The sequence below is a fragment of the Trichosurus vulpecula genome, chromosome 5 (assembly GCF_011100635.1).
Source record: "Trichosurus vulpecula isolate mTriVul1 chromosome 5, mTriVul1.pri, whole genome shotgun sequence".
NCBI classification, from domain to species: domain Eukaryota; kingdom Metazoa; phylum Chordata; class Mammalia; order Diprotodontia; family Phalangeridae; genus Trichosurus; species Trichosurus vulpecula.
In genome coordinates, this window is record NC_050577.1 from 229,732,819 (window position 1) to 229,876,997 (window position 144,179).

At 37.1% G+C, this 144,179-nt stretch overlaps 2 protein-coding genes across 2 annotated transcripts in view; one reads left to right on the plus strand and one right to left on the minus strand.

The window, feature by feature from the left end:
• Positions 1 to 5,803, minus strand: part of NTS (neurotensin) — a 19,563-nt gene extending 13,760 nt beyond the window's left edge. Inside the window, exons 1-2 of the mRNA XM_036761991.1 lie at positions 5,731 to 5,803; positions 2,690 to 2,751 (exon numbers count right to left, since the gene is read on the minus strand). Coding sequence (XP_036617886.1) covers positions 2,690 to 2,751; positions 5,731 to 5,803 — 135 coding nt within the window. The remainder of the gene's footprint in view (positions 1 to 2,689; positions 2,752 to 5,730) is intronic.
• A 39,833-nt stretch (positions 5,804 to 45,636) lies between these two features.
• Positions 45,637 to 109,197, plus strand: RASSF9 (Ras association domain family member 9). The gene is made up of 3 exons (XM_036760715.1): positions 45,637 to 45,716; positions 46,818 to 46,958; positions 107,795 to 109,197. The coding sequence occupies exons 1-3, from the start codon at positions 45,637 to 45,639 to the stop codon at positions 109,053 to 109,055; spliced, it is 1,482 nt and encodes a 493-aa protein (XP_036616610.1). The 3' UTR covers positions 109,056 to 109,197.
• Positions 109,198 to 144,179: the final 34,982 nt, after the last annotated feature.

Genomic DNA, 144,179 nt, shown 5'->3' on the forward strand with positions numbered 1-144,179 from the left:
CACTGAATTTCACCTCCTGAGTGCTTTTGGCACCAAGAGACCTGAGAGATAATCTTGAATGGACTATGGGCCCAATATTTGGATGGTACTCCCTCCTTGATCCCCCCACAAAGAATAATATTAGCGTTGAGTCAGCACTCCAGAGTCCTACCTGCTTTGGTCTCAGAATTCAGTCAGGGTTATCTCTTAGGTCCCTTAGTATCAAAAGCATTCCTTTGGTTTTGACCATAAGCAACCCTCATGACCAAATCCATCTTGTTACACAATATTGAGAATTACTGTTTTGTTAATGTTGATTTTGGCCTCCTTGGATGGATATTAATCATTAGGTGTTTGTCTGCATATAGTCCAGAAATCAGTTTTGCTGTGCTCAGGTTCCCATAGACTAAGCAAGCACTGATTCAAATGCACCATTTTATCCTTCAATATAAACTCTTACAGGGCAGGGGCTTTTGTACTTAGCACTGATATATAGTAAGTACTTAATAAATGCTGTTTGATTAGTTCTGATCTGGCACCATCTTCTACAGGAAATCTCAATGATTACTACCTGAACCCAGTTAATACTTGTCCCTCTTGCCTCAGTTGTCCTTGCACTACAATACACACACAAATACACATATACATACATGTATATGTATATATATATACATATATTCATAAACATATATTTATGTGATTGATGTGTGCATGTATGTATGTATAATGTATATATGTATCTGTGTATATATACATACAGATACACATACATATATATATACTCTTTATATGTGTATATGCATATATACACACATATTTATATATGTGCTTTATGAACCTATTGACTCTCCCCCTCAAAAAATAGAGAAGGTACTTAATAATTGCTTGAAATGAATTCCCTTTCTTACTCAAATATGTCAGGCCCACAGGAAACACCAGTGGTCTTGGGTTCTATAATGGTATACTGGAATAAGCTCAAGAACAAGCAACACTCAGCATTGGGCGGCTCACTAATAGCACAACAAATTATTTAAGTACATAATTGTTCTTATTTAATATACTTAGCATTAATAATAATAAATCATAGCTAATATTTATATAGTGCTTATTATACATCAGGCACTGTGCTAAGTACTTTAGAAATACTGTCTCAAGAACACAAGGAAGCAAAGAAAAGATGGACAATTCTCAACACAAGGTGTATTATTTATCATATAGGCTGTTTTGAAGTGAAAATGTATTGTTACATATTTTGAATCCTCTCCTATGTTCTGCTATGCATGTGACATGCTTTTTTTTCTTTTTTACTTTATATTTAGGTTTCAATATTTAAGTTTATGATATATTTTTGTTTTTTTTTCTTTATCTTGTATTTGTGTTCTGGTAAAATAAAATTCAATTAAAAAAAAAGAAATACTATCTCGTTTGATCCTTACAGCAACCCTAGGATGTAGGTGCCATGATCATTATCATTTTACAGATAAAGAAACTGAGGCAAATAGATTTTAATAAATGATTTGCCCGGGTCACACAACTAGGCTGAGGTCTGATTTGAACACAGCTCTTATTGACACCAGGCCCCACACTGTGTAAGTTAGGTGACTTAAATAAGATTTAATAATATATTTAGCATAAATAATATTCATCACTTAGAAGTAGCATAGGTCCTCATGCATTAATCTTTGGAGAAGCATTTATTAAGTTCTTACTGTGTACCAGGCACTGACATGACATTCAGGAGGTTTGTCAATTGACTAATCTAGAAGAGACTGTGGAAAGAGCAGTATAAAATCAGAGAATCTGGTTTTGATTATTGACTTCTATTTCCTCTCTGGGTAACTTTGGATAGGTCACTTATCCTCCCCTAGATCTCAGTTCCCTCACCTTCAAAATGACTATGTTTATACTAGATGGCCTCTTAGATCCTTTTCGATTCTAGATGAATGATCTATTGAGTTCAAATTCTGACTCTGTCTACCTGTGTAACTTGGGCAAGCTCCCTTTCCTCTTTGGGTCTCAGTCTTCTCATGTCATCTTCTCATCTGTCACCAATTCAATACACTCAATGACCTTTAAAGTCCCTTCAAGAAGATCCTAAGAAACCTACGAACAAACATTTCCAGTTGAGCTCCACCAATTTGTAAACAAGAAGGCCAAGCACATATGACCTGAACTGTTGTTGAATGGCCAGTTAGTGATAGAGACACAGTGCTGGCATTGTAGGTCTCCTTACTCTCCATTCAATGGCCATTTCACTCTGCCATGTTGTCTCCTCCCATTGTTCACCATCTTTTATTCTGCAGATATGTAAGCCCTTTGCTGTTTCCCTTATACAATCTAAAAACTGTCCAGTTACTTTTTGTTTGAGCATTTAAATTGAGGTCAATAAACCTTTCATCAAACCTAATCTAATAAGGGTGGAAACACATTTTTCCTTCAGTGATTTTACATCTTTCTCATGAAATCAAATGTAACCATTTAATTAAAACAACACTCTGATGAGTGAGAGTCATGCTAGTCTTCATTGTGTCACGTCAACACCTTTACACTTCCTTTGAACTCAAGCAAAATCTTTCAGAAAAAGGAAATGCTTCAAAATGAACTTTTAGGTCTAGCCTGGAAGTGATTACCATTCGAAAGGGTGACCATGTTCATAATGAAAGGACCTATGTTCAGTAGCCATTGACTGGAGGAAAGAAAAGAGAATTACCTTTGATGTGTACATATTGGTCAATAAATCTGCTTCCAGTGCTTTCATTTCCTCTTCTGAATCTGAAGGGAAAAATTAAAAAAAACACACACACATGTTTATTATCAAATATTAATTAACCAGATCATACAGGTTCCATCATCATCTTAGAAAGTTTTGGCTTGGTTTGATATTAAAAGGCCAAGATTTAAGCAGGAATTGAATTTCTTCTCTAAATATGAGAGAGACAGATACAGAGAAAGATAGACAGAAATGGGTAGTAAGGCAGAAAAAGAGAGAGAGATTAAAACACAGCCAGAGACAGAGAGATAGAGACACACACAGAGATGGAGATTCACAGTCAGACATAGATAAAAATGCAGAGTCAGAGACATACAGAGAGACAGACATAGAGACATAGAGTCAGAGAGATAGAAAGAACAAGCAGTTAAAATTATCTTTTCAAGATAATTGGCATCTAGATTAGTCAAAACTTATTTTTAAAAATCTGCATGTTAAATAAGGCATTGAATTGTAACCATTTCTCTAAGTAATTTCTCTATCTTCCATATGGTATATACTTGGTTCATAGATACTGTATATTTCAGTTTTCCTGGAAATACAGCCCTATATTTGATCCTTACCAGGCATGTAAGCCATATCTGTATACTATCATTATTCATTTTAAAGGGGTCATAGTATCAGAGATCTAGGGCTGGAATGATCTAAGTGGTCAGCTAGTCCAAAGCTTTATTTTATAAAAAAGGAGACAGGGGCCTATAAGGTCAAATGTCTAGTCCAGGGTCACATAAGTATTACAGTGGCAGTGCTGGAATCTGAACCCAGGTGCTCTGATTCCACCTGCATTTTGACTGTTAATATGCTGGCCACATGTGCTGCCTCACCTCTAAATCATACGATTTAAAAATGCATGATGTATGAGTCCAAGAGAAAGTCTTACAATTAGAACACAGTCCAGTCAATAGTCTGTTGACAACAGCCAACAACCTTTCACTGACCCTTTGAGCAAAAGGTACTACAACTTTTCTGGATTCAGATATTATTTTAGACTTGAGTAAACATTCTGAAGCAATTGGTTTTATCCTTCAATGAAGTGGTAATGGGCACATTGAATTAGAAAATGAAGGTCTATCCTCATATGAAATTAGGGAAAAAATGTCTGAAAATTCCTAACATGGACTGGAAAACTAATTTCTATAGCCCTTATGATAACTGCTCTATGCTCTCATGGATTTTTTTAATAAAGAACATTTAAACAGGTTAATTGACCTCTTTTGAATAAACTGACAGAGCTCTAATAAAAAATAACTTACTACACTAATTCATCAACACTGTCTCATGTTTTCATTTTAAGACAAGCTAGATTCAGTGAATAAATGACTGAGACCTTTTATCTCCTCATATATACACAAAAGGGCTGAACAGATGCATTAAGCTTGGATAAACAATTTAACAGGCTTTACTAGGAGGTGTCACTTTTCCAAGGAGACAGGATTGCTTTCCCTCAGGGACCATATTTTACAGTAGTGTTTGTTTTTTTTTCCCCCTAAAGAATATAAAAACAAATGCCATAAACCACCTTTAAATGGTCAATCACTAAAACCCATAAATCAGGAATCATTGTAGAAGGTAGTTTAAGATGTCCTGGACCAAGTGCTTAATTAAGCAACAGCTATCCCTTTCAAAGATAGTTTTACTGCATCTTTCATCACATATAACTATGTGGTAAGAATGAGAGCGTCATATCAAAAAATAAAGCTTTATTAAATTAGACTCATTTTCTTCTATAAGTGTTAAATCACCATTCTCAAAATGTGTATGAATAAATAAAATATTTCTTTTTAAAACATCTTTATGTGTTTTCTGTTATAGTAATCTCTAAAATGCAGGAAGAAGATTAACATAGAGAGGAAGTTAGATGTCATAAGCTTTTTGCCTATGAGATGTGTAGGAGAAAAAAACCTAATATTGGAAAATATGTGCTTTTGAATGCCATGAGCCATCTTCGGATGGTCTATGCTTGAAACTATAAATTATGGTTCATCTCAGAAGACTGCTTTAGATTTAATGGGCAAAGTGTTTAAGTAATAACCAATCCTTTCAAATATAATTTAACTATGTCTTTCATCCCACATAACTATGTGGCAATATCCTATTGCTAGAAATGTCTGGAATTGACATCTGCTTTCTCAGTTCTTTTTCAAGCTTTACCTCTGCAAGCATCTTTGACTAGGCAAAGCTTTAAAGGGCCATTCTCTATTACAAACTTACCTTCCATGAGAGGGTTCTAAAGTAACATGCAACCAGCAATGTCTTTCCTGTTGTCTCTACTCCCAAATGCATAAGAATATATCAGCTTTATTCTTTCTACTAAAAAAAAATAGGGCTACTGATTTTTCCCTGATGTGCTTTTAGAGCCTCCCAAGGCAAATAGAAAAACGCTTTTTTTAAAAAAAATTCTCTAATGTTCTATGAATATTGCTCAAATTTTTAATATATGTTGTTATGTGTCATAGGGATCAAAATTTATGTCTCTCATATAAGATGCAATAATCATTCCTGGTAATCACAAATTAACTTTCACTATTATCCACATATTCACTAGTGTGTATTGAACATTTTTGCCTCTTGCCAATCATAAAGGAGAGAAAAGCTAAAAGCATGAATGAGGATGGTATTTAAGTATCTTAATTTAATGATGAATGCCTTCTTGGCTTGACAGGTACTACCTCTGCACTCTCAATTGGACAAAAAAATAGCCTGATTTAGCCTTATCCTTTCAGTGCTGGAGTTTCAAAAAGTGTCGGGCAGTATTTTCATCTATCAGACTGGCACCAGCTTTGCAGATTTTTAAAGAAAATACTTATGTCCCTTCCCTGTCTTCATAGATAAATTAAGCAGGCATTTACACTATATACCCATATGTGCCAAAAACCAGAATAAGTTAAAAATTCTCTATGGCTGCATTAGCATAGATTGTAGAAAATAATAATTTTATAAAATGGATTATTTCTCATTTAGCAAAGAGAAACTGAGCTTACCTGAGCACAGACTCTGGGAAGTAAAAGCCAGAAACATCATGCAGAAGAGTTGAATTTTCATTCCTGCCATCATCCTTTTTAGCCTCCTAGTAAGTAAAGTCCATAAATATTAGAGAGAGCGAGTGAAGCTGCAAATGAGTGTCTCTCTCTTTTCCTATTGCTTTCAGCTGACTTTGAAAGTGACTGAACCATGAGGGGAGCTCTGGACGATTCCCTATATATACATAAGCAGTGAGATGATGTCACAAATATACAGGGATTATCTCTTGGTGAAATGCCCTCCTTTGATTCCTCCCCCCTTCCCTTTACACTTCCTCCTGCCCCTCCCCCTCTGCCTCCCCTCTCCTCCTCCACAGATGAACCTTGAGTGAGACTGATGCTATTCACTAATTGTATTGCTTTACATTTCTGATGCACTCAGTAGCCATTCAAATCTACTGCCACATAGGGCCAACTGGACCCCCAGGCAGGAAACCTGCCAGCAATTTGGCACCTCTGTTCCACCTATTATTGTCCTCTACAAGAAGTTTTCATTTTTCTCTTGGGAGATCACTGGTCCTGAAGTCCCTAGTTTTCAGTACTAATCTCCAAGCAGAGATACTACAGAAGTCAGTGACTTTATTTATTTAATGTTAGCAGTGCCAGAAATAATTAAAAGACGTGCTTGAAAATCAGAAATTTTGATCAATTACTCTCTGGATTTTAGTATTTTTAATATCATAGGTTGGGGAAATCAGAGGAAAAATAGAAGGTGTTAGATGGACAGAGCACGATACCAAATGTACAGATTGAGCTGAGCTGAGGCAAAATTCAGCTATATTAGGAGAAAGGGAATTGAGAGAAAAAAAAAGAATGCATGATTTTTAGCCTTGATTTTTATGAATTTCTCTTGTTTTGAATCATCTTTTCCCAATATATTTTCCCTCACTTTCCTACCCAGATAACCTAACAACATAGAATGCAAATCCACTCAGGAAAAGTAAACAAGTGCGAAGTTATATTCAGTAGAGATCATAGTCTCAATAGTGAGTGGACTTTTCTCCAGTTTGATTTATATGATCAGGGAAATGGTTGTTCCTCTGAAAGGATGATTCGCTGATCCAAGTTCCTGAATTCTAGTTGAATATCTTGGAAAGCAGATTTTATCTGCCGAGAAAGTCTCCTAAATACAAATACGGTACATTTAGGTAGATAGGTAGAATATATATTATGTTTAGGATCCCAGTAAATTCTGATCAATATTGGCCCCTCCTCCTTTTTAATTAAATTGCTTATGCCCTTCCTTTGGCATCTCCCCTGTTGTTAACCAGTTTTAACTAACTCTTACCTTGAATAAGAATGGGTATCCTTCATCCTCTGTCTCTGTGCTATCCTTTCTTGAATCAACCTTTTAATGAACTTCTTCTCCTTCCCATCACCCCCTTTTTTACCTGGAGAAAGTGGGTCTTTACCTCTGGAAAGGTGACAGTCCAATATACACACTATTCCCAAGAGTCACTTTTCTAACAGAAATCTTTCACTTTTTTTTTTTTTACCACTACAGCAATGACAGTCACATGCAGTTCTCGGAAGAAAATTGCTCAAACTGCCTTTTTATGAGAGTCTCTTTTTTCTTTTTGGTTTTTTCCTTTGAGTATTTCATAGGGTGGGGAGAGGGATGAGAAGAGGGAGAATATTCTGTGGCTGAATGCATCAGGTAAGAGAAAATTCAGTGTTCCTCCTTAGAAAGGGTGTCTTAGGGAGCTAAATAGGAAATACAGTTTCAGTGCCTTAATTGTTATAGTAAACAAAATCCAAAATACTCAATTTTCAAGAGAGTGAAAATTGATTTACCTTCAATGGCACACAGGAAAATTGCCACAAATTTCTTCCCCTTTCCCTGAATTCAAAGAGAAGAGATGAACATTATATGTTTCACAGCTGCTTCAATAAGCAACATCTTTACATTGCATATATTTAAGAAATGCATCGACCGCTCAAATGTGTGATATCACTCATAAGTATAGGGAATTGTCCAGAAATAAAGGACCAAAAGGAGGAAGCAAGGGGCCAGTCTGATGTAAGTGAATGGTGGGTGAACTTAATTCTTTGTGAAAAGGTGTAAGTACCTCTTTGCTTCCATCAGGGGGCGCCATGGAAGTTTCATAAAGCTTCCCATGCCACAAATCTGCCTGCAAGTGCTAGAAGCCTATGGATTTTGTCTATTTTTCTTTTCCTATCACAAGATCATTAGGAAATAATTTCTTTGGTGGAATCAAGACAGCAGCAAATGTGCTTTGCATTTTTTAAAATTGTTTTCGTTTTCTCTGTCTTCATTCAAATACTATTGTGCGAAATATGCACACCTGCTAGAAAACTAATAATGATAATTTTTTTAAAAAAAAGGAAGAGTAGGTATGATTCCTAGTATGTCTTCAATGCAAACTTTTGCAATCAATGAAAATTCCATGTGCTGTGTTGACAGATGTTTTCTCAAAGAAAATTATATAAAAAAAGAAAAATAGTGATTTTAAAAAAGAAACAAATATGTGTATACATACACACACACACACACACACACACACACACACATATATATCTATATATATATATATATAGATATATATATGAAATTGCTAAAGAAGTTTGAGAGGCAGAGACAGAGGTGAAACTTCTTTATCGATTTCAGAAGGAAAAAAAAAAAGAACCACCAAAATGCAAAACAGTGACAGAACCAAGTAAAAAACATTGTTTATTGTTAGGTTTTTTAAGTCATAGTCAAAATTGTGATTCTGTGCCCAGTATCCTCCCCATCTTTTCCCTTATGTTCATGTATTTAACCTCCAATGTGGCTCAGAGATCATTGGGTCCAATTATCTTTATTTTACAGATCAGCAAACTACAGTTTAGAGAGGCTGTGATTTGATCAAAATCATAGAGCTAATAAATGTCAGAGACTGGACTTGAACCCAAATCCTTAGACTCCAGTTTTAGGCTTCCTTTCTAAAAGGATCATTATCTCCATCATTTAGCCATACCTCCTTCACCTACTATTCAACCATCTGATTGTAAATAACAGCTAACAATAGTTAAATCCCCTTCTTTCCAAACACTTGTTCTTTTCCCACCACAAACTAGCCTCAACTCTAGCAAAACTGAAAGAAAAGACTACAAGACATCTCAGCTACATGAGGCCATTCCCTGGTGTTCTGACTCCCTTATTTTACAGATGAGAAAACTGAAAGTCACGTAGATGAACTGATCATTGGTTTAGAGATGAAGAGACCTTAAATGGCCATCAAGTACAACCCCTGTGTTTTACAGATGAGAAAACAGAGGCTGAGATAGATTAAGTGACTTTCCCAGAGTCACACAACTATTCAGCATCAGAGACAGCAAATGAAATGAGATCTTCCTGCCTCCCAGTCCAGTTCTCACTCCTCTGTGGCACCTAGCTGCCCTACTCAACGAACAAGCATATATTCAGTGACTATGATATGCCAGGACTGTACTAGGTACTGGGGATATTAAGAAAAATAAAATAAATAGTCTCTACCCTCAAGGAGCTTATATTCTATCGGTATAAAGTAACTTACTCAGTATCACACATGAAGTAGGATAGCTTGGATTCAAATCAGGCTCTCTAACTCCAAATCCAATTATCTTTGCCAGGACTTTCTACTCATCTCACGGAAACATATATGCTTTCTCATATTGTCTTTTTAACTTTGGGGACAAAAATTAGCAGAAAAGCTGGATAAATAAATTTCCATCAAGATGTTAGGACACAGTGACAAACACAATGTTTTAACCCAAAGGAAAGGAAGAAAAATTTTAGACATCAAGGCAGATAAGTAGGTAAGATAAAGTTTTGATGATGAAGGCATTTTTAGTATACCTCAAATCCTGCTATTCAGAAGAGTAGTCCAAGAAATGACAAAGAGGTTCAGAATATGTTATCATTCATTTAATGATATTCATTGATCACTTGCTATATGCAAGGCTATATTAAGCTAACTTCTTCTCCCTTACTAGATTATCCTATGCTTGCCCATGGTTATTTATTTTTCCTCTTGAATTCAAGGCATTGTTATGTTGAAAATGCACCATATTTATTGTCAGTGTTCACCTAAGTTGGAGCACTTAAGCAGTGACATTATCTGTACTAGCTTAAATATATTATTTAACCTCTACAGATCTCAATTTCCTCATCTGTACAATGGGAAGGTAAGGCTGGATAATACTGAAGGTGTCTCCCACCTCTAAATTGTGTTTGTAAAGACTTTCAAAGCAAATTCTCAAAGTTTTTTCTTCTCAACTTCATCCCACTAGGCTTCAGACAGGTATTATTTATTATAAATCTTTACCCTTAGGTATGTGTTCTTTAGCCTTAGGTATTCTGGCTCCCAGTTTTGGCTCACCAGGGAATACTTTGCTTGAACTTATATTTTTTCTTTATATGTGGTATATGATAACTCAGAATATTTAAAAATAGCAAGCATGAATATGTGCCTGTATAGGCATATATGTGTATGTGTGCACACATGTAGATAGGCACATATTATTCTACTATGGCTTTGTAGAAGGACTTGTATGATAACTATGTCCAGTTTCAGATCCAATAACCTAAGTGAGTTTTGAGTAATTTAGAAATTTATCAAAGTAAATGAAGGATTAGAAAATAAGTACTCGACTACAATAATATCTGACATTTTTATCATGCATACTGTGTGCCAGGTATTGTGCTAAGTGTATTACAGATTGCCTCATTTGATCTTTATAACAATGTTGGGATCTAGTTCCTATTATTATCCATATTGTACAATTGAGGAAACTGAGGCAAACAGAAGTTAAGTAATTCACCCAGGATAACACAGCTAGTGAGTGTCTGGGGCCAGAGTTGAACTTGGGTCTGCCTGATTCTAATCCCAGCACTCTATCCACTCAGCCACCTAAGCTGCCTCCCAGGTCCACTTCACAGAAGCTGTCTCATTTTGGTTATTTATATCACCTTCCCCCTACCACACCATTTCACTGTCTAGAGAGCTTCAAGTCATCATAGATTCTTCCCACTCTTTCATGTCATTTCTCATCTGTTACCAAGTCCTGCAATTTTATTTTTTCTCTTAGCTTTAGCCCTTCTGTTCTATTCTTACTGTCATCCCACAAGTCCAATTTGTTCCTTATTCCTTCATGGAGGAGTTCGAGGGCCTTGGTTCAAATCCTCACTGATGCTTTATTATTACCCATGAGGCCTTGGGCTAGCTAATTAATCCCTGTGGGCTTTTATTATCCCAAATGTAAAATCAGAAGACTGAACTAGATAGTCTTTTAAGTCCTTTTCACTTCTAGGTCTATGATCCTATGATTATCTAAGTTATTGTTGTTCGGTGTTTTCAACCATGTCCAACTCTTTGTGTCCATATTTGAGATTTTCTTGGCAAAGGTACTAGAGTAACTTACCATTTGTTTTTCTTTCTCCAGCTCACTTTACAGATGAGGTAACTGAGGCAAACCAGGTTATGTGACTTGCCCAAGGTCACACAGATAGAAAGTGTCTGAGGCCAGATTTAAACTCAGGAAGATGAGTCTTCCTGACTGTAGGCCTAGAAGTCTATCCACTGCTCCACCTAGTTGCCCATGATTATGTTAATAGGCTCTTAGAGGTTTTGCTTGCCTATACTACTTCTTAATTCACCATCCTCACTGGTCTCTGGAAGATCATTCATTTTAACCATTGAAGTCTAACAAAGGAAATAACAGATTCTTTTTGTTTGTTTGTTTGTTTTTCCTGAACTTGGTCTTGAAAATATAGCTATGTTTTAGCTGGCAGAATTTAGATTAGACATCTTCATAAACTCCCTAACTATAGAAGTTGTACAGCCTTAAAACATTTGTTCTGTTTATTGTTGTCCCTTTCTCCAGTCCCAATATCAAATCCCATCTTCTGAGATGCATCCAATAACTACATCTCTTCTTTTCCTCTACCTATCCCTTTCAATCTCTACAATCTCCGTCTTAGCAACTTCAACATTTATATTGATGGCCTTCTACAGGTTTCCCACTTTTGACTCTGTCTACCTCCAATGCTGTTCCATATAAACCATATACCAGCATGACTACAACATGAATTTCATTGCCACAAGGCATGCTTTCCAATAAGCAGCTGATGAATTGGGTAAAGTGCATGAAACTGAGTGATTCAACAACCCTGGGCAAAGGAAAGGAGACAAATATGGTGATTTTGGTGGCTAAGTAGGAAAAATGCTACCAGCTTTCCATTTTCTCTTGGGATAAAATATCCCTGGCTCTGAAATCAGAGCTTTTCTGGGATTAAATATGCTCTACTCTTGGCCCATATTCAAAACTCTATGACCTCCTCCCCTCCCTCTCACCTCCATGGTTACCCATATCTCTCTGGTGCTACGTTCACCAAGTAAGACCTTAGATTAAAAAGGCCAAAGTCTCCCCCTACATCTTAGGCCGTTGCCAGTGGTCTTGACTCCTGTCTTGCCACTGGACTTTGATGACTGGAGAAAGGAGTGAGGCTGATGACTTTGCACAACTGTGCCTAAGTTAAATCCAATTCACTTGCAAGTCAAGATATCACCCTTCTGATGTCATTGGTCCTCTTCAAGAAGGAAAGATGAACTACAACAAAACAAATATCCTGTACCAGATTGGTGAGGCAATGCTCACTCAACTTCCTTAATGAACTCACATGCCTGCTGTGTACTAGGAACTAGGGATAGGAACTTACCACAGTTCCAGGTGTAGGTGCTAAATAAATGCTTGATACAAAGATGAAAGAGAAGCAGCAGTCATGCTGCCCTCAAGGAGCTTACATTCTACATAGGAGAGTAGACAACGTACACAGAGAAAAAAAGAAAATAATTTAAGGCAGGGGAGAAGTCTTAGTGGCTAAGGTGAAACCTCTCTGGAAGGCTTGTTGGAAGCTAAGGATTTGGAGAGCAGGGTTAAGGAGGGAAGTCATTCCAGGAAGAGGGGACAGCTAGTACAAAGATTTGGTATTAGGAAATAGAATGCTGAGTCTAAGGAACAGTTAATAGGACAATTTATTTGTAAAGTAAAATTCATGATTTTGCAAAGTTAGGTGGGAACCAAACTGTGGAGAATTCTAAATGCCAGGCTAAGTTAGAGTTTGTGTTGTGAGTTCATAGGATCATATATTTAAAGCTGAAGGGGGCATTTGTGGTCATTTTACAGATGAGGAAACTGGTTCAGTGAGGATCAGATTACTTATCCAAGGTTACACCGAGTGGACAAGACTAGATTTGAACCCATATCTTCTGATTCCAGAGCCAGTGATATTTTATCCCTAGAGATGATGGGGAACCAATAGCATCTCTCCTACTGACAGACCAGAATCACCAAATCTATCTTCTTTCCTTTGTCCAGGGTCTTTGAATCACTCAATTTCCTGTACTTTACCCTATTCATCAGCTCCTTTCTAGAGAACATAGAGTCACTTGGTCCACTATCTCACTGCTACTTTCTACAGCACACTAGATTCTCTTGCCTTATTGACCTTTTGATGTTTCTGCTGCACCAACATCTGAGTCACCCACACTATCTATTTTTTCTACATCCTTCTTCCCAAGCCCCAGAAAGCCAGTGGAGGAAGAAGCACCTGGCCCATTAAAAAATAATGTTGGCCAACCTCAACCTGGCTTTCGCTGCAACTTGTCGATCCTTTTATTCATCCCTTATTGTCTCCCTAACCCACAGAGCTAATCCTATAGCTTCTCTTGTCATCTCAAATTCTTCTGCCACCCACCCTCACACTCAGCAGATTACTTCACTCTGTGCATTATAGATAAAATTGAGATCATCTGGCATTTATGTACTCCCATCTTCATCTCCAAATATCTACATCTTCCTCTTATTGTCCTTTCTGAGACAATAGTTTCTCTTCTTTTCTGTCTTGGCTTAACACTTAGACTTATATCCGCACCCCTCTCAAGATCCCTATTTCTAAAATGCTTTCTTTCTAATAGTTTCTTCCTATTCCCAAATTCTTTCCTTTTTGTCTTCAAATATGCTGTCACCTAAATGTTTAAAAAGCCTTCATATTACCCAACTTCCCCTTCTATCTACAGTCCCAATTCTTTCCCTGTTTGTCACTGCCAACCTTTATCCTGCTCAGTCCACTTCCTAGTAACCCATTTGTATAGGACACAGCATAGTACAATGCAAAGAGTACTTGTTCTATAGTTAGAGGACCTAGATTCAAATATTGCTTCTGAGGCTTACTACCTTTGGGACATTTGTAAATCATTCAACCTTCTGAGCCCCATTTTCCTCATCTGAACTCATTGGCTTTCCCCTCAAACACTCTCCTCTTCTGAATTTTCCTTTTGCCACCAAGGGCACCACCTTGGTATCATCCTCAACTTCTTACTTTCTCTCACTCCCCACATCCAATCTGTTGCAACTTCTGTCATTTGTATCTTCATAGTATCTCTTACATACACCCCCTTCTCTCATCTGACATAGGTATCACTGTGGTACAGGTCTTCATCACCACATACCTGGTCCATTGAAAAATCTCATTGTCTCTTCTTCCTGACTCAAGTACAGGGGTAAGTTTGTCTCAAATGAGAAAATGGATGTAAAACACTTAAAAAAAAAACTTAAAGCACTACATAAATGTTGTCATCATCGTTTTTGTTGTTGTTGTCATTACACTCCAGTCACCAGTTTTCCAGCCTGGTAATGACTTCATTCCGCAAGCCCATCTACTGTAGCCTTACTGAGTTCAAGCAATGTTTACAGAGAAATATAGAGGCGTGATGATAAACGTTTAACAACTGGGCTCTCCAGAGGGAAGAGAGCTGGAGAGATGGAGATGGAGAGGAGAGGGAGAGAGAGGGAGAAAGAGGGGGAAGAAAAAGAGAGAGAGAGAGAGAGAGAGAGAGAGAGAGAGAGAGAGAGAGAGAGGGAGGGAGGGAGGAAGAGAGAGAAATACACACATAATACACACATAATACACACATATATGCACTTACCTTTAATTTTAATCTGCCTTATTAATATTTTCTTATATCTAAACAATCAACAAAACAATAAATCAAACTCTGATTTATAGTGATTGTCAATTCCTGAAGTGTAAATGGTCATGGTGAAAATTTAACAAGCCAGTTAGATCTGGCTCTAGCACACTCCTCCTCAAATTTCTCCCCACTCCAGTCCATTCTCTACTCAGCTGTTAAACCAACCTTCCTGAAGTGTGTATCTGACCATGAATGAAATCCTCTCCTCCATTCAGTAAACTTCAGTGACTCCATTCAAAGTCCTTCATAACCTGACCTCCTCTTACCTTTCCAGTCTTGTTGCACCTTGTTCACTTTTATGTTGTCTGTGATCCAGCAATACCAGGCTCCTTACTGTTCCTATGCATGATACTTCATCTCCTAGCTCTTATTAGCCAGTGCCTGGCACTTAGTGTGTGAGTATTGAGGAGTTTTGATGAGATGGTGACCTTTGAGATCCTTTCTAGCTTTCGATCTCTGATCTTCCATAGCTTCTGGCATTGTTACAATTAAAGTTTAATCAAAATCAACTGAGACTTTGCTTCTTCTCAAGTCCGAGGATTTTTTTTCTGTTTTCATTATTTTACTTCTCCTGTTCAATTCTGATTCTTTTTAATCTTTCTCTTTCCCTTTAGTTCTGACAATTCTATTTCTGACAACCCATTCTCTTCCCCCTTTCTTGACTTTAAAACCTTCTCCCTACCCTACTACTTTGAGTGTCCTCTTAGATTCTTTTCCTATTCCTTTCCTTTTCTGCCTTTGAAAAGATTCCTTTGGGGAACTCAGTTTCTCACTATGATGACTCTGGCTATCACTTCCTTGCTAAGCACTCACAGGGCTACATAGAATCATAACAGTCAAAGATGGAGAGTTGTAGGGGATCTTAGAGACCAGAAAGTCTAACCTTCTTAATTTGCATATGTTAAAACTCAGGTGCAGAAAAAAAAAATCACTTGGACAAACTCACACAGTAAGTAGGTATCTAAAGTCATATTCAAACCCAGGTCTTCCTGATTTCAATTCCAGAAGAATTTTCCTCAACACCATACTGCTTCCAGCTCTGACCTCTCCTTATGCTTAGTACATATTTCCATTTACCAACAGAGTATAATCTCATGTATTCCCTGCTGTTGCTTCACACTCAATATATATAAAAATGAACTCATCATTCCCCCACTGTTAGTGCCAGTTGAAATCCATCAGTGATCTTTAAAAGCAGAAAAAAATTCCCTGCCATCTTTACCACTTGAAATGCTACCTTCCAATGCTGTTGTTATATTTCCCGTGGTTTCTTGATGCTAACTTGGAAGACAAGTTGATGCAACTAGTCACTCCTCTCAGCATATTATACCCACAGTTTCCTTCCTGCACTAAATTCTTGGTTTTGGAGTAAATATTCTGTCTTAGTAATAGTACCACCATGTCTGAAATATCCTCCCTCCTTACCTCTACACTAGGAGCTTTGGCTTCCTTTAATGCTTATGTGCTACTTTCTTTAAGAGTTCTGTCTCTCTCTTCCCATTTGCTAGAGCCTTCTCCTTTAAGATTCCATCAATTCTGTATTGATCTTGTGTCTATTGATTTGATTTGTATCTATCTATCTACACAGACACACACACACACACACACACATATACATGGGAAAGGGAGAGGCAATATTTATAAATACATGTATATGTTATTGATATATGACACCATAAAATATAATATGTGATATAGCATAGTATGTTATAAAATATAACATAATGTATGTACATACACATATGTATGTTGTATCTCCTTTTCCTCATTAGAATGTAAGCTATTTGAGGTCAGGGACAGTTTTTCCTATATTCTTTGTATTCCTAGCACCTTGCTCCACTCCGAATGTTCATATATTCTATTTGTGCTGGACCTGTGGTAAAGCCTTCTGAGTTCATATTGGTCTGATCAGCCACGGTTGGATACTGTACCTTGACTCCTACTTAGTGATGTCATTTTGGTCCTCTTCAAGAGTGAAGGACAGGAACCTACCAACCAGCACTTTGAGCAGGGCCTAAAAACACATGTTAAATACTTAATAGATACTTGGCAGCTAGGTGGCTCAGTGGATAGAGCACCGTGCCTAGACTATTGAAGATCTGAGTTCAAATCTGGCCTCAGACACTTACTAGTTGTGTGACTCTGAGCAAATCACTTAACCTCTGTTTACCTAAATCCACTGGAGAAGGAAATCGCAAGTGACTCCCATGTCTTTGCCAAGAAACCCCATGAACAGCATAATCCATGGAGTCATAAAGAGTCAGACACAACTGAATAACTGCACAACAACAAATAAATGCTGATTGATTGATGCAGACTGTCTTGATGCCTCTTCCTTGCTTTCTCTGTCCCATTATTTTTTACATGAATTTCCTAACTGGACTTGGACTGGAGACACCCGATTCCAGCAATGACTAGATGACCCGTATCACCCTTTTGTTCCTATATATCCCATTTTGCTCACTTACATCATCCTTTTTATTTTTCCTACAATCTCACAGGCTAGAAAGCTCCAAGTCTACTCAGATTATCCACACTCATTTATCTCATATAAAATCTGTCACCACGACCTATAATTTTCAATCTATTTATCTCTAGGAATTGCTTCTTCTGCTCCCTTCTCAAAATCCAGATACTAATTTCTCTATGGTATAATGAAAAGAATGCTGGCTCTGGAGTTAGGCAACCTGGGTTTCTATCTTAAATGCTTACTACCTGTGTTACCTTGGGCAAGGTAATCAACCTCCTTGGGTTTAAGTTTTCCCAACTGTTAAATTAGGGGGATGGGATGGATGGCCTTTGAAGCCACTTTCACTCCTAGATCTAAGATCCTATGATTATGTCAACAACCTCTTAAATGTTCCCTCCCACCCATACTGCTTCCTGCATGTCTGCCATCTTTGGTGGTCTCTGGATGGTAATTTTTGAAGATGAAAAGTTAAGCAAGGAACTACTGAGTATTGATACTTTCTTTTTCTGAAGATGGCTTTGAAAACATCACTACAGTTTATAGCAGAAGGAATTTAAGTAGGATATCATCAAGAACTTCCTGGCTGTAAAAATTTATAATTTCTTTAAACATTTGGTCCTCTTCTCACAGCGATTGTGATCAATGATTTGTCCTCAGATCAGCTGAGATTTTCAGAGATGAACTCAACAGCTAGTAATCATCTTCTTTTCTACCTGTCCCTCTCTATTTCCATCTTGGCAACATCAAAATCTCTGTAGACAGCTTTCAAAGCTCTAACCTTACATGGCCTTCAGTCCATCCTAAAACATTAACTGTAGCACATGCCCATTTTAGGTGCTATTATATTCCTTTAAAGTAACTAGATCATTGTTACATGGGAGGAAGTAGGATTGATGCTAGAAATAAGCCACACTCGTTTAAGGTAAGCTGTTGCAACAAGCCCTCATGGCCTCAGAGAAGCTTTGTCTCTTAAACAGGCTGAAGTCAGCTATTACACCCCTGGAAGAGTATAGCCCTTACTCTATTCTTGTGGTCTTTTTATCATCTTTGTCACCCTGCTGATATTAACAGGAGAAAGAGAGAGGGCTATTCTCAAGAAGAACTACCCTGTTCCTCTCATCATGTCACAATGATCTCTCCCTACCTGCACTACTCATGAAATCTCTGGGAAAGATTGCTGGGGACTTGGTAATATCTTCACAGTTCTTTCTTCAATATCTCACTCATTTTCGCCCATATCTTGCTCCTTTGACTAAACTTCCTGTCTGGACTTGGACTTGAGCCTAGTCCTAGCAATGATTGGACTGGGAACACTTCATCACACAGGTGGAAGCCAATTGTCAAGTCAGTATCATAAGGGGAAAGTTAACTCTCTGGCACTATTAAGGAAAAAGGAAACAGCTATCATCATGAAGCTTAGATGATTGCTTCCTCAGTGAATTCTTCCTTTCTTTATGATGCCAAGGAGAATCTAAAGCCCAATACCAGACAACCCCTGATCCTAGTAATTCATTTTCATTCTCTACGTCTCTCTGTCTTTCTGTGTCTCTCTCTGTCCCTCTCTCTCTCTCTCTCTGTCTCTCTGTCTCTCTCTCTTTCCCTGCCCTTTTCTCCTTCTCCCCCCCTCCCTCCCTCTTTTTCTCTTTCTCATTCAACTGGGCTCCGCATCTCACCCAAGCTATGGAAGTATATACCAGTCAATCAAGGACCTGATCCCACCACTGATGTTTGCCATGGAAATTGGTATCTGTTCTGTTTCTGACCTAGGTTATTTCTCTCCAACTTAGGTAGCCTGGCTTCTCCCACTCCCTAGGGCTAACCATACTGATGCCAGCCTTACTGCTGATAATCCATTGGCTTTATTCCTACTGCAGCTCGGAACTCCTAGTCCCAACCTGATGAATAGCAGGGATTATAGTATTCAACACCACATTAGGCTGATAATTTCTGATCTGGCCACTTGTCTCTGGTGTTGTTGGGCAAATTAGCATGATAAGAAGTGATGGAATCATCCAGAAAAAATCAGGAACATGTAAATGAGGAAACCCATGCGCTCCCATTCATAGCTTACTGGTAATCTTCTACCTCCTACTACCTGCTGTGAATCACCATCATTCCCATGGCCTGTGCCTACTTAAGTCTCTGTCATCAGTTCATTGTCTTGTTTTTGTGCTCTCAAGAATACTGGGATACTTGTTCAAAGCCCATTTTGTGTGTGTTTCTTGTTTTTTGTTTTTTTTTTTTGTAAGTAGATAGAATTGGGAAGCTGATCTTAGTAAATCAGATTAGAAAAGGAAGACTAGATCGGTTTGTTTCTTGCTCGGCAGTATTCTGAGGCACCCTTTACACTTGCTTTATAAGGGCAGTCATCGGGGGAAAAAGTCAGCAAATTGTCCCAAATCATCCTGTTCACCTGCCCAAGAATCTACAGTGTCTCTGTTCTTGATTCCAAATGCAAACTCTTCATTTGGACTTGAAGGCCAACTATAATCTCACCCCAAACTGCCTATTCAACTTTATTTCCTAGTACTACCAATATGAAACGGATCCATTTAGTTTTGTTTACTCACTGCTTGCCCTAAAGACAAAGCTCATTTCCAAACTTCAGACATGTTATTATTGTTGGTATCAAAGGATCATACGTTTGTTTAGATCTAGAATGGTCCATAGAGATCATCTGAATCCAATTGTCATATTTTACCATTTCCTGGAATGTTCTCTATCCTTGTCTCTGCTCATTTGCTTAAATCCTATTCTTATGGTTCATCTAACCTCCATCATGAAATATTTTTAGATGACTCCAGTTCACATTGATCTTTTCCTTCTCTCAATTCCAATTGCACTTATAGGGAATTCAACATTTTAAAAGGCTTAATTGTTGTCTTGTTTTTCATCTATACTATTTTTGTCCCACTGAACACATCTGGACTGTAACCCCATTTTCCCAAGGACTAAGAAGGATCTTCTTTACATCTTTTACTTTTGTTGTTGTTCAGTCATTTCAGTCATGCCTGACTTTTTGTGACCAATTTGGAGTTTTCTTGGGCAAAGCTACCTCTACCTCAGGACAATTTTGTGAAAAGGGTGGACTTAGGAAATAGTTATTGACTGAATGAATATCAGAGATTATTGAACCCTGAATATTAACACTGATAGAGATCCTATTCCAAAGGATCAGAAGTTATTGTTGCTTATGGTGTTCTGTGTGCCCCTTCAAAACCTACCCTGTCTCAACAGTCACTTCCAGAACAGAAACCCAGAAGGAATTTAGAGACACTTTACGCAGAAATGTGGTACAAGGCAATATAAAATCTTACAAATTTTCATCACTTGAACCTCATGGAGCTACATAATGTTTGGTGGAGAACTAGAAACCAGAAGTGTCCCCACTACTATAAACAATGACACAGAGTCACTGGGTCTGGAGTCAGGAAGACCCAAATTAAAATCTGACCTCAGATACTGTACTTATTGTGTGACCTTGGACAAGTCACTTAACCTCATTTTCCTCAACTCTAAAGTAGGGCAAATAATAGCACCCAACCCCCAAAGTTGTGAAGATCACATGAGATAATACTTATAAAGTACTTAGCACAATATCTAGCACATAGTAGGAGCTTAATAATTGCTTGTTCCCTTCCCCTTCTTTCACAAACTGTGTGCGCATATTTTTGATGGAGCACAGTATAGCCCTCCCTCCTCATTTCCACCTCCTAGTTTCACCAAATGATGTCTCTAAAATACAGGGTTATACTTTGTGTCTCCCCCTTTCCTGAGTATGTTACAGTACCTACGCCAAAGGGTTGTTGTGAGGTTCAAATGAAATTTTATATGTGTATATATGTGTGTATACACACACACACACACACACACACACATACACACATATATGGAATTGTAGATACCTGAAATCTTACAGCCCTCAGCGATATATCTTGTTTCTCTTCTCCTCCCCCATTTCCCCCTCCCCCGCCCCTCTCTCTCCCATTCTCCCCCACCCCTGTCTCTTCAAATTGGATTATTTTCCAAACTCTCTGTCTCATTCTGCATCTTGAATCCATCCACTCTTCCAATCGATACATTAATAAACTATGTGTTAGTCGCTGTGCTAATAGCTGGGGATACAAAAATAGTCAAAAGACAGTCCACTTTCAAGAAACTTACAATTTCTTTGTAGATGCTCGAGAATTCTAAAGCTGCAGAAGGCTCTTTAAGTCCCTTCACAGTCTTATGATCATTATTTGCTGAAATAGCACCTCCTCCAGAAGGAACAAAAGCTCCTTTAGATTCTTAAACCAAGTATTCTTTAGCTATTTTTGCACAAGAAATAATCTTTTCCTTCTCACCTGATACCACTTTGAGTTTTGTTTTCAATAAAAGGCAAACAATGCAATCTTTAAAACAATTAAGAATATGATAGAAATCATAGAAATAATGTAGTTGGGGACGGGGAGAGGGCAGCTACGTAAAGCAAAGATATCTGTTTTGTCTCTGAAAACAGACAGCGCAGGATGAGGGCTTGATTTTCCTGATGCTGTAACTGAGATCTGAAGAATTTTTCCAAGGTGTACTGTGTTCCATTGGTAAAACTTTTCTCTGATACCACTGTGTGCCCCAATCTATCCTGCCTCAAAGAGACTGTGGGAATATCTAGATTTTTCAGTTCTCAGCAATTAAAACAATGATATAAGATTAGTGTAAGAACAAAAAAAGACCTTTAAAAAGACAGTAGCATGGGAACTGTTCTCCAAATTTTATTCTCATTACTCATACCAAATTGAATGTAACCACAATTTAAAATAATATATTCCCCCAAAATATGTTTTAACTATTTATATTTTATTTACAGGTCCACCAAGGCAAGGTTCCATTGATATACCACCTGAAGCAATCTGTGATTACTATTTCTGGGTGAAATATGCTACCTATTTTCCCACTTGCACTGCTACTTCCTCTTTCATGTATAATTCCAAAGCTTTTCTTTGAGTAAAGTGTTTGTTTTCCTCCAGCCAGTTACTATCCTATTTTTTCATATGTTTTCTTTAAAACTGTAAGTTTCCTTTTTTTTTGTTTGTTTCCAGGTCATTGTTTGGTTCCTTCCCTAATTGAAAATTTAATTGCAAAATAAAAAAATAAAAAATAAAGAGAAAAAAATAAAGAGAAAGAAAATCTGTCTTTAGAAAAGTCTTCCAAAAATATGAATGTTCCTTTACTAATCATTATTTATGGAGGCTTTATTTTTATTTTCTAAAGAGTCACTTGGTTTTGAAGCTGGAATTCTGATTTATCTGAATGATCCCTTGGTAATACCCTTTGATTTTATGAGATAGCAGAGTGAATGATCTATTATTTTAAAAAGAAACATCGATTCATGCCATAGGTACAAGGATTGAGTAGGTGATTTCACAAGTATTGCAAATTCCAGGATGAGAAATCTTCTACCAGCCCAGGTCTATACCTTTTTCCTGAAATTTATCTCAGAAAGTTGCCTAGATCAAAACTGTTAAACATGTGACATGTAGCCCTCAATACTCAGAAAGAGCAGCTGACCAAGATTAAAATGTAATAAGGAAATATTCAACAAAATAAATAAGAATACAATTAAACATAGATAATATTACATCTTAAAATTAATATGCATCCTACAGGGATGCTTATATGCAGATTAGTGTCCCCAGTTGTATTTGAATTTTCTCCACTGGCATAGAGCAACGAGAATGTTCAAGTGACTTGCCCAGAGTCATACAGACAGGAGAGAAGGGAAATTAAACTCAGGTCTTCCTGACTCCAAAGCAAACTTTCTGTACAATAGACTACACTACATCTCTTCATATCATATGACACTTAGCTTCCTTTCAATTCATTAAGGATCTCTCTAATTTCATGCACTCCTTCCAATGATCAAAATTCCAATCTCTCTATGATTTCTAATGGGATACAGCACCTGAGTTGAAACATGAAGAATTTTCAAAGTAAAAGTCAGAAGGAAAGGAATGGCAGAATAGGGAGAGCCCAGGCAAAGGCACCGAGAGGAGGAAAACAATGCTAATTACAGGGAATCTTGGGTAGCTCAGTGGTTAGAACACAGTAAGACTGTGGTTAGAACACAGGGTGTGTGAAAGGGAATCACATGAAATAAGTCTGGAAGGGTAGGCTGGAGCCAGGCTGTGAAGGGCTTAACTACTAAGCTAAGAAGGTTATGGGGTCTGACTTTCCTTCACATACTGAGACCTTTGAGCAAAATTATTTCTAGCTGATTTGTGGAAGATAGAGGAGACAGAAGTGGAACTGGGGGCAAGGAAAAAATTGTGAAATAAACTGAATCAATTAACAGGAATTTATTAAGAGCTGATTATTGGCCAATCGCTACGCTAGGTGATGGAGATAAAAAGGCAACATGAGACTACCCCTTGCCTCAGGGAGCTTATATTCTACTGATTAAAAACAACCATTTTTTTTTTCTCATATTGCTTAGCTTCAAATAGAAAACATTTTTTTTTTTGGAAAAAAATTCAGGAGACTTTCCATTTAATAATACATAACATGCACACACATAATTTATAGATACATGATAATGTATCTTTGTATTGAATAATATATATGGATACATCTATGTGTATCTATACATATTTATTTGCATATATGTATATTTATATATGTATACACTTATGTGTATGTGTATACATACATAGATACACATACACACAACTATGTTTAAGACGTGCCCTGCCTTTTTTTCTGTAACAAAGTTAAAATGTTGATAAAAGTAGCATTTTTTTTTAACAATCTGCAAGCATATAAATAACTATAATAAAATGTAGAATATAAGCACCTTGAGTATGCCTCCTATTGTTGTTCATCCTTCCTTCTCAGAGAGGACCAATGCCATCTATAGTCTGTGTCGTACTAGTTATTTGTGAACTTGTCTCTCCTAAGAGATTTGAAACCCTAAAGGAGAGTAGCTGTAGCTTACTAATCTCTGTATTTCCCCTCTTTTCTCTACCCCTTCCCCCCAGTGCTTCACATGGTGTATAGCACATGAGAAAGTAAATAACTATTGAGGTATGGTGTGGACATTTGCATTCAGATGAACTGAATAAATACCTTTATCAGATACAGTACACTATTAACCTCCTGTATACATGATCTTTTGGAACTGCAGAACCTGTATTCTTCTGTTAATATTCTATGACAACTCATTCTACTTCAATTTTGAAGGCTACTTTTCTGAGGAAAATTGATACTATGTTCTATTGTTTAATAGCCAATATTACTCTGGGATCCATCTTTTTCCTCACTTTTGTCAAACTCCACTTCTGAAGGACAGGCAGTTTCTGAAGGGTGAGATGGAGCAATGTAATCACTCCCAGCTCCCAAGGCATCTGTTTGTTAACCAGTTTAAGCTAGGTCCCTCCCAAGTGGGACCTCACACCCCTCCACACCCCACTTCTGTTTACCCATCAAACAGAAGCCAGCTTGAGATAGGCCCTCCCCAGGGAATTTGTCCTTTGTCTCTTGTCCTTGCTTTATTTTTTTGTCAGAGTTGAAATTGATCTTGTCTATGAGAAGAAGACCAAGATAAGGAGATCATTATTGGGGTGATTTTGTTCTTCTAGCCAAGATTGCTGAAGGCAGCTGGGTCTCATAAAGCCACTAGCATTTCTTAAGTGTCAGAGGGGGGTGTAATCAGTTACATCTGAAGGCCAGCCCACTTCCCCTAGCTGCAGAATAATCCTTTCACCTGAGGAGTGGTCCTGCCCCTCCCTGCCCCTCAGGCAGTAAGCCTACCTCCCATTAAAATGTCCACCAATCAGGATTGCCTTGCCTTTACCAGGGGAGGTGCTGTCAGGCCAATCAGAAGGAAGACAAAATCTTCCACTCAGTAAGTAGCTCTCCATCATCGCCAGGATCAAATAGAAATTCCTCTAGTTGGCGTTCAAACACCATGCTGCCTCCACATTTCTAGTCTTACACCTTACATGCCACCCCTACCCCATGTACCCTTTGATCCAGCCTTGTTTCCTTGCTGTTCCTTGAACGAGACACTATCCCTGGACTCTGGGCATCATCACTGGCTGTCCCCATATGCCTGGAATGTTCTCCTTCCTTAGCTCCATCATGTAGCTTCCCCAATTTCCTTAAAGTTCCAGTTAAAATAGCACCTTCTACAGGAATCCTTCACAATCCCTCCCTTTATTGGTCATTTCCATTTTATCCTCTATATAATTAGTTTGTACATAGTTTTTGCTTGTTGTCTCCCCATTAGATTGTGAGTTCCTCAAAGGCAGAGTCCGTCTTTTGCATCTCTTTATGTCCCCAGAACTTAGTACAGTTCCTGAATCATGGTAGGCCTTAATAAATGTTTATTTACTGACTATCTCCCAGGGTTGTTATGAAAATAAAATGAGATAATATTTGTACAATTCTTTGCAATCCTTAAAGTGCAATATAAATGCTATTTATACTAATGCTATTTCATGGAACAAAAGTAACCAGGATCTTCATCTAATCATAATTTTTACTTCTCCCCACCTTTAATTAGAAAGAAGCAAACAACAGCAGCAACAACAACAAAAAAAATTACCAGTGATTGTTTTTTAAAGCAATTCTCTGGACAAATACTGAAAATTAGTAAAAAAAAAAAAAAAAAAAAAAGAAAGAAAGAAAAGAAAAGAAATCTCGTATGCTCTTTGCCTCTAAAATGATACGGCATGAAAATTGGTGTTCAGAATCATGACTCCATGGCACCAAAGGATCTCAAATTATCAAAATAAGATTTAATGCATTCTAAGTAGATTTCAGATTATATTTAGGTTAAAAAATTCCTTTAAGCATAAGATCCAATTTCTGATGAATCATGAAGATTGATTGTCCTTTTGGCTAATTGAATTATTTCTCTATGTCTATGCCAAACACTTATCTAAATGTACTATGTGGAAGCCCACATTTATTGAAATAATAAATTACATAAATGCTTATTTAATGATATTATATTTATTTTTGGAAGTTATGCATTCTAATTCAGCTAAAATATTTGATATTTGATGTTGGTAGATTTTAGCCTTTCTAGTTTTTTACCAGGAAAACCTCAATTAACTAGGTGAATAGTTAATATTTCAGTAATCCTGTCAAACTCCCTGACTTAGCACAGTGCTTGGCACATGGCACTTAATAAATATTTGTTGACTAATTGACTCACAAGAGAGCAAAAATGTCTGTTAATTTATTCAGATGAATGGATCTCTTGCTTTCATTTAATAGGAAAGATGACTATTTATGTGTTCCTTGGTTTACCCTGGATTGAAATAGATTAATAATGGTTAATATCCACTACCTGAGAGTTAAATTATTGTCAGAGAAGTAACTGGATTTCATGCTGTGGAATTTCATATGCCTCTTTACTATTTCATCTTCTCTCTGGTCTTCATCATTCTGTGTAATCATAGTATCATTTTCTTTAGGAGACTACTATATCCAATCATATGTTTAGACAATATAGAACTTTATATTAAAAAATCCCAAGCCTAAGATGGCAGCTGGTAAGCAGGGACTGGAGTGAGCTCGGTACCGAGCCCCTCCAAAAACCTATAAAAAATGGCTCTGAACCAATTCTAGAATGGCAGAACCCACAAAACAGCAGAGGGAAGCAGGGCTCCAGCCCAGGACAGCCTGGATGGTCTCTGGGTGAGGTCTATCCCACACGGAGCTCGGAGCTGGGAACGGAGTGGAGCAGAGCCCAGCCTGAGCGGCGTGGAACATCCAGACCAGAAGCCGGGCGGAGGGGGCTCTAGCACCCTGGATTAGTGAGCTGCGGCAGTTACCAGACCCCTCGACCCACAAACACCAAAGACTGCGGAGAAGGTTAGTGGGAAAAGCTGCAGGAGTAGAAGGAGTTCGTGGTTCGGCTTCCAGCCCCTGGGGCAGCGGAGGTGGGGCAGCTACAGCTGTTGTTACTTCCAGCTCCAGGCCCACCTGGTGGAAGGAATTAAGTGGCAGATCAGAGCAGGGGTGCACAGCCTGCCGAAGATCTAAGCCCACTTCGGGTTGGGGGTTGGGGAAGGAGCAGTGCTGGTGTGGCAGAGCTGGCACCTCCCCCCCAAACGTGGAACATAGAACTCTGTAGTCTACAAGCAGTCATACTCCACTGAAAAACTCAAAGGTCAAGTTAGTTGGCTGGGAATATGGCCAGGCAGCGAAAACGCACTGAGAGTCAGTCTCAGACTTTGCATTCTTTCTTTGCTGACAAAGAAGACCAGAACATACAGCCTAAAGAAGTCAATAAAGTGCAAGAGCCTCCACCAAAAGCCTCCAAGAAAAACATGAACTGGCCCCAGGCCATAGAAGAACTCAAAAAGGATTTGGAAAAGCAAGTTAGAGAAGTAGAGGAAAAATTGGGAAGAGAAATGAGAAGGATGCGAGAAAACCATGAAAAACAAGTCAATGACTTGCTAAAGGAGACCCAAAAAAATACTGAAAAATACACTGAAGAAAACAACACCTTAAAAAACAGACTAACTCAAATGACAAAAGAGCTCCAAAAAGCCAATGAGGAGAAGAATGCCTTGAAAGGCAGAATTAGCCAAATGGAAAAGGAGGTCCAAAAGACCACTGAAGAAAATACTACTTTAAAAATTAGATTGGAGCAAGTGGAAGCTAGTGACTTTATGAGAAATCAGGATATTATAAAACAGAACCAGAGGAATGAAAAAATGGAAGACAATGTGAAATATCTCCTTGGAAAAACCACTGACCTGGAAAATAGATCCAGGAGAGATAATTTAAAAATTATTGGACTACCTGAAAGCCATGATCAAAAAAAGAGCCTAGATACCATCTTTCAAGAAATTATCAAGGAGAATTGCCCTGATATTCTAGAGCCACAGGGCAAAACAGAAATTGAAAGAATCCATCGATCGCCTCCTCAAATAGATCCCAAAAAGAAATCTCCTAGGAATATTGTTGCCAAATTCCAGAGCTCCCAGATCAAGGAGAAAATACTGCAAGCAGCCAGAAAGAAACAATTTGAGTATTGTGGAAACCCAATCAGAATAACCCAAGATCTCGCAGCTTCTACATTAAGAGATGGAAGGGCTTGGAATGCGATATTCCGGAGGTCAATGGAGCTAGGATTAAAACCTAGAATCACCTACCCAGCAAAACTGAGTATCATGTTCCAAGGCAAAATATGGATTTTCAATAAAATAGAGGACTTTCAAGCTTTCTCAGTGAAAAGACCAGAACTGAATAGAAAATTTGACTTTCGAACACAAGAATCAAGAGAAGCATGAAAAGGTAATCAAGAAACGGAAATTGCAAGGGACTTACTAAAGTTGAACTGATTTGTTTACATTCCTACATGGAAAGAAGATGTGTATGATTCATGAGACCTCAGTATTAGGGTAGTTGAAGGGAATATGCATATATATGTATATATGTGTTTATGTATATATATAGGTGTATGTATGTATATATCTATGTGTATATGTATGTATGTGTATATATATATGTGTATATATATGTATATGTATATATATGTAAAAGAGAGAGAGTAGACACAGGGTGAGCTGAAGATGAAGGGAAGATATCTAAAAGAAACAAAATGAAATTAAGGGATGAGAGAGCAACATACTGAGAGAGGGAGATAGGGAAAGATAGAATGGGGTGGATTATCTCGCATAAAGGTGGCAAGACGAAGCAGCTCTGTGGGAGGAGGGAAAGGGCAGGCGAGGGGGGAATGAGTGAACCTTGCTCTCATCAGATTTGGCCTGAAGAGGGAATACCATACATACTCAGTTGAGTATCTTACCCCACAGGAAAGAAGAGGGAGGAAGATAAAAAAAAATAAAAGGGGGGGGATGATGGAGGAGAGGGCAGATAGGGGTGGAGGTAATCAAAACAAACACTTTGGAAAGGGGACAGGGTCAAGGGAGAAAATTCAATAAAGCGGGATGGGTTGGGAAGGAGCAAAATGTAGTTAGCCTTTCACAACATGAGTATTGTGGAAAGGTTATACATAATGATACACATGTGGCCTAGGTTGAAACGCTCGACTTCTTAAGGAGGGTGGGTGGGAAGGGAAGAGGGGAGAGAATTTGGAACTCAAAGTTTTAAAAACAGATGTTCAAAAAAAAAGTTTTTGCATGCAACTAAAAAATAAGATACACAGGCAATGGGGCGTAGAAATTTATCTTGCCCTACCAGAAAGGAAGGGAAAAGGGGATGAGAGGGGAGGGGGGTGATAGAGGGGAGGGCTGACTGGGGAACAGGACAACCAGAATATATGCCATCTTGGAGTGGGGGGGAGGGTAGAAATGGGGAGAAAATTTGTAATCCAAACTGTTGTGAAAATCAATGTTGAAAACCAAATATGTTAAATAAATAAATTTAAGTTAAATTTAAAAAATCCCAAGCCTAACCTTTAAGTGAGATTCCTCCAGAATGTTTTACTTTCCTCCCATAATATAATTGTACTATTGCCTGTCAAGTACTTGAGAGATGTTCAGAAATCATACTGAAATCTGATTTATGGATAAAATTGCCTCGCTCTTTGTTGAACATTTTAAAAAGTAGCAATTTTTAATATTTTATTTTTTCCTATTTTTGTTATTGCTGCTCAGTTGTTCTCAAAGGAAGATGTCTTATATCTAATATTGTCTTTTAAAATAATGTTTCTTTTATGCCCCTTCAGTTCCAGAATCCCTTTGAAAGGAAAATTGTTAGCACTTACTTCGTGATAGAAAATTTGAGACTTGCTTCTAAATTTCCTTCCAAGTCCAGGCAAGAACCAATATAGGTGTGGGCTCATTCTTTGTCACACATTGGTTTCTCAGTTCATCAGCCTTGTCACCTCCCATCGTCTCCCTCTTCACATTTCCTCTGTCACCTACAGCAGTAGTCACAACTTAGACGTAACTCATTATTAGGAAAAACAATGCTACTTCCAAGAGGTGAAAGATGAAATTCCCCTCTCACAGTTTCTTTCCCTTCAACCTTTCATGACCTCACTCTTCCTGAATCTGTTCTTCAGTCTTATTCTTACCTCTGGTCCCCTCGTCCTCTCCTGTTCTGACAGTTTATTACCATTCATGTCATCTAAAAGCTGATGAATAATGTGTATTTTGTTCATTCATTCATTGTGAATCATTTTGGGGCCATCATCCACTAAGAAGCATAGTAACTTTCCATATAAGCTTGGATGAATGGATGTATTTGCTATTCAATACTTTTTTATGGCATTTGTGAAGCTAGCATTTGAAGAAAAAGAAGCCAAAGTGAAGATATAACTATTTCCCATTCAAGTTCATGAATGTCATGAAAAGTATCCATGGACTCTAATGAAACATGAGGTTAGAAATATCTACTTTTACCATTAAGTTCTGTTCAATCACCTTCTGAGAGTAATATCACAATGATAATTGAACTTAAATCAGACCTAGAAGGCTGGCTTCTATCTTTACTAGGTTTCTGATTTCTGCATTTAACTTTGATCCTATCCTCAGTTTCCTCATCTGTAAAAGGAGATGATAATCCCTGTACCTCATGATGTTGTGAACCTTTGTAGCAATGCAAAGGAACCAGTTGGTGTAGGAAGTCTACAAGTCTTTTTTCAACATTACCCACCCCTGTTTCACAGGCTTCAACAGTTCAGAAGATCATAGAAACATAGAAAGTTGGACAAGAGCTCAGAGGCCACCTAGTCCCACCCTTTCACCTTTAGATGAGGAAACTGAGGCCTATGGAGATTACATAATGTGCCCAAGGCAGGGGTGTACTGGAGTCAGTACTGCTGGCTGAGCAGAGCTCATTGATAAATTTTCAGTGTCAGCATTTACACCTAGGAAATGGGTGCACATTACAAATCAGGACTTGATTTGTTGTTTCGTTGCTGTCTTGACTTAGGAAAGTGATGGAGAAAATGTTATTAATGATGATTAAACTTAAAAGTGTATTGTGCATACATTTTTTTTTCCCGGAGAGATGGTTAATAAATATTTAATAAAATGCCACTACAGAAGGTAGCAAAGTCAGGATTCAAATCCAGGTTCCCTGATACTGATTACTATGTTTATGTACATTGCTTCACCATGAAATTTCTGCTTCATATACTGGCAAAACTGAGACATTGCCACCATTCAGCCCAAATCAAGTATTACTTTATTCCCCTGCATTGCTTGATCTCCTTTGAAAACTCTCTGGTATGAACTGATTGATACAGCATTTCTGCTGGTTCACATTGTTTACTACATGAAAAGCCAGTACCTGCAATCACCTTTGTGACCTCAGAAAAATACCAAATAATACCCGGCCATGTCTTTCTTGGTAAATGCCTTGATGACATCTGGGTTTCTATGTCAACTAGTTACTTGAAATCCTGGAATCTCGGAGGGTTTCAGGACTTTCCCTAGCACATGTTTCTGCCGCAAAACATTCACTTAATAAATTGCTTGATTTGATCTATTTATAATGAGTGTGGAGCAATCTTTCTCTGCTCATCTGCAGTACTGTAGGTTCAGACAGATTGATACAGAATCAGATTAAACCAAGTTCCTAAAGCACTGTGTAAACATGAAAGAGCCATATGGTTATCAGCTATTATTATTATATTTCAATTAGGGAAACTTGGGATCGTACTTATTTTTGCCACAATCAAATCACATTGCTAGTTCAGGCTAAGCTGCTAGTCATCTGAAATCTCTAGTTTACACACACACGCACACACACATATATAAATATACATACACATGCATGTAAATGTTCATATACACGCTGATCCGATATATGTGTATATATGTATATATGAGTATTTACTCTCCCTCCCTCCCTCCCTCCCCCCCCCTCTCTCTTTCCATCTATTGTATGCATACCAGCTGCTGTCTATCCTATCCTATCCTGTACTTCTGTCATTGATTTATTTAAACTGGGAGTTCAGGATTTTATATTTACTGCTATTAAAATTAATCTTCCCAGATACAAACTCTCATTCTACCACATATAGTCCTTTTGGTTCCTCATTCATTTACCTCACAAATTAAGGTATTTCTCTTAATTTCAAAATTGATAAGCATTCTAAGTCATTGAGGTATTTTTTTTCTTTTCTTTCCTCCCTCCCTCCCTCCCTTCCTTCCTTCCTTTCTTCCTTCCTTCCTTCCTTTCTATCTTTCTTTCTTTTTCTTTCCTTTTTCCTTCTTTCCTCCTCTCTCTCTCTCTCTCTCTCTCTCTCTCTCTCTCTCTCTCTCTCTCTCTCTGTCTCTCTCTCTCTCTTTTTTCTTTCTTTCTCTCTTTCTCTGTTTCTCTCTTTCTTTCTTAGCACCAGAAGAGGGTAAAAGAATGATCCAGGTAGAACATTTCTACATCTTATATTTATATTGAGCTTCAAGTTTCACAAAGTGTCTTCTTTTTCACACACACACATTCCTGTTGAATTAGGTGCTGAAAGTATTATTATATCCTTTTTTACATATGAAGACACTAATATTCAGGTGGTTTATCAGACTTGCTCAGCAACATACAGCTTATAATTGCCAAAACAGGATTCAAACTCAGTTCTCTCTTTTCTTGCATTACCAGTCTTCTGATCACTATATCAAAATGAGTAGCCATATCCTTTGATATCTCTTTGGATTAATATTCTTGACAATGTTTTTTTTTAACCTGTTTCAGAGCCTCATGCCTTCTCCTAGATCTCTGCCTTGTCCCTAAGGAAACTGTGAGTAACTTTTTTTAAGTCTTGCTGAAACCCTTGCTAAAAGGAATATTCTGTCTATATTATTTTCTCAATCATTTCGTTTAATGGACCTGTTGAAAAAGTAAATGTTATTTGATTCAAAGGGACTTATTCTTAATGAGTCTATACTATCTTCCTCTATTCACAAAAGCATGAAGTGCTAAGTAGTTTTATTTGTGTGTATGTACATATACATGTGTATATATACATATATATGTCTACATATGTGTATTATGTGTGTATATGCACACATGTGTTTGTACATATCTATATCTCACAATCTTTTTAAACCATCAACAAGCAGCTTGATGTTAATCCCTGGGTAAAATTATTTTATTATTATATGTACACATATAATATATACATACATGTATATATGCATATATTTGTGTATATATATTATATATGCACACATATGTAAGACAGATAACACATGGGAGGCACTGGAGATTTTTGGACTTCAGCCTCTAACAGGTTCACTCTTGATCTGGTCAGACAGGAAGACAGTTTCAGAAGGATTAATAATCTTACTTTATTCTAGTCTAGTCTTCTCAAAGGGGTTGCTGATAATGGAAGCACCAACTCTTACAGCATTCCCTAATCACTCTTCTTGCAGAGGCTGGAGCAAAGGGTGGTGGGAAACTACTCCTATACCTCAATGGGGTCAATTGAGAGAGGCAAAGCTTGTGCACTCCCCTAAATCCCCTCAAGTCTCAATGGGGGCTGGTTGAGGCAGACACAGATGCCCCCCAAGCTTTGATGCGGGCTAATCAAGGCATGCACAGAATTCCAACTTGTGCATTCAAACCTAAGGGTTTCCCACTCACTGCCCAGCGCCCACTTGCTTTATAGGGCAACAGACAAAGAAGGCATATTGCCAAGAATAGCCTTATAAGTTTATATTATCTCACCATTATATCTCACTGTGCAGCTGCATGGGTATTTACGATTTTAAGCACAAATGCTTACATTATTTGTCATTATATAATACTGTGCAAGCATGGTGGAGATGTTCACAAGTTGTCAGTCTTGAAAGTAGAGGTCATTATGGCCATGGATCCTGGGAAACTAAACCCTAAGAAAGAATAACAAAAATCCACCTCACACACACTAAAATCCACTTTACTTACAACATATAAAAAATATAACAATTCTACCTGGGGATTAACATCAAGCCATTAGTTGATGGTTTACAAAGACTGTGGTTATGAAGTAAAAGGTCAGTGATGGAAAAAAAAAACAAAAAAAAAAACTGTCAACTATAAAAAAGCCACTCTTATTTTGAAAGCGACACCCAGGGAAATGAGATACTTACTGCTATAATTCAAAAGAAAATTAAGTGACCCACAAGATAGCATAGGATTTGTAGTTAGGAAAAATTGAGTGTGCATCGTACCTCTTACATGTGCTAGCCATATGACTCTGGTGTGATTACAATCAGGGCAGGACTTTATTTGCTGTCAAGTGCTTTCGGTGAGTCTGGCCTTTGTTTGAATGGTGCAGGTAAAGTGAGATCTTTTGTCTTGGAATGCTTCTCAGCACTGGGGAGGTAGAGAGTCATTGATTTGTATATGATGTGGTGCTTTTCCATGCTCTGGTTTCTCACACCCTAAATAGTGAGCTTCAAGCCCTCAGGGTCCTGAAAAATGGCATAGGTACTGTAAGGTTAGTTTTTCACTTTTGGGGGTATACTCATTGAAAGAGTGACAAAACTCCCAGCAAGCCATTGAAAAAGTCCCTCTTGCCCCAGCTTTGATAAAACCAGACAGATGATGGTGCTTCTCTGGTAACTATGTATTACTATGGATAGATTGATTTGTGTTATTTAATCTGTTTATATAATGTATGTGATTTGTAATTTCTGTTTGTATTCGCCCTGAAGTTCAGGGGGCTGATCTTTTCCCCCAGAACTAAGTGAATGATGTATGTATGTTTAATTAAACTGAGATTGTTAACCCCTTAAAGTTGCTTTCCTTAGAAAAGCAAATCAAAGAATCTGTGTTAGCAGCCCTTCTGCATGCTGGTGCTATTGGACTTCCACAGCCACAGTAGCTGCTAGCAACACTGTTGTTACACCTGGACAAGTCACTTAATCTCTCTCTGCCTTAGTTTCCTTATTTGTAAAGAGAGGATAATATAAGTTCCCACCTTAGAAGGCTGCTGGGAGGATTGAGTAGGTTACGATAAGTTCATTGCAAACATTACAGTGCTGTATAAATGGTACCTACAAATGCTCCCCAATATTCCCAAGTGCCATATAAATCAAACCTAAACTGCAGAATATTTCTGCTACATTAACGTGTTTCAAATAAAACTGGGCTAATGTCCACAGCAAGGAATACCAATGATCAAAAGCATTAATTATTCTTACTTTTATTATTATTACTTACTTTTATTATTACTGATTATAATGTCTCATTTCAACTCAAATTTATTTGACAAACATGAGTTAAGTATTAATACACAGTGCACTGAGGGAGACAGAAGGACAAATGAAATGAGTTATACCTCAATTAAAATAATTATATACCCATCATCATATGACATTTTTAAATTTTCATAAATGAATTGGGATTTGAAATAACTTATATTTCATAGAAGAGTCTCAACTTGGTCAATAGTTTTACAAAGTGACATTTGTATTCAAATACCAGGTTCTTATTTATACTGCCAAATGATTATCATTCATGGAAGAATGATGAGACAATCATTGGCAAATACATCCTAATAAGAATCATCAAAACTTGGAGGAATGTCAATCCTGACTGTAATATAACAATGGAAATGTATCATGTTCAAAAGAAAATATCCCTTAAAAGGGGTGGCATAATGCCATTATACATTAAAAACCCATGTGGAAATTCTTGAACTAGAGAGAAAGACTCTTTCCTGCAGGTAAATGAGAATAAAAATAGAGGGAAAGAAGCAATATTTTGATGGTAATATATTACATATTTCCTAGACAGTTAAAGGAAATGGAAGCAGAAATCCTGATTCAGATTACAAAGCTGATATAAAGAAAGGAAATTGCAATGTGATACTTCAATGATCAAAATATCTCTTTCTCTATTAAATATAAAGTAGCTGATGAAGTCTGGACTTACCTTACTGATAACTTATCTTTCACAGCATGGAAAAAGCAGTGATGGCAAGTACTATCCTGGTATTGGATCTGTCCAATAAGGAGGAACTAGTTTCTAAAGCAGCAGCAAGGGGAAATTTGGGAGGAAGTAACCACGCCACCTTAGAGATGATAATAGATAGGGAGGGGGCCATCAAACACAGTTTGCCAAGAGAATGACGGAGAGGAGTTGTTATAAATTCAAAACAAAACAAGAGACAGAGTTTATGGGTAATTAATAACAAATTATTTGACAGTTAGTGGTTTCTCTTGGCAACCAAAGACAAGACATGGAGATCCCAAAAGCTTTAACTAATCCTTAAAAGGGAATTCCCTTGACAACTGAAAATCAGCCCTTATTGTTGACATTTAGTGAAGAGGTAGGCTAGAAGTCTTCAGCTCCTTCTGCTGAGAGTGTGGCTTGATCATGAAACTTAGCCACCTCTAGCAATCTGGACAGGAGAATCCATCTCTATCTAGACTGCTCTGGTAAGTTTTCTCTTTCATGAGCTGGGTCACCCTAAACTCTAATGGGAGGTACAAGAACATGTAATTTCCCTAGGGTAAGAACTAGTCCAGACTGGATTCTGTTTATACTCTAAATAGATATAGGGTCTCCTAGTTGGGTGGTGTCCTGCCCAAGATTTAAGAATATGTTGTTGTTGTTTGTCCATACTCAAAGAGGCCCATGGTATCAGGAAGGTGATACCATGATTTGCATGTGAGCTGGATTTAAGCAAGGGAGGGCTATGCAAAGTCACCAGCCTCACTCTCTTCTCCAGAGCCATCTGGGTCTAGAGGTAAGTTATAAATCAGGATGACTAGAGATGGCGCCCCATATACCTTAAAGATTAGGACACTATCATCAATCAGCTATGTCTTTCAGAGATTGACTTATTTTACAGTAGCTGGGCCTGAGTTGATAAAAAAAATGAGAAAAGCCTGGATCTCAAATTAATAATTGGTTATTAATATAATAGTAAAATAGTAATTTCTCTCAGGGGTTTCAGTGGCTTCAGAAACAGAAAAAAAAAACTAGAAGTATCACTGAGACTCTTAAACAGAGCTCATTAAAGAGGAGTAGAAGATTCTAAAGACAAAATTCTAATGGCTGCCATTGGAAATTGTTCACATTAAGCTATCTAAAAGTCCTCATGGGGTGACATAAATTGTTCATTGATGAACTGAGATCTTAAAAAGGTTGTGGACAAAAGGTAAGGTGATGGAGTATGTATATAAGATGATGGTATAATCCTGAAATAATGGTGTCATAAATGGAAAGAACTGATAGTAGTCAATCAAACACATGCATTGATTTAGCATTTACTAGATTCTAGGCACTGGGGATACCAAATAAAAGTAAAAACAGCTCTTGCCTTCAAGGAACTCACATTTTAATGTAAACCACTAGATGCTTATAATACAAAAACAGAGTAGATAGATGGTTATCTCTGAGAGAGGCACTAGCAACTGAGGAGAACAGAAAAGTCTTCCTGAAAAGGGGTGATTTCAGCTGAGTCTTAGAGGAAGCCAGGAAACTGAGGCAGAGGAGAGTATTTCATGAATGGAGGAGAGCCGGTGCAAAAGCATGGATATGAGAGATGGATTGTGTTTGAGGAACAAAAAGTAGGCTACTGTGGTGAATGTATATTTCATTGGGATGGCTGAACAATTTGTGATTTGTGAATGTTATAGAATATTACTGTGATATAAAGAAATGCCAAGAATTCATAGAAAATTGAGAAAATTTTTATCTTTACTGCAAAATAAAGTAAGCATAATCAGAACGATTAACTCAATAACCACAATGAAGGGCGGGGAGGATAAAAGAATACTGAAATACTTCAGAAATCTGGTCAATGAGGCAACCAATGCTGACTTCAAAAGACTGATGGTGAAGCGTTTTTTCTTCCTTTTATAAGAATTCCATAGAATATGGGTGTAGAATGAAGTAGACATTGCAAGTCATGGTAAATATGTTCATTTATCATAGCATCATAGGTCTAGGCTGGGAAGGGACCTCAGAGGTCATATAAACCACACCCCTCACTTACAAATCAGGGAATGGAAACCCAGGAAGATTAAATGATCTGCTCATGGTTGCAAAGGTAGTAAGGAACAGAGGTGATTTTTAAAGTCATTCTCTATACTCAACATCACTCTCTGCTACCTGCTTTAATTAATTGTGTTTTGTTGTTACAAGGAAGAGCTCTATGTTCTGTGAATTTGTTTTTCTAACCCTTGTCTAGGACTTTGTGTTTATTGCTACTGAATTTTACTCTTTTAATTTCAATCTGAAATTCCAGCCCGTTGAGGTACTTTTTAATGTACCAAATTGCCATCCTTTCTATTAGTTAGATACTCCATTAGACATTATCAGTAGAGGAAGTATACTTTCCAGAGCAAATATTCATTATCCTTTGCCTTGTCTGAACCACACTTTGAGTAAAAAGCTAGAGAACTGCTAGATAAATGTAATGTAAAAAGTAAAAATGTAAGCAGGCTATTCCTTCTAAGAGCACAGTAATGTTTGTAGCCTCACTTGCAAGATTCACTGGGGTCTATATTTGATATCAGGAATCTCTAATACCAGGTAGAGATAACAAGAGTCCCAGTGCCTCCACTGATAGTAACTGTTTCTTTTTTGGCCAGCAACCCTGAGGGTCTTGCCCTCACAATTTGATTTTTTTAATTAAAGGGGCCATTCCTTGCTTCTCTTCTTAAAAAGGCCTCTTCACTGAATGGGCCTTGCCTCACTCTAAGTAAGAACCTGAAAAGACCTTAGCTTAAAAGGGCAAGGCTCTCCCATTGCATCCTGGGCCATCTCCAATCATCCTGATCAAGATCTGGCCACTAGACCCAGATGGCTCTGGAGGAGAAAGTGAGACTGGTGACCTTGGACAGCCCTCCCTTACTCAAATCAAAGTCAACTGCAAGTCACGTCACCATCTGTCTGATGTCATGGTCCTCTTTGAGAACAAAGGACAAAACACACAACTTCCAAAGTAGTGGTCCAGCTTTAGCAGTGTCACTGCCAAGTAACCACAGGGCCTTTAGAGATTTCTATGCTAATGCACAGGTAAAACCAACAGAATTCATCAGGACTCTAAATGTCCCAAATTCCTCAGCCCTCATTTCTCAGGAGCCTCTTTTGTCTCCTTAACTCAACTGACCACAGTTCGGATTTTGATACTCCCTTTCCATCCCTCCATTCTCCTTCCCTTTCCTTCCTTCTCTGTCTCCCTGTGTCCCTGTCTCTGTCTCTCTCTGTCTCTCTGTCTTGCTCTGTCTCTCTCTGTCTCTCTCTCTCTCTCTCTCTCTCTGTCTCTCTCTCCCCCCCTCTTTGTCTCTCTCTCTCCATAGTCCCTTCTCTCAACTGAAATCTTAAAGAGGTTCCAGTGTACACTGGCCACGGTAGGGAGAAGCATACCCAGAGCAATGAGTACTAACCTTTCTACCACCCCAGCCCTTACCTGAGCTTCCCACTTGCTCTAAATGAAAGGTTCTTGCCTTTATTTCTTTTTAAAATATAACTTTTATTTTTCCTATTTAATTTTACTTACATAAACTAAAAATCTTTTATTTTCTCTCCTCCCCACCTTTACCTCTCCCAGTGAAAGAGAAACAGAAAGATAGACACAGAGAGACAGAGAGAAACATTTTTTAAACAAATATATGTAGTCAAGCAAAACAAATTCCCATGTTGCCCATGTATAAAAAAATGTAGATCTCATTATGCACAATGAGTTTATCACTTCTGTGTCAGTTAGGGGAGTAGCATTCTTCCTTATCAGTCCTCCTACTGTTTTTAACTACAAGTTCAAACAACACTGATTTGTAGCTTCTGGTTAGAAATCCATCTCTTGTCATAGGTACTTCCTTATCTGGTATTCTTAATCCATTTGGCAATGCTCACTGCCTGGCAAACCAGGAGACAAAGGGTTATGTGAGTTCTGTGGTTCAATTCTGGATTCCTCACCTCTTAAGATGTTAAAAAAAATGGAGCTGGCCCAAATGAAATGAATTAGCATACTGAGAAGAGTAAAAACCATGTCATTTTAAAATCAATTCAAGGAATTTAATCTGGTAATAGAAAGGAAGGAGGAACACGATTCAAATATTCGAAACATTGCAAAATATATTCATTCTACTAGGCTCCAGAGGGCAAAATTAGTACCAATTAATAGAAAATTTAGATGATACAAGAAAGAACTTCCAAAGAATTAGAGCCCTATTTACCTCTGAGTTTAACTGCATCTCTGAGATTCTATGATTCTATGAGCTCTAGATTTGTGATTCCTTTAAATGCTCATATCTCTTGGAGATATTGACACCTGTATATTATTTATAATACCTACAACACAGGCAGAACTGAGGAATAAAGTTTTAAACCTGAGAATGGCCCTCTCTGGCTAGAAATGTTCTCATTCTTTCTTTGAAAGAAGAAAATATTCAGGACAAGTTTTTATGTCCCCAGTTCTTTCAAGAAAATTACAGAGAAAAGCATGAACACCCAATACAAAAGTAGTTAGTATATTCTCTCAGTGTAGCAGAGAGGATCATAGAAGGCAATTCTTTTTAACAAATAGTCAAAAGACATTTGCTTAAAGACCTGAAGTGATGGGAAACTCACTACCTCATGAGCCAGACCATTCCACTTTTGCACATGTTTTGTAACTTAGAATGTTATATGTCTATAGATATTGATATCTATCCATCCATCTATCTATCTATGTATTTATCCATCTATCTACCTATCAAACCAATTATCTATATCTATACATGCATATATGTGTGTACTTATATATATATATATATATATATATATATATATATATATACACACACACACACAGAGAGAGAGAGAGACAGAGAGACAGAGACAGAGAGAGAGAAGACATTTTCTTCATTTTTTATTTATTGCTCTTCTCTCCCTTTTGGAAACAGATCTAATCCCTCTTCTACATGTTAATCTTTCACATAATTGAATGCAGCTATCCTGCCCCTCCTCAGTGTTCTCGTCTCCAAACTAAACACCTCCAATTTCTTCCACTACTCTCTTTCCCTCAACCATAGACCACACAAAAATCCACCTTTGTGTCCTGTGGATACAGACACCATGCAGTGGCTGTCCATGGTACTATGTCTCTATGTAATGGAGTTAAGCTCAGTTGCAAATTTGAAGGTAGACATTTTTGTTTTGGGTGCAAATGGTGCGCAAGAGGCCATATGGGGCCATGGAGAAGCACTATGGAGCAGCAGGAAAGGCACTTCATCTCTAGCCTGAGCAACCAGGTTCAAGTTCTGACTCTCTGTCATTTATGCCCTATTGGCCTTGGCCAAGTGTCTTTGGGCTTCAGTTTCCTCATCTGTTAAGGTGAAGGGTTTAGGCCAAAGCAATCCATCAACAAGCATTTAATCAGCATCTACAATATTCGAGGCACTGTATTAAGTTCTGGGGATACAAATATAAAGAATGAAATAATCCTCAAGGACTTTATGGGCTATCCATTATTAGATAATTTTTAAAGTCCCTTCCAACCCAAAATATATCGTGCTATGATTCCCAGATACCATTCCCAAGCCCACAGCTAATACAAAACAGGGTTTGAGGCCCAAAGCTATTGTTTGCCTTTGGCTAAGGCACTTTCAACAACATCAAAGCACCCTGGCTCTTTTTATCACTTTTACCTGGCATCCTTTTGTTGGAACTATTGGATAATGTTCAGTAGGGTATTACTATAACTGTTCCCTCTACTTCATAGCTTTGTTCTGAGGATCAAGTAATAAAATGAATGTGAAGGTGCTTTGTAAACAATAAACTACTAAAACAAACAAAAAGTGTTAGCATCTTAAGAGTTGCTGCTTCAATAGGGGAGTGAACTTTGATGAGTATTTGCATCCACATAAGCACATGTGTGATGTGTTTGAAGTACCTGTCAATGCGTCATAACCTTTCTTTGTAGTTTCATAATTTCTAGTAGTAGCCACCCTTGTTTAGATGTGTCACTTCACCTAATTAAATTTAATAGAAGCCACGGTAACTAAATGAAGAAACCTGGCATCTTATTTAGGGCACACAAATCTGGCCAACACCCAACCAGTCAGCTATTCAAATACTGACTTTCAATTAGTTGAAAGTTTGAAAACACCTACTGAGGCAGGTGGAAGATGCAGGTGCTAATTGGACATAAGGGTGTATCAGCCTACCCAGACTAGACCATGGCATTGCTAATGGATGGGAATGCCTCCCATTCTGCCCAGTCTAAGGGGCAGAGGGGGAATATCATTACCACAGAATCCTAAAGCTGGCAAAGAATGTCTGCTTCTGGCCTACATGTCAATCATCCAGCATTAATGGTTTTTTATCCCTACTTTAAGTTGCTTAGGAAACATATTTTATGCCAGCTGGACCTAAGAGTCTAAAAGGCTCCTTTGGAATTGTTATGATCATACTAAATTTTAGATAAGGTCTCTGTTCATATAAAGACATCATGAGAATTGATGTTGATTTTCATGCTAGAAATTAATTACAAATAGTTTTAGGACTAGGCTGCCTTGAGGCCACATATGGCCTTCTAGATCCTTGAGTGAAGCCTTTTGATTGAGTCCAAGTTTTACAGAACAAATACTTTTATTAAGGGGATTTTTTCTGTGAAGTTTGGATTCAGTCAAAGGGCCACACTTGAGGACTTAGAGGACCACATGTAGCCTCAAGGCCACAGGTTCCCCATCCCTGGCCTAAATTAATGGATAAGTAATACACATTATCTGCATTGATACAATACTTTATAAAACACTTTTTTGCCCACAACTTCATGGTAGAATTATTATTAGCCAACAATATTAATATTAATCAAGCATTATTTCTTCTGTTTTATAGATGAGGAATAGAGTTGGAAACATTAAATAACAAATCAGAGGCTACACGGTTGGCATGTGACAATGCCAGGTTTTGACCTCATGTATTCTGACTCTTCCAATAAACCATTTTTTCCTGTTTTCCCTCTAGGTGCCCTTTACTTCCCTATCTCCAATCAATATTCGACCATAATACTACTCAATATGGCTCCATTTCAGTGCCCTGTAGATAATACTCTGACTAAAAAGACAAAAACAAAAACCCTTCAAAGATTAATGATCTATTCAGATAACTCACTATGTGATTATGAGTAATAATGAGTTATTCTGATAAATTAATTCAGACTTATGTATTAGTGGATAGAGTAGGTTACATAGTTAACTAGAAAAAATTGGAATCAGAGAATCTGAATACAAATCCTTTCTCTGTCACTTATGATTGAGCAAGTTCTTTAAATGTCTCTGGGCCTCAACTGTAAAGTCAGATGGTGGGACTAGATAATTTCAAGCATCAAATCCAGTTCTAAATCTAAAATCCCATAAAATTATCCCTTCCAATAAAGGGTAGTGGCTATGTAGGTTGGTGGTGAGGATAAGGCTGAAGGTCTCTACTGCTTTTCAGTATTACCATCCAATACACATTTATTTATATCACCTACTAAGAGCAGAGCAACAGGGCACCAGATCAAGTGTCAGTCTTAGAGTCAGGAATACCTCGTTTCAGATCCTGCCTCTGACATTTACAAGGTGTTTGAACCTGGGCAAGTCACTTAACCTCTAGTCTGCTTTTGGAAGCTCCCTAAGACTAATTTACTAAATCATTGACTTGTTTCTGCTTTTTATTGGAGGGGGTTCTTTAAAAAGGTAGTTCCCCATATAAGAAAATTATAGATTCTTTAATTATCATTTAAATATTACAGGTATTAAGAAAGAGAAAGAGCTGAACAACTTTCCAGACCTGAAATTCAATTGTCAGGTGATACAAGGGCATAATTAGCTTCCAGAGGAAATGACAAAAGCCATCTCCACCCTACCCACTGCTTCACATTGGAGAAAAAGCTCTGTTTTTTTTTTTTCTGGCCTCTTTCTGTTTCCTTAGTCATATCTCCCCTTCTTGCCAGATATCCTGGTCCTTTTGCCCTGCCCCTTCTGTGGAATTCCCTCATACCCGGAAACCTTTATATTGTTTCCAGGTCTCTTACCAATTATCATAAATACAGAAGGCCCAAACTTCTAGATTGAATCAATCAAAGATATAAATTAGTAACTCCTTAATAATTTGGGAGGATTGAAGTGCTTTAATCATAGGATAAAGACAGATGACAAATCATAAACAGATCCACCTTTGGGCATATATACACATACATATGTATATGCATTTATATATATATATATATATATATGTGTGTGTATGTATGTATGTATATATACACATATATGAATTTATATGGCATTTGTATATAATAGGCATTTATATATGTATATGTGTATATATGTAATGGGTGTGTTTATATGTATAATGGGTATACATGCAGACACACACAAATATATATATATATGTATATGTGTGTGTTTGTCTATATATGTATGTGTGTATATATATGTATGTATATATGTGTGTATATATGTATATATATATATATTTCTATGTATGTATATATAAAATACAATAAGCCAATTTTGAAATGCCACACCAGAAGCACAATAGGCAAGGTTCAGAAGTAGCTTGAGGAAGCAGTTGTTGTTGTTGGAGGTCTGGGGTGGAAAGGGAATATTAGAGTGACTCCAAATGGATTGTTGGATCTTCCTTCCCCCTCATTAAACACGTCATTGTAGAAACTGAAGTCCAGCAGAAGACAAGACATATTAGGACAAACAGGAAGAGATCCATTAAGAACAACTTCAGACACAGAACAAGGTGGTAAAATAATCACCAAATGGAGGAAGCAGAATCTAGGTGCATTACCCCTTATGCCAGAATTGGATACTGAATCTAATATCGAGAAAGGACTTCAACAACCAGGACTTACGCATTTACCATTTAGCTACCTATGTTTTCTATGGGAGTCTCACAACCATCATGCTCCATTTTTAAACTCATCTTTCCCTGGACTCTGTATGAATTTGTAGGATAATATGTCCTAGGGCTTTGGGGTTGCCCTAATTTAGAGGCATCAGCACTAACTCTGTATTTGGGGGGGGGTCTTTGGGCAGGGAAGAAATAGCATTTATACAGCCTGCTCTGTGCCAGGCATCATGCTAAGTGTTTTTATACATAATCATATCATTTGCTATTCACAACAACCTTGTGAGTTATATGCTAGTAACATCCCCATTTTACATTTGAGGATACTGAGGCAAATAAAAGTTAAAGGACTTGCCCAGGGTAACACAGTTAGTGAGTGTTTGAGGGTAGATTTAAACTCATATTTTCCTGACTCTAGGCCCAACCACTGGGTTGCCAACATCCTGAATTCCTTCCTCTTGTAGATCTTCTTTTTCTTCCTTTGAGTCTTTACCATTAAAGCTATATGTCCTTCCTTTAAAACACACTAAAGTGCCTTTTCACATTTATGTGCTCATCTAATAATTCTAAAAATCCTTTTAGTCTAAGCAACAGATCATGAAATCTGGGAATTTATAGTATTTCCAAAGTTTCCAGGTGATAGAATCAGAAATGAAGTGGGTCACTTATGTAGTGACAGTGAGCAGAGCAGGTGGACAGTCTAAAGGTGACTCTGGTATCACAGGAATATTGTAAGGGCAGGGGATAGTGTAGTGTTATTTTTGCTGTCATTATTTAAGACTTCATTGCCCTCTCTATCTCAGGCCTGAGATCTGCATGAAAGCTTTGATTGGCCGCTTTCCTTGTATGGGCCAGTTTTCCCCTCTTTAGGGACCCTAGTGACCTCTCACCTCCTCCCAATAGATCACTGTAATAGTACCAGATTTACTGTGAACTCCCAATTGGCTTAGCCCACTAGGGCAGCGGCTTATAACAGGTAAACAGTTGCCCACTACTGTGCCAAATACTTCTTTAGATGTGTCATATAATTTTGTCTTCCTTGTTTTTCTTTCATTGTTGTTGTTGTTCAGTCATGTCTGACTCTTCATGACCCCATGTGGGGTTTTCTTGGCAAAGATGCAGCAGGGGTTTGCTTTTGCCTTCTCCAGTTCATTTTACAGATGAGGAAACTGAGACAAACAGGATTAAATAACTTGCCCTGGGTTAAACAACTAGTAATCATCTGAGGCCAGATTTAAACTCAGGTCTCTCTGATTCCAGGCTCAGTGTTCTATCCACTCTGTCACCTAGAGGCTCTTGTCTCTTTTTAAAACTTAAGTTATAAATTGCCTACATTGACCTGCACCATGAATTTAGCTTGGAATTTGAGCTTGGAATTACTATAATGATGCACCAGAGATCAAACCAAATAAAATGCCCTCCTGAACTACAAGTGATCTCCAACCTTTATTTCAGCATCATCTCAGCCCTCTAGGCTGCTCTCACATCCTAAAACCCTTTCATTCCCTAGTCTATGGCCCTGCAGTCCCTGCAGTTCACTTCCTGTTCTTTCTGCCCTGCAATCTGGAGGGGCAAAATTGCCTCCCCCCCTTGGAGTCCTTGGGAAGGAAAGAAAGAGGAGGTTGAGGAGGTGGGATAAAGGGAAGGAGAAAAAAAAAAGAATTCCAAGGCTTAGGTGATGTGTCTGGAAGGCTGATGGCCAGAAACCTTTATAAGTTGTCAATGACTGCCAATCTGAACATTCAGTGTACCATGATTTCCTGTGGCAAGAATACTGTTCAGTAAAAAAAAAAAATTCCTTACTGGTTTAATTCATTACTTTTATCCTCTAGGGAAGTAAAGAAAGATGTGGGCAATGATCACACAAAATGTGATGATGTGAATGAATGGATCACCATCTGTACTGAGATAGTGCGTCCCCACACAGATAAGATTTCCGATTCATCACCTGATCAATGCAAAAATTGTGAAAGGTTAGAGAACATCAGAGCTGGGAAAGCTCTTTAAATTCATCATCTAGCCAACCTGTATGTTATTCCTAATACCCTCTATTATATATGAGACCACTGTTTGTCTACCTTTGCCTTGCAGGACTACAATGAGATGGAGCCCATCCCTTCATAGGCTTCCTTTCCACTTTTGGGTAGTTCCAAGTTTTAGAAAATATGCCTCTTTACAACTTCTACCCAATGCTCCTAGCTCTACTCACTGAGAAAACAGGCAGTTTAAATCTGTTCTCTCTTTCACTCAATATCTTTTTAATCCCTCAGATATCAAGATGATTCTCTGAACCCCAAGTCTGAGTCTTTTACAATTTTTAAAACTCACTTGAATTTTGCATCTTCTTATTTTTTTAAAGCACGCATTTTCCCCCTATACAATATTTCAAAAAACATTATAAGAGAGTTTTTGTTTTTGTTGCTGATTCATTTTTTAGTCATGTTAAACTCTTTGTGACTGGGGATTTCTCGGTAAAGATACTGGAGTGGCTTCCAATTTACTTCTCTAGCTGGTTTTATAGATGAGGAAACTGATGCAAGCATAGTTAATTGACTTGGCCAGGGTCACACAGTTAGTAAGTGTCTGGGGCTAGATTTGAACTCATTCTAGCTGCCCTTCTTTCTGCATTCTTTCTATGGTGTATTGCTGATCAAAAAGCTAACATGACCTTAGGTTATACTGAGAGACAGAGTGTGTGGGGCTATAAAAATGATATTTCTCATGTACTTCACCCTGGTCAGACCACAAGTAGAATACGATATTCATTTCTGAGTACCATATTTTAGAAGGACATTGATAAGCTGCGGGGGGGAGTGGGTTATCCTAAGGAAGACAACCAGGATAGCAAAAGATCTTGAGACCTTTGAAGGAAAAGGTAAAATGTATGAGGGAAAAGACTTGGGGAATGAGGAGGGATGGGGGAAGTAACTATCTTCAATTATTTGAAGGGCCATGATGTAGAAAGATCAGATTTATTCTTAATGCCAAAGGGCAGAATTAAAAGCATCAGGAAAAGTGCAGAGATGCCAATTGTAGCTTGATGCCAAGGAAATTTAGAACTAACATTTAGAATTCAGAGCTAACATTTGTCCTAACATTTAGAACTATCCAAAAGGAGAATATGTTGATTTTGGCTATAGTGAATTCCCCTTGCTGGATGTCTCTAATGAAAAGCTAGGTGAATTTTTCTTGGGTTTGTTATAATGGAGAACCTTGGCCAAGTATGGATTATACTATGAATGGCGGCCAATCCCTCTCAGTACTCAAATTCTGTGTATGACTCTTTGTGTTAGATACCTATCGTAGATTTATATCATCTATATGACAAGCATACCTACTTCACTTTATCTATGTCACTGCTGATAATGTTAAAGAATGTTAGAATATACACAAATTGGAGGAAATTTTATTCTGTCTAAAACCTTTAAGGATTACTCTTTGGGTTCAGGCAATTCAATGATTTCTGGTTACATGATTTGATGAAAACAGTGTTATTAACTCCATTCCTATAAAGGAAGCTACTTTGTCTAAATTGTCCAGAGATATATATTTAGTAAATGGAAGAGTCATGACTAGAATTTAGATCTTCAGACCCCTTGGTTAGTGCTTTTAACTGGTTCCCTTCACCAGTCAGAGAGATACCTGAAAGAGTAGAAAGAGTGCCAAACTTGGAGTCTAGAAGACCTGTGTTCAAATCTCATCTGGATACTACCTATAGATCCCTGGGAAACTCATTTAACCTTTCTCATTCCAAATTGCTAGTTATAACTACGATGACCTCAGTGGATCTTCTTAGCTCCAAGCCAACATAATGAACACACTGCCCCAATTTTCTCTCCAAACTCACCATTTTCAACACTCTAAGCTGCTTTTGTTTTAGTTAAATCAACATTTTGTTGGAAAAGTTCTCTGGTTGCTTCAGGGGAATAGCTTCTATCACGTGAAAGAAACAGCCTGAGCCAAAGCATAGAGTCAGGAGCTTTAAGACATGATAAATGAATAGAAAGTGGATCTGTTCTTATATGTTTCTGTTTTTCTCGGAGTAGAAGGGTAAAGGGTGGGGGGGGAGAAGTAGGCCATAGTGTTACCTTAGAGGTAGGTGATGAAAATATATTCATGATAAGTTAAGGAGTTTTGATTTTTGATTTTTATCCTTTCATGGAAGGCTTTGGTAGTCATGGTGGCATGATTCAATTCATGTTTAGGGAATATCAATCTGATATTTGTGGTGTTAATCAGAGAGGGAAGAAGTTAGAGAAAAACAAGATAGGATTCCTCCATTTCTTGATATGTAAAATCAGGAGTTGGGCAAGATTCAATTGGACAGACCTGGCATTGATGAATAATAGAACCAATAGTTTTTTTCCCCTCTGAATTCCATTAGATATAGAGAGTGAATGTCTCTCTACATAGATCAAATTAAAAGGAAGAGTACCACTTAATAGTATACAATGATGCTTATTTATCATGAAGCTTGTCATTGGTAATCCTGTTGGAACATTTTATATGAAGAATGACATAATAACTGAACTTTCTATTTGTGCCAACTTGAAAAAGTCACATAAAATCCTGCTAATCAAGATGGAAGGTTGTTTCCTCTTTTGTACTTCTATCTCTTTCAGTGTAAAAGTGAGGCAGCCTGGCCCATTCATACAAGCTGGCAATATGAGTGAATAGAGGAAATGCTTGATTCCAAAATTCTTTCTAAATAGATGATAACCATATAAAAATACACCTTTGGGGAGAAGATGTATAATTTATGCATTTGCCTGACAGCTTTCGATAACATTTTTAATCTGTTGTGATAGGCTTGTAAGTAAAATGGAGAATCGAAACCTAAATCTTATATGGTCTTATTTATATGACAAAAAAAGAAAAATTATAGCAACACAGCATCATAGCTCTAGGAATGGGAAGGGATTTCAAGGCCAATGAGTCCAATCCGCGCCCCCTCCATTTAGTAGATATACTAAGGTTCAAGGAAAAGTGATATGTCTAATTAGCATTATACAGATAGGGAGCTGTTCAAGGCAGGATACAAACTGGGGTCCTCTGTCTCCCAATCTGTCTACTGCACATAAGCACATTTATTACACTTTATATACCTAACCATAATATGTGTATATACATGTACACACACGATGGAGAGACATTTTCACCTGGTAGACAGTGTGCTGAACCTGTAGTTAGGAAACATGGGTTCAAATCCTGCCTCCAACCTTACCTTGGTGAATATGGAAATAACCTTTAAACTTTTCAACCTTATATCATCTAAGAGATAACAATATATGTTGCCAAGTCCCAAGGTGGTTATTTGTAAGCAAATTATAAATTTAGCACATATGAATGATAATACTTATTTTAATCAAACCATTAGTCCTTTGCAACTTTAGTGTTCTCATTCTTTGTGCGGGCCGTCATGGCAACTCATACATTTAAAACATAAAGCAGTTAGGCAAACTGATATCTCTTCAGTGGCTTGAAGCAAGAGGGATGTCTGAAAGGTATTACAATATAGGGCATAGCAATATTCTGCATTCAGATCCATTTGTGGTTATCTTAGTCAAAAGGAGAAAGAGAAAAATGCAATTTATTTAATTTCCATCTTAGTGGTGAAAAGCTTTCACTAGCTGGGAGGAAAAAAATGTTCTTTGTAAAGGGTCCCTATGAAATCAGCTGGACCTCATAGGGGACTCCTGACTATTTAGCATTTTCGAGACAGAGGAGAAACAGTGTTTTTCCTGTGCCCCTGCAGTGACATACAAAGCTCAGCATACAGAGTTTGCATCACCAGCAATAGGAAAGGAGGAATATGAGAATGCAATTATAGCAATTTCTTTGTCACTGTTCCAAGGGAAATGAAGGGACAGGGGAAGGAGCTCGGCTTTCTAGAGCCCCCAGCATTGGGATGACTCACACCTGGTTTACTCACTTCAGAATGCTGCCTGTCTGAAGTAGATCCTGGAGATCAGAAGTGGGGGATGTGGAAGGCAGGAAGGAGAGGCAGGACACCTTCCTGGTTGGAGTAGAAAAACGACCCAAATTAGGAAAATTCCATTGGGCACCTGACTTAATTTCTTTTCCAGATCAGCTCCTGTTCCCTATGCCCTGCATACCCACCCCACACCGACCCAACAGATGCTCCTATCCAATCATTATTTGTACAACATTCTAGCCCCAGGCTTTACATGAAACAACATGAAAGCTCCTCCCTCCAACCTCCATCTCATTTCCTCAATACATCCAAAGTATGTTCCTTTCCACTTCCCATTTCAATTTAGAAGATCACAGATCCTGAATTACAAAGTACCTGCAGGAAGGCTAGTTAAATATCTCCTCTTTACCAAAAGAGAACTAAGCCTTAGGACAATTAAGGGACTTTTTATAGGTCACTGAGCAAGCATCAAAGGAAGAATTTGAATCCATATCTATGTTGAGACCCAGCGTTCTTTATCCCTGTCTCTTGCTGGTATATGGGGTGGGGGATTGATATAGAAAACAGGAGAGAACAGGAGCTGATCTGGGAGGAAATTCTAAATGAGGTTTCTAACAGAATTTTCCTGATTAGGGCACTTTTTTATATGTCATCCTAAAGACACACTACCACCCCTTTGACAAGTGAAAATAATCTTTAGGATAAGCTTTGCTTGACTACTCATGTCTTGAAGTCAAGCATAAGCCCTAGATTGCAGATACCACCCTAGTTGCGAGCCCTTGATGGATTGCACCCAGTTCTCCATCACCCCCAAGGATCTTCTTTCTTCCATGCCACCAAGCCCTTTCATTCTGACCTTCCAACCACAACCGCTCTCTATAAATACCTAAAAACAGGTCAGACAGACATTAATGGCTTTTGGAACACAAGACCCACTCAAAGGCATTTCCTTCTAAAAGGAAAAGGGAACTTTGGCTACAGCTAGATATGACCCCATGGTCTCCCTTCCCCCATACCTCCTGATACTACTATTTGGCCAACATCTTTAAAAGGCCCCCACCCCCTGTTAGGTGGATTACTGTCAGAAACCAGAAACAGTAGGCAAGGGTGTTTTTCCCAGCACTCATCAGATCTGCTGAACAAGATCAGGTTACTTTTCATAGACTTGGGTGAGGATAATGGGGGCGAAGGGGGGTCATGACAGGGGGAAGTCTTTGTAATCCTTTTATGTGTGTTCATTTCAATTGGTGGGGGTGGGGGTGGGGAATAAAAGGAGAAAAGAGAAAGTTTCCAACTTCAGGGAAGTCTCCATTCCATGCCCATTACTGTTCCCATGGGGTTGGCAGGTCTTGAAGTTGAGTAAGTCTGCAAATAACTTAAAAACACAATAGAAGGGCTTCCCTCCACCCCCACCTCTGATCCCTATTTTTTTTTCTTTTCCTGCTTATAAATGCCTTCCTCGAGACTGAAGCTGGGCAGGACTCCAAAGGAGCAACAGCAACAACAAGCAGCTAGTTGATCAAAGTTAAGCTGCCAGTTGCACAACTTTAAGCAACTCTCCTGGCTGGGCTATTAAGGAGCTGAATCAACCCAGGAGGATCTGAGAAGCAGGGGGAAGGAAGGAGACCTAGACACACACACACACACACACACACCCCAATACCTCTAGACAGACAGCACCTCAGCTTCCTTTGGAATTGTTGATGTTATTAACTTGCTCCAGAGATCATGGCTCCCTTTGGAAGAAACTTGTTAAAGACTCGGCATAAAAACAGGTAAAGAATTTGTCTATATATGTGGCTTTTTTTAAAAATCCTGTCCTCCCTCTCTCTCTCTCTCTCTCTCTCTCTCTCTCTCTCTCTCTCTCTCTCTCCTCTCTCTCTCTCTCTCCCTCCCTCTCTCTCTCCCCCCCCACCCCTCCTTCTGGAGACAAAATGTGCTGGGAAACCAAAAAAAAAAACCAAAGATCCCTTAGCCAGCAAGGTCTTACTCAAAACTTACAATATGGGGAGAATGTTTTTAGAATATTTTGATCAAAGGAGAATAGTCTAGAACATGAGAAAGAGTAGAGAAAGTAGTACTGTTTCCCACTTTCCTCACTGCCCATTTGTTTATCCAGCATGCTTTGTCTTCCTCTCCCCATCCTTTCACCTGCATCCCAATAGGACATTTTAATGAGGAAATCTGAAATCTACTCATTTATGTTCCCAAAGATGTGGAGATTTATTTTGCCCAGGCAAAAATCTAGATTGGGGTTTTCTCAGGTTGGAATTTTGATGCAAATACAATACAGGGATCATAATGACTAATTAAGAGGCTCAAATATACCACTGCTTTATACAATCTATTCTAAAACCTTTTTTAGGATCTAATAAGTGAGACTGTCCTGAGTTTTCACAATTTGCTATGTGGATGGTGGGAACTAATTGTCTTCATATCTTGTTCTTCCTTTTCCCTTACCTTTGATTTGCTTTGCTATTTCCAGTCCATTATGCAAAAGGTGGAAATCCAGTTTAAAAAATGGGTGTGTATATACTCTGAGCTGGAATGCATGTATCAGTATATATTAAAATGCTTTCCCTTGGATGTTCACTTTTTTAAGCTAGAAAAAAATCTCAGGATAATTTTAGATACAGGTTTTATTTTTTGAAAGTGTTTACTTTGGCATGGACACTTTTCCACTACTTTTCTTCCAATCCTACCTGCTTCTACACGTCCCCATTTACTTAGTGTAAATTTAGAAAGCACACAATTATATGGTAGGAAATAGTATAATTATTTTTAAGTGTCTCTTTGGAATTATGGACCGATAAACTGTTAATGCAAAGTTCCAGCCTTTGATTTCCAAACTGGAAAATGTAGTTCTTTGAATAATTCTGCCCTGTGATTCTAACTCTGCTACTCTTTTGGTTAACTGAAATTTCTTTAAACAAAGCACATCCTTCAAAAAAAAAGGAGGGGGGGGGATAAGACTTCAGCTTTTAAAATGTCTCCACCATAGTTTAACACAGATGTGTTTCCTAGTAATTAAACAAATTCTTATCTATTCATTAACAAAGACAATGAAGTGCTTTGAACATGGTTTAATCTTGTTAATGGTTATTCTTGTAATTAACTTACTGTGCTAATCATGGTAATGTATAAGAAGAATCCATACAAAGAAAAGCCACTATTGTTTTTACAACATAATATTGGTCAGTAGGTATTTGAAGCGATTCAATTTATATTAAGTACCATCAAATTATATGGAAGTCATTTGTAGAAAAGTTCACTAATTCCAAACTTAGCCAAAGTTTAGAAAAGCATCTCTATATGCTCCCCAGGAAGAGGTTCATTCTCCATTCTCATTGTATTTAGTGCTAATACAGGACCAACTACTTTGTAGGCATATAAATCTGCTTCCTTTGAAGAAAGTAAGTCCACAAAGCTCTTTAAAGATGAAATTTCCAATGCATAGCAATGATGAAAAGGTTAAAGTGCGTTGCAAAATAGGGGGATTTCATCTTGGAGTGTTTGTCTGAGAAATTGGAATGTTCCCCCGATGGAGAGGCTTTGTCAAGAATGTAGCATTACTGCCAAAAGTGGGATATTGACTATATATATGTATGTATGTATACATACATACATACATATGTGTGTATGTGTATATATGAAATTTGCTGTTCTCCTTTGAAGACTTTTTTGTGTATGATATATTTTAAAGTAGTGAAACCACTGCATGTCTGGGGTTAATTTGAAGAGATAAATATTCTGATATTTCAAACTGAGAATGGTGAATAAGTCACATAGGCACAGTCTAGTAATCTACCAATAATAACTTTTCCTTTTCCTAAATAGATAGAATTACAACAAGTTACTTTCATAGCCTGAAGAGGAGAGACTGCTGCTGAGATGGACCTGATTGAGTTCATCTGTTGATTTTCCCCAGGTTCCTATGTGGTTTTCTTTTTTGGCTTTATGAACAATTTTTGTTGTGCAGATAGAAACCCGAGACTATTCGTAAAATGAAGATTGCACGGGGTGGGGGGGAGGAGGGAAGGAAACATCCTCCTTTCCTATGATGTGCAAATTTGAAAAGAAAATAGATTAATTATAGGATAACTGATTTGGGTCAATGAATTCATAATAATATAATTAATTAAATAATGATAGTAAATAATCAGCTCTAACTGTTCCCTAGTCTGACTGCTGATGAATGTATACCATATTTCAGATATATGTGGTTTTTTTTTTAAACTGGGTTTACATTTTCAATAAAGTGACTAGGTGGCGCAATGGATCTAGTGCTAGGCCTGGAGTCAGGAAGACTCATCTTCCTAAGTTCAAATTTGACCTCAGACACTTACTGGCTTTAGGACCCTGGGCAAGTCACTCAACCCTGTTTGCCTCCATTTCCTCACCTGTCAAATGAGCTGTAGAAGGAAAAGGCAAACCACTCAAGTATGCCCCCCCCCATGGAATCCCATAGAGTCAGATACAATTAGGAGATGCATTGCATACTTTGTTGTATTAAATGCTTAGATGGCATTAAGTAAACATATGTGCACTGAGATAAAAATAAATTGAAAGGAGAGCTCAAACATAATTGTTTCATTATTAGCAGGAGAGAGGAGAGGAGGGGAGATGAAGACTAAGGAAGGATAGGGAGAAGAAGGGGAAGGAGCGGGATGAGAACAGTAGATGGAGATTTTAATGCGCACTATACATTTTAGACTTCTGTCTTCTCTGAACATCTTTTTTCACTTTTTTCTTCCTTTAGAAGAGTATTAACTGCATTTCACATGGGATAAATAACCTAAATATTCTGAGAAGAATACAAGGGAAATGAGTTAATTTAATAAGGTAGTGAAGGAAGTGAGCCTTCTGAATTTGGTAATAAAGGACTGGGCTTTTGGAAGCAAATCATAATTAACACAAAACTAAAAAGGCTTGTACTTTGTAGAATTTGGTAACAACATAAAGGCTATTTTATTAGCTATGTGCAAGGTGAGCTTAGTTCTTAACACAAAGAAGCTAATGTTTCATAAAGTATCAGTGAGATTTGATACTTAATATCATCCTAAGCCTAAAGAGGGACAAAGAATTCAACGAATCTGGAAACAGAGCTACCATTTAATACAGGCAGGCAAGCCCTTTTCTTCTCTTTTCAGTCACATCAGGTCAAGAGTTTGAGGGAGAGTTTTGGAGAAATCCTCAGTTCTTTGAAATATCATTGCACTGATTAAATTCTTCACAGTATCCATTCTCAAGAATTAAAACACCTTGATAGTGAATGGGTAACCTTTATTTTAATTAAAAAGTCTTTAAGCTGGATTTAAAAAAAATCCACTAGCTTTTTGAATCTTTCAATTGCAAAATAATTTAACAATGGAACGTATAAACTGGAAAGTTGTAATTGAATAATTCAAATATTTTAAGCAAGGCAGCATATGATAGGGAGAAGTGGAAATCACTTTACCTTGCTGGGCCTCAGTTCCCTCATTTTGGAAATGACCAGTTGATCTAGATGGTCTGAGAGGTCACTTGCTGCTTTAGAGCTATGATTAAACTCTAACCCTACATGCTATACACCTCAATGATCCTACAAGACTATGATATTAATAATAATGACTTGCATTTCCATAGTGCTTTAAGGTTTCCAAAGAATTTTTACACATCTTCCTAGAAATCAAATCGTAAATGGTATCTAAGTTATATAAATCTCATACTAAACCTTGGAAATATTGCAATAGCAGATCTTAGTATACATGATAATTAATGTAAACACAAAATGATGACAATTTTAGATACATTTTAGAAGTAATGAATATAGTGATGTAGTATTAGAGTGGTGACAGCTATTGGAATGTTCAAATCCTGGTTCTGTTCCTTAATTCCTCTTGGGGTCTTGGGTGAATCATTTCAATTGTCCAGGCCTCAGTTCTTTGTTTAATCTTTAAAATGAGGGCATGAGATTAGTTAATTTTTGACTTTCCTTCCAGCAGTAAATTCTGTGATTCTATAATTAATAAAGAATATTAGTCATGATTATTGTAACATAATAATAATTTGTCCTAAGATTTTAACCTTCAATTCTGTGTGTTTACCTTGCATTTACCTGCACAGAACTCTTATTATATAGAAATGGAATGGATATATTTGTAATATCAGGTAAACATCATAATACTGTTGCCAAATAATTATTCTATAGCCAAATAAATCATTCTTTTAAAGGATAATTAATAAATAATAGCTTTTTAAGACCATTTTTATCCTAACAATGGCACAAAATTCTTCCTATCTGATTAGAGAGCTTTGGATTAAAATTTCACCTCTGCAGCCAAGGCCAAAAGATTCATTGGCTAGGGACCAACTTGCTAGTAAGAAACCTCTATGATGTTAGCTAGACTGAGAGCAGACTCATTCTGTCTCAGGGACCATACTAAAGGATTTTCCAGCTTGGTAGGACCTGTCTAAGCCTGCAGTCTACTGACATAACCATTAGGAAAGCAAACCATAATATATGGCAAGAACCATACCGTATTATATTAGGTCCAATTTTCCCCAAGTGCAAGGCCAAAATATCTCCACAAGGCTTCCCTTATGTGTTCCCCTCCCTCGCCCCTGTGTGTGTGTGTTTGTGTGTATTTTTTGTTGTTGTTATGTATGTGTATGTATTGTATGTGGTGGTAGTGGTGATGGTGATCGTGATGGTGGTGGTGGTGGTGGTGGTAGTGGTATCTACTTTGTATGAATTGACTTGACAATGAACTGCTTATACGAAGATGATCATAGATTCAGAAGGAGTCTATTCCAATTCCTTCATTTTGTAGAGGGGACTAATGAGGCCCAGAGAAGTAGAAATAGTTGCCCAAGGACACATAGCTAGCAAATGACATGGTTGGGATTTGAACCAAGTTTTCTCGCTCTCAATATCAGTTTGTTTTTTTTATATATATGTGTTTTTTTGGGGGGGAGAAGGGTCAATGTACTATAGCCATGGGCATCTTAAAGTAGGTTTAGTTCCTTCCATTACCAGGCAGCCACATAGACTAAGCAGGGCTCACTGTGACTACCTTATTAGAGAGAAGAGTGAAGGCACTGTCATAAGGGAAAACAAAACTTAGCAGTAACCTTGTCCCTCTCTGTCATCAAGAGGTTAAATAGACTTGGTCACCAGCAACATTGGCAATTATATTAGTGTATATAATATATATACACACATTGTCCTTTTAATAATGACTTAAAAATCAAACAATTTCTCCCAAGTTGCAGTTGATTTTGGATACATATACTAACTAAGCAGTAAGTTATGGAGATCTCTACCCTAATCCCGCACTCTATTCCACCTACCCCCTTCCCCAGTATCCAGTAACTTATTCAGCTATAACTAGACAACAGAGATTCTCATTAGGAGCAGGTGCAGAGATATTTTTTTACCACCCAATAAAAGCAGTATCCACATTATTATATGTTCATGTATATTAAAACATGATTTTTTTTAATTTAGAGAAGCTGAGGTTCACAAGTTAACTAAACCTATCCCCCTAAATATTGTAAGGGTGTGTGTGTGTGTGTATCATTTTGAATAAAGTTCAAATAGCAATGGGTAACAGAAATTAGAATAAAAAATACTCAGATTGACATTTGATCTCCATGATGTAACTATACCCTCAGTGATGCATATTACAATCCACCTATGCCTATTCATTCTGTGTCACTTTTGTTCATGTCCTATCCAAGGTGCTAAGGGCCTTCCTCCCTTTCTCTTGCCATTGCAAAGGTATCTTGGGGGGAAAAATTCAGAATGTCTGGAAAGTTTTTTTTTCTCCTCTAAAAAGCAGTTTATTAGACAGTTAATATGTCTTTGAAAACTTTAAGCATTCATTGGTCTGGAAACCTTTTAGAACAGTCCTTGGTGAAGTCTCCCTTCCAAGACAAATGACAGGAAAATAGATCCAAATATCACAGAACACCAGATAAATAGTGTTGAGTTCCGGGAATGGAAGAAAGATTTAAGTTGGTAAACAGGTTTGTTAATTCCAGATATGTATGTATGCCAGCATTTGACAAGGGGAATTTTGGTTTTGTTTGTGTTTTTACATCTAACTTATCTGTTGTCTAAAATGAGATTTCATGTTACAATCCCACAGAACATATCTGGAGCAGAATACATCCTACATAGATAGATCTATGCTCTCAATTCTGTATTTGCTCAGTAGGCTTTTGAGAATACTATACTGGGAGGGGGAGGGCAGGTCCAATTTCTAAAGAGTTAATGATTGACTTCTTTTTAGGGGTAGAGAGTAACTCCATTCTTGTGTAGTCTACAAAATGGCTAAGAACATCCTGTAATACTATGCTATCCACAGAATTTCTGTATATCAGATAGACGAACTTTCAAAGAAAACCCAAACAATTACAAATATAAATGATTACCCAAGTGAAAAGTAATTACTTTATAGGAGGAAAATATAACTTAGGAAAATTTCATCAGCAAGTGGTGAAAAGTAGGATGTTTAAATCCTTAAGCAATGAGTGAATGAGTAAAAGAATGTCAAGTATATCTACAAACAAGGAAAATACTCCATATAAATATTTGCAAGTATATTACTGATAAATCATTTCACATTTATGCATTAAAAAACCTCAAAATCAGATTTAATCCAACAAACATTTGTCATTGCTTACTACTGTCTGATTTCAGAGTCAGATGACTTAGGTTTAAGTCATGTTTCTGATGGATGCTTCCTATGTGACACTAGTCTAGTAACCTAAACTTTGTTCTAGGCAAGTCTCAGAGACCACATGTTACAGAAAAGTAGGCTATCTATATCAACAGAGATAGTTTCTCTTCCAAGGAATATGTAAGTAGATAAACACATAGATAAATGAATGGTTAATATAAATAGCTAACCGTTATGTATTACCTATTACATTCCAGGCACTTTGCTAAGTACTTTACAAATATTTCTTCATTTGATCCTCACAACAGCTCTAGAAATTAGGTGTTTTTATCATTACCTATGAGGAAACTGAGGCAAACAGAAGTTAAGTGACTAGTAAGTCTCTGTAGCTGGATTTGAACTCAACTCTTCCTGATTCTAGGACCAGCACTCCATCTACTGCATCATCCAGCTGAATAGATGGGTGGATAGATGAATGGATATCTAAAATAGTGCCAAGATTTATTGATATAAACACAAGAAATAAAACATGTGTGTATTTACTATGTGTGTGTGTGTGTATCTGCACACAACCTCTAGAAAATAATAAGGGATGAGGTTAGCAATCTTCAGGTATCTCACATTGCATTGGGTTGAAAAAATCAAGTACACAAATAAGTAAATGCAAACTGTATTTAAGGCAATATAAAGTAATTTCAAGGGTGAGAGAATGCTAACGACATCGAGAAGGGTGTCATGTACGATATACTATCTATACATTATACTTTCAAGGCAGTTAGGGATTCAAATAGGTATAGATATTAAGGGGATCTATCTATCCAGACACAAGAGACTATCTATGACTAGTCACAGAGGTAGGAAAAGAGTGACATATAAAAGAGAAAGCATTTGGGTCTATTTGGTTGGAACAGAGTACAGAAAAGGTAGTAATATGAAATAAATCTGGATGAGCAGATGGAAGCCAAAGCAAGTAGATCTTTAAATGCACAAATGAATAGTTATGTGGCCACCGATAAGAGCCAAGGGGCAGCTAGGTGGTGCAGTGAGTAGAGCACCAGCCCTGTAGTCAGGAGGACCTGAGCTCAAATCCAGCCTCAGACACTTGACATACTTATTAGCTGTGTGACCTTGGGCAAGTCACTTAACCCCAATTGCCCTGCCTTCCCCGTCAAATAAACAAACAAAAAACCAAACATCAATAAAAGCCAATTTTTACCCATGATACATCTAGTGAAATGTTCTCTTTCCATTTCTCTACTTCCTACGGTCCAGGAAACAAACAAACAACATCTTTATGTTTTAGTCAAAATCTGTCAGAGCACAATTATTGATATACAATCATTCCTGCTTGGAGACACATCCAAATGAATAAGTCTCCCTTATTAATGGAAATTCTCACTAACCAATGAAATTTCTGCTTCGTGGACCCACTCTCCTGAATGGTAAATACCTCTTCGGTGAGACTACTGTTTCAGACAAATGAATAACAGCCACATTTCTTTTCACTCCCCCTTGTCTGGCTATGGCTTCCATAGCCTCTCCAGGGGCTTTGCCCCAATCTGAGTACTCTTCCCTCCCCTATGCCTCACCTTACTTCTGCCTCCCAGTACTAGAACCAAGACATAAGCAAATCAGCCCTACTATTGTTTCTGGATGGGGTGTATCAATCTACGTCCCTTACTATGGACTTTGACTTGGCTTTTCTACTACTGGATTTTGTAGGAGAAAGTTACAAGAGAAATGGGAGAAGAGGGGAGACTTGAACCAAAAGAGAGAAGGAAATTCTGTAGGTAACATGGAGAGGTTTGAACTAGCAAAATAACTCATAGATTTAAACTGAGGAGGAGTGATTTGGAAACATTTCTGGAGAAATTAAGGATATTTGAAGGAGAATAATCTCAATTCTTAAACACTGATTCAGATTTTAGTTCAACCAAAGAAAGAAGTATGATCAAGAGAAATTAGGATATAAAAATTATGGATTGGGTATAGAACCTAGAGAAGTACACTGAAAATGAAACCTAGAAAGTAGTAGGCAAAAAAAAAGGTAGCTGATGAAGTGAAGGTAAGTGGAATAATTAGAAGGTAAAACAAATGTACAGAGTCAGCTTTGAGGTGGGATAAATTGGAAAAGCCAGATCAGTTCTAGTCTCAAAGAGAGGTAGATGTGACTATAATTCTTGAATTATTCTTAATAACAAGCAAAAGAAGTTGAGTGTCAAATTATTGAAAGGTGACAATAGAATGTAAACATTGTAACTAGGGTTAGGTTTGGGGTGTAAACACAAGTAGTTTTTTTTTTAAAGGCTAAAATTTCACTCATTGAAGAGCATGTGGGAAATTATGTAGTGACTTGCATCAAGGTCATACTTGTGACAGAGCCAAGTGATTGTTATGTGTGTTCCAGGTTTAGACTGATCACCCCCATGGAGGAAGTAAAAGGACTCAAAGAATACCCCATCCATTCTTCAGGTTGATCTGGAGATTGACATGTCCCTAACATAAATAGAATCCAGGCTCAATATGAGGGAAAAAGAGGCTAAGAGGTAGAGGAAGGGAGACCTGAATCTTGTCAGGATGATAGTGAATAGAAGAAGGTTAAACAATGAAGGAATGGAGGGATAGATCTTAATGAAGAGTTAGGAGCTAGATGTCCTGAGAAGAAATAAACAAGTAAGTCATTTGTCCTTAAATGATCTAATAGATACAGTTAAGCTCTTGGGTAAGAGCCAGTAAGGGTCAAAGGAAGAAGAAGGCATAGTTGGTATTTCTTTGCTGGGTAGTGTTGGTGCTGGCATGGAGTGGGGAGTACTGAGGAAGTTATTTGTTGATCTGATAACAACAGAGACTTCTATTGTCTTTCTGGGGTCTGTTTTCAAGACATAACAGAGAACCTCCCAAGATTTAGCAAAATGAATGACAATTGCCCACATTCCCAAAAGGAAGCTTTAAAAAAAATTGCCAATGATTATAAAGTCTTTGGCAGGCATACAGAACATATCAACCAACCTAGATTTTAAAAAGAAATGTAAAGAAGATGAAATCGATGTCAAGCAACAGAGAATGAACATAAGAGCATGGCTCAGTATTCTAAAAAACATTATTTTATCAGGAATGATATAATGTCGAAAGAATTAATGGTTTCAGGGAAAGTAAAAGGAATACAAAAATGTTTTTTTTTTGTTCATTTTACCATTTTGAGAGTCACAGTGTGGCACAGTGGATAGAGATCTGACTTAAAAGCCAGGAAGATCTGGATTGAAATCCTAAACTGACCCATATAGGCTACTTGACCCTGAGTAAGACACCTTCTCAGTACTCTCAGTAATTCTCTAATTAAATTATTATATCTTATCTCATATTATATTATTATACTAATTAATATATTATCTTTTTAAATTTAAATTTATTTATTTAACATATTTAGTTTTCAGCATTGATTTTCACATGAGTTTGAATTACAAATTTTCTCCCCATTTCTACCCTCCCCCCCCACTCCAAGATGGCATATATTCTGGTTGTCCTGTTCCCCAGTCAGCCCTCCCCTCTATCACCCCCCTCCCCTCTCATCCCCCTTTCCCTTCCTTTCTTGTAGGGCAAGATAAATTTCTATGCCCCATTGCCTGTGTATCTTATTTTTTAGTTGCATGCAAAAACTTTTTTTTTTTGAACATCTGTTTTTAAAACTTTGAGTTCCAAATTCTCTCCCCTCTTCCCTTCCCACCCACCCTCCCTAAGAAGTCAAGCAATTCAACCTAGGCCACACGTGTATCATTATATATAACCCTTCCACAATACTCATGTTGTGAAAGGCTAACTACTTTTGCTCCTTCCCAACCCATCCCACTTTATTGAATTTTCTCCCTTGACCCTGTCCCCTTTCCAAAGTGTTTGTTTTGATTACCTCCCCCCCATCTGTCCTCTCCCCCATCATCCCCCCCTTTTATTTTTTTTTATCTTCCTCCCTCTTCTTTCCTGTGGGGTAAGATACCCAACTGAGTATGTATGGTATTCCCTCCTCAGGCCAAATCTGATGAGAGCAAGGTTCACTCATTCCCCCCTCACCTGCCCTCTCCCCTCCTCCTACAGAACTGCTTCCTCTTGCCACCTTTATGGGAGATAATCCACCCCATTCTATCTCTCCCTATCTCCCTCTCTCAGTATGTTGCTCTCTCATCCCTTAATTTCATTTTATTTCTTTTAGATATTTTCCCTTCATCTTCAACTCACCCTGTGTCTGCTCTCTCTCTTTTACATATATATATATACACATACATACACATACATACATATACACATAGATATATACATACATACACATTCACTTATATATATATACATAAACATATATATATATATATATATATATATATATATATATATATGCATATTCCCTTCAACTACCCTAATACTGAGGTCTCATGAATCATACACATCATCTTTCCATGTAGGAATGTAAACAAAACAGTTCAACTTTAGTAAGTCCCTTGCAATTTCCGTTTCTTGATTACCTTTTCATGCTTCTCTTGATTCTTGTGTTTGAAAGTTAAATTTTCTATTCAGTTCTGGTATTTTCACTGAGAAAGCTTGAAAGTCCTCTATTTTATTGAAAGTCCATATTTTACCTCGGAACATGATACTCAGTTTTTCTGGGTAGGTGATTCTAGGTTTTAATCCTAGCTCCATTGACCTCCGGAATATAGCATTCCAAGCCCTTCGATCTCTTAATGTAGAAGCTGCCAGATCTTGGGTTATTCTGATTGGGTTTCCACAATACTCAAATTGTTTCTTTCTGGCTGCTTGCAGTATTTTCTTCTTGATCTGGGAGCTCTGGAATTTGGCGAAAATATTCCTAGGAGATTTCTTTTTGGGGTCTATTTGAGGAAGCGATCGATGGATTCTTTCAATTTCTATTTTGCCCTGTGGCTCTAGAATATCAGGGCAGTTCTCCTTGATAATTTCCTGAAAGATGGTATCTAGGCTCTTTTTTTGATCATGGCTTTCAGGTAGTCCAATAATTTTTAAATTATCTCTCCTGGATCTATTTTCCAGGTCAGTGGTTATTCCAAGGAGATATTTCACATTGTCTTCCATTTTTTCATTCCTTTGATTCTGTATTATAATATCCTGATTTCTCATAAAGTCACTAGCTTCCACTTGCTCCAATCTAATTTTTAAAGTAGTATTTTCTTCAGTGGTCTTTTGGACCTCCTTTTCCATTTGGCCAATTCTGCCTTTCAAGGCATTTTTCTCCTCATTGGCTTTTTGGAGCTCTTTTGCCATTTGAGTTAGTCTGTTTTTTAAGGTGTTGTTTTCTTCAGTGTATTTTTCAGTATTTTTTTGGGTCTCCTTTAGCAAGTCATTGACTTGTTTTTCATGGTTTTCTCGCATCCTTCTCATTTCTCTTCCCAATTTTTCCTCTACTTCTCTAACTTGCTTTTCCAACACCTTTTTGAGCTCTTCTATGGCCTGGGACCAGTTCATGTTTTTCTTGGAGGCTTTTGTTGTAGGCTCTATGACTTTGTTGTCTTCTTTAGGCTGTATGTTTTGGTCTTCTTTGTCACCAAAGAAAGAATCCAAAGTCTGAGACTGAATCTGGGTGTGCTTTCGCTGCCTGGCCATATTCCCAACCAACTCACTTGACCCTTGAGATTTTTAGTGGGGTATGTCTGCTTGTAGATTAACGAGTTCTATGTTCCACATTTGGGGGGGAGGTGCCAGCTCTGTCACACCAGCACTCCTCCTTCCCCAAGAACCCCCAGCCCGGGCTGGGCTTAGATCTTTAGCAGGCTGGGCACTCCTGCTCTGATCTGCCACTTAATTCCTCCCACCAGGTGGGCCTGGGGCGGGAAGCAACAGCAGCTGTAGCTGCCCCACCTCCGCTGCCCCTGGGGCTGGAAGCCGAACTGCGAACTCCTTCCACTCCCGCAGCTTTTCCCACTAACCTTCTCCGCAGTCTTTGGTGTTTGTGGGTCGAGGGGTCTGGTAACTGCCGCAGCTCACATATTCAGGGCGCTAGGGGCCCCATCCGCCCGACTCCAAGTTTGGTTATTCCACGCCGCTCAGGCTGGGCTCTGCTCCACTCCGTTCCAGCTCCCAGCTCCCAGCTCCGTGTGGAATACACCTCACCCAGAGACCATCCAGGCTGTCCTGGGCTGGAGCCCTGCTTCTGTCTGCTGTTCTGTGGGTTCTGCCATTCTAGAATTGGTTCAGAGCCATTTTTTATAGGTTTTTGGAGGGACTCTGTACGGAGCTCACTCTAGTCCCTGCTTACCAGCTGCCATCTTGGCTCCGCCCATTAATATATGATCTTATATCTTATAAGTTATTAGAACTTAAAAAGATATTACAGACCTCCGTTTAGGGAGGGAAATCATTTATCTGGTAGGTTCCATAGCAATGAAATCATAGGGCCAGGCCCTATCCTTATTGGGAGAAAAGGGAAAAGAAAAGATTGTACCTTTCCTTGGGGTAGATTGGATAATGATAACTGTTGTTTTTGTCCTTTGTTCTTGAAGAGGACCATGGCGTCAGGAAGGTTATGCCACGACTTGCAAATGAATTGGATTTAAGTGAGGGAGGGCTGTGCAAAGTCGCCAGCCTCATTTTCCCCTCTGGAGCCATCTGGGTTCTGTGGCATGATATAATCAGGATGACTGGAAATGGCCCCCAATGATGGATGAAAGACACTGTTGGAAGGAAGGGGAAAGGAGAGAATCTTAGGATATTGGGTTCTAGAGTTCTAGATTGGATGATGATAGCTAAACAGAGAAAAGAATTGCTGTTCAGTTTTATTTTGTTTCTGTTTTCTCTGCCAAGGAAATGCATTGGCACGTCAGAACAAAAATTACTCATAGGGTGTTGATACCCAAGACAACTAAGGAGATAACAGAAGAGTACTTGACTGCCACTGATAAATTCAAGTCATCTGGCCCAGATGAACTACAACCACACATGCTGAAAAAGCTAGCAGGTGTGATTTGTGAGCTACCATCAGTGACGTTTGATAGATCATAGAAAATGGGAGATACACAACAAGATTGGAGAAGGGCTAACGTTCTCCTAATTTTCACAAAAGAAAGAGAGCAGAGCCTTCAAAATAGAATTGTTATTTTGATTCTTGGGGAAATTCTAGAACGATGGCTAAGGAGATGATTGATGAACATGGAGAAGGAAAAGCCATAATTACAAAGAGCCAATGTGGCTTCAACAGGGTTATGTTGCACTTGATAGATCTCATTTCCTTTATTGGCAAGATTACCAAACCAGTATGTTGGAAGATGCTGGAGCCCTAGTACTAGGCTTAAGTATAGTTCACAGATCTCAGGGAAAGAATATTTGCTTTAAAGCTGAAAGGGACTTCAAAGGTCATCTGGTCCATAGTTCTTATTTTAAGGAGGAGGAAAATGAAGGGGAAAGGTGAGAGGACTCCCAGTGATTCCATGGATTATATCCTTTCCTTCCCCAAGGAAAGGAGGGAGAGGACTGTTAGTTAGAATATCAAGAGGCCTCTAATGAAGTGACCCAAGGATCCGATCTTGGCTTTGTCCTGTTGTCCTGTTGCTGTCACTTAAACTACCTCTGCTTCAGTTTCTTCAACTGTAAAATGGGAATGCTAATAGCACTTATCTGCCAGGATTAATGTAATGATAAATATTTTTAAGATACTTTAGAAATTTTAAAGTTCCAGATAAATATTGTTTGTTTGTTGTCATTATTCCTTTTGCATGTGTATTGAACTAGATAGATGCCAAGGACCCTTCCGGCTCTCAAAGTTTGAGATTCTGTGACTAGCAGTAGCCCATGTGAAAGAAATTATATGCTGAATGTCTAACATTCCTCTGACTTTTGATGCATAGTAGAAATGCTAATAATCTTAAGGAAACACAACATTGACTCATAGTCATTAGACTCAGGAAGCAAAAACTCGCTTAACATTTTTAAGCTTCACATCTGGTTGATTTTTACTGAGTTTAGTTATCCCAGTTTTCACTGACTGCCTAAAAGTTCTACATCATCACTGACCTTAGTTGCTCTATATTTCTTATTCTTTGTGGTTGGGGGGGTGGGGGGCGTTGATTCAATAACATGATAAGCTATGAGTCACTGGGTAGAATTAGAAATGACTGGCAGGTAATATGAAGGACTAGCTATGGAATTTAGCCAAGTATGTCCATTTTGTACATGGATGGAAACTAAAACCCTAGGCCTCTTTTCAGTGAATTAATTGGTTATTATTTTAAAGTGTTACAACAGAGGAGAGGTCATTAGTGCCGGCCATGCCACTATACTGCTCAGAAGACTTCCATGGCTCCTGTTTCTTCTGGATAAAATACAAATGTCTCAATTTGTCATCTAGGGCCCTTCACCTTCTGATTTCAACCTATACTCCCCTCCACCCCCACCTCCCCCACACACACACATATACACACAGTTTCTACCTTTTAGGCAAATTGACCTGATTGACATTCCTTGAACTGGCTGCTCAATCTCCTGCCAACTTGTTTTTGCATAGATTATCCTAACGTCTGAACTCACTCTTCCTCACTACTTGGTAAAGTCCACATGTGGTTTCATATCTCAGCTCATGTGCTGTTCCCTATGGGAAAACTTTCCTGATGTTATTAGTCCTCACTGTTATCTCCCTTAAATTTCATATATATATATTTGTACACATATACACATATATACACGCACTCACACACACAGGCACATACATACACACACACACACACATACATATATATGGAGGGAGAGAGAGAAAGATTTACTTGTCTGTTTATACTTTATATCTCACTCAAATAGTGTAATTTCCTTGAAGGCATGTTGTTGTCGTTGTGGCTGCTGCTGCTGTTGATGTGCCTGTTCATATATCTTATCAGTGTATCACTAGTGCCTACCACAATGTCTTCTATAAGACATTTCGATGCTAGGATCATAGATCAAGAGTTGGAAGGGAATGTAGAGGTCATATTGTCCAATTGCCTTGTTTTAAACTGAGGAAACAGAGATTGAGGCAGGTTAAGTGACTTTCCCAAGGTCCCACAGTGCCAGAGATGAGATTTGAACTCATATCCTGGTGACTCGAATTCCAGTGGTCTTTCTACAACATTCTGCATCCTCAAATATTTTTAGGTGATTTGGCTTGGTATAGGGTTCGTTTCCTTGTCTTTGTATAACATACTCAGGTAAAGACCCATAGTGGGTGCTTAAATAAACACTTGTTGATTCAAAAGAAAAAAAAAAGAAAGAAAATTGCAGGAGGCAGGATATAGTCCCATATTGTAGAGACATTTAAGTGAGGGATAGAAACGGTAAAGTAATTTTGTTCTAATAATACTTCCCCTTAAAAGGTGATAAGATGACACTATGCCATAGCAAACCTCACACTTCAACGAATAATGAAATGTAAAATACAAATTTAAATAAAGGAATAAAAAATTAAATCCAAGAGATTTCATGCACACAGCTTTGGATTTCACTATTATGTTTCTCACCAGTGAGAATGACTTCCTATGATAATTGATGTAGAGCTGAAAGAGATTTCAGAAATCTCCTTGTCCAACCTCTGCATTTTACAGATGAGAAAACTGAGGTCCAATGATCTTATGTCACTTGTCTGAAGTAACACAGGCACTCATTGGACATAAAATATCGTGGAATAGAATTTATCATGAGGATGGGCTTTCATGTCTCTTGTTTAATAAATCTCCAAAGAATCTCATTTTAAAACAGTTTCACCCATGATGAAATTGTATGATACAGATCCTGAAAACTTTCTAGAGTGACTTTGGCATATGTGGCAACCCTTTTGAACAGATACTACAATTTACACTATTTTAAAAAATGTGGTTAGTTTAGCAACGTGTCCTGACGGGTTTTAAGAACAGGCTTAAATCTATTTTTGTTTTTTTTTCACTGGTTAAATCTCTTTTTGGTTCTGAATTAAATGGGCAAAAACATAACCTCGTGTCAAAGTTCTCAATTGTTAGAGTAGTGTTGTGGTGAAATTTACTACGCATGGATTTGTTTCTTGAGTTAAATCATCTTTCCATAAGGAGCTAATCTTTTAAGTGTATTGTAAGAATAAAAACGAAACCTTTAGAATGACATTAGGATATAGGAGTATAGCCTTGTAGAGTCAATGAATGACTGAGTGGGTGATCCACCGATGATGTTGACTAGCTCTAAGTGGAAGAAAGCACAGAAGAAACACAGAACGAAGCAATGAGAGTGGGTGAGGGGGAACTAAAGGGAACAAATTCATCATCTGATAACATTGATTCAGCTCTTACAGTTTGAAGAAGGGCTTGGATGAGAGAATGGTATGAGAGGAGATAGAAGAAGAGGCTGAATGATTCAGAACTGAGAGTGACTCACCTACAGAAGCCAAAGGGGAATAAATATCTGGGCAACAACATCAACACAGACATTAAGACATCAATAATTTATCTATGGCACTGGGATTAAACTAGCAGAAAAAAACCTTTTAAATTGAAGCAATGAAGTAAACAGGAGAAAAGTGAGACAGAGATTGTGTCTCAGTGACAGTGAAATAAAGCAAAAAGGAGGCAATTTGTATCTCAGTAATTAATTATAAGATTCATAATAATAAGCATTTATATGGTGCTTTAAGTTGTGTAAAGTGCTTTACAAATATCTCATTTCATCCTCACAACAGTCCTGGAAGGAAAACTGCCCTCTGTTAATTCCTTCTTATATATCTGGTATATTACTTGTTTGTCTATGTTTGCTTCTTGTCCCCCTCATTAGATTGTATGGGTTGTTCAGGGAGGACTACCACCTCTGGTGAGAGGTCATGCTGAGCCCTTTTCAGGGCTGCTCATCCACCTTTGGGATCCACCTTTCTCTCAACTCTGAACTGCGGCTCCAAGAAGTCATAGTATGTGCAGAGGCCACACTGCAGTGAAGTATCTCGGGTGGGCTAAACCAGAGTGAGGGTAACTGACAGGCCTCAAACCTGTTGGTGAATTAGAGGCATGTCTACTCTGAACATGTGAAGACTTTCCCTGGCAGAATGAGTGAACAAGAATAATTTATTCCAACCACCATGAAGGTTTGGTCAGACCTCAAAAATGCTAAGGTCATACACTGCATCCTGAACCATCATTAATCATCTTAACTTCTCTCTCACTACTGGACTTCCATGATGCTGGAAGAGAGAATGAGGCTGACAACTTTGTGCAACTCTGCCTCACTTAAATCTAATTTTGCAGGAGTCAGGACATCACCCTTGACGCCATTGATCCTCTTCAAATAGGAAGGACCAGCAACAAGATTGTCAACTCCTTTAGTGAAGGGGCTGTCTTTTGCCTCTTTTTGTATCCCCTGCACTTAGCCCAGGGCCTGACTCATAGTAGAAGCTTAATGAATGTTTATTGATTGATTGAGATAGAGTAATACCGATTATTCGGCCCCTCATTTCCTGAAGTTCAGGTATATTTTGCCACTCCCTCAGGGTTCTCCAGTACCCTTAAGAGGATTTGGGACTATCTGGTCTCTCTGTCATTGGCTCAAGCCAATAATAGGAATAAATTGTGTTCCCCAGGTTACGGAACCTCTGTACCCTAGTTCCATTCAACCAATAAATAGTTAGCTTTACAAAGGAGTATTTACTTCAAAGGTATAGTAAGAACAGATATACAAGCATTCCCTGACAGTACCTGTGGGACATAATCTCTAGTGATAACTCCTCAGTATCTGGGGAAGAGAGGGAAATTAGGCTTACAACTCAATTTTTTCCTATATATCATTCACAAATAAAGTTCCAAGTCTAACCAACCCTGGACTCCCATCTCAGAACTTTGGATTTTCATGGTTTCCCTGCTTGGCTGACAGCAGCATGTGACCTAGAATCTGGCTTCCAGTCCCTGTGGCTCAAGGTCTGGTCTCCAGGAGCCCTGTCACCTATGCCTAGAAGTAAAAAAGGACAAATGAAACAGACCCAAACTCTAAGCCCTCAGGGTCATCGGGACTAAAGGCATTGTGAAATGTAGCCCTTTCTCCCACCCGGCTTAGTTCATGGTACCCATGCTATGGGTAAACAGGAGCTTTACTCCCTGGATACAGCTGGAAAGAGAGGCAGACTGTTCCAGTCAGGTAGTTTTAAAGATGTAGCCCTTCTCTTCTGGCTGTACAGTCAGTGGAAAGAGCAATGTAATGGGAAAACACAGGATGTCTTCTCCCTGAAGCAGGTCTCTGGCATTTCCCACATGGGTGCCTCTATCTTGAGTGATCTGGGCATGCATAAACATACTCATAGATGTTGTTAATATATTCATTTTACAGATAAGGAAACTGAGGCAAATGGAATCGAGGCACTAGACTTAAAAAGGTAGGATTTTAGGTGTGATTTTAAGAGAGCCAGGGAAATCAAGAGGTCCACCATTGCAAGGCATGGAAGATAGCTAGTCACTGGTTCAAAGAGTATATGGTGTGATGTAAGGTATGAAAAGAGTAGAAAGTTAGAGGGTGGGGGCTGGCTTAAGAAGGTCTTTAAATCCCAAGGAGATGATTTTCTATTTGATCCCCCAATAGGGAGCTATTGGAATTTACTGAGGTGGGGGGATGCCATGGTCAGACCTAGGCTTAGAAAAATCACTTTGGTCATAGAGTGGAGGATGAACTGGATTAGAGAGAGACTTGCAGCAAGCAGGTCAAAGAGCAGGTTATTTTAATAATGCAACAGTTGGAGTATGTCATTTGGGTGCCATGATGAATTTATTGCTCAAAGCTCACTGACAATATTGATAAAAATGTATAATCAGTGGCTTTTATGTATACTTTAAGATTTATAAAACACTCTATAGGTGCTATAATAATTTGATCATATTATAAAGCCTGAGATGCAGCTACTGCAGATATTATTATGCCCATTTTACAGATGAAGATACTGAGACTCAAAGACTTAATTATGATCATACAAGTAGTAAATATCAGACATGGAATGTATATCAAACTATCTCCTGATTTGAAGTTCATGTTCTTCCCATAACACTGTGATAAAGAATCTACCTCTTTTTTTTTCAAAGATGTAACTTCTAGGTAATTTCATTTAATCCATAAGCATTTAAGTAAATAAGTTTTAAAGGAATCTCTCTACGTATTATCTCATTCAATAATTCACTCAATATCCATTTCTTAAAGATCAAAAACTCAACTAGAATGGAAGAAATACTAAATGAAGACATGATCTCTTCCCTTGTACAGTTTACAATCTAGCAGAAGACCTGTATGTATGCCCCATATTTGGAATTTATTGACAGGCACTTATGAGTGAGACTCATTGAAGTATCCCAAGTTAAACACATTCCAAACTAGCCATTTCTTGTACTTACCCCCCGCATCTCATTAGTTCAGTGCCATACATATGTGCTGAGCTCCAGGAAACATGTAGGTCCCTACATTGATGATCACTCCAGGAAGTTGAGATGTATTCTTCCAGTGTGGAAGCAGAGAAAGCTCCCTCCTCTTCCCCACTTCTCCTCTACTCCTCCCTTGGGAACTATTAAGAAGGCATTAAAATTACTTTAGTCTGAAGTTTTCAGACCCTTGTTAGCCTTTCTCTATCAATTTCAAAGTAATGTCCTCATTCACTCTTTATTGGTTAGCCCAGAAATGTACTCCTCCCTAAAACAATTACAACAATGATCCAACTAAGGAGAGTTCCTCAAATGGTCTGCCTAAGTGTAATGCCCTCTCTGTTCTTGTCCTTGAGCCATTAGAGAAGCTCAGGATCCACCAAACAGAAGGAATAACGTATTTGGTTATTTCAGTAACTGAAAGTTAGAGTGGCATTTATTACCTATTTGGAAAGGAGAATCTTTGAAGGCTTGTAGTCAGAGTGATTGAATAATTTCAGGAAAAATGATTATGCAAGGGTGTGCCTACAGTTTTGTGGCTTAACAAAGCAAATTTTCAATTGAACTTCTTCCTTATTCCTTGTGAAATATTCGTTGTTCAATAATCCTACAAATTGGGATTCCAAAATGCCTTAGTAAAGAAGTGTCTAAGGGTGTGAGGAGACTTTCAGTTAGAGCATTTCACTCTCTGTGTGTTGCTGTTGTTCAGTCAGTCATGTCTAATTCTTTATAACCCCCTTTGGGCTCTGCTCCACAAAGATGCTGGAGTTTGCCATTTCCTTCTCCAGTTCATTTTATAGGTAAGGAATTGAGGTAGATAGGATTAAGTGACTTTCCTAGGATCATACAGCTAGTAAGTGTCTGAGGCCAGATTTGGACTCAGGAAGATGGGTCTTCTTGATTTCAGGTCTGGCGCTCGATCCCCTGTGCCACGTAACTGCCCCTGCTATCAGATAGGTACTATACAAAAGCTCTGGGATACAAGTGCAAAAATGAAACTGTCCCTGCCTTCAGGGATTTTGCATTCTATGGATGATGGGGGCAAGGGAGACAATGAACACATAAAAGTATATGCAAACTATATGCAAAATGAATACATGATATTGTTTGGTGAATAAGACACTAATATCTAAGAGAGGGTGATTTAGGAGAAGTTTCATGTAAAAGGTGACACTTGAGTCAAATCTTTAAAAACAAAGAGACAGATGTGAAGAAGGAATATATTCCAGGTACCAGTGTAAAGGCATAGAAAGGAGATGTATGAAGAACATAAAGGAAATTAATTTGATTAGAGAGGAGCAATCAATGTATGATATCACCAGGGAGAAAAAACATTCAATAAACAATAAATCTGAAAAGATAAATTAGTTGCAAATCTTAGGGATAGATTTTAGACAACTAGGTGGTGCAGTAGTGTGTTCAACCTAAAGTTAGGAAGATGAGTTCAAATCCAGCTTCAGAAACTTACTAGCTGTAACACCTCAGGGAAGTCATTTGACATTGAAACTAATAATAGCACCTAAATCCCAGTGTTGTAAGGGGAAAAATGAGATATTTGGAGAGAACTTTGTAAACCTTAAAGTACTATATAAATGTGAGTCATTAATATTCTTATTATTGCTATTATTGATAAGAATTTACATTTTATCTACATATATATTTCTTGTTTGCACATAGTTGTTTTCATGTTGTCTTCACCATACTGTGAACTGCTTGAGAGTTGGGAACAGCTTTTATCTTTTTTTGTATGTCCAGGACTTGACAAAGTGCCTAGCATATAGTACATGCTTGTTAATAATTGCTTGTTGACTAAGTGACTGGTTGGTTGATATGTAGAAAGTATTACATGATGGTAAAAGAGTCAACTGAAGAAATTATCATTTTCCCAATATCCATTTAAAAATTTATAAAATATTCTATGATTTCATAAATAGGAAGGAAGGAAGAAAAAATGAAGGAGGGAGGGAGGAAGGAAAGAAAGAGGAAGGAAGAAAGAAAAGAAGGAAGAAGGAAGGATGGGGTAAGAAAGAGAGAAAGAGAGAGAAAGAAGGAAGAGAGGAAGAGAGGGAGGGAAGAAGGAAATAAAGAAAACTAGCTAGCACAGTGTTTGACAAATAGTAATGACTTAATATGTGCTTATTCCCTTTCCCCTTTCCTTTCTGTTGAGATGTATTGGCTTTAAGTAGATCAGAACTTTAATTCGAGTACAAGTTTACTCATTTGTTGTAAAGTAACATTGTTGGACACACTGATAGTTCCTTGTATCTCATGTCCTTAAAGTATGTCATAGGATTTAGAACAGGAGGGTAACTTAAGAGGCCTACCTGTCTGATGTCATATTTTACACATGAGGAAACTGAGGCCCAGAGAGAGATGAAGTAACTTGTCCAAGGTGAACACAATTAGTAGCAGAGCCAGGAATTAAACTCCCATCCCAGTGCTATTTCCACTATACCATATTTCCAATTGATAGGTTCCTGTTTAAGTGATATGTTATCTTTGATATTAATATGTCCTGACATTCAATTACTATTCTCAATGACTGAATGATGTAGTCAAAGCTGCGATTAGGAAACCTCGTGTCCCAGCTGGCCATAATCAAGTTACAAAGTGCATTATCGTGAGCCATGTACACAAAAAATGAAATTCCTTGAATTGTAAAACTAATTTTTTTGATATATTCATATTCTAGAACATTTGATGTCATGAGTCATTTAAATAAATAAATCTGAAGCAACTACAAAAAATACTTAATGATCACTTATAAATACAAGCTTAGGGTCATTAGAATTAGAAACTATTTTTTATTTTTTTTTTAATTTACAGTCCCTGAATTTTGCTAGCTAAAAAGATAACTGGAACTATACGCTGGAATGACTAAACTAGTCATTAACTCAGCTTATCCAACTGGATAGCTTAGGATAAAAAGGAGACTTTGTTATTGCAATATGTTTTCCTCAAAGAGTCAATATTAATCAATGAAGTCGGATAATTGCCAAGTACTATGTATGCATTGCCTTGGAAATAACTGTATGGTTAATTAATTATTATGAGAGTATGTCATTTGGAAAATGCATCATATTAAACATTTAGATTTTAATCATAATCAGTTTCTAGAATCTAAGCTATGAGCTCAGTTTATTTAACCCTCATTTAGAGGCAGGCACACTTGTGTACACACACACACACACACACACACACACACACACCCCTCTATTTATGATCATTCTGAGCTACAGAATTCATGAGCTTATGGAAAGAAAAGTTTTTCCTGAATATGCATGAATGATTGATGCTATCAGCTTCCCAGAAAATGAAAATGCCATTAGAAGATAGTCATAAGTAGAAAATAAGTAATATTTATCTGGTTTTCTGTAGTACTAGTTGTACTATTGTTGATAGGTTCATTACCCATATTGGTTGTGCCTCTTTTTCTGCTCTGTGACAGACATTAATTGATTAATGTTTTTATTCAGTGATTTTTTTTTTCTTTTTCTTCTTTTGATGTCTTCACATCTGCATACTGCAAGATTTCATGCATTCTTTATAAGATTTTTTTCCAGTGAGCAGAGGGAAGCAGAGAAAAAATATTTATTGAAAAATATAAAATATGTCTGTAATGGTGGACTTCAACTTGAAATATATATGTACATATATATGAAACATATATGTACATTAAAAGGTGTATATGTGTATATATATATACACATATGTGTGAATATATATTATACGTGAGTATATGAAATATTTGTGGCTTTGTGTTCAGTATAAATTATATTTTGATAGCAGATTCCTGGAATTCTTACCTTCCTCCCCACAAAAAAGTAAGATCATGGATATTTCTCAGCAATCAAAGAAAATATCTATAATATTTATAAATCAACACATAGGTCAAGTTTGTTGAATTTCTGAGCATTTTTCTTTGTTACTCAGCTAAAATGTTGAACTGAGATTCATTATTCATGGATATAAGCTGTAGCATAGACAATAACACTTCCTGAACACTGAAGACTAAGCTGAACAAAATATGACATTTAATAGTTTTCAGGTACTCCAGATGGATTAGAGATCTTGTTGGGGCTATTTCCTCCCTCAATGCACATCACTGTTCATTCATACCTGCTTATCCTGTGTAGATCTTGGCCATGTTCTATCAGAAGTTTACCATGGAAGGAGCAGGGGGTTCCTACCCAACTGCAACCCCTTCAGTTTTATATTTGTGACAATTAAATACAAGTTAAGGACTCTCCTAATGAAATGAAAACTATGACTGCTTCTTTTCTTAAATAATGTTTGATGCCAATTTCATATAATTAACAACATCAAGTTGGCATCTTTTCTCACAGGAACCATGTAAACATAGGTAATAAATGGATTTTTATTCTCTATTTACAGTTAAGGAAACTGAGGATTTGAGAAGTAATGTGATTTATCCATGATCACTTAACTAGTAAGTGGGATTTGAACTTAGGTATCAAATCCAAATTAAGAATTTATTCGCTACCTGGTCTCCCTCTCTATTAAATGGTAAGCTGTTCAACAACCCTCTAGCAATTCATTGGTCAAATGAAATCCACACAGTTGGCTACATATTTATCTAGGTGATTTACCCAATAATCAATGTCTTACTTTAGAGGAGATTTTATCCTGTCCTACCAACTAGAAAGGCTATACAGTGAGGGTCAGTTCTTCTCATTGCTAGAAATTTTAGGATTTTAGATTGGAATAAATCATCTAATTCAGTTCCTTTATTTTACAGAAGAAGAAAGTGATGTGGGCTGGGTCAATGATTTACTCATGGCCACAAAGACAAGAAAGTAGTAGAACTAAGTTCTAAACCACTTTCTCTTCTGAATTCAAATCTTGGGCTTTTCCCCATACATGACATTTCTAAGGATGCCATGCTCATACCCCATTCCCAGTCTGATTGCCAAGGGCTAAAAATGAAGTTGAGAACCATACAAACATTTAAAAAATGAATGAGAGATGATTTTTAAAAATTTACCTACTTTAAAACTTAAAACCAGAGACTGTAAAAAAGGTTTAAATATACAATAAGTAATATATTGTATGCTTTTGTTTTCATATAAAGGCAAGAAAAAACAGTAAGAAGGGGAAAGAGCATATAGAAGTAGATGGAAAGGAAGAGAGGCAGAGATAGAGAAAAATGGAGAGGATCAAGAAAGTGAAGGGGGAAAGAGAGAGACACACACAGAGAGGAGAGACAGACAGACAGACAGAGGAAGGAGGAAAGATGGAGAGAGAGAGAGACAGAGACAGAGAGAGAGAGACAGAGAGAAGGACAGAGACAGAGAGAGATAGAGGGGGGAGAGGGGGGGGAGACAGAGACAGAGAGACAGAGAAAGTATAGATAAAGAATCAGCTGCAGGTGCCTTCCCCCCTTGTTCCTATATTTGTGTTTTGTATATACTTACATGCAGGCATTTTATAAGCTCATTGAGGGCAGGAGCTGTTTCAACATTTAAAAGAAATTCCCAGAGTCCCACCCAATTCCTGACATACACATTAGGCACCTAATAAATGGTTAGTGATACAAAAGTAGAGGGAAGGAGAGCAAAGGATAGAGTGAAAGGCAGGAAAGCTATAGAATAGAAGGAGAATCATAGCACTTTGGGAAAAAAAAGAAAGGGGGAGGGAGTCAGAAGCAGAATGACATAAAGGGGCATGGAAACTAGGAGGTCCAGGGATGGACCTGGGGCACATAAGTAGCTAGGAGAATGTGCTATTCAAAGGTGAACAGGTTTTACTTATCACATCCTGCTTTTCACTTGGCCTGCAGGCCTCAAAGCAAGTTATCAGCTTTCATGCTTTTCCTTAGAAATTCTGTTGAGTGCTCTTGACATTTACAATAGGTCTTTCTAAACTGGGGAGGAGTTTGTTGGCTCTCCTTTGAAGCCACATACTTTGTTTTCCCTGGGAATTCTGCAAAGTTTGCACATCTGTGCAGGAAGCATAGGGACACTAGAAGCAATCATTCAACATCACCAGTGACTGCAGTGTCACAAGTTCATAAATTTTTCCTATAATCAAAATTTATCCTTTTGAACTATGAAATGGAACCTCCCTCTTCCTCCTCCCTGCCCCAATTCCCCACAAAGCAGCTAGGTAATGCAGTGGATAGAGCCCTGGGCTTGGAATCAGGAAGACTTATCTTTCTGAGTTCTAATCAGCTTCAGCACTTGCTATCTGTGTGACTCTGGGTAAGTCACTTAACCTGTTTACCTCAGTTTCCTCATCTATAAAATGAGCTGGAGAAGGAAATGACAAAACATCCAGTACCTCTGCCAAGAAAAACTCAAAATGTGGTCACAAAGATTTGGGTGTGACTCAAATGACTGAATAAGAACAACCCCGCCTCCCCCTTTTAAAAGTCCATTTCTGATAGAAATCTTGGTACAATAAATTACAGTCCCTTGTTTTTTCAAATGGAACACAGGAATTCCTCACTTTTTGTGAGCTAGAATTTATATTACACTTTGAGTTTTGCTAGATTTGAACTCAGGTATTCTTAACTCCATGTCCAGTGTTCTTTCTACTGTGCCATCTAGCTGCCTCAAACATATAATTTCCTCATATTTTAGCACAAACTCAAAGTTTCAGTATGTCACCCCCTTCAATTCAGTAAATTGCAGTGCTTCCCTATTATCTCTAAGATCAAATGAAAGTATCATTTAATATTTAACAATGACAGAAATACAATCAAAGTATCTAGGTTCAGCTCTGGTGCCAGGGTGACTTTTTATGAGCCATTCAACTTCTCTGGACCTTAATGACCTCATCTGTCAAATGAGGAAGTTGAACTAGATGACCAGTTCTCACCAAAAGTGTGATTTGGGTAGCCAGTACTAAATGGTTCCACAAAGCCAGTTGTTAAATTTTCAGTGTGAACATTTACACATCAGAATTGAGTAAATGCTACAAATCAGTCTTGATTTATTATTATTATTTTTATTAATTTACAGACTTGAAAATAATGGGAAAATGTTAATAATGAGGATAAAACTACAAAGTGTATCATTGTACATTTCTGAAGAAAGCCAATTGTTAAACATTTACCAGCACTCCCTTGTCTGGGGGACCCTTCAGGGACCCCTAGTCCCTTTCTTTGGGTCTGAGAGGTCAAAACTATTTCCTTAGTAATCTTGAGATGTTTTAAGTTTAAATATGGTAAATATAAATAGATATAACTAAAATAAACCAAAAAAAAAACTCAACAGGGCCCTCCATTTTTAAGAGTGTTATAAAGAGTTCCTGAAATTAAAAAAACCAAACAAACAAACAAACAAAAAACAGTTGGACTAGATGAACTCTAAGGTTCCTTCCATCCTTAAAAACTAATTAAAATATTTATTTTATTCTGAGCTTAAGTAATAAAACAAGCATTTCCATGATAAAGTCAGATAGAAAAAGAGAATTGCAACGGAAATTGCAGATCCATTATGTACAACTTGCTATTCCTTTGAATATACAACAAAGTTATCATATGAATTTATTTTTTCCCCTCCCCCACTCTCCAAACTTTGTGATGGCTACCATTAGACACAAATCTATACGTGTACATGTGTCAGTTCTTTTTCTGGATTCAAACAGCATCACCTTCATAGGATCTTTGCGGTTAATTCGAGTATTTATAATAGAATGACTTGGTAATTCAAAGTTGTTCATGAAACAATATTTCTGTTACTGCATACAGTGTTTTCTTGGTTCTGCTCATTTTGTCCTTCATTATTTTGTGGAGGTCTCTCCATTCTTTTCTAGAATCATTGAGCTCATCATTTCTTATAGCAGAGTAATATTCCATTATGAGCATATACCACGATTTGTTCAGCCATTCTACAACCGATGAGCATCCCCACAATTTCCAGTTCTTTTCCACAACAAAGAGAGCTGCTATAAATATTTTAGAACATATAGGTTCTTCTCCATTTTCTCTAATCATCGAGGGAAACAGATCTAATAGTGGTATGACTGGACCAAAGGATACAGGCAAACTCTTTGGGCATAATTACAAATCACTCTCCAAAATGGTTGGATCAGCTCACAGATCCACCAACAATGAATTAAGGTCCCACTTGTTTTTCCACATCTCCTCAATCTTTTGTCACTTTCCCCTTCTATCATTTTAGCCAATTTCATAGGTCTAAAGTGATATCTGAAGTTGCTTTAATTTGCAATTTAATCCATAATGATTTAGAGCATTTTTATATGACTATAAATTGTTTTGATTTCTTCATCAGAAAACTGCTTGTTCATATCCTTTGACCATTTATCAACTGGGGAATGACTCACATTCTTAGAGATCTGACAAAATTCTTTATATATCTGAGATATGAGACCTTTATCTGAGGAACTGTCTATAAAATTCCCCCCCCCCCCAGTTTTCTGTTTTCCTTCTAATCTCGGACACATTTGTATTATTTGTCCAAAAACTTTTAGTTTAGTGTAATCAAAATTATTCAGTTTACATCTCACAATGCTCTCTATCTCGTGTTTGTTTATAAATTATTCATCTATCCATATGTTCCATGTTCTTAAATTTTTCTTGTAATATCTCACTTTATATCTAGATAACGTATCCATTTTGACCTTATCTTGGTAAATGGTGTAAGATATTAGTCTATGTACAGCTTCTGCCAGATTGCTTTCCACCTCTCTGTAAGAACAATATTGCTAGCAGCTGCTGTGGAGGTGAAAGACCAACAACAAGATCAACAACGAGCACACAGGAGGGCTGCTAGCACAGGTCCTTTGATCTACTTTTCTAAGGAAAGCAACTGTAAGGGGTTAACAATCTTACTTTAATTAAACATATAATATCATTCACTTAGTTCAGGGGAAAAAGCCAGCACCCTGAATTTCAGAGCAAATACAAATAGAAATTACAAGCATACATTATGTAAATAGAGCAAACACACACAGAAATCAACATACAGGGCTCTATATGTCTGACCAGAGAATTACATAGTTACCAGAGAGAGAAGAACCAACATCTTGGTTTTCAAAGCCACGGGGCTCTTAACAACAGCTACCCAGAGTCTCTTCTGGTCAAATCACATGACATTCTTTCAGTGAGTGAGAGCCCCCAAAGGCAAAACACTACCTTCTGAGTTTATATACACTTCTTCAGGGTCAAAGGGAGTCACAAACATGAAACTCAAACCCACATGAGTTAGGCCTTCCCTTGATATAGGTAGGTCATCAAAAACTCCCTATTTGATCAAAGATTCCTTAGTGCTGAGAAGCACTCCAAAACAGAGAAAACAAAAAGTCTACTTTGCTTGCCATTACACTTGAAAAGCCAAACAGAGGTTCTTGATTACTTCAGCATTCCAAAAGAGAAAACAGTAAAAAGAAAGTCCCACCCTAATTACCATAACACTCTCCCAACAATTTTTTTTTATCAAATTATGAATTATTACCCCTTAAATTTATGACTTCACACTTGTCAAACACTGGTTTAATATATTTGTTTGCAGCTATGGAATGCATGTTTGCACTGTTGCACTGATCTACCTTTCTATTTTTGAGCCAGTACCAGATGTTTTTGATAATTACTGCCTTATAATATAGGTGAAGATCTGGTACTGCTAAACCTCCTTCCTTCACATTTTTTTTTCATTATTTCTTTTGATATTCTTGACCTTTGGTTCTTCCAAATGAATATTGTTATTTTTTTCTAGCTCCATTTTTTTGGTAATTTAATTGGAATGACATTAAATATATGTTGGCAAAATTGTCATTTTTCTTATATTTGCCCTGCCTACCCATGAATAATTAATATCTCTCCATTCATATAAATCTCATTTTATTTGTGTACAAAGCTTTTTTTTTAATGGTTTTGTTCATACAGATCCTAGGTTTGTTTCTGTAGATGTATTCACAGGTATTTGATACTATCTAGAGTTATTTTAAATAGGGTCTCTCTAGCTGTCTCTTCCTGTAGGATCCTTTAGGTGATATATAGGAATGCTGATGATTTATGTGGATTTACTTATATCCTGACACTTTGCTGAAATTATTGTTTCAATTAACTTTTTAGTTGAGTCTTTAGGATTTTGCAAGTATACCATTGTATTATCTGCAAAAAGAGATAGTTTTATTACCTCATTCCCTACTCTGATTCTGTCTATTCCTTTTTCTTTTCTTTTTGCTATTGATTGGATTTCCAATACAATATTGAATAATACTGGTGACAGTGGGCATCCTTGTTTCATACCTGATGTTATGGGAAAGGCATCTAGCTTATCCCCATTACAAATAATGCTTGCTAATGGTCTTGGGTAGTTTTTCTTTTAATCAATTTAAGGAAAAGCCCATTTATATCTATATTTTCAAGTGTTTATAAAAATAAGCTTTGTTCTTTATCAAATGCATTTTCTGTGGCTATTCATATCCTATGATTTTTTATATTTTTATTATTGATATAATCAATCATGTTAATAGTTTTCTTTATGTTAACTAGCCCCAAATTCCTATATGAATCCTGCTTGGGCATAATGTATAGTTTTTGGGAGATATTTTTCAATCTTTTAGCTTGTATTTTATCTGGGATTTTTGCATCTACATTCATTAATGAAATTGGTGTATAATTTTTTTCTCTGTTTTTACTTTTCCTGTTTTAGGTATCAGTATCACATTTGTTTCATAAAAGGTATTTGGTAGGACCTCTTCTTTGCCTATTACTCTAAACAATTTATTTAATATTAGAACTAGTTGCTCTTTATTTTTTTTTCTTTTTTTGGAGGGGGGAAGGCAGGGCAATTGGGATTAAGTGACTTGCCCAAGGTCACACAGATAGCAAATGTGTCAAATGTCTGAGGCTGGATTTGAACTCAGCTCCTCCTGACTCCAGGGCCATCTAGCTGCCCCTAGTTGCTCTTTAAATGTTTGATAAAATTCACTTATAAATCCATCTAGTGTTGGTGCTTTTTTTTTCCCCTTAGGAAGCTCATTTATAGTCTGTTTGATTTCTTTTTCTAAAATAGTTCTATTTAGATATTCTATTTCTTCTGCTAATCTAGGCCAAAAGTTTGTATCTTTGTAAATATTCTTTCATTTCACTTAAGTTCTTAAATTTATTGTCATATAATTGGGCAACATGGCTTGCTGTAACTGCTTAGATTTCATCTTCTTTAGTGGTATATTTATGCTTTTCATTTCTGATACTAGCAATATGCTTTTCTTTTTACTTTTTTTAAAATGACATTAACTAATGGTTTATCTATTTTATTGATTTTTTATAATACCAACTCCTACTTTCATTTATTAATTCAATGGTTTTCTTACATTTAATTTTATTAATTTCACCTTTCATTTTCAGGATTTCCAATTTAGTATTTAATTGGGGATTTTTAATTTGTACTTTTTCTAGTTTGTTTTCCTTGCATAACCAATTCATTGGTCTGTTCTTTCTCTTTTTTATTGATATAAGCACTTAGAGATAGAAATTTTCCTCTGATTACTGCTTTTGTTTTATCCTATAGGTTTTGATATGTTGATTCATTATTGTCATCCAGCCCTAAATCTATGATCCTAGGATCTTGCCCTTAAGCAGTTTTTTGTTATTTTTTAGCCATTTTCAGCTCTTCATGACCCCTTTTGGGTTTTTCTTGGCAAAGATATTAGAGTGTTTTGCCATTTCCTTCTCCAGTTCATTTTATAGATGAGAAACTGAGGCAAACATGGTTAAGTGACTTGCCCAGGATCATACAGCTGGTAAGTGTCTGAGGCCCAATTTGAACTTACTTCTTTGTGACTCCAGGCCTGGCACTTTAACTCTGTGCCACTTAGCTGCCCCCAAAGCATTCACAAGATAATAGATTTAGAATTAGTCATATAGGCATGGGATTCTTAAACTTTTTTTTCCACTAGTGGCTTAAACTTTAGCACTTTTTAAACTGTGGGTCACTACTCCAAAGTTTAAGAAGTGCTGATAGGCTACCTTCCTCATCTTACAGATAACAAAACTGAATGGAAAGAGCACTGACTCTGGATTTGGGAGAACTGTGTTCAAATCCCACCTCTGATTTTACCACCAAAGTGACATTGAGCAAATCATGTAACGTCCTAGGTGTCAGGATACTCATCTGTAAATATCAACAGGTGGTAATAGGTGGTTTCTGAAATCCTTACTAGCTTTATTTCCATGATTTGTCCCAAGGTTATATGGATAATTCTCTTCAAGAACAAAGGACAAACCACACAACCACACACAACACGGATAATTACTGGCAGAGGAAGGGTTTGATTCCAAATTTGGCATTCTTTCTTACTGCAACCCCAATCTTTCACTCAAGTTTTCATCTTTTCCACACACTTAATATTTCATCTTTATATTTTTTTGTTTATCTTATTCAAAGTAGCTTGAATTTTCTACAAAGAGTAATTGAAGTCAGCACTAAAATGAAATAAAACATGTTTCATTTCTTTTATTATTATGTGCACAAAGAGTAGAATAGTGATTTTGTAGTATAAAGCAATACCCCTAACAATATGTCTTAACATTTTTTCTGCAACATATTATCTTAGAGAGCTGCCTAAAGAATTAAGAGCTTAGGTGACTTCATCACAGTCTTATAGACACTATGTTTCAGAGCTAGGTTTTGAATCTTCAGTCTTTCAGAAATCAATATTTTCTGTGTCTCTACCTTACCATTTTACTTTTCATACATAAGTTGAAATATGATTTTTAAAAAATCATAACAACAAATTTGCTCCTTTTTTGGAGAGGGGAAGACAGGTAAATTGGGGTTAAGTGACTTGCCCAAAGTCACACAGCTATTAAGTGTGTGAAGTGTGTCTGAGGCCGGATTTTAACTCAGGTCCTCCTGACTCCAAGGCCAGTGCTCTACTCACTGCCCCACCTAGCTGCCCCAAATTTACTCCTTTCTTAATTGCTGTTTCTTAGCCTTATGCTCTTGCCTTTACTTTTAAGCATTAACATTATAGTTATCATCATCATCATCATCATCATCATCATCATCATCATCATCATAGCTGGTGCAGTATTGAATGGCCAACAATAGCTCCCAGCCTAAGCCTTTAGAACTCATTATTTATGTTTTGATGGCTTAAAATGAGTGTAAGTAAAAGTTGTTTTCTGTTTTGGCATGGCACTTGGAGGATATTCCCTATCCAGATTCATATTTTTGTAATAGCAAATGAGTTCATCTTTTGTCTCAATTCTTACCTACCCCTTAGTCATTGAATGGGTGTTGCATAAGATGAATTGAGGCATGGGAAACACCTTAATTTAGAAAGGCCAAGTTCACCCACTGCATCCTGAGCCATCTCCAGGCATCTTGACTTTTGCCTTGCCACTGGACTTCGATGCCTCTAGAGGAGAGATGAGATTAATGACTTTGCACAGCTCTGACTCACTTCAATCCAATTCACGCACAGGTCAAGATGTCACCATTGTGATGTCATTGGCCCTCTTTGAGAATGAAGCATGAATAACAACACGAATAATAGCTAGTATTTATATAGTACTTACTGTGTTCCAGGCACCATGCTAAGTGCTTTATAATTATTATCTTATTTGATGTAAAAAAATGACAATACTTGAAAGTCTCAGTAAGGCTGTATACTTCATAGATATCAATCTATTAACTTGCTTAGATAGTTGTGATGAGAAAGGACTATTTGAGAAATGACTCTTTATTTGCTTTGAGGATATCTTTGCAGCTGGTGCTCCTTCTATAAAAAGCCTGGCAATTGTTTAATGAATCATTAAAGGGCTGGGTTGCCTAGTGAAACAGAAATTCTGGTCAATAAGTTCTAACTTATTAATAGTTTACTTTTTTAACATTATACTTAGCTTGGTGCCATTCACAGGTCAGGGCATAATCTTTGTTTCCTGAGATGTAGCTTAAACATGCCTTTGATTGTCTTTATGACATTGAGGAAATTAAGTTTTATTCCCTCAGCAATTCAAGGTGAATTTGAATTTAAATTTAGAAGTCAGATTTCTTAGTCCATGGCTTGAAGAATGGTCTGAATTGAAAGCATTGTGTGCCAAAACAATATTTAGAAATTAGGCTCTGTGTTTTGTAATTCAGTTCAAAAATATCTACTCCCAAATAAAATCTTATTTTCTACAAGAAATTTTTGCCAATCCCTCTCGATTTTTAATGACTTACTCTGTTAATTATTTCCTATTTCCAGAAATTCTGAGCAATGATTGTAACTATTGGCACTTAAAATGCATATATATATATATGTATATATGTATTTGTATATATATATATACATATATATATATACACACACACACACGTGTAGGTATGTATGTGTGAGTCTTCTTAGTTGTGCTTTTTGGTTGTCTCTGTGACATGAGGAGAATAAGCTTTTATTACCTTAACTTTTCAAGGTATTTTTGAATTTTAATTTAAAAGTCAGATTCTTTAGCTATTGGCTTGAAGGGTAGTCTGAACAAAAAATTAAACCATTATGTGCCAAGAAAATATTTATGAATTAGGTTCTGATTTTTCTATGTAGTAGGCAATTCAGGAACATCTTGTTGTTCAGCCATTCCAGTTGTTTCTGACTCTTCATGACCCCATTTGGAGTTTACTTAGTGGAGGTACTGGAGTGATTTTCCATTTTTTCCTCCAGCTTATTTTAAAGATGAGTAAACTGAGGCAAACAGGGTTAAGTGACTTTCCCAAGGTCATGTGGCTAGTAAGTGTCTGAGGCCAGATTTGAACTCAGGAAGATGAGTCTCTTCCTGACTTCAGGCCTGGCACTCTATCAACAACCTAGCTGCCCCAGGAATATCTAGTCCCAACTAAAATCCCATCTTCTATCTACTGTGCCACCTAACTACCCTAAGCCAGGAAGGCATGGGTTCAAATCTGGCCTCTGATAAATATTAGCTGTGTGACCCTAAGCAAACAACTTAATGCCCCAGTACTCCTTACATCTATCTAGAAGTTGCAGAGAGCTGCCAACCTTTATTGGAAGAGGATGTTTCCTCACGCAGGAATAGCCGATATCATTGAAATCACAGATTCAGTGACCATCCCTATACTATTATAAAATTATTAATGTTCATGATGAAAACTCTGAGGAAGTCCTGTGCCTTCTGAACAATCACAGTAAGATTGAAATAGATCAAGTTTAGTTTTAGGGTTAAGCATATTTTCACACACACACACACACACACACACACACCCCTGTATATGTCAAATGTATATATCAATGTTCCCTTCAGTCTAAACTCCATTGCTATAGATTTTCATTAGGCAATATTGTTCAGCCCATTGACCCGGGCCACCATGCAAGGCTGAGTCTTATTCACAGGTGAAGATAATATCAGAAATAGATGATTACTCTTTAGGGGGAAAATAGACTTTGGTGGATCTTCCATTACCTAGTTCTTCAGTAGCAAAGATCCCAACCTTTCTAAGCCTTCTCATCTGAATGATTCTTGTGAATCCTCTACAGATGAACCAAACATGCCTACTGCCTCCATCTAGGTCATTTAACATTTAGTAGCTGTTGCTGAAATAGTTGGTAGTACATCAAGAAGAATATTTTCTGAAGACTCATGATGAAAAATGCTATCCATATCCAGAGAAAGAACTATGGACTCTGAATGCAGATCCAAGCATACTATTTTCATCATTTTTGTTGTTCTCTTTTGTTTTTTCTTTTGCTTGTTTCTCTCTTTTGTTCTGATTCTTCTTTCACAACACAACTAATATGGAACTATGTTTAATATGATTGTACATGTATAATCTATATCAGCTTGCTTGCTGTCTTGGGAAGGGAAATGGGTAGGAAAGGAGGGGGAAGATGTTTGGAACTCAAAATCTTATAAAATCGAGCATTGAAAATTTTCTCTACATGGAATTGGAAAAAAAATTATCATTAAAAAAGAAGAATATTATAGAGGGAAAGAGTATTAGATTTGTCCTGTCACTTAATAACTGTGACTCTGGGCAAGGCATTGGACCTCAATTTCCTTACTGGAAAATTAAGGGACTGGACTAGATGGGCTCTGAGCTTCCTTCTAGCTCTAGCTCTAAATCCTATGATCTCTAAGATCCCAAGAATTTTTATCTCTAAATGCAGTCTGTGGCATCCTGGCTATATGACAATGGTAAAGTCTCATCATTTCTCAGGCCCCAAGCATCTTCTTAAGATTACAAATGCCGGGAAAACTCAAGTCTCTAAGACTCTGAGACCAGGTCTCTACTAAACTGAATTACTTCTCAAGTTAGGTACTTTATAAATACACCTATTTTACAGATGAACCAACTCTGATAACCTTCATTGCCTTTCAAAAGTGAACTGGACCCTTTGGAAGGTTCTTGATTTTCTCAGAGACATTCTGAAAAGTCAAAGATAATTAATGAAGGGGCTTTTAGAAAAACCATCAGAAACAAGGAAATTTAATGTAAGGCATGGTTCAGAAATCTCAAAAGCTCTCTACCTGAAATGAAACCTGTAAAGGCCAACAGAAGAAACTAGATTTTGTAGAACTAGAAGCAACCTAGGATTGCCTATGATCTTGAGAAATGATGATACCCTTTGAAATGTTTGTGGCTAGCAAAACAGTTAGGTGCTACTCGATAACCTAAGGTTAGAAAATATTGACTGTAGCTCAGACAGGTGAAAAAACATTGCATAAGAGCATGAAAATATTGGCAACAAAAATATTATTGAAACAGAGCATCAAAGCTTACCTAACTGACCAGGCAATGCAAGATTTTTTTTTTCCCAGCATGTACCCACAAGTGAATCCCCATTAAGATTTCTGTGGGAATTTTAACTTTAAAGGGTTGCATGATAGACTCTGTAATAAAAATGGTGAGAAGAAATCCATAACCACATATAACTTATGTCTGTAGAAATGTCATAAATGCACACTATGTAATTATAGAAGCAGTGTTTTTACATACAAATGCATACACTTATAGATTTAGAATGGTCATTAAAAGAGAATGATTTTGGTGAAATAAGATTTCCCATTTAACGTAATTGGGGTTTCAGTTGTTACTAAGAAGTAATAAAAGAACATTTTAAAAAGACCATAATGTACACTGGGGTTACATATTTCTTCAGCTACTGAGATCTCTTATAGTTCAGTTATGAACAATACACTGCAAATAGACAAACCAGTTCAACTAAAATTTGTAAAAAAAAAAAAAAAAAAGGCCACTATCTCAAGTAATGTGTTTATTTGAAGATCTTTCTTTTAGTTTATGTTTATTATTGTTGACAGGATCATAAGATTATAGGAGCATATATTTAGAGCTGTAAGAAACATTGAAAGACATTTATGGAATCCAACCAGCTCACTTTACAGATGAGGCATATGGGGCACAAAGAGTTTAAATGACTTGACCAGATTACACAATTAGCAAATATCAGAGACAGGATTCCAACTTGGGTCCTCCAGATTCCTAGTCCTACAATCTATCCACTAGGCCATCCAGCTGCCTCACAGATCTAGAGTTGGAAGGAGCATCAAAGGATGTCTTGTCCTACCTTCTCATTTTATAGATGAGGTAATTGAGGCTCAGAGAGATTAAGTGGTTTGCCGAAAGTCACAGGGGTAGCAAGAGGCAAAAATGGGATTGACACGCAGTTCATCTAATTGTAGAGGATCTTGCCATGATATAAGCCTTCCTACTCCTTTTTATAACCAGACCTAGCTCTAGAAAGGACAGCTAGGTGATGCAGTAGATAGAGCCCTGGGCTTTAAATCAGGAAGATATCTTCATGAGTTCTAATCTGGGCTCAGAAACTTACTAGCTGTGTCATTCTAGGCAAGTCACTTAACCCTGTTTGCCTCAGTTTCCTCATTTGTAAAATGAGTTGGAGAAGGAAATGGAAAACCACTCCAGGATCTTTGCCAAGTGAACTCCAAATGGGGCCATGAAGAGCTTGACTGAAAGGTGTAAAAATCAAAAGCTCTAGATCCCATGCTTAAGAGTCCAAGGATACTTTTTCAACCTAAGTGGACAACTAGAAACCAAACTTCTCCGGCCCCTAGCTTCCTCATAAAATGAGGAAATTTGACTAAATATCCTTCAAAATCCCTTCTCGTTCTTAATTTTTGATCCTGCAAATCAATGAATATTAGCAAAGCAAACAGCCCACTAATTATTTGTCCTATGGAATCCATTAACTAGGACACTCACTAAGCTTATTAACTGGGATATAGCACAAATAATATCGACTAAGATAGCCATTGTTTGAAATATCTTCAGTTTAAGAATAATATAACTTTGTTTTTCCTAATAGGAAAAAATAGTATTTTCCCCAAATCAGACCAAATTTCCCAATCTAAACTGATCCTCACTAGATCTAAGGGAGTCTGGGAGCTACTACACCCTGCACAGATTAGGCAAGCTTTGAATAAATAGGACTTTCTTAATATCAATTGATTTCTACAGAGGGAGACAGTCATTGAGTTACACACATCTGGCTTACATCATATTTGTTCCCTATAATAATAATAGTAACTTTTATAACGCTAGTATTACATGCTTACAACACTTGAACCAGGGCTTATACATCCATAATATCACATGCTCCTGTAATAACTATGTAAGAAGCAGTCTGGAGTGGTGGGAAAGGGCCAGCTTTGGCTTTGGGAAGAAGTAGGTTCAAATCCTGCCTCAGATATCTCAGTCACCATGGGCAAGTCATGTCCAATCTCTCCCTGCATGCAGTCACTTTCTAAAACTATAATTTAAGAAGACATCCTTGGTTTGCATCAGAGGAAGGAGTTTCCACCCTGAGAGGTCCCCCATACTGATGCGATACACAGACTAGTTTTAAAACAAACAACAGTGAAGTGGGATTGAGAGATATTGTTATCCTCATAGGATCAGTGAGAAGTCTAAGGCTTGTACAAGTATGTGACTTTCCCATGGTAATACAACTTGTTACTGAGAATATTAACCTGGTATTTAGACTCTCAGTAAAGTGTTTCCACTATGGTAAACTCTCAAAGGTCTTGCCATGGTCTCCTATGACTCTAGAGAGGAGAGTGAGGTTGATAACTTTGTAGAGGTCTACCTCACTGAAATCCAATTTACCTTCAAGTCAAGACATAAGCCACCTGATGTCATTGGTACTCTTTGAGAACAAAGAACAAACAAAAACAATCTGAGTCCCAGAGGCCCTTTGGAAGCTTCTATTTTTGAGCCTGCCCCTTCTCCTCTCTATTTCTAGACACTCCCCCCTCCAGAAGGCCCAAAGAAGCTACCACTGCTATATTCAACCTTCTTCCCCCACTTCTAAACCCTTCTTCATATCCCACAATGTTAGCATGTTACTAATAATAGTACTATTTGCATGGCACTCTTCCTAATCCCACCTTTTGCTAGCAAAAAAAAAATGTGGGTGTGGTAGGAACAGAGAAAAAGCAAATTTACTTTATGAGTTACATAGGCCACATTATACCAAGGGCACAATTGGCCCAATGGTGCTTACTGAATACCTATAATTCTGCTGGGGGAAGGGTGTTAAATAAATACCTTTTTGGATGATGCCAGTATTCAATTCCCGCTAATGACATTCTCTATGGGAAAAATAACCAAGTTATAAGTACTTTTGAAACCTATTTCATTCACACGATTGTGGACAATCTACAAATGAATAGTTTCCAGTTCACCTATGTCTATTTTAATGTTTTTGCTAAGGTTTTGGATAGGTTAAAAAATAGAGTTGGGCTGGCTAGTGTGGAAGGTTTAAATTCTTTTCAGACACAGAAGCAGCTTCCCAAGCCCTCTGGATCTCAGGCTAGCCCAGTTCATCTGTCCTCCTGGGCTCTGCCTTGGAGCTCTGAACAGCCAGAGAAGGTGATTTGACAGGGTCAATGCCATGATCCAGCTGTCGGCATTGCCTTGTGTACTTTCAATTCTGGTTCAGGAAATTAAAGATTCTACATTGCAGAGAATATAGGTTTTAGAGAGGGTGCCAATATATGTTAGTAAAGAGAATTTCCCACTGAGAGAATCCTATACCAATTTAATCTCAGGTTTATTATAAAAAGAAAATGGAGATTCTAATAAGGACCTGGTAATGGCCTCTAAATCTTAGTCCAATGACAAGACTAGTGAAGTTCACCTCCCGTTGACTGGTTTCATCCCCAACAATTCTCAGTAGTAGATGCTTGCTTGGCCTAAGGTTGTCAGGGCTCCTAAGGAATACTATGGAAGTGGAGAAGTAAGGAATATTCCTTCTTAGCCTGGTGACCTAGATCACCACCTGTAGAAAGAGCAATATAGAGCTATCGCCTGCTACTCGCCAGGCAATGTTGCCTAATGGAAAGAATGCCAAGTAGGGAATCTGAGGAACTGAGGTAAAGTCCTCCCCCGGAGAGTTACTACCTGGCCAGTGACTTAGCCTCCCTAGAACTCAATTCCCTTATCTGTAAAATAAAGAGGTTAGAGTACATAGCTTATGAGAACTGGTCCCATCCACGTCTAGATCTGTGACCTTTACTTTAGAGAATCACATACACACATGTACAAATGTTTGGCTCTCTCTCCCTATGTCTCTCTAAATGTATGTGTATATACACATATATGTGTATAAATATGTATGCATGTAATATGTAATGTATAATATATAATACAATATATTATATATTACAGACATATATAGATACATACATATATCATATATATAGTATATATATATACACATACATAATGTTTATATATTAGAGGAGAAGAGAGAAAAAAAAGAGAGGAAGGAGAGAGAGAGAAAGACTATATGTACACACACATCACATATCTGTATATCTACCTATATCTATAGTCTCTAGAATATCTTTTTGGTTTTAAGTACACAGAGTATGTAAGACCAATCTCAGTCACATAATGTTATTTCTTGCTGCTTTCCAGATACTGGGTTTAAAATTAATAATTAATTACATATTTAAAGATACATGTATGCATAAATACATATATATGCTCTTTTTTGAAGCTTTGTTTAATTTTATTTTAGATTTTTAAATCATAGCATTTAGATCTAGAAAGTACATTAGAGATCAACAAATATTCTCATTTTACAGGAAAGAGAACTGAGGCCTAGAGAGATCAAGGGACTTGTCCAAAGTCATAGAAGGCAGCTAGGTGTCACCATAGTGAATAGAGTGTTCAACCTGTAGTCAGGAATCTTCCTGAGTTCAAATCTGGACTCAAACACTTACTAGCTGGACAAGTCACTTAACCCTGTTTGCATCAGTTTCCTCATTTGTAAAATGACCTGGAGAAAGAGATAACAAACTACTCCAGTATCTTTGCCAAGAACCCCAAATGGGGTTACAAAGCATCAGACACAACTGAAAAATGCCTGGACAATAGTAACCAAAGTCATGTAAACAGTAAGGATCCGAGGTATTGATTCTCACAGGCTTTGAAAATACAATTTAATAATTTATTAGAAAATCATGTACCAATTGAATTTAAATTGGGGAATTTTGAAATTTAATATAACAATTTATTAATAAATTTGAAACCCAGTATCTAAAAAAGCAGCAAGAGATAATATGTGATTGAGATTTTTTTGAAGTATATTATATTTTTAATTCGTGGGGAGTGGGAAGTATTTCCATAGCATAGTACAATACAAAAAGGTGATTGTATATGAAACTGCAAATCTACCATGCACAACTTGCTATTCCTTTCAAATACAACAAAATTATCATGTAAATTCCTTTTCTTTTCTTCCTTATTCCCCTCCTCTGCCCTAGTCTGTCTGTTTTTAAAGATACTCTCGAGAGGTTGTATGGTAGAGGGGCAATAGAGGTGATGGTAGCATTAGGAAGACTTAGGTCCAAATTCTATTTCTGACACCCATGGGATCTGTGATTCTGAACAAATTACTTACCCTCCCTGATTTTTTGGCAATTTTCTAAGACTATAAATTACAGAAAAGGTGCTGACCTACATTAGAAGGTAGAGTTTCCTCAACAGGGTATTTGCTGTGCCAGTGAAGTCACATTTCCTATGTTTTATCCTAACAGATAAAGTGATCTTTGCAAAGGCTTACTTTGTTTTAAAGACAAGTTTATATATTTTTTCCTCTTTAGTTATCAAATTATCTCAAAATCAGTTACTCACATGTAGGCACAAAAATAAAACAGATCTTCCCAACAATAACTTTACAGATGTTATTAGTTGAATATATTACATTTATGTCAGTTATGAAAATAAATAAATAAGTAAATACATAAAGTCAAATACAATATTTTTTTATGATTTATAGTAACACATTTGACTAGAAAAATATAGGAATGTGTATTACCTTATATAAAATCCCTAATGTTCCTTGGCATGATAAAGTCTTACCACTGCAAGATACCTTGAAGGTCATATATTTGAGACTTTGTATATCATAGACAAAGAAACAGAAATCTTTTTTTTTTCCCCTAGGGCTTTCAGAGCACTGACTTCCTCCAGAAACTCTTCAATAATTTATTCTCTCTGATGGTGGAAAAGGGAAGGGAACAACCATTTATCAAGTGTTTACGTTGTACCACCTGGACAGCTGGGTGGCACAGTTGATAGAGTGCTGGACCTGGGATAAGGAAGGCCTGAGTTCAAATCCAGCCTCAGACTCTTATTAGCTGTGTGATCCAGGATGAGTCAGTGAACTCTATTTGCCTCAGTTTCTCATCTGTAAAATGAGCTGTAGAAGGAAATCACAAACCACTCCAGTGTCTTTGCTGAGAAAGCCCCAAATGGCTTCATGAACAGTTAGATACTACTGAAACATCTGAGTAACAACAATATTCCAGTCACTATACCAAATCCTTTACAAACATTATCTCAAGCCTCACTACACCTCTGTGAGGTAGATGCTGTTATTTTCTCCATTTACAGTTGAGCATACTAAGGCAGACAGAAGTTAAGTGACTCTGATCAGCTCTAGCCTGCTCATTTATTCTGATTTCTCTAAATTGATATCTGTAGTTAACCTAATGATTCTTTTCAATGTGCATTATGTCATTTGATAAAAACAAACAATGGCCACATAACCATAATAAAATGAGAAGTGTCGGATTTGATTAGGGGGATATAAAGTACTTTGGAAACTGCAAAGTAATGTGCAAATATGAGCTATTATTGATTAATATAATTATTGTTGTTAATTGAACTCAGAGTGATAACAAGAGTATGATATAGGAGCCAAAAAAGACAATTAGATCTTAAAGAGCATTATTAGCATGGGCATGGAATCCAGGAATACGAAGTGAAAGTCTCATCACCTGACTTTGTCATCAGGCCATAGCCAATAAATTGAGTTCAGTTCTACATGACACAATTTTGTAAGACTTTGATGGCTAAGGATGACCAGGTTAGAGTAAATTAAGGTGGTAAAATGTCTCACTATTATCCCACAGAAGTACTCATTGAAAGAACTAGAGACATTTGGCCTGGAAGTAATATGGTAGCTATATTCAAGTATTTCACAGGCTGTTATATAGAAGAGAAATTACATTTGTTTTACTTGGCCCCAGAGAACATGACTAACAGCCATAAGCAGAAGTTAAAAATAGACAAATCTAAGCTCAAGGTCAGAGAAAATTTCCCAAAGATTTTAGATATCCAAAAGTATTATGCTCTAATTTAGAATGTCATGGGAAATTTCTAAGCAAAGAATGAAAGATCACTTCTCAGGTATGTTGTAGAAAGGATTATCATCATTATCATCATCGTCATCATAATAATCATCATGATCATCAGGCAAGTAGCTTCTTAAGGTTTCTTCTATCTCTGACATTCTGTGATCCTAAAATTATTATCATGAAATTCAGAGTTTGAAAGTAGGGAAAAAATTATGCATATATAGATATTATATACACATGTATATACCCATATATATGTGTATAATGGGTACGTGTGTGTATATATATATATGTGTGTGAGTGTTCATATGTGTATATGTGTGTATATATGTATGTATCTATCACATATATACACACATACATGGATATAGATACACACATATGTAATATCTTCATATCCCTACCTGATACAGTACCTGTGACTGGACATGTGATTTCATTTGATAGGTAACTGCCAGGTGAGCAAACTCCCTCTACCGATGCAGGTCTGGATCTTTGCAATTTATCATCTTAGAGGGTTGCCTAAGGCACTAAGAGGTTTAGTGACTTGCCCAGACCTTACACATAGAGTTAAATAAATGTTTGCTGAATGAATTAAAGAATTAATGAATAACCTAATCAGAGTAGGATTATGAAATAAATGCAACTTTCAAAACCCAAACAATGCTGTAAAGTAGACTTTAGACATGATGAAGCACATACCAGGTGTGGAAGGTTTCTTGCCAAAATTTAGTAATGAATGGTCATTACTTTTAAACTTGTTCAGTCTAGTGGCTCAATTTTTGTAAATTATATGTCAGACTATAAAATTACCAACATTTAAATCATGCTGACCATACAAATGAAAGATGACTTGTGGTAGGCTTTTTTCTTCCTAATGTGCTTAAGTTTAAAAAAAAAGTTTGTTTTAAAACTTACCATCTTTTGTCTGTAAAGTGCTTTGTAGCAATAAGTACTTTAAATTTTAGCTATTATTATTTCTATTATTAGTCACCATCAGTTCAAAGTTTTAAATACACACACACACACACACACACATGATATATATGCATATATGTCTATATATGTATACATATACATACATATATATGTGTGTGTGTATATATGTATGTGTATATATATACACATACATATATACACACACACATATATATGTACACATACATATACACACACACTCTGCTAAATTACTGTATTGACCTAAAAAGAAGATAATGTTTGGAAATTGAGTGTAAGGTATAATACTCTGTTGTAGCCAATTCATTAATTTTCTAGTTCCTCTAAGTTGTCAGTGAGGAAACTACTTTCACTGTGAAATAGTTTGGCAACCAAGTCTCTGAGTTTCATAGTCTTAAAGTAAGTATTCTTCACCCTTTTTTTTTCTCATGTTCCTCTTTTGCTGTCTGTTTAGGTCTGTTGATCTCATCTCAGAATCATGTTTTTAAATGCATAAAATAAAATGAATAGGATTATAAATGAAACCAATTATATTAAAACCAGGATGCAATTTTCCCCTCCAAGTTCAAAAATCCCCTGAAAGTTACCTTAATTTCAGCTTGAGAGCACCTGTCTTAGAAAGTTGCCCCAAGCACTAAGAAATTATTACTTTCTCAAGTTTGCACAGCTCTTATGTGTCAAATACAAGACTCACATCCAGGTCTTCCTGATTCCAAGGCTGGAGGATATAGAAACATAACAAAGAGAAAAGAAAACTTACAGCCTCACTGTATTTTGTCTCCCAATCTGGAATAAGGTGTTCTGGGTTTCATATTTTAGGAAGTAGCTTGACAATTCGTATATTTCCAGTTTTGTTATACCTAATTCCCTTCCACATTCTCTACAATCCCGTGACACTGGATTGCTGGCTGTTCCTTGCACACCCAATGTTTTATCTTCTGACTGTATTTTCACTGACTGCCCTCTATTCTTACAATATTCTTCCTTCTTATGTTAGTCTTATAGCTTTCCTTGCTTCTTTCAAGTTTTAACCAACTTCCCACCTCCTGAAAGATTTTTTTCCTGATTCTTTTAATGCATGTGCTAATTTATCATATATGAGTGAAATGTATATTTTGTTTATACATGGTTGTTTGCATGTTGTCTCCCCTATTACACTTTTTTTGGCGGGGGGGTAGAAAGAGGGAGAAACGTTCTTTTTATGCTCAGAGGTTATCATAGAGTCTGACAATCAACACTAATCAATAAGCTTTTATTAAGCCCCTACTATGTGCTGGGCAGATAGTAGAGGCTTAAGAATTGTTTATTGTCCTGTTAAACTGGATTTTCCCTATTAGAACTGTGACACATAAAAAGTTTGAGAGACTTAATTTCTGGGTAATTAATCATTTTATTAAACATACTAGCAGATAATAAAAGGGGTTAGTGGCACTCTTGAATAAAAAGAGTCAGTGGCACTCTGGAATGCAAAAGACCTCTCATGGAACCCACTCAATGCTTATATACCCTTGGAAGAGTGAGTTTTCCTCAGGGTGGCAATTAACTCTGATTGGTTAACAATCAATGAGTAGAATAAATATTATAATGAGAGGTGAGCTTCTTTTAATGAGGGACTGGGAGATGTGACTTAGATCACCCAATCTTGGACAAAGAGACTTATCCCTTATACAGACTACACCTGCCTAGGGCAATCTAGACAAAAGAGGATCCATCCCTGTTGGGAACTGGCTGAGGGAAACTCAATGGGCCAGAATTCATCTTAAATTCTTTGTTGTTACTTAAATTCTCTAGTTGGGTGGGGTAATTCTAATAGGTCATCCCATCATCTGCCTTGCCCTTCAGAGAACTAATCCTTGACCTAATCTTCAAATGAGGAAGGGAAAAAAAATCCCACATCTCCCCAATATTTGGTTATTTAATAATCATTTCTCTCAAATGGCAGCTCCTTAAGAGAGACCTACTGTTTTTCTTATATTTTTGTCACCAGCTCTTAGCATAATACCTAGCACATAGTAAGCATTTTAAAGATGCTTGTTGATTTGATCTGACTTGATAATCAATTGTGTGCCCAGAGGAGAGCAACAAGGATGGTGAGGGGAGCAGAAATTCTGCCACATACTTCTCATTCGAAGGAAATACAGTTGTTAAGCATGGTGAAGAGAAGATTTAGTAGAAACATGATAATTATCTAAAAATATTTACAAAGTCATCATTTAGAAAAAAGATTAGATTTGTTCTCTGCGATTCCAGAGGCCAAAATAAGGATAGGTGAAAGTTACAAGAAGATAATTTTTGGATCAATATAGGAGAAAAATAAAAGGTTCCTAACAATTAGTGCTGTACAGAAAAGAATATGAGAAGGCATCACCTGCCCATGTGACATCTGAGATTTCTTCTGACTCTGAGATTCTGTGATTGGGTTATGTTCTAAATGCAAAACCCCTCATAGACAAGACATTCCCTAATTTCACAAATGCGTTTGGGGCATATTTTAGAACTGATATTTGAATATTTCTTTATGGTTTGTGAAGATTTTCTCAAATTTGAGATTATCCTTATATCTATCTCATTATTATCTATCTATATCATTTTTCTAATGATATAGATGAGGAAACAGAGATTGAGAAAGTTCAAGTGCCTGGTCCATGGTCACACAGGTAGAGGAAGCTGAAGGCAAGATTTGAACCTAGGTCTTCCTGTTTCCTGCTCTAGTATTACTCTATATATCCTGCCATATGACCTTCTGAGGAAGGGCAGAAACACTAACAACATTAAAGCCTTCTTTGCTTTTCAGAACATGTGTTGGTGCCCTCTTTCCTACCCAAATTTCCTTGTATTCATCTTGTGTATATTTTGTACACAGGATATTCTATTGTTGTTAATGTTTGTCCTTAGTTCTTGAAGTGGACCATGGCATCAGGAAGATGATGCCATGATATGCAAGTGAATTGGATTTAAGTGAGGGAGGGCTGTGCAAAGTCAACAGTCTCACTTTTTCCCCAGAGCTATCTGGGTCCAGTGGCCAGATATAAATTAGGATAATTGGACATAGTCCCCATAGGATGTTCTAAAAGTCTTAGTATAGTTTTAAAGCACTGAAATTTTATAGTTATTAAAAAAAGTTTTTTAAGCTAAAAACTTCACTAAGACTTTTGGAACTCTCTGTATGTGTATATATGTATACATATACATATACACACATATATACATATACACATACATACACATATACACACAAACACATGTAATGTAATATACACACATATATATACACATGTACGTGTTGTCTACTGTACTGGGAAAAAAATAACAAAATAAAACAGAGACACTGAATTTGAGAGTTAGGAAAAATGGGAATTTAATCCTTCCTAAGATACTAGCTCTGTGACCCTGGGGAAGTCACTTAAACATTCTGATTCTCAGTTTCTTCATCTATAAAATGAAACAAAAACAAGAACCTGTCTCACAAGGTTCTTGTGAGGATCCAATTTTATAAATAACATTTATATATATTATATTGTATAACTTAATATATGTATATGTCATATTTGTAAAAATGTGTCTATATAATTGCAGCTATTAAAATGTAATACAAATGTTAACTATATCATCACTATCACTGTGATAATTATTACCGTTACCTCTCCTGACAGAATCCTTGAGAAACAAGATTATTTAATATTTGTTTTTGCTTCCTCAGTGCCTGGCACACAGTGGGTGCATAACAAATTCTTGTGCATCAAATTATTCCTAGAGACATGTATAAATCAAATCTTTTTTTAAAAAAAAAATGTAGTATGGGAAGTATTTTAAAGAAATGCTGAAGTAAATTCTTTTTGTAGAGTCATGTTCCTTTCGGAGCATAAACCATCATTCCCTAATTAGTCTTTGTGAAAGGATCAGATTTTTCTTTTTTTAGTGCTGAGCACATCTGTATTGACATATGCCTCTAGCTTCCTCAGGACTGTTTAGTCCAGAGTCCCTATGGCAGCTTTCCAACTGGCAGAGGTGCTTCCCAAAGCTAATCGTCCCTTCTTCATAGTCCCTGTCCTGCCCTGCAGTGAAACCTGATAGCAAAGTCCTGGGCTCTTAAGAGCATGGGGATGACTGACCCAGGCTCCAGTGGGGAGCTCCTGGCTTGAAATTCCCCTGAGGCTGGGGGGAGACAAGAAATAGAGACTCTCTTAATTGGGGTAGACCAATGAATTGCCTCACTGAGTGTGCTGAGTTCTACGTCAGTCACTTGGATTCAGGCTTGCTGAGGAAATAATCTCAGTTCATTGGAAAAATTGTCATTACTGCTTTGGAATGAGCACATCAGTATCTAGGGCGAGGGACGGGAGGATAAAGAGGTAAGTTTGTGTTTGCTGGTGTTCTTTGTGGTCATTTGGAATTGTTTCTTGTTTCTTTTTCCTGAACCAGCCAGATGTGGCATGATGGGGCCAGGGAGTTTCTTCAGTGTTGCCAAGTCCTTGACTTTGGTGTAGAAAATAGAGGAGGGATATCTTCCTATGGGCCTTGTCCATCATTCAGTCCGAAAATGTTTATTAAGAGCCCACTATGTGCCAGGCACTGCAAATGGAATGTCAAGTATCACAGAAGGAGAAAGGACCACTTTCCAATTTAATTAAAAGATTGAATGAATTCTTTTATTTTTTTCTATCTTTGCATTTTTAATGAGATAATTTTTAGTTTCCTCAAAAAATATCTTTTAAATCATGTACTTAATGTAAACTGTCCTTAATTTAGCCTCATTGATTTCCATGACAATTTTTTCCCAATGTTTAATTAATAATTTTTGCTATGAAAACTATTATGTCTTCTGTAATGATCTAAAGTTCATTTTCCCTCACCAGGGATATAAAATTCCTATATGAGTTTTTCATGTATCCATGGAACTTTTAGTTCTCTATTGTCTGTTTTTGGAAGGGTGAAAATAACTATCATGATGCCACATGATTTACTGACCTTTCTCGGAGTTTTGTACATAGTATTTGCTTAAGTATTTGAGAAGCATGCATAGTGTAGTGGGCAGAGTGCTGGACTTGGAGACCAGAAGACCTGGGTTCAAACCCAGCATCAGACGTTTAATAGCTGTGTGACCCTATAACATATCTTAGCCTCAGTTTCTTCATTTGTAAGATGGGAATAATAGTAGTGACCACCTCACAGGGTTGTCTTAAGAATGAAAAGAGATAATGTATGCAAAGTGCTCTGAAGCCCACAGAGCAGGATTTAAATCTGAATTGTTATCATTAGTATCATATTATTAATTATCACACACCAAGATAAGGGCTTGGAGTTAGCCTTATGGACAAGCCAATCAGAACTTGTTTCTAATTAAGAGGTTTCAGAAAGGAAGTGACAGGCTTAAGCTTATAAAGGGAGAAGAGGTTTATTGCAGGGATAACCAGGAACAGCTGTTGACTAACCAGTCCCAAATGCAATGAGTGCAGTTCACTGAAGTTTCTGGACCAAGAGCCCAAACAACTGCATGTCATTCCCAATTACTGTGGACACAGCAATCCCAAAAGAATGCTTGTTGACAGTCAAGACCACTATCCCAGCCCCTGAGTGACTCAAAGCTCCCTTTCCCACCAGGAACAAGGATGGAAGTTATGTCCTTCTGATCCTGCATGGAAGAATACTGACAGAACCACTTTTTGCTTTTGTTTTCCACAGAGGCTGGTGCCCACAGGGTGGAATAATACAGCTGAGCTTGTGAACCTGGGCTGGGGGGGGGGGTGGATTTTTCACTACTAAAAGACAGAAAAAGCCTCCTTGACTTCTTAGGGGACGTATGCAAAAGGAGGTCAAGGTGGGGAGGAGGTATTAGCTTAGGAAGAGGTCTTCATTCTTCGATTGGTAAAGCCTGGACCTAAGAGATTCTAATTTCTGGAAAACAGAAATATCAGCTGAATAGCAAAACCTGAGACATAAATACATGACCATTATATAGAAGACAAATAGAAAATGACTGCATGATCTAGGCCTTAGAAGCTGATTTCTAGGTCAGTTATATAAGAGATGTCAGCCACAGACTTATTTTTTTTTATTTTATTTCACCTAGTTTTATACAATTAGCTTTGGAAATTATTTACTTAAGTCAAATACTGAATATATTTTTGATAGTTTCCCTTTGATCTGAATTTGGAAATAATCTTGTCACTCTACATCAGCATGTCTTTCAAAGTCCTTCAAAGAGCCAGTAATTGCCAAAGTATCACATTTTTTCATTATTCTGAGGACCATAAGAAAAAAAAAATTCCCACAGAACAAAACAGAAGTAAACCAGTCCAGTTTTTTGGACAATCACTTGTAGAAAGTAGCTATGTTCTGAATGCTTTTCCACAGGACAGAACACTACTTTTTACTTAAGAGTACTAGAGTGAAATCTATTAAGTAGCCTTGCATAACTCATTTGTAACTTTGCCTTTAGGGGTGTTAATGAACCTTTTTATGCTGAGAAAAACCAATAATTCATTCATTTTAAAAACAGTTTTTAAGACGAAGTTAATAAAGAAGAGTGTATTTCCATTGCTACTAAATCACAGACATTTCAAAATCTAAATTTTAAAGCACATTGTCTTTGTTATTTCCTTTGTAATTTGCATAGTTCATAATATTTTATAACAACTACTTTTATGTCATATTAAAATAGATCAACTGTTCCTGAAAATTCCCACATAGGATTATAGATTTACAGATTGAAGGAACCTTAAGAGATCATGTAATTAAATCCCCTGGTTTTCTATCTGAAGTTACTGAATCCCAGGGAAGTTAACTGAATTGCCCCAAATCATACAGGTAATCAGAGGTGGGCTTTGAATCCAGATACCATGAGTCAAAAACCAATATGCTTTCCTCTGTGGAGGATGCTACCTCCACATAATTATAAATATGATAGGCATGTTTTCTTTTTATATCTTTTATATTCATCACTCAGATATGACTAAGGAATTAGTTTGATTTATATTCACAATGGAACTTACATAATCAAAAAGCTCTGACTTGTTAAGCTGGTGAGCATTAATGCTGCCTACAAAGTAAATGTTTATTAATTGTTATATGTGTGTATATATATATATATGTTCATTAATGTATATTAATTTATACACATATGCATATATAACATAGAAATATGAACTGTGTTTAAATACCATATATTAATATATAGTATACATACTATATATTAATAGGAACTATGAACCTCTTAAAGTATCTATGACATCTGCTAATCTTCTTGCCATTAAAAGATCATAGACATAAAACTATAATTGATGTTGGAGGCCACCTAATCCAATGCTGCCTCCATTTTATACTTCAGGAAACTGAGGTCAATGGATGATGTTTTCACTTCAAAATCTATTGGAGTTTCCTTTCTCAAACTTCCTTTTGAAATTTTCCGAATATTCAAACCCTCCTGTCTATTCATAGTGTAAATTAGAGGTGGTCAAACACTCAGCCCATGGACCACATGTGACTGGCCACACTCCAGAGTATTCTGAACCAGATTAAGATGCAATTGGAAAATATTTAATAAAATAAATAAAATGCAATTAGCACATAAAAAATTTTATTATTATCTTTTCTTCTATTCAATATGTAGCTCACAGGGTGTCTAATATATTGTTTAGCGCCCCCTGTTTCTATTTGAGTTTGATACCACTATTGTGAAACAGAGTCAATGCCTGGATGAACACCTCTTTCCTCTAAGCTCCCACTATCACAACGCTCTGGAATGTTTGAAGCACTATCACTTTGATCATCTTTCTTGTTCTCTCATGTTACACTTTCTAACCTCTAGTGGCTCCCTCTATATTCTCAGGTATGATAACTACAATAATGGTAACAGTAGATAAGAGCAGCAGGTAAATTTTAGCAGAAGACCTGTGACAAATCTACTTTTTGAATTTTATATTGTAGTCCTGGGAGAAGAGAAATATATCAGCAGTGGAGACTCTTACTCCATTTTAGACTGAGACCCCCATAGAATCACTTGACCTTTGACTTTTTTCTCAATTTTTGCTATTGGTAGCAACACAGCAAATTACTATAGGGCCTTATAATAAAGACGATGAACACATCCCTTCATAGTGCGTGAAGGGATCTTAGATACTGTTTTAACAATCTGGCTAGCAGCTTCTATGGGGGCGTAAGATCCTACCACAGCCAGCACCCAGGAGGCTGCCGGCACACCAGGAAAGCACAGGGTTTTTTTATCTGCTTAAACAAGGAAAGCACAGTGAAGGGGTTGAGCAGCTTATTTTAATCCAGCATTCAGTTAGTTCAGGGCAGCATATAGACAAGCATCAACAGACAGACCAAATACAGATTCATTCACTTACTTCAGGGGAAAAAGCCAGCACCCTGAAGTTCAGAACATTCATTTAGTTCAGGGGAAAAAAGCCAGTACCCTGAACTTCAGAACTAAATACAAACAAATTACAAATATCAACAGACAGACCCAATACAATTCAGAGTTAGCAACATCTAGGTTCAGCCCGAGAGCTTGGGCTGGCCCAGAGTCACGCTCACCATCACTGCCGTGCCAACCGGAAAAGGAAAAAGGGATCTTCAAGCTGTCTTCTCCCCTCTTATAGAGTTTTTGACATCATCAAGCACCGCCTGAATGACCAGGGCCGATTGGTTCTTGAGTTGGCCCCTCTCCTCAGCCAGCCCCATGAATCATCACACAGGAAGTTCTCTGCTCCTAGGCATGGGTCTCTGGGCTTCCTGCCCTGGAAGAGAAGCAGCAGACCCAGAAGACCAGGTCAACACCCAACAGAGGCGGACCCAAACCCACAAGGTCCAAAAGCCTTTGCTGTCCCAGACATGTAAACTAGGCCCTCCACGGAGTTAGCCCTAACAGGGGCCCAGCACCCAGCAAGGCTCAATGAGATAAACTGAGTCACTCAAAGAAAACAAAGGCCATTCTGGTCACAGATACCCCCTACTCAAATTCCCTTATTTTAAAGATAAAGAAACTGAGGCTTAGGCAGGGGACTAGAATTGGAACAGTTCTTTGAGATCATCCAGTACAAGCAGGAGCACTAGATTTGTTGTCAGAGGAATAGATTTCAAATCATGGCTCTACCACTTACTTTGTATATGATCTTGAGTCAATCACTTTACCTTCCTAGGACTCAGTTTCCTTAATGATTTCAAAGGTCCTTTCTATCTCTAAATCCATCATTACATGGTTTTACTATTTGTTGAACTGAGGCACAAATAGAAAGAGAGATAATTGCCTAAGACCACATAGATAGTAGACAAATTTTTCAGCTAGAAAACAAATCTCTTGCTCCTAATCTAGGGATCTACATTGTACCACATTAAAAAGGGACTTTGGCTGACCTTAATGAAAAATAGAGCGTGTTCTGGGATGAAGCATGAGATAGTAGAAAGTCTACTGGATGTGAAAGTAGAAGACCTATATTGTGGAACAGTGGGAAAAACAAAACAAAAAGAAAAACACTGATTCTAGAATCACAGGACCTGTTTTCAAATCTTGCCTCAAATGCTTACTATGTGACATCAGCCAAATTATTTTACCTCCATAAGTGTCACTTTCCTCATCTACTAAATGAAGGGGTTAAATTAGATGGCCTCTGATGTCTTTTCCAAGCCTGGTTCTTTAATCACATGATACTATAACCTGGATCAGTACCTTACCAGTAACCTGAACTACTTACTATCTGGGTGACTTTGGACAGTGATTTCATGTCCTTCCCACTCTAAATTAATGATCCTACATGTTCTACATTATGCTTTTCTCATCTGTAAAATGAAGCTGGAGATCAATATGGCCATTTTTAGTTATAAATCCTGTGATATCAAGTGGCAGACAGTATGGTGGGAGACAATATGGGATAGAGAAAAGAATATATGTTGTGGGGTCAAAAGGACCTACATTCAAAACCTGCTTCTGATCTTCATTAGGTATGTGACTATGAGCAGCTCATTTGAACTCCATGAGCCTCAGATCCTTTACCTGTAAAATGGGTCCTTAAGGTTCTTTCTATTTCTAAAGATTTAATTTTATCAAAAGCTGTTACTCTATTGGTGGTCAAATATTTATTTTTATTTTCAATTTAAAACCATGGGCTATTGACCATGCACAGCCTGGTAAGTGATATTTTGATGAGAGGTTACCTAAAATATGGAAGGAATAAGACTGCTCAACTACCTTTCTGAATTCCCATAAGGGATAGCAGAAAGATAATATTCTTTGTTATTTTCATTTTAGATCACCACCTAAGGACATGGATGCAGAAGACAAGGAAATAGTTGTCTGGGTTTGCCAAGAAGAAAAGATTGTCTGTGGGCTAACCAAACGAACTACTGCAGCTGATGTAATCCAGGCTTTGCTTGAAGAACATGAAACTACCTTAGGAGAGAAGCGATTTCTTTTCGGACAGCCCAGTGATTACTGTATTATAGAAAAATGGAGAGGCTCAGAGCGGGTCCTTCCTCCACTCACAAAAATCCTGAGACTTTGGAAGGCCTGGGGAGAAGAGCAGCCAAACATGCACTTTGTCCTAGTTAAAGCAGATGCTTTAATTCCAGTTCCATTATGGAGGACGGCTGAAGCAAAACTAGTTCCAAACACAGAAAAACAGTGGGACCTCAGTCCAGCCAATTATATGAAGATGTTGCCACTAGACAAGCAGAAAAGGATAGTCAGGAAAACATTCAGGAAACTAGCAAAAATTAAGCAGGATTCTGTTATACAAGACCGAGACAGCATGGAGACGTTGGTACATTTGATCATTTCTCAGGACCATACCATTCATCAGCAAGTCAAAAGAATGAAAGAATTAGATCTGGAAATTGAGAAATGTGAAGCAAAATTTCATCTGGATAGGGTAGAATATGAGGGAGAAAATTATGTCCAGGATTCTTATCTAATACCCAGTCCTGTTGAGGTCAAACAACAAAAAGATATGAAGCAAGAAGAAAATCAGACACCTGATTATCTGAGTGAGAGTGAAGGTATTTTACAGCTGGAAGAACGACTGAAATATTATAGGCTTCTTATTGACAAATTATCTGCTGAAATAGAGAAAGAAGTCAAAAGCATTTCCATAGATGTGAATGAAGAAACAGAAGAGACAGCTATGGATGAATCAGAAAAGAAAAACTTGGAAAGTGTTAAGCATGATTTGGAGAAAAGTATGAAAGCTGGTTTAAAAATCCATTCTCACTTAAGTGGCATCCAGAAAGAGATTAGATATAATGACTCCTTGCTTGAGAAGAAAGCAATAGAATATGACCTCCTGGCAGAGGAACTGAATTCCATTCATTTCAGCAACAAAGATGGATGCCAATCTAATGAAGATAGGGAGAAAGGACTTGAGGGTTCCAGTAGCAACATGGCAGGCCCTCATTTTACTCAAAAAGTATTTCATTCCTATACCAATGACACAGACTCAGATACTGGAATAAGCTCCACTCATAGTCAAGACTCAGAAACCACCTCAGGGGATGTAGTGCTGTTATCAACATAAATGAAATGGTTGTTCATGACCTACTATCATGTTCTAAAAGATTGTTTAAACAGGAGCATTTGATGGTTAAAAACTAGATCACTACAATATCTTGGTTTCGTAATTGCTACAGAGGCCGTAACTAAATCACACAGGTACTTGGATAAAGTACTTACAAAGTAGATGAAAATAAGGATAACAAATGAGCTGACTTTTAAAAAAATATGCCAATTTAAGCTTTATAAGCTCTATGGTAAAATATACTCTTTATTAGAAACATTAAAACAAAAGAAACTTCAGGTGTGAAGAGACATTATACAAAATGATAACAGTTCTATCGAGCTTATAGAGGTTATTTTTTTCTTAGTTTGTATTTCATATGACTTGTAAAAACTTAAAACTGATCATTATTTTGAGGTCAAAATAATTGAAACTGTATAATAAGAATAATAAATGCCATCTTTAAAAGTTTTCTTTAGTGCTAAGTGGTTGGAATTTTATGTCTGAAAAGGTGGTAGAAGTTAGCTTACTTTTACCTGACTTCTTAATCTTTGTTTTGTTAATTTCTACTTAGTATGTTCAGCACATTCAGTTAGACTCTTCCCAGCCTCTAGGGAAAGGCTTATGTTAGAAGATGTCGAGGAGGGCCACTGGGAGGACTTGGGGCTACAATGATGGAGGCTAAGGCATGGGTAATTTGTGAGCAGAGGGAGTGGAATCATCAGCTACACTCCCCAAAAAATCCCCAAAACAAAATAACCTATTCTGAGCAACACAGGACCATGGAGAAGAATTATGTGGCTTTCTCCCATTTTGCCTGGCAAGGAGTCCAGGCCCAAAATTAAAAAAAAAATGGGACATAGGACTTCTTTACTTCACTGAAACACAGCTCATAATTTCAGAAAGAATCACTAAACAGAACAGTTGATATAGAATTATCATTCTAAGCCTGGAAGGGACATTGGCGGTTGTATGGTCTAATACTCTCATTTTAAGGTGGAATAATTGGAGGTCCAGAGAGACTGAAAGACAACCATGGTAGTTGACTTCAGAACTACTTTTACCTAGGTCCTCTAACTCCCAGGAAAGTACATTTTCATTGTTCTCTGCTGTTTCCACATGTACTACAGGTCTACAAATTGTGAGAGTTACAAATGTTAACCCCTCTGTGGGTACCAAAAACGAATAACCTAAAAGGAGTTTCCAGAATTATGTTTCTCACCTGTGAGGAAGAGAGAACAAGAAGATTGGATCAGATGAGCACTAAGCTCTAAATAAATGATGCATTGTTCCTATTTAAAATTACTAAAATTGCATTAATTTGATTCAGATATGTGAGTATGAGTAAATCAGATAAAAATGAAAGCTTTCAGGGTGACTTGAACTTATTAAATTAAATCATTAATTTCCTATTAACTATCTGACTTACTATATAATGGGAACTGAGAAGTACTGTCCCAATAACTGCATGTCCTCGAAAAGGGTCTCCAGAGAACTGATATTACCAACCCTTGTCACCTCAGGATTTGCTGGTTACAGTCATTGTTAGACCAGTCAATATGTGTAGTTTTCCACTAGCTTAGTTTGTATTTACAAGGGAATGCGATAATGTGTTAGGCTACATAAAAGTGTTGTCTTCCTTCAAAATTAGGACACCAAATCATTTCTTTCATTATTTTTCATAAGGAAATGATTTCCTCTTTGAGCCTCTTCTCTACACTAAGTAATAGTCAAAGGGGAAAGAGAAACATCACTTTTTCTTCCTCTCCGGAGAGCAATATTCCAATCACATCATATCACCTTCCTCCTAAGGTTCAGAGTATTATCATAGTTCACTGATAGATCTAGAGCTGAAAGGGCTTTAGAAGTTTTCTATGCCAGTCAATTCATTTGACAACTGAGGAAGCTCAGGCTCAGAAAAATTAGGTTAACTACCCAATGTCAAACAACTCCTACATATAGAACTGGCACTTGGACTCAGCCTTTCTCATTCCAAAATCAGTATTTTATAGACATGAAAGCTATCATTATTATTATCTTTAAAGTCACAAATGTATATGTCATCATCATCATCATCATCATCATCTTCATCATAATAGCACTAGCTGTATGGTCGTATGATAAATACATGAGGCAAATGAAAAGCACCATGTCATGCCATGGTGCGTCCAAAAATATTTTTGAACACAGGTGCTATCTTTCATCAAATTTCACAGTGGTCGATGAAAAACACAAATACCAGCAAGGTTAAATTAGGGTGTCATCTATTAATTGTAGACATAGTGATGGATGTGTCTTTTCATTATAGAATGCCCAGACAGGAAAGACATTTAAAAAATTAATCTGAAATTTCCTTAAAGAGTATTCTGGTATAGCTGCCTTTCTCTGTTTTTAAGCACAGGACAGTTCCTCAATTGTCAATTCTTCAATTCCAAGGCAAGGATGTAATCAAGGAAATTGAACTCTCCCCCCAGAAAACCAAAAACAAAACATATGTTTATAATTATCTAAGTATCATCTCTAGTACTTAAATGACAAAGTGTTTTCAGTGCATAAATTTTGGATAATTTAGAGATGGAAAGCATTCTATGCATCACTAACATTTTCTTTTATAGAATTTACAGATCTCATTTGTTTTGTATTATACATATACACATACATGTGTGTACATATATACACATACATATATGTGTATATACATATATGTGTATTGTATATATATATGTATATACATATATGTGTGTGTGTGTGTGTGATGCAGACAATGGGAAATATATTTAAACAATATTTACTTTTTCTGCTGCCAGTGAATTAATCCAATGGCACAAATTCAAACCACATATTATTTCTTCAAGTTGTAACTGATCTATAATATTAAAGACATAATTCTACTATTTTCTTTGACTAAGTGTTTTCTGTGTATTATATATAACTACACATGAATAAGTATATATTAGTTGACACATCATTTCTATGCCAAATTAAACAAATTACTTTAATATTTATTCTTTAACTTCCTGAATATTTCTGCTGATGAGATAAATAATTTGATATATATTTACATTACATACCTTTGCAAAAATATACCAAAGCATATATAAGTAGATGTTATTTTTCATCATTAGTATTTTTAATAATTCCTTCAGATAAAGTATCACAAAGAAAAAGCCATCACTTAATAAATGCTTGTCGAAGGAAGGAATGAATGAATAAAGAATCCTAACACTGGCAGAACTCCTTCACTATAATCTATCGAATTTCCTCCTCATCTCAGAATGGAATTCTTTGTTTTTTCAAACTATAGGACTTCTATTCTTTTAAGGACAATCATTCAAATAGTAAGATTTTATTAAGTTCATGCACTGTGCTTGGTACTGGAGATACAAAGATAGAAATGAAATAATCCTTGCCCTTGAGGAACTTATGTTATATGAAGAAGGACAAGTATATATATTTTAAATAATTACAAAGGATTTTGTTTTTGTTTTTGTTGCTAGCAGCTTGGTGGATCAGGAAAGGCTTCACGTAGAAGGTGACACGAGCTTAGTTTCAGGGAGAAAAAAATATATCTTGAGAGGGCTAAATTCACCCTCAACTCCAGCTGAAAGTGTTAGTTGTTCTTAGCCCACAAAAAGTCAGTGAAAGGAAATACTTTCCAGTATCTCAAAATCTCCCCAATTTTTCCCCCAATTTTGAGCCAGAATTACAGAGATTTAGAAAATATATTCTTAAATTTTGTAGTAGGCTCACATTTTGAAGTTTTAAAATTGAAGACATTATCTGGATTACTCAAGTGAAGGGAAAGGAAAATTGATTTTTGTTTGTTTATTTGGGGAAAGGAAGTGGATGTAGTATTGAATTAATGTAGAAGAATCCTAGTAGAGAAACCTACTTCATCAAATCAGATTAATAACAATGATAGGAAACTTTTATAGAACATTTACTATATGCTAGGCAGTATGATGAGGGCTTTATAATTATTAGCTCATTTGACACTCACAATAACCCTGGGAGGTAGCTGCTATTGTTATCCTCATTTTTACAAATGAGGTAATTGAGGTTAAGTAACTTGGCCAGGATCACACAACTAGGAAGTGTTTATGGTCAGATTTGAACTGAGGCCTTCCTAATTCCAGGCACAATGTTCTATTAAATCTACCACCTAGCTGCCCCCATAATCTGATCTTTATTTTCTTAGTTGAATGGGGCAATGAAACATGTGTCTCATCCATGATCATGTAGCTAGACATAGTCGGACACAAGTCTGGAACTTAGGCTTTCCTGACTATAAAGTCAGTAATTGATTCACTCCAAATTGCCTCTAATGTATACATATGAGGTAATTCTGTTTTCAATTTTACATGGGTATTTTTCTTAATTCTACTTCTCTCATAACATGGTGACAATCAATACAAGTTGGAAAGGATTAAATTCTGTATCATTTCATTTGTTTCCACTCTGCCAAGTGACCATTTTCATTGATTTCCACCAATGAAATTCTTCCATAAGCAAAGCTAGAAAGGTTGATCTTGGCCAGATTAAGAAATTGCACACCAATTGGAACAATTTTAGCATTAGTGGCATTTCGCTACTTTAGAGTGGTACAGATACTGTCTCACTATCTTAAACTCTCAGGTCAGGTCTCCATTTGCAAAGTAAAGTGAGAAATGTCTGCATAATTCCAACTGATATTGGAAGTTTAGGCTTCTAAGTTCTCTTTTCTAAATCTTCCAGATAATTAAAATTTCAGTGAGTGTGAAGAAAGAGTAGCCTCTGTTTTCTATTGGCCTTTTTGGTAGCATCCTAGTGATGGTAAACAGTGACAATAATTATTAAAAAAAAGAGTAGGATATTAAGGAGAATGGGATGTATTTTGTGTATAGCTCTATACTATTTTCTCGTTTGTATACTTATATGTGCATAAATATGTTTATGTATACAAGCACACACATACACATGTATGGATGCATGTATATATACATGTATCTGTCTGGATATAGATATATAGATACTTCAGGGAGGACTAGCACTTCTGGTATGAGGGTTTACTGAACGCTTTTCAGGGCTGCTCATCCACCTTTGTGTCCACCTACCACCCAAATCTCACCTGTGTCTTCAAGAAGCTGTAACATGCACAGAGACCACACCTGGGGAAAACTGTCTCAGCAGATGGGCTAAACAGGGTTGAAGGTAACCAACAGGCCCCAAACCTGTCTGTGAATTAAGGGGACCCCAAGCATGTGAAGACTATTTCTCACATAATGGGCAGATGAGAACAATTTGTTCCAATGGCTGTGATGGCTGAAGCAGGCACTGTAGAGAACTTAGAGCTTAGTCAGACATCAGTCATCCACTGAAGCCCACATCATCTCTGGTCATCTTGACTTTTATCCTGCCACTGGATCTTGATGACTTGGGAAGAGAAAAAGTGAGGCTGATGACTGTATAGCTCTGACTCACTTAAATACAATTCATGTGTAAGTCAAGGCATCATCCAATATGCACTATTTTACCCAACATCATGATGTCATTGGTTCTCTTTGATGATGATGGATGACCAACAACTAGGTAGATGGATAAATAGATAAATGCACATAGATATATTCCTACATCTATATGTATCTATATTCATATCTATCTATATAAAAAATTTTCCCTTTCTATCTATAGAAATCTATCTCTCCATATCTATAGATTTCCATATCCCTAGGTCTAGAGATTTATGGAAATTCTAAATAGACAAATAGACAGATAGACAGACAGACAGACAGACAGATAGTTGATAGAAGACACAGATATACATATATATTTATATATAATGTATGTGATGTATACATTGATATGATGTATGTCTGTATAAAATCTATGAGATTTCCAACTTCTCTGATAACTTACAGCCTGACAGGGTTGTCTAGAGCACCCAGAGGTTAAGTGACTTGTCCAAGGTCACAGTGCTAATAAGTATAAAAAGCAGAACTGCATCCCAGGTTTTTCTAACTCAGAGACTATCACTCTAACACACCAAACTGTCTCTCAAAATTTCATGGATAGGACTAATGATAAACCCTAAGACTATAGAATAAGTACCCATGCAATGATAATATCAAGTTGTCCCAAAGATGCTTACAATGAATCTACAAAAAATAAGTTTACATCTCAATACTTTTATTCAATTACCAAAGAAGTCACATTACCCACCAAAGCAATCTGCAAAACATGAAAGAATAATTCTATTGAACAAATAAGAATGTATTGATAATGAGGATGGTGATGATAGTGATAACTGTCACTTATCTAACAGTTTCACATTTACAAAGCACTTAGAAGACATTATCTCATTAAATCCTCAAAACCCAATGAAGCATATACTAGGGCAGGGGTGGGGAACCTGTGATCTTGAGATCATATGTGGCCTTCTAGGGGCCTTGAGTGCAGCCTTTTGACTAAGTCCAAGTTTTACAGAACAAATCTGTTCTGTGAATTTTGGATTCAGTCAAATGGCCACACTTGAGGACCTAGAGGGCCACATATGGCCTTAAGCCCACAGGTTCCCTACCCCTGTACTAGAATATCTTAAAAGCTTTAATGGACGAAAGTTGCACTAAGACTTTTGGAACACCCAGTATAAATATTTTTCTTTCCGTAACACAGGAGAGGAAACAGGCTCAGAAAGATTTAGTTCCTTGAGGGAGCCCAGGAAACCTTCTCCCACTCAGGGAAGGACTATTGTATCCCCAACACATAGCATAGTGGCTGGCATACAGTAGGTACTTAATAAATGCTTATTGGTTGTGATAGTGACTTGCCAATGTCACATATCTAGTAAATGTCATAATTAGGATTAGAACCTAGCTTCCTGACTCAATTCTTGTATTCTTTTTACCATACTTCTAAGTCCAAAGATTGTTTCTCATATTGTGTAGATCTAGAATTGGAAAGTAGGCTGGAGGTGATATAATCCGACCCTCTAATTTTACAAAGATACCAAGGCAGACTATTATTATGGGACTTGTCCAAGGTTACACGGGTAGCTTTCAAAGACAGGAGTTCAAACCAGGTCCTCTGACTTGTCTGGCTATAGGACCAGAACGCTTTCCACCATGCCCCATTTCCTTTGCTCAATAACTTATCAAAAGTCATGGCTAAAAATGCCACCCTGATGCATTATAACCTACCATTACATTCTACTCTGAATATTTGGCAACCAGAGGCAGGGGATAGGACTAAAGCCAATTGGCATATCAGAGAAATAAACATGAGGAGAGGAGGAAGGGGTGGTATAGCCCTGAGTGCTTCAGTTTTGGTCAACACCCATCCCATCCCATATGTGAGGAACTCGGCCAGCTTTAACTCATTTCCAGGATGTTACTGCCCTGCTATCATGCTTCCACAGGTGTTGTGGCCTCTCAGAGCTTAAACCAAATTGGCAACTGTTGAAACAGCTGGCTCAATCCAGGTAATATGTAATTATGACTAGGGTAAAAATACAGGGTACACAGGTTCCCTTTGAGCCTCATTCAATTTGTATCTGTGAGGAATAATTAATACTACACAGGACACTAATTACTATTCTGAAACTGGTGAGTGGAGCATAAAGGACTGAGTAGCCAAGATCTTAGCCAATCACTGTCCCTCAATAAAATGAGATGGGGATAGAGATTGAAGAGCCATCTACATATTACCGAGAGAGAGAGAGAGAGAGAGAGAGGGAGAGAGAGAGCACTTTCTCTTTCTGTAATGGACAGAGTGTTAGGACTAAAAGATAATCCTGGTTTGACCACTTACTACCCTGTGATTATGGCTAAACCACTTAACCCCTTTGGGTCTTGGTCTTCCTCTTCTATAAAATAAGTGCTGTAGGCAAGATGACCAGAGTCTGGGCTAGTGAAGTCAGTCAACTAACTTGGAGTCAGAAATACCTGAGCTCTAATCCTAGCTCAGATATTATGGGACACTGGGCAAGTAATTTTATCTCTAAGTGTCTCAGTTTCCATTGTTGTAAACTGAGGTTGAGATCTATGGACACTGAGGTCTACTTTAGCTCTAAATCTACGATCCTATGACTTCTAAGTGTCCTCTAAGAACTGTTTATGATCCAACATGGGTTCTTTCCAAACACAATCATATAGCAAGAATGAATCTGGAATAGTTTTCAAGTAGACTGTATGTAACTGATGCAAAACAAGGACTTTTTTCATGTAAACTATATAGAAAGGTATGATAAAAACCAATATATCACACTGTATTTGATGAAACAATTCTATTAAAAATGATCGTTGTATATTCCTAAACTGCAAACAGTTGAGGATTGTAAATTGATGCATACATTATGGAACAAATATAATATCCAAAGACACCATTAAGTAAACCTTATGCTGACTTTGTAAAAATCAGCGTGTAGCATTAAATAAAAACAAGTTTCTTAAGTAAACATGACAGATAGACAGAATGAGTACTTATTTCATTAGTACACACTGACTAGTGGAGAGAATATTCAAATGACAAGATCCCAAATCAATTTAAATACTAAATTACAATAAAAATATAAAAGCCTCTTGAAACATCAGAACAAGAAGGAGTATGGTTTCCGTAGACAAGCTACTTTTAATCATTTAAGTCCTAACACTTATCTTGCCTCTGCTCCTTCCTGCCTGCTGCTGCTGCATTTTCATAGTTGATAATATCTATCCGGTTGGATGGGCATGGATGAGAAGAACATACGGCCTCAAAATCAGCTTCATTAGCCACTTCATAGGTCTTAGTTTCAAAGGAAAAGGATCATAGAATCAGAAGAGACTATAGGGGCCATCCAACAACCTTTTCATTTTACATATGATGAAACTGAGCCTCAGAGAAGTCAACTAACTCATCTATGGACACCCGATTGGTGAGGAATTTAATGACAGGGCCTCTGAAATCCAAATCCCATGCTTTTTCTACTGCACCAAGAGTTTGACTCAATTTTATAAAACTGTTTTGAGGTGTTACCTCTTAGCAGAGACACCTATATGGTATCTAAGGTAATTAGATGGAATTTGTTAATGTGAATGAAAAATTGGCTCTGCGGGCACTTTCTAAAAGAATTCCAGGATGTAATTTAGCCTCGGTACTTGGAGCTATAACTTGGGAGGCAGCTAAGTGACTCAGTGGATAATGCACTAGGCCTGGAGTCAGGGACATCTAAGTTCAAATCCCACTTCAGATGCCTACTAGAATCCAGGCAATTCACTTCAACCGCTTTCTGCCTCAGTTTCCCCAACTGTAAAATGGGGATAATAAAGCACCTACTCCCTAGGCTTGTTGTGGCAAATAATAATCAATAAGGTGATAATATTTAAAAAGCTCTTAGCATAGATCCTGGTGCATAGTAGGCACTGTATAAATGTTAATTATTATCATCCTTGGATATTATTATCATCCAACTCCCTTGGTATGTTTGATTTAAAAGTCATTTTGCATTGGACTTAGACATTATGTATGCAGCCTATGCACATTTCCTCTCCAGAGAATTTTCTCAGAAAAGCCCAGCTATTGTTGTTGTTGGTGGTTTACACCTGTGCTTTAATCAAAGTAGGGAACTCCCAGTACAGAGACTCACAATAAAAAGGGAGCATATTAATGAAGCCCAAGGGATAAACACACAATGAATTTGGGATGGCTGTAGAGGGAATTGCTTATGGAGAAGCTCCAAGATATAGCAGATAGAGGGCTTAGAGGGCTGTCCTTGGGGAGATAGTATGAGCATACATGACTTATAGGATGCATAACTCTAATGTGAATATGTAAAATAGAAAGAGAGAGACAGGCAGAGAGAGAGAGAGAGAGAGAGAGAGAGAGAGAGAGAGAGACAGAGACAGAGACAGAGACAGAGAGACAGAGAGAGAGACAGAGACAGAGAGACAGAGAGAGAGACAGACTGACAGAGAGAGAGACAGAGAGAGAGGAGACAGAGGGAAGGCAGACAGACAGACAGACAGAGAGACAGAGACATGGAGACACACAGACAAAAAGAGACAATATTCTTTCCACTGAACCATAATACCTCCCCAAATTGGACCTTCATCTCACTTTCCCTGCTTGTTCTAGGAACTCTTCCACTTGATACAGGAACTTAGTGTATAAGAACACCTTGCCTGTTTCTTTGGTATTAAATTTGGGTCTAGCATCACTTGCCCAGAAGAAGCTTCAGCCTATTCCTGTCAATATTCTGGGAAAGCTCTCTCCTTTGCTGAAGTCCTTTTCAAAATATCTTTAAAATATTTTTGAGCACGTCACTTTGGTCCAGGAAGTCTTTTAAATGAGGCAATGAAAAGTCAGCCAGGATGGCTTGTACTACTTTAATCGATATATAATACCTGACATGACCTAAATCATTCATTAATTGCTCTAGCCATTTATTTGTGTCTACCTCTCTATCCATTTATTCGTTTATTTGTTTCTATTCATTCATTCATCCATTTCTCTATTTGTTTATCTGGACATTCATTCATTTCATTCATTCATTCATTCATTTATTTGCCTTGGCAACATGACACAATGCAAAGAGCAAAGTCTTCTGGCCTTGGAGTGAGAAAACCTGAGTTCAAATCCACTTTTCTCTTAATAGCTACATGACCTCAGCTAAGTCACTTGACCTCTCTGACTTGTAATCTAAGCTGTTAGCAAGTTGTCTATTGTACTTATAAATTATTTTGCTTTTAAGAATGAATATTGCCACATCAGTATCCAAGAAACTGTAGAGTAGAAGGTACCCTCGCATGACAAATATACTGACATTTTGACAGTGGTTTCATTATGCCAAGTCAGCCTGGCAGTATCCTGCATCCCTCATCTATCACTCCTTCCTAAGTGATGGGATGGAAGGTCACAGGAGGTGACAAGTTTCCTAGCACTGATCCTCTCTGTGGATTCATCCACATCACCATTGAAACCCATTATCACAAATAATTGCAAGTTGACTATACACTAACTAAAATAAAGTAATCCTGAATCTTGAGACAATGTACACAACCTGGGGGAGGGGGTGGGGGGAGGAATTCAGCCATGTCTCACCACTCTCGAACTTGGGACAAGCTGGCCATAATGGATGATATCACTCTTAACTGATAGGGACCACATGAATCCTGCACATGAAGACAAGACTAATAAGCAAGGATTAGAAGCTTACTTTGCACATTCTCAATCTGAGAATCATCATGCCTATACAACATTTACCAGGAGTCTAAAGATGAGTTGCCTTTCTTGTACTTAATAACACCTTGTATTATATTACTGCAAAGACTTGGTGTACTTACATATATAATTTTAGATTATCTTCATAAACTTGCTGCAGGGAAGGTAAGTCAAACACTATTATCCCCATTTTAGAGAAGGTGAGACTAAGGTACATATGGAAAAGGAAAATGATTTGTCCAGTGACGAATTGCATTGCAGCCAGAGCTGAGTTCAGGTTCTACATTCTCAGACTCTCTGTTATTGCTTTATTCGCCAGACTACATGGGATAGAATGAAGTGAACAAAAGTAAAGAATAGGAAATAAAGAGAAGAAAGTGAAAGACTAAGAGAAGGAAAGAAAAAAGAGAGAAGAAAGGGAAAACGAAAGGGAAAGGAAGGCAATGATAGAAAAGAGAGGGGAAGAGGAAAGGGAAAGAAGAACCTTGTGTTCATTAAATAACAAAGATTTTTAAATTTTTTTTCTATTTTACATTAGTATAATTTCTTTTGTTAATTTTTTCCAATTATATGTAAAAACAATTTTTACCATTTAAAAAAATTAGTGTTCAGAGTTCCTCCCCTTCCCTTTCATTGAGAAGGCAAGAAATTTAATGTGGTTATACATTCTTATTATTATGTTGTCTGTTGTTTTTGTTGTCATCCTAAACATTTCCATTCAGCATCATTTCTTGGTTTTTTTTTTTGTTTGTTTTGTTTTGCTTCTTTTGGAGGGGGGAAGGCAGGGCAATTGGGGTTAAGTGACTTGCCCAAGGTCACACAGCTAGCAAGTATGTCAAGTGTCTGAGGTCACATTTGAACTCAGGTCCTCCTGACTCCAGGACCAGTGCTCTACTCACTGTGCCACCTAGCTGCCCCTCAACATCATATCTTAATAAAGATTCACTCCCACTCCGCTCCCATAGAACTCTCACTAATTGCAAACAGTGAAGCTGAATAAACCAACTTGCAGAACTATATTTGATAGTATATCTGCTCCCATAGACCAGTACATTTCATCTAAGAAGAGGGGCATGCTTATAGGAATCAAACTCCTAGGAAACCCACATTTGACATAACAACTAATAATAGTATTTACACAGGGCTTTAAAGGTTTCCAAAGTGCTTTACAAATATCTATTTTTATCCTGCGCAATAGCCCTGGGAGGCAGGTGCTATTAAGTATCCCTATTTTACAGTTGAGGAAACTGAGGCAGATTATAATATATAGATTAAGTGACTTACCCAGGGTCACACAGCTCTAGAGTATCTTCCTCACCTCAGGTCCACCCCTCTATTCCCTGCATTCCCTAGCTGCCATTAGGTGATAAACACAGGGAGGTAATTAGCTAGTAGGTCCTCCTCACTGTACTAAGGGCTAGGCATGCAAAAGACCAAACTGAAATAGCCCCTATCCTCAGAAAATGACATTTTACTGGAGATGGAAGGGAAAGATTCAGATAAAAAAATGCATGCGTGTATGTATGTATTGTATACATGTGTACATATATGTATATGAATATATGTATATTTGTACTTGTATACATGAAAAATACCAGCTAGTATTGATATGGTTCTTTAAAGTTTGCAAATCACTTTACATATGTTAACTCATTTGAGCCCCACAACAACCTTATGAAGTATTTTCTATCACTGCTTGCCTTTACAGATGAGTAAACTGAGGCAGAGGTTAAGTGATTCCACCAGGGTCACACAGCTACAAAGTGTCTAAGGAAGAATTGGAGCTCAGGTCTTCCTTAAAATGTAGACAGATAAGTAAATATAAAATATTGATAGGAAGTGAATGGATGACTGCTTTGGTTTAGGGAATTAATTCCCAGAAGAGGAAACTCACCCTACCAATACAGATCACATTCAATTCTTCAACTTGTAGGCCAGTGGTTCTCTACCTGGGGTTCATAAATACACATGCGCACATATATGTACACAGAGAGATATGTATATATCGTATACCTACATACATATATTTTCTAACCTTTTAAGCTTTAATAGCTTTAAGACTTTTTGGAACACTAAGTATGTGTACATTCTCACATAAATGTACACATACAGATGCATATGTCAAATATGTGCATATGTGTACAGCTAATACATATTATATTAATTGTATTTCAGTATGATTTGTTCCTTTGTAATACCAGCTATTTTGATTTATGCATTTGAAATATTATTCTGAGGTCTCCATATTCTTCACCAGAATGGTTAAGGGGTTCATGACAAAAAAAAATTGAAATTGTCTTGGAGATTTATCTAGATTACTGAGAAGCAGAATCCCACAGTTCATATGTGTCACAGGCCTGTGGATCCAGGTCTTCATATCCATGAAACCATGATTTTTAAAAAATTAATAGTTAACTTAATGTGTTACTTTACAGTTTACAAAAATTAATTATCTTAAAATGAGGAATTTAATTAGTGATAATAGGAAAAATAAATATTTTATGAAATATCTATAGGGGGCACAGTAGATAGGGAACTAGGCCTGGAGTCAGGAAGACCTGAGTTCAAATCCAGCTTCTGACACCTATTAGCTGTGTGATACTGGGTAAGTCACTTAATCCTGTTTGCCTCAGTTTCCTCATCTGTGAAATGAGCTGGAAAAGGAAATGGCAAACTATTCCAGTATCTTTTCCAAGAAACCTCAAATGAGGTCACAGAGAGTTGGACATGACTAAAACAACTGACAATAATAACATTTATTGTGTGCAGAGTGATTTGCTAGGCCCTGGAGCAGATATGAAATATAGTTAAGTCCTGGTGCCTTCTTTCAACAAGTTTATAGTTTGGTAAGTGGATTACACAAAACCATAGATGATTAGGATGCATGATATCATAAGAAAAGTAGAGTAAAAGGTGAAAAACACCCTCAAGCACATGTCCCTGTAGTGAGTAAGAGTAACTTATATAAGTCCATCCTGGGCTGGATTCTCATCACTCTGCCATTGGTCTAAGAGCTAAAAGGGAATTGAAAGCTTATTCAATCCAGACCCCAGATTAGAAAGCTCATTTATAAAATAGAAGTATATAACAGAATGGATAAGAAACCAGAATCTAACAATATGTTGTTTACAATAAACACACTTAAAACAGATAGACACACATGGAGTTAAAATAAAGGGCTGGGGCAGAATCTAATATGATTTAGCAGAAGTAAAAAAAGTTGGGGTAGCAATCTTGATCTCAGACAAAGCAAAAGCAAAAATAGACCTAATTAAAAGACACAATTAGGAAAACTACATTTTCCTTAGAGGTAACATAGATGCTGAATATCAAAAAGATTTTCATAGCAAGTTTCTCTGACAAAGGTCTTATTTCTCAAACATATGGTAAATATAGAACTTAGTCAAATTTATAAAAAATAGCCGTTCCCCATGTGACAATTAAAAATGTTTAAGAGACATAGTTTCTGGGTAATTTAATCATCTTATTAATAAGGCCATCATGTTACTAATAAAAGTATGTTCATCTGGACTTCCCTCATGGAGGTGGTCTCACAGTTTATATTCTTTTTGAAGAGTAGATGGTCCTGAGGGGTGCCTAATCAGTTGATTGGTTAACACAACAGGAGGTGGGCTACCTTGGTGTACATGACTTAGGTCACTCAAATCTTGGTCAACGGTGATATCAATTCCATATCAACTGTCTTGATTAATAAGTAGAATCAATCTTTCCTCAGATTTTTCTGAGGAAACACAAAGAGCAGGAATACAATCCATTAGCCCAAACTTAGAATTTCTTTTACTGTCTGACTGGATCTTGGCCTGGGTAAATCTCTAAGAGAGATTTTCCACACTGGTTGGTTTCTGGATGAGGAAGTAGAAAAGGGGAAAAACCTTGGTCTTAATACAATAATTAGTCGTCTCACACCCAATTGAAAAATAGTCCAAGGATATAAACAGGCAGTTTTCAGGGGAAAAAAATAAAAAATCTCTATAGTCATATAAAAATGCTTTAAATCAGTATTGACTAGAAAAAATAAACTAAAACAACTCTAAAGTACCACCTCACACCCATCAGAAATGAAAAATGGTGGAGGAGAAGAGAAAATAGGTACACTAATGAACTGTTGGTAGAGTAGTGAACTGGTCCAACCATTTTTGAGAACAATCTGGAACCATGCTTTAAGGGCTATAAAACTGTGGTACATGCTGAGTATATTGTACAAATAAAGGCAAAAATATCCTGTCCTCAAGAAACTTACATTTAATGGAGCACAGATGATTCTCTATCTTAAAATACTTCAGTTTCCTCTTCCATAAGATGTTTTAATAATATTTGTACTGCCTTGTTCTCAAGGTTTTGAGGAAATTGCTTTGCAATTCTAAAAGTATTACCAAAATAGGGATTATTTGTAGTTGAATTGCTAATCTGATTTTGGGCGAGTCACTTCTGCTTTCTGTGATTCACTATTACCAGCTGTCAAAGTGAGAGGTTCCTAAAGAAGAGACCACCTAGGTCACTCCTCAGGTCCAAAAAGTTCAGATGACTCGCTATTGACTCCAGGATGAAATGCAAAGTCCTGTTTCACAATCTAACTGCTTTTCCAGGGTTATTGTAGACAATACACATACTACTTATTCCAGCCAAATGGGCCCAGCTACTGTTGCTTACGCATAATTCTATCCACTACGTCCGTGCCTTTCCATAGGCTGTACCCCATGTCTGGATTGTATTCCTTCCTCACCTCTGCCTCTTAGAATTCCTGGATCATTTCAAAGCTCAAATCAAGTGTCACCCAGATAAGGCCTCTCTTGATCTCCCCAGATGCTAATGCCCTCCAACCAAATTACATTCCATTCACTTTGTATATATTTTGTATTCTCTTATATATGCACATGTTGTCCCCTCTGGAAAAAAAAAGTGAGATCCTTCAGAATAATGACTGTCTTTTTTTTTTCTTTATATTCATGAAACCTAGTACATTGCCTGGCACATAGTAAATATTTATAAGTGCTTGTAGCTTCATTGATCTATTAAAAGAAAGCTCTTTAAAGTCTCTTCTGATTCTAACATTCTGTGGCTCTATTTTCCATATGTTATAAATTAGGAAATGGAAGCTCAGAGGTTCAAGTGTCTTATACAAAGTCACTGAAACGGTGGTAAACACATGATTTATTCCCAAGTTTACTGAACCCAATTTCAATGCTTTTCTCACAAGGCCATGTTGTTAAAGATAGTTCCACATATCCAAAAATGAAATTGTTAACCTGGGCGATATACCTCTACACAGGCCAAATTATGAATGTCTAATTACATATAATGACTAATACAGTGAATATATAATTATTTCATTTAAAGAAAGTACAAAGAGGGAAGGCAATGTTGTGGCATATCTTATGAATAGAGTGCTGTACCCAAGAGTCCTGAGAGATCTGAATTGGAGTCCTGTTTCTAACAAGAAGTGACACTGAGTAAAGCATTAAGCTTTGTAAACCTCAGTTTCCTTAACTATAAAATTAAAGTAATAATAGTAATTTTTGGAGTAACTCATTTGTGAGTCTCAAGTGGATACATTGTTAGATAGCAATGACATTTATTAAAAGCTTACTGTATACCAAACATTATGCTAAGTACTGGGAGTACAAATACAAGCTTGTAATATAACAACAATGACAAGATGATGATGGTGATGGTGATGACCATGATGATGATGACATTTATATGCTCCTACTGTGTACCAGGCACTGTACTAAGAACTTTACAAATATCATTTTATTTGATCCTCCCATCAATCTTGAATAAGGTAGGTGCTATTACTAACCCATCGTACAGATTAGGGAAACTGAGACAGGTAGAGGTTAAGAGACTTGCCCAAGGTCACACAGTAAGTGTCTGAGTCTGGATTTGAACTCAGGCCTTCCTGACAATAGGACCATTAAGGAGTCTACCCATTAAGGAGCTTACATTCTTTTTTTTTTTTTTTAACTGCCAAGTTCCTTAAAGGTTTATTTGTTATTCAGCTTCTTTTCCATCTTTTTTTTCTTTTTTTTTCTTTTTCTTTTTAGTTGGCAACACACAGTTCTACATAATTTTGAGTTCCAGATTTTCTTCTCTTCCTACCCCCCTCCCTCCCCAAGATGGCGTGGAATCCCATATAACTTCCGTGTATAACTTTGCATTGAATTAATTTACACACTAGTCAAGTTGTGGAGAAGAATTATGACCAATGGAATGAATCATGAGAAAGAAGGAACAGAACAAAAAAAAAAAAAAAAACAAACCAACAACCCAAAAACAAAAGAGAGAAAAAAAAGAGGGAGAAAAAGGCAAGCATGAAGTGTGCCTCAATCTGCATTCATACTTCATAGTTCTCTCTCTGGATGTAGATAGCATTCTCCATTGTGAGTCCTTTGGAGTTGTCCTTGCACCTTGTGTTGCTGAGAAGAGCAAAGTCTGTCAGGGTTAGTCCTCACAGAATCCATATATCTGTGGTTGTGTATAATGTTCTCCTGGCTCTGAGGAGCTTACATTCTAATAGGGGAAGACAACACATAAAGAAGAACTGGAAAGAAGAGGAAGGGGCAAGGTACTTGGTAAGGAGGAAAAGAAAAGAAGTTTACAGAGTGGACTCCAGAGTGACGTAAAGTATGGATAGGCCCTCTCCTGAAATAATGGCCTAGGTAGGCAGTCACCAATCAAAGGATGGAGGTCTTTCCATGGTAGAATGGTAGCAGGGGTACGAGGGTTTGAGAAGGTAGAAGAGGAGAAGAGGAAGAGGAAAAAGTTATGATCTGTTGGGTCACAGGTGGAAATAATGTATGTTTAGCACTTTGCAAAGTTAAAACCATATATAGTTATCATTAAATGGAAAAAAACAGCAGGAAGGTCTATGGAAACCTGGGGCTAATAGTTGAGGCAGGTGATTATAATGGACCTGGATACCATTCAGGCAGTAATAACCAGAGTGGAATCACGGAGGGATAAGGACGAGATGGGTAGAAAGATCCCAAGAAGGCTTCTTCTCTCCCTTCCTTTTATTTCCCTTGGGTATTAAAGAATGTCAACACTAGGTAATTTATGGTTGAAGCTAAGTTTTAATTAAGGTATATAATTAAACTCCAGGCTGTACACATCTGCAAAAATTTACCAGATTATGAAGACAAGTGAAAAATGGAACACAACAGTTGCCTAACTGAAGTTTAATGAGGTGATACTTTAGGCTCTGTTACAGTAAACATTTAATTACGGCACTTAAATGCATTTCCCCATTCAGAAAAAGGGCAACACACTAATTATTTAAAGCAGTCTCTCTTTCTCTTCCATGTATACATGCAAGGTTAAAATATACTTAGAATTGCTATGTTTTTCTCCCAACCTACTGAAAAAAGAAATGATATAGCCAATGGCACATCTTTTTATAATTTGAGCCATTACGTTTTTCCATAGTTGTCTGAGGTCTTGGGTAGCAATGAAAAGTTGGTAGCTAAGAAGGCTGGGAGTCATGAAAGCCTGGGGGCATACTTCTTTTTTAATCATCTGCAGGCTAGTCTTCTTTCTTTGAGGAAGTTTTGGCCCACACCTCTTTCTACTATAAAAACTTGGAATCATGGATTTAAGTTCTACAATCAGTTGTGTTCACAATTTTCTCCTGGACCTCCCAGAAAGGAATGATGTGAAATTCTCTTTTGAAGTCATTATTAAAATCTCAAAAGTAAAGTATTCATCTCAAATATTTTGGTGGAGTTTCATAAAATAGTAAAAAATGGTCATTGATATGCAAAATAAAGGAGGGATGATATCTTAATTAGAGAGGAAAAGGTGTTTGGGGGGAAATAATCAAACCTTGAAATTAGAAGTAGGATTATAAAACTCTGCTTGTTGTCTGATAGCACATGTAATAAATGAATGCCATCAAACATCTCAGTCACATTGAAAGATGATCAAAAATGTATGTGAGTCAATTGAACGTTAGTAGAATCCTTCCTGGGGTAGGCTTAAAAAATGTTAGTAGATGCATCAGAGATCAGGGAACAGAAAGTTCCACAGATCCAAGCAACTTTGAGCAATCAGAAATATTAATAATAACCATAATAATAGTGTTTATATAGAGCTTTAAGTTTTACAAACAATTTACATATTATCTCATCTGATAAGTCATCTAGGTGGCACAGGGGATAGAGTGCCCAGCCTCACCTTCCTGAGTTCAAATCTGGCCTCAGACACTTACTAACAGGCTCTGTTGACGTGTTAACCAATTTTGCTGAGTTGCTTTTTCTTTTTTTTTCACAAGCGGAAGATATTTAAAAATAAAATATATTGTTAAAAATTATGCCAAAATATAAGATTTTATGTAAAGTTTTTCTCCATTTTTTTTTTGCTTTCAGTGATTCCATTTGTAATTTTTTAAAAAAAAATGGCATTAAGTTAGGTGGCATAGTAAATGGAATGACAGTCCTGGAGTCAAGGAAGACCTGAATTCAAATCCAATCTCAGACACTTACTAGCTGTGTGACCTTGGGCAGGTCACTTAACCCCAATTTTCCTGTCTTATCCCCTCCAAAAAATAAAAAAAAAACATTTAAAAATATGTGTATCTTTTACACATGTCTGTGTATATGCATACACACATGTGTGCTTTTAGTATCACTTTGGGAGAACTAACATGATAGTGCATCTGCCAAAAAAGATAAGGATTCCACAGAGTAGATGGGTAGATAGAGATATAGATAGTTAGATAGATAGATAGATAGATAGATAGATAGATAGATAGACAGACAAATAGATGATTATATAGAAATATATTGACAACATGCATTGTCTCATGTGGGCTCCATAGTGAGTCTGTAAAGTAGGTGGTTTTATTACCCACATTTTACAGATGAGACAACTGACACTGAGAAAGTCTCATATATGTGTCAGTACGTGTATATATATATATAATATACATACATATGTATGTATGTATATATGTATGTATTTGTATATACATATGCACGCATATCATGTAAAGGAGCTTGAAAGTATCTCGGGGCCATCTAATACAATATCCTTCATTTTACAGATGAGGAACTGAGGCTCAGGGAGGTAAAATGATTGGCTCAGGGTGACATAGCTAGGAAATCTCTGTAATGGGATTCCAAATCAAGTATTTCTGACTTGAGGTCCAGTACACTTTCCATTATGTCAGGCTGGCTCACATGTCTCAATGAGAATGTCTGTGTGGAATGTGGCTTTCCAGTGGAAACTAGAGGACATGGTGTATAGATCTATGGACTTGGAATGAGGACGACCTGAGTTTGAATCCTGAATGAGACACTTACTAGTTTTGTGACAATGGAAAAGTCACTTAACTTCCTTGTTTCAAAAATTGAGATAAAAAAATCACCCACCTGGCAGAGTTGTGATGATCAAAGGAGAGGAAATACGTAAAGTGCTTTGCAGATCTTAACGAGGCATATAAAGTCTAGCTATTATGATCATTATTACTGCTAGCTCTGGATGATACTGGGCTTTGCTTGGAGGAATCATCCATTTTGAAAGAATCTATATGCCATCATTGATGCAGTAGTGTTAAATGAGAGATAATAAATGCTTTTAGAAGTCAAAATGAAAGAATATTTTTTCAACAATCCTATGAGCAAAAGCTAGCTAGAATTCTGCTATGAAAGCCAGGAAGAAAAATGAGACCTATCATTTACTGTCAGGGTTACATAATTCGATACCAGTACTAGAGTATTTTGGATATGAAATTAGCTAAGAAGATTTAAAATTAAAGTGATGGCACCAACACAAGCAACTGGATGAAAGCCTTACAAATTTTTATCAACAAAGATATTTCTACATAGACTAAAATAATAAGAGGCCTGTGAGCCTAATTACTAATTTGAAAAAATGAAGTGAATCACCCCAAAACACCTGGTTCTTTCTTAAGCTCATAGATTTAGAGCTGGAAAGAAACTTAGAAGCTATGTGGTCCAGTCCCTTCATTTTACAGATAAGCAAATTGAGACTAAGAGATTAAGTGATTTGACCAAAATCACACAGATAGAAAGTGGCAAGACTGAGACACAAACCCAGGTCCCTGATTGCCCTCTTGCAAAAGTAATGAGCACCCTCTTCTTTTATTTTTTTCTTGAATAGGGACACAGTTAAAGAGCAATTGAATGTCATTTTCAGTCACCCTAGTATATCAAAAACTGCTGGAAGTCTCCATAATACTTCTGGTCAAGGAATACATACACACACACACACACACATATATATTATAGATAGATAGATAGAGATAGAGATATTAGTGAAGAAATGCATGAAGAAAAAAATAAAAGTGATGCATGAAGATACTCACTTCCCCATCCTCTGAGAGGTCCATTGCCTCATTTAGGCTTCTTCAGAACTATGAACAGGGAAAGTATTTCTGACAGCTATTGATATATAGATATAGATATGTATGCATGTTTATGTATATTTGCACTTACACATATATGTACATACATGTATACATATGTACATATATAATGTGCATGTGCATGTGTGTGTGTGTAGTGTTTAATTTTTTTTTCCTCCAAGCTTCCAGAATTCTGTTACTCACCAGCTACCCTGCGGCGTATGCCCCTGAACGTATTTAACAATGGATTTCTGTCATTTGCACTGTTTACCAATAACTCAGGGCCAACCTTTCTATACTCCCCATGCATGAGGCTTGCTGGAGATACTTAAGTCAAATGTCAAAAGCTTAGTTATCGATTATGTGTCCTGGAGTGACATATTGACAAGCCCACTTTTTACCGTGGATTTGACTCACCCTCTGTTAGACCTGCCTGAAAATATCAAGGGCAGAGAGTGATTTTCTTTAGGCCTGATGTTCTTAATTTTGTCCTCCTGGAAAAGTTTTTGTGATTTTAAAGGAATCTAAAAGAAAAGGAAATACTAAGGAGAACAGCAAAAGTTTCACTACCTGTTAAGTACCTAAGTTCAAATCTCAACTCTGCCACTTGCCACCTGTTCAACTTTGGGTAAATTAGGTTTTATCTGAGAGCCTTAGTCTACTAACCTGTAAAATAGGGTTTGGCTTCATGACATTTGAGGTACTATCTGCTCTGTGTTTTGAGAAGAAACAAGAATTCAAATGAATCAATGCTAAAATCAGGAAACAATTTAATCAAATTTTTTTTACTCAAATCATTTTTGTGTGTCAATATCATTATTTTAATGAAGGGGTTATTAATTTCTTTTTCAGTCATAAATCCCTTAGGCAGATGGGTGATGCATATGGACCCTTCTCAGAATGATGTTTTTAAATGAATAAAATAAAACAGGGAAGATAATAAAGGAATCAAATTATATTGAATTAAAAATGTCATTTCTCCCCACAAAACTTCAGCAAGTCCATGGAATCACAATCTCTGGGTTAAGAGCCTCTGTTTTAAAGAATTCCCTTCTGATTCTGTGAAATGTATGATTCTGTGATTCCGATTCTGGGAAGAAGCACTTAAAATGGAGAATGCCAGCTCCTTGAGGGCAGGAAACATGTCGTGGTACCCCTCTTCCCCAATTTTTTGTTTTGTTTTGTATCTTTAGAACTTAGTATAGATAGATAGACAGATATAGATAGATAGATAGATTAGATATAGATAGATAGATAGATAGATAGATAGATAGATAGATAGATAGATAGATAGATAGGGATAGATAGATACTTACTTGTTGATTGATTGAATGAATGGCTGAGTGGGAAGCAACTGATCTAAAAACTTCCTAACCTTAGCTCTACCAAGCCCTAACACTGAGATCTCTGGGCAGATTATTTTATCTCTTATGTCAATGAACCTCTGATCCTATTATTTTCTGAATGAAAAAAGTGATAAGTGGTTTGGAATACCTCTTCCAGTTCTAATACTCTGTGAATCACACTTTTTGTCAGGGATATTAGGGGTTTTGAAAAGGTAGGAACCCATACTGAGACCCAGAGAGGTTAAACTACCTGTCCAAAATCCCATAGGATGGAAGTAAGAGAACAGAACAAGTGTCCTTTGAACTATTCCATGTTTCCTCTGAGACGAAGGCTCAGTTTTGGGGACAGGAGACATTATACTCATTTATTTGCATGTTGTCTCCCCTATGAGAATTTAAGCTCCTTGACGTCAGGGCAGGATTTTACCTTTCTTTGTTTAGCCATATACAATGCCTGGAAAATAGTAATGTTGAGGTTTAGGAGTGCTGGGACCCTGAAATAGTGATGTGTGGTTCCTGCCTCAAATGAATTTGACCCAAGCCTTCTTTCAGTCAAAGACAAGGTTTATTAGAACACTGGTAAGGGAGAGCATGATTTTTAAAATCTGCCATATTGACCAGACTGAATGTGAACCATTGGCTAGATTCTTAAGGAATCTAAGCACTTTAACGGAGACAGGATGGATCTTATATACAGTGGTCAAGGAGTGGGAAGATGTGGATGGGAGTAGACAAGTAGTCTGGGGTGACTGGGACCTAACAGAGAAGGACCCAGAATGGGCCAGGTGCCCCTGGTGAACACCAGGGATCTGGGCCATGTGGGAAAGTCCAGGGCCTTTCTTTTTTTGAGTACAGATCCCAAAGGCATGGCCTTTTCCTTTTAGGGGTTCAGAACCCCTCCCCATCAGTAAGTGCTTAACAAATGCTTGCTGTTTGACTGACTGCCAACAAGCATTAGGAGACCCTATCTTCCTTTATCTTCTATCTTTGTATCACTCTGTCTCTGTCATTCTCCTTCCCTTTCTCTCACTTCATACATCCCCTTTTGTCTCTCTCTCTTCCTCTCCTCTCTCTCCACCTCTCTGATTCTCTCTATGATTCTCTATCTCTATCTATCCTTCTCCCTCCCTGTTCTGGGTTTGCCTCTTTCGATTGTCTCTATCTCTGTCTCTATGTCATGCGTCTTTGTCTCTGTCTGTTTGTGCTGCACAGACACATAGGCAAACTTTGGCCTTATCTATTGGTTCATGCCCAAATTTCTTCCCTGTAAAAAGTACTAAAATCCCTGAAATGGATAGTACTTTTCCACTTCGATCAAGTTTAGAGGTTGGGATTGATTGAGCCAATCAATTAATCACCTAACCCCATTTAGCCCCGATAACTTTACCAGATGAGAATGAACACACTTCTGATTCAGTTTTTCGTAGAATGGAATTCTGAGGATTAGAGGGCATTGGTTTCTGGAAGGCTAGAGGAAGATGAGTCACCAAGGAGGGAAAGAGAGCAGAACCATGAGCATCAGGACACCTCTAACAAACTTCATCTATCACAATTTTCCTCAGAGCCAGCCCTAACTTCCCATATTCCAATTCTATCACACTAGTTTTTAACCTTTCCTTTCAGGACACTTCAACCTCAGGAGATTAGCCTTGGCATAATTACTGCAAGAGTTCTAGCCAACATGGTAACCACAATGCACAAACTTCTCTGAATCTATTTTGGAAAGACACTTACCAGAGAATTCAATTTCAGAAGAATTGTGGAGTTCATTACAAAAGTTTTTTTTTTTTTATTATACTTCCATCCATTTAGAAGGGCAGACAGTGAAATGGAAGATTTCATTTAGGAGCACCACACTGTAGAAATGTTCCAGGGCATTCTTTCAGGTTTGTCTTTAGGAAAAGGACTCATATAATGAAATTCAGGCCCACGTGGGGCCCCTTTTCTTTGCTTCTATCTAGACATTTCAGGAAGAGTTACAAAATTCAGCACTATGAATTGTTAGTTAAAACCATAGATTTTTATTTAAGCCTATGGAAAGTCATATTCCAAATCACTTTAAATTAAAGAAAGTTGTTCTTTAGACTACTAGCACACTGTTAATCAATCAGGAGTGTTCGTTGTTTTTAATGTGTGTAAGAGCTATTAATGTATTTCATCTTTAGGATTACCTAACTTCCCACAATGTGTATTTCTAAAAGACTCCTACACATCACTCTTCAGCATTTTTTTCTCTAAGGGAGACAAATAAGAGGCTGACAGTGGGGAAAGGTCAAGAGAGGAGTCAGGAAGATGAGAATTCAGGTCCCCTGCCTCTGACATCTGTCAACAGCATGAATGACCATGGGGAAGTCACAACTCCTCAGGGAGGAAATTTAAACACAGTAGTTCCCTACATCTAGTAAGGTTATAGATATTAATTGTATCTCTCTACATACAAACATATATCCATACACACATATGTGTGTATATATGTATATATGTGTGCACACACACATACATTGTTACTCAGTCATATCCATATTTGTGACCCCATTCAGGGTCACTCACCACCATGTTTCTAACTCAAGCCATGATTGACTCCACCTTCCTCAGCTTCCTCTCTCCTCTGATTGGAGGGCTAGAGGAAAGAATACCAAGCTCCTCCAATGCCTTTCTTTATAAAGAACAGAAACTGATCTCTCAGATCACTTCACTTTACATCTATTGCCCTGCCTAGTTTTAACTCCACAGAACAAGATGCCCCTAGGGTGCCATCATGACTCCTTTCCTGTCTCCTTTCAAGTATTATCTTCCCCTTTAGACTGTAAGCTCCTTGAGGACAGGGCCTATCTCTTTTTATTAATCATATTCCCAGCATTTAGCACAGTGCCTTGCATATTGTAGATGCTTAGTTAATGAATGTTGATTACATTGGACTGGATTGGAAATCATTCTCATTTGGCTAACTTCTGCAATGATTGTCTCTATACTTGGCCAGGGCAACCTCCAGATAAAGACATGTACTTTGTTCCCAGGTCTGTACTTGAAATCTTTATGGCTTGGTAGGACCTTCCAGGCCTTGTGCTCTGCTGGCATAGCCTTTGAGGGCCCACTGTCACCTGCCCATCATTGTGCAGAATTGGAACAGAACTTTATTGCAGAAGACATATTTACATAGACAGACAAAGAAGAGGAACAATACTATGCATGTGATGTGGCAGCTTCATAGAGTTCATAGGATTGGAAGTCAGAAACCTAGGTTTAAATCCCAGCTCTGCCACATACTGCCCATGTGACCCTGAGAAAGATACTCAAACTTTGAGGACCTTAGATTCCCCATCTGCGAATGAGAGGGAGGGTTGGACGTGGTAACCTTTAGAATCCCTTCCAGATTTCCATTTGTGATCTTATCCACCCATGAGCCTATGTCTTGTGTTCGAAACCATGATCTGTAACTTACTGACTACATAAATCTTAATTAAGTAATCTAACTTCTTTGAACTTGAGTTTCCTTCTTTATAAAATGATGTGGGTTTGTTTCAATAACCCCAAAGGTCCCTTCTAATGCTAAACCAATGTGCCTGAGAGCCTATGAGCATGTGCCTTACACTTACATTTGTAGGTGATCTCAACCTATAAAACTTTGTTTCCATGACACCAAAACAAATAAAAATGGAAAAAAAGAAACTTTCTAGTATCTTTTTTTTAATGTTCCTAGCAAGCAATCACTTTGATCTTGCCCCTCCTGGAAGGAATGCATTTTTGAATTGGTTCACTATTTTTTTTTGTTTTTTTTTGCAGGGGGCGGGGGGAGTCATGGAGAGTCAGTTTTTGATCAGAGAATTAGATACTTTTTTTGTATCCTGAAGGTGTTAAATTTTATCACTATCTACATAATAGTTATACTTAGAATGAGTACTTTCCTCACTACATTTAGACTTTTCTGGACTTTATGGAAAGAAATGGCTGCTAAGTTATATTGGCGCACACACACACACACACACACACACACACATGCACGCACACATACACACACGCACACACACACAAACCTTCCACACAGGGGAAAATTATTTGTATATGGTAATAAAACGCTATTTGTCGTTGTCATTTGTGTCCAAAGAGGACTGATTACCTCACGGATTGATGTCTTGACTTGTACTTGAATTGTATTTAAGTGAGGCAGAGTTGCACAGTGGTCAGCCTCACTCTCTCTTCCAGAGTCACCAAAGTCCAGAGGCAAAAGGAAATGTAGAACTAAATAGTAGTGAAGCAAGCTAGATTACACTTGAGAAATTACACAGTATTTTCAATGAACCTAAGCTATTCTTTGCCCTCAAAGGTCATGATTCTTGCTTAGGAAATAGTGCTTTCAATGAATTCAAGCTATTCTGTACTGTAAAAGTACATCTTATAAATATCCACAATAATATATCCATAATATCCACAATAAATGCCCATATACCTGCTAATAATGGAATGCCCTTTTCTCAGGAGAATTATGATGACAGATATTTCTAAAAGCAATAGAAAGATAAATAAGCTGCAAAATATTAACAATTTGAGTGAGGGACATGGCCTAAATAGACCATCCAAGACATACATGATAAGAATACGAGATTCTTGTAGATAAAGAAATAACAGATGAGCAAACCAAATGGTATTCTGATAAGACCCCAAATAGAAACCCCTAGAACATTAGGCCAATAATCTTCCAGGGTCATAGATTTAAATTTGGAAGGGATCTTAAAGGTAATCTAGTCCAATCCCCTGAATTTCACACATAAGGAAATTGAGGCCAAGAGAGATCATGCCCAAGATCACTCAGTAACAAGTGACAGAGGAAGGATTTGAACCCCATTTTGCTGATGCCAAATAACTTCTAGCAACAGATGGCTTGCAAATTATATTAAGTGGAAGGAATATTCATTTTGGTGAAATTATTGCTCCATCAAATATTGAAGTGAGTAGATGTTAGAAGAGACATAGAAAACTTCAGGGTCAGATATGAACAGAAGTCACATTTGGCCTACCACAACAGTTACCTTTCATAGTTAAATTTGGATTAAAATAGTATACATAGACCAAATGACTTCTGAAATCCTTTCCATCTCTAAGTCTATTACCCTACTCTCATTTAATACTGACAACTATTAGACACACAGTAATAGAGGAAAATAACATTTCACCTTACCTTTCCCTGTCACTCGCTATAACTCTTGTGGTTGTTCAGTCATCTGATTATGTTAGACTCCTTGTGACCATGTGGTAACATGCCTGGTCCTCCTATTGGACACCTTCTGACTTAAAGGGTTCATCTTCCAATATCATATCTTTTCACATTTTAATACTGTCCATGAGGTTTTCTTGGTAAAAATACTGGAGTGGTTTGACATTTCCTTCTTCAGTGGGTTAATTTTGTCAGAACTTTCCATTATGACTTGTCCATCTTGGGTAACCTTGCATGGCAAAGCTCATAGTTTCATTAAGCCATATGGGCCCCTCTGATATAGCAAGGCTGTGATCCAGGAGGGGGTCTATAACTTCACTTAGCTGTAAAACTTGTGAAGACTACAGTACTGATGGAACTGTAATGAAGCAGCTGTATAGAAAACATCCTTGAATCAGAATCAGTGAAATCTCATGAAACAGTCCTTTGGAACTAGGACACTAATGCAACTAGAAGATGTACTTGGAGAAATGTTGCTGAGGAAATAGGTAACAGAACCCATTTCTCCATATTCTATAGACTGATTATGTGGAAAGTCAATATGTTTCCCAAATCAGTCAATTCAATAAAGTCATGTTTTGAATGAATGATTACTGTTGAGGGGAAACATGAATGGAAAGCCAGTCTTGGGCTCAGGAAAACTTGAGTTCAATGCCTGCCTCTGAAATATACAAGTGACTCCAATTTAGTGCCTTAACCTTGCAGAGTAGTTTCAAACTTAGAGAGTTTTAGCATATGACTATAAATGTACAACCCAATGAGGGGATGTAATTCAATCCCCTCATTTTACAGAGGAGTAAACTGAGGCTTAAAAAGTCTAAATGATTTGAATAAGGTACCCAGGTAATAAACATCAGAAGCAGGATTTTGTCCCTTATTATGGGGCTCCAGAGCCTGAATGTTTTTTCCCCGTAACAAATTACTCTCCAGAAATTTCCTACATCAGTGAAATCAGAAGTCCTGATGAATATCATTTGACATAGCACAATGTTATAACATAATGCAACATAGCATAATGTAGCATACTAAAAAATAAAATCCCATGATATAATGTAATATGTTATATAATATAATATAGCATATATAACATACACAAGACATGATATAAAATAAAATTGTATATGATACAATATAACAATAGCACCAACTATAGCAATGTTATAATAAAATATAATAATAAAAGATAATCCAATCTAAGAGGTAGCATAGCTTATAAAAAACTGAAAAAGGGAGATAAGTCAGACATTGTTGGTGATTGAAAGCTAATGACTTTCTTGCACTATATGCTACCAAAGTTCATGCCCACTGCTAATCCCTTAATTAAAAAGTTCACACTTTGCTGAACCATATTTATTTACACCCACTTGTCAAATGAAGAAAGCTCTTTAAATGTAGGTCAGGTGCTCATATTGTGAGAATGGTTTACTAGCCATGTGAGACAGTTATCACCTTCTCTTTGCTAGAGAACCTCTTCTACTCTTCTGATGAGCCATTAGCCTGAGAGATCCCACAGAAGTCTCCAGTGACCATAGCCATAACAAATCTATTTCTTCACTATTGAGTTGCTCTGTTGACTTAAGAATAAGTGACTGGATGCATTAATCAGGTCCATCTTGCAAAATCAAGTTAGGCGGAGGCTGCTGAACAGTACAAGCAACTTTTGTGGCTTTTTTTATAAGCATAGCAATGGGGTGTCTTTTGAAGACTGACTCAGCTCTGACTTTATTCTTGCTTATAAACAATCAATATTTTCCAGTTCGTGGTATTTCCCCAGCAGAACAGAATTAATTATGTACATCATTATATATGTATATATATACATATATATACACATATGTATATATGTATATGTGTGTCTGTGTGTGTGTTTGTGTATGTATATTTTTTTCTAGAATTTGTACATGTCTTGGTACTGTTTATACACTTGAATTGGGAAAGCATATGCAAAACCAATTTGGAGAAATACTGCCATTTTACTGAAGATGGGAGGCGGCATGATAAAGTAGTGGAGGACTTCCACCTTGATTCTGGGAAGATCTGAGTTCAAGCCATATCTTTGACATGTACTTGATCTGTGGAACTCATTTGACCACTTTAAGAGTAAAAGTTGAAGAAAGTTACTGTTGTACAACAGTGGAGTTTTGACACCAAGGGAGTTTCCTTGTAGAGAATTCCTTACCCTGAGTAGGTCACAAGTCAGAACTAAAAAATTACCAGCTTGTTGTAGTAAATAGAGGCCTGCCCTTTGATTCAGGAAGATCTAGGATTAAGTCTTGCCCTTCACAGATGTTGGCTTTCAGGCCATGGGAAAGCCACTTTATGTTTTCATTAACTGACATAATGGAATTACTTCTCTAAAACTACAACTGACCTCTAGGTTACTGATCTATAATCAGTGGTGTCCAATTGAAAATGTACATAAAGATGCCTGCAGGCCACATATTGACTTGGAAAACTACACAATTATGAATTTCTTTCTTTTCTTTTTCTTTTTTTGTTCTTTTTAGTGAATACGTCAACACATTAAAACCAGAAAGCAACCACATTTTAATCTGGTTTGAGCTGCGCTTGGGAAACTTATGGGTCATATGCATCACAAAGTTGTGGCTACATGTATTTGAAACATCATTGAAGAGAGTTTCAACACTAGGAGTTTATTGTGAAATACCTTGTCCAGGCCAACTGAAACTAGGAAAAATTAAGCTTGACATTAAAATAAAAATTAACTTCTCTAAACTTGAATAATGAAACAATCTCTGCCTTCAAGGAGCTTTCATTTGGATATTTTCAAACATAGTAGGACCTACAACGAGAATAAGATTCTCTCAGCTTGAAATAAAAGACAAAAAATTAAGAAGAAAAATTAATTTTGCGTGGAGCAAGGCAGAGGAAAAAAAAAGTTCAAATCAGTTGAAATGCTGGATTTTGCTATTAAAAGCTTTGAATCTCTGAGGCCCATTAATCAACCAGAAAGACACTCAGCAAACTCTCTAATCCTTTAAAATATTTATTCAGTACTATATAGGAGTGAGTTACTTTTGAGAAAAATGAAACATATAATTTAAGATATAAGTTAAGAGAGGTGCCTTTTGAAAATTTAACAGGTTCTAAAATACTATAAATGACTGGAGAGTATATTGCACAATAATTATTGACAAATAAAAGGAGTTAATCTGATCACCTTAATTAAGCCAAGGGAATAAGCAATATTACATAAATAGAGATAACAGTTCCATATCTCTGTCATTTGAAACTCTACTTACCTTTCGAGATTCAGGCTAAGTACTCTATTTTCCACTAGGAACCTTCTATGGTTTCCCCAAATATGGCATCTTTTCTTCCACTGAACTCTTAGACAGCATTGTATGCACCATGGCTTTAAATGTTCATGCTCTACTTAGTAAGCAAGTCTTTTTTAAGTGCCAACTATCGGCCAGGCATTCTGCTAGGACAAAACAACCAAAAATACAAAGTCAAAAAATAAATTAGGCCTTGCCATGGTCTTATTCTTAACTGGAGAAAATTTGTGAATAACTAAAAACATACATACATAAAATGCACACACGCACGCACGCACACACACACACACACACACATATATACGTACATACATACACATATATGTCTGTGCACCCAATACATATGGACATATATGTGCATATGTACATACATACTTGATACCAAGTATAATAAATACATGTACAATATAAATAATGACCACAATGACAAAGCATGATCCCAAAGAAGACATAAGAAAATATAAATTTTTTCTTTCTTTGGAGAGGGGTGTAGGTAACATATACATATACATATATTCACACAACAGAGATACAGGTGTGTATACATATATATGCATACATGTATGCAGTCCTGTGTATATGTGTGTATACACACAATTGCACACACATCTATGCAGTCTTGTGTACATGTGTGTAGATACACTTGAGTATTATCTGTATTTATGTACTTGGGAGTTTGCTAAGTATACTTTTGTTTCATTATTGGGCCCAAAAGATTCAAGGCTTTCAAGAACAAAATTTCAATTTATCTTAATATACACAGGATGTGTACTAGTTAATGTTTCTCTATATATACATATATATATGCACATTAATTATATACATACACATTAACACACACACACATATCTGTGCAGATATGTGTGCATGTGATTGTGTTCACCACAAAATGGTTTTGGGGGAAGGCACTAGCAACTTGCTAAGTCAGGAAAGGTCTCATAGAATGTGGCACTTCAGCTGAAATTTGAAGTAAATTTGGGATTGTTAGGTCTAGTAGCAAGGGGACTTGCAATCTCTGTATAGGTGACAGCCTATACAAAGACACACGGATGGGGGAAGGAACATGATGTAGGAGAAACTCCAAGAGAGCCAGTGTGGCTGTTCTGAAGCATACAAGAAGTGAAGTAATAAACCATATGACTGGAAAGTTGGGGTTGGGTCAGTTTGTACCAAATCGAGGAGTTTAGATTTGACTCTAGAGAAGATAGAGAGCTACTGGAGTTTAGTGGATTTATTTACTTCCTATTAAATACATTTGTGCCATGCCTATCTTGCAATGACTACCTTGAGTTAAAAATAAAGAAATAAGCAATAGTGTATTTGAACGCATATTTTAAAAAGCAGCAATCAATTTTTTTTTCTGAACCTAGAGTTTCTGATTTGGGTATTTCCTATTTATTCTGCTGCATCCCATATTTTTATTATCATATTTTACTGACTAATACAGAGATTCCAGCAAAGGCACATTGCTAAAGTTCTGACAGTATTGCTCCATTTAAATAAAAACTGCTGACTACTTGAAAAAAAAGTTGAAATGGCACTTACATAACTTTGTTTTTAAGACATATTTATGGTGCTCCTGGAGTATCTGAAGAAATTCCAGTGGTTAAAGCACAAATTATGGAAGAGGTATTTAAAAAAAACATTATAGTTATACAAAGTGGAAAAGAAATTCTTTAAAGGGTAATTTTTATGAGATAAAAACATCCAATAATAATCATGGGTGTAATCTTTTAACTATAAAGTAGCAGAAACATTTCCACAGGGCCTAGTCAACTCTGAATTATTTTGGTGATTTATGTAATCACAAAATGTGGGAAAATAAGGTACACATGGGACCTTAAAAATCAGTAATGTAGCACATGATAATGAATTTTTTTCCCCTGTTCAAATTCAGTTCAAAATGTTCTGTTTGGTCATAAGAGATAGACTCTTTAAATTTCCTGAGGCAATTTGTAATACAGCCAGTTGCTAAGAGGGTTGCTAAGGGAAATCTGCTAACAGGGCTGATAAATAGCCTCAGTAAACTCCAGCTGAACAGACTGCCTGGGCAGATGGGTGCAGTGACACCTTCTGAAATTGAAAAGAGAAAGGAAAGTGGGATGGGAGAATACATGGCAGGCATGAAGGGGACAGGTGTTTCATACTTTCCAAAGGTTGATGACGATAATAAAAATGACAAGATTACTATTACTACTGCTTCTGCTGCTGCTACTACTACTGTGGTTTCTAGCATCTATGTAGCTTTCAAGTCTTACAAAGTGCTTTACATAGATTATCCCATTTGCCCTTAAAAACAACCATGTTATTATTACCCCCATTTTACAGATGAAGAAACTGAGTCTGAGAGAGGTTAAGTATCAATTCTGCAATGTAGAAGCTATTACTATTCCCATTTTCCTGATGAGAAAACTAAGACAGCTAGGTTAAGTGACTTATCCAAGATCACACAGATATTAAGTGTCTAAGGCAGAATCTGAAGTCAGATCTTCATCATTCCAAGTCTAGTACTCCATCAACTATAACATCTTACTGCTGGTAGAATGAGGGGAAGCAGAGAAGATATTAAGACCTTAAATCGGGATGTCCAGAAAAAAGTTTTATGTTTCTGGACTATAAGTTCCTTGAGGATAGGGACTAGGTTTTCCTTTGCATTCATATTCAGAGAGAGAGAGAGAGAGACAGAGAGACAGAGAGATGCAGAAACAGAGACAGAGAGACAGAGAGAGACAGACAAGAAAGACAGAGAGAGAAGGGGAAGAGAAACAGAGACAGGGAGAAAAGGAGCAATGGAGAGAGGGAGAAAGAGAGAGATTCTATCTAGGAAGGATCATTTATAGACAGACGGGTGATTCCCTACCAAGCAAACTCCAACATGAAGAAATCACCTTTCCTAGTGCAGGTTGGCACCTTCTCTGATCTTCCTGTCTTAGAAAGTTGTCCAAAGCACTGGGAAATTAAATGACTCACCCTGGATCATAACGTCAGTTTGTGATAGAAGCAGTACCTGAGCCCAGATCTCCTTGCCTGAAAAGATGGCCATTGCTACCTCGACCACACCACCTCTGGAGTCATAGACAACGGGTGAGAGACAGTCTACAAGGCTTTTCACACTAGGTAAATCCCAGAGTTCCAAGAATCATCACTGGGTCTAAAAAAAAATAAAGTCAGTGAAATAAAGTTGTTAATATCCCTTTGATGTCAGTATTGTCATGGCTATTTTAACTAGGAAATTTTACAGTTAAGCAATTGAGAAGAAAGACACTTAATTTTATCTTATCTTCTCTCACATTTCATCTAGATATCCACCTGGACCATCTGACCTTCTATCCTTCTACTGCCTGGTTTCTCCCTACCTGGACAGTGTCATTTGACCCAGACCTCCAGAGATCATATCTCTAGGCTCTGGGGGAATTCATGAACTCACCTTTGGAAATACCCCAGTGATCTTGATTGATGAGTAAGGGCAATCCTGGACCAGAAAACACTTCACATCCATGGAAGCATCCAGCCCCATCATCTTGTCATCTGCCCTTTCCTTCCTTCCACCCAAAATGTGGCTACCCAATGGATCAATGCCCTGTCCTTATGACCTCATAAGAAAATTCCTTCCCTGATCACTATTCCTCTTTATGTGTTGTCTTATTATAATTATAGGAATTCTTTAACTTTTTTATGCCTCTTGAACTCTTTCAAATCTGATGAAGACTGTGAAGATTATGGAACACATCA

Coding starts and splice junctions, on each gene's coding strand:
- RASSF9 (XM_036760715.1), top strand. CDS start 45,637: ATGAAGTGGGTCACTTATGTAGTGACAGTGAGCAGAGCAGGTGGACAG. Junction 45,717..46,817: donor TCTGGTATCACAGGAATATT/GTAAGGGCAGGG, acceptor TTTATCCTCTAG/GGAAGTAAAGAAAGATGTGG. Junction 46,959..107,794: donor CAATGCAAAAATTGTGAAAG/GTTAGAGAACAT, acceptor TTTTCATTTTAG/ATCACCACCTAAGGACATGG.